We start from the raw sequence: 144,179 nt of genomic DNA on the forward strand, positions 1-144,179 counted from the left end.
GCATCTGAGGTTGGGCACACAGACTATGAGGACAAGACTCTTGAATTTGAGATGGTCACCACTGAAGCTCATGTCAAACAGGATATTGTTTTGAGGCATGCTATGAAGGAATTGATAGTTAAAAGTAGAGCCCATATTAACCACAACACATTAAATACTATTATGTAAGCTCATTCCACAGTATTTTTTAAGCAGTGATACAGAAGAATAGTAGAGCAAGAGAGATTAGGAATGTTTCAGTAATAGAATACAAATCCTTGCAGAGGAAGACATGGCTCTTCCCTCACAGGAGAGCTGTCCCCAGTGGCACAGGTGCAGGAGAGCAGGCCTGGGTTCCCTGGACACTGTAGAGATTGCCCTGACCCTCACTGAATGATGAGAAGCAGGTCCTGCCCCTGGCTGGCTGCAGTGATATGGTACTGCTGGTGGTGTGGGTGCAAGAGTGGTGGCCCAGATGGCATGAGAATGGGACAGCTGGCTCTACTCCTTACCTGAGGTGTGGCTTCCTTATAGACACCCAGGTTGACCAATGCAACTACCATCCAGGACCACATCTAAGTTTTGAATTAGCCCATCCCAAAATCTACCCCATCTATGTATGACCTGAAGGGACATGGAACCATAGTCTCAGGATCTCCATGAGTCAAACAACAGTAGATTATCCTAGAGGAGTTTTGGTGAGGGCCCAGTATAGATGGAGTAGCAGAAGTCAGAGGACTTGAGACAGACCAACAACTCATTACAATGAATATTTGTAAATAAATCTGCTTGGGAAAAGGGGGGTATACCACTACCATGAACAAATCTGTGATGGAGAGTTGGGAGAAAAATGGAGGAGCAAAGTTATTTTTTTCTGAGAGGCTACAAGGATGAAAGACTGACATGGGAGGCCTGGAAAATGAGTGGGATTGTGAATTGATGTAAACTTCTAGAAGAATCAATAAAAATGTAAAATTAAAAAATATTAAAGTTATTGACTGATTGGTTAGGAAGAGGGATCAAAACAGTGTGTATAGAGGTCAAAAAACAACTTTGTAAGAATTTGTTTTGTTTTTCTACCACTTGGGTCTCAGAATCAAGGACAGATCAACAGTCTTATTGGCAAGTGCCTTTGTTGTCTGAGACATCTCACTGACCATAATTCCAGGGTTTTTGCTGTAGAGCTAATGAAAACATGTTTGTATGATATCATTAAGAATGATTAGCTGGTCTTATATGAAGTGTTGGGAGCCAAAGATCTCAGGGCTTGGCATGAGATCCTAGGACATTCTTGGCCGGCTACATAGTTGAATATTAACCTTTACATAGCAGCTCCTTAGAACCTCACCTCAAGAAAAGAACCACCTTGACCCAGTCCTCTACCCTCAGGTTCAGTCACCTAGCCAACCCTTCCTGGACCTCTTACTCATGAACTCTTTACCCTGCCAAACATCCTCTCTTTGTGGTTTACTAATATCCTGCCTATACTAACACCTGGTGCACACACAACCCATTCTACCCCTCCCCATATCCTGCTCTGCTGACTATATAAGCTAGCCTGAGTAAAGTAAAGTTTGTCACTTGTTCAGAATCCTGTCTTGCAGTTGTTCTTTCTGTGTCTCTTGTCCCCATTCCCTATTCCTGACTCTCTTGCCCCAGGTTGACGTCCTGCAGGTTGGGACAATGAAGTATTTGTAAAATGAAATATGGAGTTCAGCCGAGTACTGAGCCTTTACTTTTGTGTGTTTAATAATTAACTGAAAGACAACATAGCCATGTTCAGTGTTATAGGTGATTACTTTCTTCCTTAATGTCAACATTCTGGTCATCTGATGAATATTTTGGAATTTATCCCAAAGAAATAAGATCTGCATAAAGAGATATTGAAAAATAAACCCTGTGCAGAGGTAGAATAATATTATGAGTGTTTGAGTTAAAATCAATATATTTTCCATTTGATATTCTATATTTAAATTAGAAACAATTTTATTTTACATATCAATCCCAGTTCCCTCTCCCTCCCAGCCTCCCATGACTCCCACCAACACTCCCAGCCCCCTACTCCCCCCACACCCTACTTCCACCTCACCCCCATCTATTCACTCCTCAGAGAGAGTGAGGCATTCCATGGGGAATCATCAGAGTCTGTCTCATCATTTGGGGTGGGGCCTGGGCCCTCTGCCATGTGTTGAGGCTGAGAGAGTATCCCTCCATAAAGGAATGGGCTCCCAAAGTCCATTCATGCTCTAGGAATAAATACTGATTCCACTGCAAGAGGCCCCATACACTGCATAGGCATCCTAATTGTCATCCAAATTCAGGAGGCCTGCTCCACACCTCCAGAGAAGCTAAGAAACAAGGAACACCCTAAGAGAGACATACATAACCCCCTGGAGAGGTGGAAAGTGACAAAAGCTCCCGAACAAACTGGAAGCATGAGAGAAGAGGGAGGGAGAGGGGAGAAAGAGATGGGGAGAAGAGGAGGGGGAGGAGAACATGAGGGAGCAGGAAGATTGAGTCAGGGGAAGAATTGAGGCGAGCAAGAAAAGAGATACCTTATTACAGAGAGCCATTATAGGTTTAAAGAGAAATATGGCACTAGGCAAATGTCCAGAAATCCACAAGGATGACCCAACTAAGAATCTAAGCCATAGTAGACAGGCTAGCTTCAATGCCCTTCCTCTATAATGAGATTGATGCCTACTTTAAATGCCATCCTTGAGCCTCCATCCAGTAGCTGATCGAAGCAGAAAAAGAGATTCAGAGCTAAGCACTGAGCCAAACTCCTGGAATCCAGTAGTAGACAAGGAGGAGTGATGAGCAAAGGGGTCAAGACCATGCTGGGGAAACCCAGAGAAACAGCTAACCTGAGCAAGAGGGAGCTCATGGACCCCAGCCAGACAGCTGGGGAACCAGCATAGGTCCAAACCAGAATCCTAAAATCAATATTTTCATCAGAATAAGAAGTGAAAAACCCAAAGAATTGGTCCATATGAATTGCAATACAGTGGGAATGTGCTGGTGGATAACTTTGTAGTCAAGAGCACTTGTTGCTCTTTCTGAGGACTAGAATTTGGTTTCAAGAACTCACACCAGGTGGTTCATAACTTCCTGTGATCTAACATCTTCTCCTGGCCTCTGAGGGTAGCCTCATTCACAGGCACCTACAAACATGCAGAAACACATGCATATGAATGAAAGTAAAACCAATCTTTACAAAATTCTCCATTTAAAGTTGGAAAGTATACAGATTTAGGCTTTATCTGAATAGACTTGGAATCCATCTGTAATATATATTTTTTATAAAATTTTCAAATTCTCCCACTTTAAAATGAAATTAAAATAATACATAAACAAATTTGGATTTTGCCTAGTGAAATGTGCAGCATCCTACCATTGAGTTTGCATTTATTAAATATAAATTTATCTAACTTCTCACAAACATGGCTGCTACATATAAGACAGCCAAGTTATAGTAGATGCTACTGGGTATAAGTTTGGCATATTTCCTTGAAAAAGCAAAATCTTCATTTTGGAGGTTATTTTGCTAGATTGACCTTATTTTTTTCCCTTATGGATCCCACTGATAAATGTGAAATTTATATTAACTCATCTATCCCACAGTCTCTTTCCACAACCCCATGTGCCTTGATAGGATATGTTCTTTAACATGGTATTTCTGTTAAATTAAATTTTATATTTGTAAATATATGTTAATACTGGACATGGAAGAAACTGCTGAAAATAATAATACTAGGGAGGCTGAGTCACACAATGATATATGTTTTCAGCCGGCAAATCCTAACTATTGTGATCTTGTCACAAAAATGCAAATAAAACAGTTTTTAAAGGAGAGGGAGGGATAAAAATCACAGAATATACAGTTTTTTTTCATCTTTTTTGGGTCATTTATCCATTTGTGGTCAGCTATACATAGACAAAGAGGAAGTTCAGATGGTTCTAGATGAAAACTGATTAATTTTCAAATGACCTATAATGGTCTTTGCCCTAAGTGAATATCATGTAAATTTACAATTTATGCAGGCAGAAAGATATAGTCTCAGGACCATGGCAGAAAAATGAGAATGAATAAACTCTGTCAGGAATGTGATTTTTCAGGAAAGTACTAGCATATGTCATTAAAGATTTTGGTCATAGCCAATCATGTAACTAGATCCAGAGTCAAGGACAGAGAATTTGCAGACCAAAAGTGGCAAAGAGCTGCAGGTTCACATGGCACAGAGCATAGTTGGAAAAGAATGAATACTAGAAATTATTTCAATAAGCTACCTAAAAGATTTCACTTGTACAGTCTGTGGGTCCTCCCTCTAATAGAAGATCCAGTCTTTATCCCTAGAGAACAAATGGACTGTGGGAGCCCCTTCCCTATGGAGGGATACTATTGCAGCCCAGATATAGCAAGGAGGGCCTAGACCCTCCCCCAGACAATATGAAAGACTTTGAAGTGTTTTGGTAGAGGGACTCACTATCCCTGGAGAGGAATGGGGGAAACATGGGAGGAAGTGAGGGTGAGGGAATCAGGGGATGGATATACAAATATGACTAATTAAAAATAATTTAAAAAATTAAAAGAAAAAATTATAACACACATAAAAAGATTTTAAAAAAAGATTTCACTTGTTTGAGGTCATAATGCTGGGGAATAGATAAAAAGACAAACTTTCAAGCATTTGGGTAAGTTACTTTTCTCTTCTATGCCTGAATACCCCCAAACTAAGCAACTTAGAGGCAATAAGGTTTATTTTGGATTATAGTTCCAGAGTAAAATATTCTATTATGTTGGAGAGGTAGTGGGAGGAGTTTTAGCCAGGAGGCCTTGCAATTAGGAAGCAGAGAGATCACCTGTCATCCACACACAGCACATGAGGAGCAGGAAAAGAACAGGAAGTAAGGCCCCACGGTGAGCCTCATACTTCCTTCAGCAAGGCTCTACCTCTTAGTGTTCCAATACCCTTCCAAACAATCTGGAGACAAAGTGTACAAATACATGAATCTACAGGGATGCATTTCTCATTAAAAAATATTGCTACCGTGTCCCTCGCGATCGTCTTGCCAGCAAGAACGACACAGGACACTCGGATCCTTCTGCAGTAAAGCTTTAATGTGTCTTGAGAGAGAGAGCATAAGCTTACAGAGCGGAGATCCCGAGCCAAGAATCCTGTCCCCTAATAAAGGCTCATAAACTCTGAGCGGTGCGTGTACAGCTGGGATAGGTGGATGACTCATCACCCTATATGACGCCATGGAATAGGCGGGGCTAGGCAGTGGAAAAACACTGGGCACATGCATACCAACGTTGTTTACTTGATCCGGCAGCGGATGTCAGCGCCATCTAGTAATGGCGAATGTGAGTGCGGCTCCTCACACTACCGATTCAAATATCATCCCCCTTATTAAGGCACTCAGCAATATTGTGTACATAATTTAGATTCTGTGTCTCACTTTCCTCACTTAGGAAATGGAGGACATAATAATATATATTAATACATATATTATAAATGTAATGAAATCATTAAGTAAAAGAGCCTTTATATTAAGAATGCTTGGGTTTTAGCACATCCCAGATAATTTTTTTTTAATTTATTTATTAGTTCTAGTTAGGGAACAAGCTTGTTTCACATGTTAGTCCCTTCTCCCTCTCCCTCCCCTCACACCCATCCCTCCTTCCCCACCCCCAGCTTACCCCCCACCCCATCCACCCACCACTCCCCAGGCAGGGTAGGGCCCTCAACTAGGGCTCTGCAAAGTCCACCAAATCTTCCTGTGCTGGTCCTGGGCCCTTCCCCATATGTCCAGGGCCAGAGTGTAACCCTTCATGTGGGATGGGCTCTCAAAGTCCCTTCTTGCACCAGGGAAAAATACTAATCCACCACCAGAGTCTCCCTGGAGTGTAGAGGTCTCCTTATTGACATCCATCTTCAGGGGTCTGGATCAGTCTTGTACTGGCCTCCCAGACAGCATCTGGGGTCCATGTGCTCTCCCTTGTTCAGGCCAATTGTTCCTCTGGGTTTCTCCAACCTGGTACAGACCCCTTCGTTCTTCATTCCTCCCTCTCTTCAACTAAATTCCCAATTCATAATAAATTCTGTTACTATAAGATTAGTTTGGGCTTAGATTGGAGATTCAGTGAGAGTTTATGTGAAATTATAATTGGTATATTGGATGAAGTACAATGTGCCTCACAGTAAGGTTGATACCAAAATTCTACTTCTTCCAAATTCTAATTGTAGTAGCTTATCATAATGAAAGATTAAATGTAGTTTATAAAACTACCAGAAGCAGATGTGGCTGATAAAGTACATTATACACATTAATGGAAATGTTGTAATGAAGCCCCCTATTTTGTAAACTATTGCATGATAATAAAATACAAATTAATGATAAATATCTTCTGAGTGACTAAGACATTTACATCTTTTATACTGACATCTTAGAATTTAAATAAACATTGTTAGAAATTACAAGAGAAATAATATTTCCATTAAATGTCTACAAAGTGCATTAGTTTGGGTTTCTATTTTTGTAACTAAGCACTGTAACCAAAAGCAACTTATAAAGTGAAGAGTTTAATTTGACATACGGTTTCAGATTAGAATCCACAATGGCAGAGCAAAAGTATGGTGGCAGGAACTCACGTTCTGATCCTCATGCATGAGGCAGAGAGTGCTTGCTGAAAATTGCTTCGGATTCTGAAACATACAACCCCACTCCAAAGGACACATTTACTCCAACAAGGCCACATCTCCTAATCATTCCCAAGCAGTTCTACCAGTTTGGGACTAAAATACTCAAAGATTTAAGACTATAAATCCATTCTCAATCAAGCCACACAATCATCTTGCTTATTGTTGTGATTCAGTAGATGAGAAAATCATAAACCATCCAGGAAACCAACTCAACAGCACTTGGAGATAAATACTTTTAGGATCCTTGCAGGAGCACAGGTTGCTGTAGATTATAGGGTTTATTCATTTTCTGTGGCTTGATAAAAGATCACTATAAATATCACTCTGAATAATGTCACATAGTATGTCATGGTGTTACGAATCAAATATGTAGATAGGACTAAATTTAAACAATTTCTCAGAAACAAAAGTCAAAGTGTGAGCTGGGCTGCAATCATCTGCTGTCTCTGGAAAAGAATGGCTTACTGGTCCACCTACATGTTTCCAGAGTCCAGTTCTGTAGTCCAATTCCAGCTAGAGGATTGAGCCCTGAGTATTCATATTGAATCTTCCTGAGCATCATTATAACCTCTTCTAAAAGCCATTTGTTTTATCTACCATATTCCCCGTCTATTATCAGAGTGAACTATGCAGAGGAGAGTCTCTCTATGTTGAAGCTTTTTTTCTCCCTTCCTTATGCTTTTCTCAGAAAGATTTTAATTCCCTAGAAGAGCTCACCTTGTTAAGTTAGATGCACCAAAGAGATTTTCTCTTAAAGCCAACTCATCTAGACCTCATTGACATGAGCAAATCTCTTCACAGAAGCTCCTACATTATTGCTTGATAGGATGTCTGTAGAATGTTTCTCTGCTCCTGGAACCAGAGGTCTGTCTCATAGGGAAAATGTATCTGTTTTATGATAGTTAGCTTTCTGCCTCCAAATGAAAGCTTTATGCTTCTGAGGCTCATGATTCCTCAAAAAAGTCATTTACAGACTTCGTCATTTCCATGAGGGCTTATAAGGGAATCCAGAGGCAGAAATGTACAGCTTGCTCTGACATAAGACTTTGTCATGTACCAAACCAGGCTCAAGGGTCTCTTAAATTGTGAAAGAATGCATAGAAATTTTGCATCAGCATTTGATAATCTAAGGTCAATCCACAAACACAAAATGGAGGAATCATGAATGTTTGCTCCTGGGAAGAAAGACTGAGTGAAGATGTCAGGAAGTATCATGGGAAAACTGAAAGGCAAGATCACTTAACAGCAGAACTGGCAGCTTCCTGCTCCATTTTGTTAGGAAAAAGTCTTTCCCCTTTGAGATACCCACCCTGCAGTCAAGAGGTATAAATAAACCAAAAACGTGTCTTCCCCTTTTCTTCTGCTTGCTGGTGGGACTCCAAACCCATTGCTCTATGCAGAGAATATCTTCATTTGTCTGTACTTCCAATTTACAGGAGGGCACAATTGTATCCAGGGCTACCATCAGACCAAATCCAAGAGTGATCCCTCCACCTGGTTATTTCCTACAACATCAACATGTAGTGAGGATGAAATATGGAGTGTGCACACATATGGATTTATTAGAATTATTAAATCTACTTAGGATGAAAACTGACTTCCAAGCTCTTCCCCTATTTCCACCTATTCCTTTGGTCATCTTTACATCACTTAGACACATTTTTAGATTCAAAATTACCCTGTTTTTTTCATGTTTTCAAAGATGGCTGCTCTGCCTCATACTTACTACAAATCATAAGCAACCCCCAAAAGACACAGGAAACACCTTCCCTAGACTTGAGACTAGAAATGCTAATGAAAAAAAGCTGATTATACCCTGGAGCTGGGAGTAGCAGCTCAGAAAAAAATTCTGAGAAGAAAAGAAGTGGAAATATTATAAAACTGCTTCTTTCCAGCCAGGTAAGAATTTTAATTTAATGTGCATACATACCTTTAGTCCTCCTGGCATCAAATGCTAATTTAATTACACATTTGTTCAGTCAGTTTTGAGACATTGATGAATGGAAAGTAGGTACATTTAATTTACAGAAGATCAAAGGGACATATGCTTAGAAGCAATAACATAGTTCTCCCTTGAACTACTTAGAGTTTTATGAATTAGCTGATCCCAATTTTTGTTTATTTGTTTTCCATATGTAAAGAAGAAAAAAATGTGTTCTTGGGCCAGACTTCAGCATCAGCTACAGGTATAGGTAATCACTTAGTATGTAATATTTTAAAATAAATAATGGATGTTTAGAAAGAATATTATGTGTAGACTTTTCCAGTGTCTCAAATAGTGTGTCTTGCTATAGGGGTTGAAAAAATTAATCTTGGTATAGGATAGGGCACATGAAACAGTATAAGCAAAGGCAGACTAACTTGGTACACCATCAGTAGTTTTGCTATGGCCTATCCACCATATGGTTTTACCCTACTTGTTAAACTCTGGGTATCCAAGTGGAATGCATGCCACTTACATTTGCTTACTTGACAGCAATAAAATTGGAGTACTTTATGCATTGACCCAAATTCATATATGACTGAGTATTGCCCCAATACAAAGCAAGTGTTAATACCCTGTGTACTCCAGAGTCTCTAGAAATTCACAATAAAACATAAAATAACAGAAACAAGGTCTTGTTTCTTGGAAGGCAGGCAGTTGTTCAGGCTACAGTGGAGAGGGCTCTAAATACAATCAGCAAAAGTAAGTATGAGACAATGTATTATGTCAGACATAATCTTAAAACTGGAAATAATTAAGAGCTGCCTGTAGATCCAGGCCTGTAAACACAGTGACTCGTGACACTAAGTCAGACTTATCTCATTTTCCAGGTATTCCAAGGTTGCATAGTGAATTCAGGGACAACCTGGAAGCTTAGAGACTCCATTTCAAAGTAAATGTGAACAGTAGGCTTTGTATGTGATTCAGTGTTAGAGATCTTGACTGGTGTGCAGAAGACCCTGAGTTACACCTTTAAAACCAAAAGCACAATACTGATAATAACTTGGTGTTGGGGAAATATATTCGAAATAATAATAGTAAGGCAATGTCCAAAAAAGCCTTCTCAAAGGAAGAAAGGAGACATTTACCTGGGAGCCATGAAGGAGTGTCAGGTGCATTTGCCTCTGAAAAGACATCTCTTCTTCAATGGACATTTGTCACATGAACAAGTAGAGCTGACAAGCCAAAGGAAAGGAATGATGGAAATATATTTTGTTGGACAAACATGGAGCAGACACACCTGAAAATACCAGGGAAATAGTCAGGTCTGGCTTGTTCATACAGGACCCATGTGTTTTTCCATTTACTGAACAAACATTAATGTAAACTTTTTCTGATCCCACTGCACACTGGGGAACTGGAGGGAGAAAGACTTTCAGAGAGTAAATAAGACAATGTTAATGGAGTTTGTTCTAAACAAGAGGAAAAGGAGATAAGAATATAAGGCAACCAACATAGAAACCTGGAGTCTGTTTGCCTTTGATGGTGCCTTTCATGTTCTCCTTTACCATTTTGTGTTCCATGCTGTCCTTTCCTGGACCTGAAAAACCCTTTAATTAAACTAGTTAGCAAGTGTTACTACTTCATATACATAATATTAGCTATATTTAAGTATGAATAATGTGCAAGTATCCCAAACTAAATAAATTACATAGGTAAGAAAATACATTTCACCCATACATTTCATTTTCTGTATACTTTTTTTAATCATTTTTCCATCCTTTATATTTACACTTGATGCTTGACATTACCTGCCCAAACATAGACTCCAGAATGCACTCAGTAATCTATAAATGTCCTGAGAGTTTGAATTATGTATTATATTTGTATTATGACCAGATATATGTGGTAGAAATATTAAAAATAAATGAATTAAAACAAAATACTACATATATCTTGGTAAGTACTAAAAACTAGCATGGTTGTTCCAAGCTATCAGGGACTCACATTCCTCATCGCCCATGGATTATCATGCCTCATGTCACTATTTTCAAGGTGGCTTTATGATCAAATATTGATTCTGGAATTCTGGCTTAAGACCTTCTTTTAGCCAATGTGAATATGAGAAGGACAAACATTGAAATGGGTGCATTTACCAAACACACTCGTCATCTTGAAAAAAAATAGGTGCAGGTTTTTATGGGAAAATGAGTATGAAAAATCTATTTTGGAGAATGTTGCGTTGTGTCCCACTCAAATCTGTATCATACCAGAAAAATCAAAGACTGCATAGCTTGTTTTATACCCTCCATGTCCAAATACAATAGTAAAATTCCTAGTTCAACGGCAGTAGAGTCGAACCAGTGTGAAACAGATAAAGGAAATGGGAGTATAAGTACACTGGTATATATAAAATGTCAATAGAGGAGCTAACCCAAATGCAATGGATAAGTGGAGGGAAAAGATACTTCATTTGAACAAATAGAAGACAATTGCTGTGAATGGAAATGTATCCAAAGTAGTTGACAATTATACCAACACAAATTAGCCCACAGTGGATATCACTAAAATGTATGAGACTGCAAAATCAAAACAGAAATAGAAACTCTATTATCTAAGAAGGTGGAAAACATATAGATCAGTCAGAATTCACACATACTACTGACATAGGTGCTACCACTGGAACACACAGTTTGTTGTTTCTTCTATAGTCAAACATGATTCTCCTGAAACCCACTAATAAAAGCCCCAAGTAGAACCTGATTGAATGGATGAATGAATAAATGAACTAGAATGACAAACTCATAAAAGTACATCTCAGTATTTAGATAGGATTGCCAACATTAGAAACTGGCAGCAAACCAAATTCACTCTACTAGAAATGTTTCTAAGAGCAGAACAAACAAAAGAGCAGCAAAGAACTACTGTGTCGCCATCTAGTGCAATACACATGAGATCATGCATATTTGCAAATATGACAAATAAATCCCAGCTACTATATGATGTATGATGTATGAAAGAGCCTTCAGATTCTTTGTATCACTTCATTCCCCATTTTATATGACATCATGAATACTGAAACCATAGCAATATGGCTGGCATTTATTATTATCAGGAACTCAAAGTATGAGGGTTTTCTATGATGATGGTTCAGGGCTCAGGCTTAAGCTTTGACCATGCACTGCTTACTTTAAGAAGCTTGGTGTATAATCTGCATACAAGAAAAAAGGGAGGGCTTCATTGTTGGAAGAGCAATGCCAGTGCTTGCTCACATTTTTCCAAATGCTTTATGTTTAGTTGGGATCACCTTAGGGTGGATGTGGGCACTAATGCCAATATAAATCTTGTTCGGAGCTTGGAAGAAGTTATGGCATTATCCCATACCTGTTTCTCCTGTCATAGAGTCAAAGCTGTTCTTGTGTTTCAGTTGCCCCAGTTACAACACAAATCTGCATAGCCTGCTGAACCTGCTATTCCCTCCAAACTCCTGCTCCCCCAAAGATAGCAGCAAACAATTAGCATTCATGCTGGAAATCCACCACAGTATGCCACTAGGGTTGTATGTACCAGTAACAACCATAACATTTTGCAGTCAAATAAATAATCATTTTTCAAAGATGAGTATTAGGGAATGAGGAGAGATGCTTAAAAGCACTGAAAGAAGCATTCTCCTGGTTAGAGAGATTTATTTAATTAAACACCTTTTCATATGACCACTTTTTTCACTTAAGGTAATTAAGTTAATGATGGTATCATGATTTTAGCATCATTATTTGTGCTTCTTTATTTAAATAAGTTTTGAGATACTGAAACCTATGTTTGCAGCCTACTCTTAATAATTCTGATTCCTGAATTTGCTCCAGAATTATTTTTATTTGTCACAAAAAACTTTCTTTTGAAGTTCATATATATATATTCCTAAAATATGAATGACATATATTTGTGTTATAATTTCTTTGAGTGAAGAATTCTTTCTGTTATAATAATTTATGTCAACCAAGACTAACAGAATATTAGTTGTAAAAATTATGTGGAAGTTTATTGTTATCTAATAAATATTTCACTTTCAAAAACATAGTTCAAACATTTCTTGGGCATGTGTAATTTGCATTCCTCTATGGTTCAGTGAATTGTGTACATGTTGTCTATGGATTATGTAATTTTTTCTGGAACACAATACTCAATTCCAGGAATTTTATAAAGAAAAGTGTTTATTTGGTAGATGATTATAGATAAATTACAAGACAGGGCAAGCAACATGGTGAAAATCTCTTGGCTATGTCACAATATTATGATGAAGGAAAAGTATCTCTATGTAGAAAGACCAAGCCATGGAGTGACTTCAATCACAAGACCAGTATTAGCCCTTTCTTGAAGATGGCACCCCCACAGACCTAATTACCTTCCTTTATTAACGGCTCTGTACAACCACCTCAACAGCATCCACTGGGACCCAGGGTTGAATCACAGGAACATTTAGCACCAATATATCCATTTCTAATTATAGGCAGGTAGTGAAAGCCCTCTTAGCTCAACCTGGCTTTATCTACTATTTCTGAGGTAGGCTTGCTTCATTCAGTTTTCTGAACTAGAGAAGAAGACTGAAAGGAATTGTTCAATGTTCATATTAGACCTTTAGCTTTCTTCTGTGACTTCAAGAGACTAAGTTCTCATCTGCTGAGTAATTATGATAAGAATCCATTAGATTTGGACACTCATAATCGGATTTGATAATATTTTTAAAGTAGTGATACTTCCAGACTCCAGACTCATTAAAGATCTGCCTTTACCTTAGTCATTTACAGTTCCCTAATTATTAAGTGTCAGCTCCTCACTAGGCTTAGTGAACATCTTGGAAGACTAGATGGAAAGACTATGAAAGCTAAAGATGGGAAGGAGTGCTGTGAAATGCTGTCCTCTATGTCTGGATTTAGTTAAAACTTCACCGTAGAGAAGGGAGGGGTTACAGGTTTCCAACATTAGACTGGCAGTTGATGGCTCCTGAACAAGGGAGAACCACTATTTTTTTTTGGGGGGGGTGGTGGTAACTAGTAGGTTTCTTGTGCTCCAATAGAAAACTTCATACCTGTGTGTACATGGTCAGTACTAAATGGACCCAGTAGGTTGTCATTAAAATAAAAGGAAATGCAAGGCTTACCATGGGGAGTCTGAGGAGTGGATGATGGGAGTGGAGTGGAGGAAGGTGGGGAAAGCAGGAGAAAGGGATGGAGTGGGAACTGTGATTGGTATGTAAAATGAGAAAGAAATGTTTTTCTTTTTTAGGTAAAAAAGAGGAAATGTAGATGGGAATGGGATATTTTGAGAGTTCCCTCATCCAGGAATGAAACTTGGGGGAAGGACTATGTGGTGGGTAGTTTACATTATGTTGCATGGTGCATTGTGTCCATGTATGCAATTTTCAAGGAATAAAAGAAGAGAATAGAGACTGTCAGATACATTCATAGATATTTAATTTTTGTTGGTATGTCAAACAATATCATTTTAGTTTCAATTTATGGTTGTTTTATTCTAGTTTACGGTCTGGAAATAAAATTGATTTTGTATCCTACAAATTTTTAATTCCTCTAATATTTTGACATGCTTTCAAATGGAATTGCATAGAATTGCCTCTGAGAACACTCATAACTGATGAGTGAAACTAGGAACCAAACTAAAACAGACTGTGATGGATAGTTTTATACTGATTTCATAGGGTTGGTGTTTTAAGTTTTAAATGTAATATGGAATTTAAAATAAGAATTGTATATTTATGTCTTGTTAATGTTATTCAGAGGTAAATAGTCAATACCTTATTGTTGGATATGATGTTTCTAGCATTTACTTCAGGGATCTCTTTTATAAAATTTTGTTTACTCATTTATAATTTCATATATATATTAAATAGTCTTTGGTGAATGTTCTCCAAATTATACAATTTTTTTAATTTTATTAGTTCTAGTTAGGAAACAAGCTTATTTCAAGTCCCTTCTCCCTCTCCCTCCCCTCACCCCCCCAAACCCCAGTCTACCCCCGACCCCATCCACCCACCACTCCCCAGGCAGGGTAGGGCCCTCAACTGGGGCTCTTCAAAGTCCACCAAGTCTTACTATGCTGGTTCTGAGCCCTTCCCCATGTGTCCAGTGCCAGAGTGTATCCCTTCATATGGGTTGGGCTCTCAAAGTCCCTTCTTGCACCAGGGAAAAATACCCGTCCACCACCAGAGTCTCCCTGGAGTACAGAGGCCTCCTTATTGACATCCATGTTCAGGGGTCTGGATCAGTCTTGTACGGGCCTCCCGGACAGCATCTGGGGTCAATGTGCTCTCCCTTATTCAGGTCAACTGTTCCTGTGGGTTTCTCCAACCTGGTACACACCCCTTAGTTCTTCATTCCTCCCTCTCTTCAACTAAATTCCCGATTTCGGCTCATTGTATATCTGTGGATACCTGTCTCTGTTTCCATCAGCCACTGGATGAGGGCTCTAGGATGGCATAAAGAGAAGTCATCAATCTCATTTTAGGGGTAGGGCTTTTAGCTTATCCCCTCCACCATTGCCTGGATTGTCAGATCGTGTCATCCTTGTAGGTCTCTGGAGATCTCCCTGGTTCCAGATCCCTTCTTGGGCCTATAGTGGCTCCCTCTGATATCGTATCTCTCATCCTGCTCTCTTTCCTCTATTCTTCCCCCAACTCAATGTTTCTGCCCCTCCATTTCCTCTCCTCTTCTCCTCTTCTCTTTCTCTTATTGTAGCAGCTCCTTTCCCCCCACCCTCATGCCCCCAATTAGTTCGGGAGGTCATGCCACTTCCATTCCTGGGGACCATTTATCCCTTAGAGTCTTTCATGTTTCCTAGTTTCTTTGGTGAAGAGCATTATATACTGGTAATCTTTTGCTCTATGTCTAAAATTCATATATCAGGGAGTACATACCATGTTTGTCTTTTTGTGACTGGGGTTACCTCACTCAGGATGGTTTCCTCTAGTTCCATCCATTTGCCTGCGAATTTCAAGATTCCATTGCTTTGTTCTGCTGAGTAGTACTCCATTATATAGATGTGCCACATTTTCTCAATCCATTCTTCAGTAGAGGGGCATCTAGGTTGTTCCAGGTTCTGGCTATTACAAACAATGCTGCTATGAACATGGTTGAACATATGTCCTTGTTGTAAGTACATGCCCTATTTGGGTATATACCCAAGAGAGGAATGGCTGGATCTTGAAGTAGACTGATTCCCATTTTTCTGAGCCACCACCATACTGATTTCCAGAGTGGTCTTACAAGTTCACACTCCCACCAGCAATGGAGGAGTGTTCCTTTTTCTCCACATCCTCTCCATCATAGATTGTCATTGGTATTTTTTATTTTAGCCATTCTGACAGGCGTGAGATGGTATCTCAGAGTTGTTTTGAGTTGCATTTCTCTGATGGCCAATGATTTTGAGCACTTTGTTAAGTGTCTTTCAGCCATTTCAGATTCCTCTGTTGAGAATTCCCTATTTAATTCTGCACCCCACTTTTTATTTTCATTGTTTGGTGTTTTGGTGGCTAGCTTCTTGAGCTCCTCATATATTTTGGAAATCAGTCCTCTGTCAGATGTGGGATCGGTGAAGATCTTTTCCCATTCTGTGGGTGGTCGTTTTATCCTACTGACTGTTTCCTTCGCTGTGCAGAAGCTTCTCAGTTTCAGGAGGTCCCATTTATTGATTGCAGACCTCAGTGTCTGTGCTACTGGCGTAATGTTCAGGAAGTGTCCTCCTGTGCCAATTTGTTCAAGGGTAGTTCCCACTTTCTCTTCTAGAAGATTCAGTGTGGCTGGATTTATGCTGAGATCTTTGATCCATTTGCACTTAAGTTTTGTGCATGGTGACAGGTATGGATCTATCTGCAATTTTCTGCATGTCCGAATCCAATTGTACCAGCACCATTTGTTGAAGATGCTATCTTTTTTCCATTGTATAGATTTAGCACCTTTGTCAAAAATAAGGTATCCATAGGTGCGTGGATCGATATCAGGGTTTTCAATTCGATTCCATTAGTCTATCCGTCTATTTTTGTGCCAATACCAAGCTGTTTTCAGAACTATGGCTCTATAGTAGAGCTTGAAGTCGGGGATGGTGATGCCACCAGAAGATCCTTTATTGTAAAGAGTTGTTTTGGCAATCCTGGGCTTTTTATTTTTCCATATAAAGTTGAGTATTGTTCTTTCAATGTCTGTGAAAAACTGTGTTGGGATTTTGATGGGGATTGCATTGAATCTGTAGATTGCTTTTGGCAGGATTGCCATTTTTACTATGTTAATTCTACCTATCCAAGAGCATGGGAGATCTTTCCATTTTCTGGTATCTTCTTTAATTTCTTTCTTTAAAGTCTCAAAGTTCTTATTGTACAGATCTTTCACTTTTTTGGTTAGTGTTACCCCAAGATATTTTATGTTGCTTGTGGATATTGTGAAAGGTGATGTTTCCATGATTTCTTTCTCATTGGATTTATCATCTGTGTATAGTAGGGCTACTGATTTTTTTGAGTTAATTTTGTATCCTGCTACCTTGCTGAAGGTGTTTATCGGCCGTAGGAGTTCCCTGGTAGAGTTTTTCGGGTCATTAATGTAGACTATCATGTCATCTGCAAATAGTGAAAGTTTTACTTCATCCTTTCCAATTTGTATCCCTTTGATCCCCTTTTTTTTGTCTTATTGCTATAGCCAGAACTTCAAGTACAATATTGAAGAGATATGGAGAAAGTGGACAGCCCTGTCTTGTTCCTGATTTTAGAGGAAATGCTTTGAGTTTCTCTCCATTTACTTTGATGTTGGCTTTTGGTTTGGTGTATATTGCGTTGATCATGTTTAGATATGTTCCTGTTATTCCTGTTCTCTCCAAGATCTTTGTCATGAAGGGATGTTGGATTTTGTCAAAGACTTTTTCAGCATCTAGTGAGATGATCATGTGGTTTTTCTTTTTCAGTTTGTTTATATAGTGGATTACATTGATGGATTTTCATATGTTGAACCATCCTTGCATCCCTGGGATGAAGCCTAGTTGATCATGGTGGATGATTCTTCTGATATGTTCTTGGATTCGGTTGGCCAATATTTTATTGAGTATTTTAGCATCTATGTTCATGAGGGATATCAGTCTGTAGTTCTCTTTCTTAGTCATATCTTTGTGTGGCTTGGTTATCAAAGTGATTGTAGCCTGGTAGAAAGAGTTTGGCAATATCCCATCTGCTTCTATTGTGTGGAACAGTTTGAGGAGTACTGTAATTCTGCAGTGAAGCCATCTGGCCCTGAGCTTTTTTTGGTTGGGAGGCTTTTGATTACTGCTTCTATCACATTAGTGGTTATAGTTCGATTTAAACTTTTTATCTGATCTTGATTTAATTTTGGTAAGTGATATTTATCCAGAAAGCTGTCCATTTCCTTTAGATTTTCCAATTTTGTGGAATACAGGTTTTCAAAGTATGACCTAAAGATTCTCTGGATTTCCTCAGTGTCCGTTGTTATATCTCCCTTTTCATTTCTGATTTTGTTAATTAGCATGCTCTCTCTCTGCCTTTTGGTTAGTTTGGCTAGAGGTTTGTCTATCTTATTGATCTTCTCAAAGAACCAACTCTTTGTTTCATTGATTCTTTGTACTGTTTTCCTAGTTTCTACTTTGTTGATTTCAGCTCTCAGGTTGATTATTTCCTGGCATCTACTCTGCCTTGGTGTGTTTGCTTGTTTTTGCTCTAAAGCTTTCAGTTGTTCTGTCAATTCTCTAATGTGACTTTCCTCCAGTTTCTTCATGTGAGCACTTAGTGCTATGAACTTCCCTCTTAGCACTGCTTTCAGGGTGTCCCATAAGTTCGGGTATGTTGTGTCTACATTCTCATTAAATTCTAGGAAGTCTTTAATTTCTTTTTTTATTTCTTCCTCAACCCAGGAATGGTGCAATTGGGAGTTATTCATTTTCCACGAAAATGTAGGTTTTCTGCAATTCATATTGCTGTTGAATTCTAGCTTTAATGCATTGAAATAAGGGGTTATTTCAATACTTTTGTACTTGTGGAGGTTTGCTTTGCTGCCAACTATGTGGTCAATTTTTGAGAAGGTTCCATGTGGCGCTGAGAAGAAGGTATATTCTTTTGTGTTTGGATGGAATGTTCTATAGATATCTGTTAAACCCAGTTGTGTCATAACTTCTTTCAGATCCTTTGTTTCTTTGTTAAGTTTCTGTCTGGTGGTCCTGTCTAGTGGCATAAGGGGGGAGTTGAAGTCTCCTACTATAAGTGTGTGTGGTTTTATGTGTGGTTTGAGCTTTAGTAATGTTTCCTTTACAAAAGTGGATGCTTTGGTATTAGGGGCATAGATGTTCAGGATTGAGACTTCATCTTGATGGACTTTTCCTGTGATGAGTATGAAATGCCCTTCTTTATCTCTTTTGATGGCTTTCAGTTTAAAGTCTAATTTGTTACATATTCGGATTGCTACCCCAAGCTTGTTTCTTGAGCCCATTTGATTGGAAAATTTTTTCCCATCCTTTTACTCTGACGTATCGCCTGTTTTTGAAGTTGAGGTGTGTTTCTTGTAAACAGCAGAAGGATGGATTCTGTCTTTGTATCCATTCTGTTAGCCTATATCTTTTTATGGGTAAGTTAAGACCATTGACATTTAGGGATATTAATGTCCATTGTTCATTGGTTCTTCTTTGTTTTGGATTTATTGTTGGTGGTATCATTGCGTGTGGATTTTGCCCTCCTGTTTCTTTTTGTGTTTGGTGAAATTAGATTAACTACTGCCAGTGTTTTTGTGAGTGTAGTTATGTTTGTTGGGTTGGAAATTTCCTTCCAGAGCCTTCTGTAGTGCTGGATTTGTGGATACGTATTGTTTAAATCTGTTTTTGTCATGGAATATCTTGTTTTCTCCATCTATAGTGATTGAAAGTTTTGCTGGGTACAGTAGTCTGGGTTGACATCCATGCTCCCTTAGTGCTTGTAGGGTATCTATCCAAGACCTTCTGGCTTTCAGAGTTTCCATTGAGAAGTCGGGTGTGATTCTGATTGGTTTGCCTTTATATGTTACTTGGCCTTTTTCCTTTGCTGCTCTTAATATTTTCTCTTTATTCTGTAGATTTGGTGTTTTGATTATTATGTGTCGGGGCGACTTCTTTTTGTGGTCCAGTCTGTTTGGTGTCCTGTAAGCTTCTTGTACTTTCATAGGCATATCCTTCTGTAGGTTGGGGAAGTTTTCTTCTATGATTTTGTTGAATATGTTTTCTGTACCTTTGAGCAGTGTTTCTTCACCTTCTTCTACACCTATTATTCTTAGGTTTGGCCTTTTTACGGTGTCCCATATTTCCTGGATATTTTGTGTTAGGGTTTTGTTGGACTTGAGGTTCTCTTTGGTTGTATGTATGTATGTATATCCTCTAGCGAGTCTTCAGTAGCTGAGATTCTCTCTTCCATCTCTTGAATCCTGTTGGATATAGTCACATCTTTAGTTCCTGATCGTTTATCCAACCTTTCCATTTCCAACATTGTCTCATTCTGTGTTTTCTTTATTGTGTGTATTTCAGCTTTCATGCTTTGAACTATTTCAAGAGCTTCCTTCACTTGCTTGGGTGTTTTTTCTTGGCTTTATTTAAATTCTTTAAGAGATTTATTTATTTCTTGAAGTTTTTGGGTTGTCTTTTCCTCCAATTCGTTTAATTTTTTGTTTGCTTTCTCTTCTATTTCTTTAAAGGATTTTCTTGTTTCCTCTTTCAAGGTCTCTATCAATTTGCTGAGATAATTTTTGAGGTCCATCTCATCTTCATGCCCTGTTTTGGGCTTTTCAGCTCTTGCTGAAGTGGAGTCCCTAGATTCTGGTGGTGTCATATTGGTCTTTCTGTTGTTGAGTGAAATCTTATTCTGTCTTCTCCCCATATCTTCTTTTAGTGGGTGCAGGTGGGTTCTCCCTATCTCCTCTTGTGGCCCAGTGGTGTGTGGGCTCTAGGAATTCAATGTCCACAACTCTAGATGATCTTGATGCTCCTGGTAGTCTCCTCACTAGTTCCTAGTTCCTCGGTCGTTTGGCGGAATGGAAGAGTGGGGTGCTAGCAGATTTGGGGCGTAGGGAGCTCCTCCCTGCCTGGGCGTGTCTGGCCCAAGCCCGAAGGCACAAGAGGGGGTGGGGTAGTGGGGGTGGTTGGGGTGTATGCTGTTCTGGCCTTGGGTCTTGAGTGGGCAGAAACTCACTCACCTAGTTCCAGGTCAGTCGGCGGTGGTGGAATGGAACCAAATTATACTCTTATACTCTCCAAATACCTTCTTTCCAAGTCTTTCATGTCTTATTTTTGTTTCTATGTGGCCCACTGCATTTAATTAGGTTGACTTGCATGAGTATTGTTTGGAGCTATTTACATTAATGGAAGCAATGAACCAGAAGTTATTTCATACACTTCTTGATTCCATGAATTTGTATGCTATCCTAAATTTCTATATTTTACTCATCAATTTATAGTGAACTTAAGAAATTTTTTCTTTAATTATTAAAGTTGTCAAAAAGTTATTTTTTCTATTAAGTATTATATTGATTGTTTTTAATATTATAAGAAACCTTAAGTTATAGTTCAATCATGAGTTTTAAATATTTCCAGTTAATAATCAGCAATATATCTTTTACATTTTTATTCCCCCCTCTCTGCAAGTGGAAGTCAGATAAAAAATTGCAGATTTTGTTTGAAAGGTTATTGGGTAGCAAATGCCCTTATACATTGAACCATCTCTCCATTTCAATGTTTGATGATCTGTTCATCTATGAGTAGTAATAGTATTACTTACCACCATTGTTTTCTTATAATGCTTGTATTGGTTTTGCTACAAAATAATGCTAGTTTAATTGAATAGGTTGAAAATATGTTCTATTTATTTTAAATCAATTGTGTAATACTACCATTTTTAATTAAAAAATTAAAATAGTGTGCTAAATAACTTATCTAGGACTGAGAAATTCTCTTGTGGAATAGTTTTGCCTGATAGGTTTCATCTCTATAACAACAAAGAATTTCTGCACATTTAATTTCTCCTTTGGACGATTTTGGTACTTACTGTTTTCAAGATACCTATGCCATTAATTGCTGACGTTTTGTTATAGCGTATTAACAGTGCTTATTTATAATGCTGTTAATTTCTGTAGGTCTTGTAGTGTTGTCTCAATTTTAGTCACAAGAAATAAACCTCAACTTGAGCAGGGCTTGAGCTGACACTTGATCAATCATCAGAAGATCATAAGCTTGGAGAGAGAAAGAGGGAGAGAGAGAGAGAGAGAGAGAGAGAGAGAGAGAGAGAGAGAGAGAGAACTAGTAGAAAGGGTCTCATGAACCTAAATCCACAATCTGGGTTAGAAGAATAAAAATCTAGGAAGGCCACAGATGCAGAGATCTGAGAGCTATCTCATTAGGAATCAACGTTTTCCTGAGAATTCGGAAACAGGAAACTGGGTGTTTTATTCTATTTGTATCTGCAAGAGATTCAGTGAAAGGTAATCTGGTAGCTGAATGTTCAAAAATTTAAATGGCAATCTCATAATAAAGTGATCTGGCAAGTAAACACATACTATCACAAGTATGCAAGGGTTCTCTGGTCTTTGTTTTACATTTTATTTTCAGTATCATCTGGTGCTGAATTCTGTCAATATATCTTATAACCTACATTGTTGAGTTACCTAATTATGATATGTTTTTCATATTTTTATTGAAAATAAGTTATTTTCTCTTACATTATATCTTCTTTATATTTTCTCTTCCCTCTACTTGTTCCAGTTCCTCCTCAACTCCCCTCCCCTCTGGGTCCAATCCTTTTGTGTCTGTCATTGGATAAAAACAGACTGCTAAGAGATAACAACCAAATGTGTCAAAACAAAATATAGTAAGATAAAGCAAAAAATATTTTATCAAAGTTAGACATAGCTACCCAACAGGAGGAAGACAGTGCCAACAGCAGACACAAGAGTCAGATATACATTCAGTCTCACAGTCAGGATTTCCATAAAAATGCCCAAATAATAGTTAGGATATATATGCAGAGAACCTGATGCAGAACGACATAGGTCCTGTGTTTGCTGCTATGGTCGCTCTGAGTTCATACGCACCTTGCTTAGTTGATTCAGAGGGCCTTGTTCTCCTGATGTCCTCTACCACCACTGATTCTTATAATCTCTTTTTCTCCTCTTTCACTGGATTCTGTAGGCACTGAGGGGAGTGATTTGGTGGAGTTCCAAATTTGACTCTCTTTGAGAACAATGTCTGCATGTGGATCTCTGTATCTGTTTCCATAGGAAGTCTCACTGATAATAACTGTATAAGACATTGACCTATGTGTATAGCAGAGTATTTTTGAGAATGATTTTACTGACTTTATAAAAAAAAGAAAGCAGTAATGTCCAGGGGTCATTTTTGTTCACTTCATTTCCCCTCTTCCTAAATGACTCTAGCTTGTGTCAAGCTGACATAAAACTAGCCAGCACACTAAATACATCCATATTTGGAAAGGATGTGGCTAGATATAGAACATTAAGAGCATCACTACAAACAACAGTTCTGTCTCCACAAGGTCTTTTCACTTCCACCACTGGCTTCATTTCTAAAGATATCCTCTAAGTGGCCTTTTTTCCCACTTTTTTGAAGCTCTGTTCAGTGTTTTAACAGAAGTACCTTTCATAATAAAAGACCAAACCAGAAATTTTTGTAGCAACCACACACATCTTTCCCATGACCGGTACTTGATGACTATTGACACTACATAATCAATTGCCAAAGAAACACCTGAAAGCCAAGCTAAACCAAGAAGTCTTCACAGGATCAAACTCCATTCAGTGTTCTGTCCCAGGAATGGATACAATGGAGAAACAGCTTGAAGGGCCCCTAGCTAATGCATCCCACCTAACTTTCACAGCATTTTCTCTTACCTATTGCAGCAAATATCTTAGGAAAGCAGAAATAAATAAATAAATCATGACTCACAGCTAACAGTATTTTGGTGTTAATTCCAGAATGTGATCTGATTAATTAGATGCACTATAATGATGAATCAGTCCTTGAAATTTACTTCCTTCAATCCTCTAGGGTCCTGCCCTCAACACCTCCTCATGGGCTGACTTTCCAGAGGTCTTTCTTTCTTTTCTGTCTGAATCACACACACTTTGATTTATATGAGCCCTTCGGGAATATTTCTCAAGGAGATTTACTGTTTCCCACTCCCCTCCCAGGGTGTGTAGGTTACTTAATAGTGCAATTAATAATTGTTTTATGACCAGATGAAAGGCCCCTTTATTTGTTCTTTCCTAGGATATTTTTTTCTTAGTTTAAGGAGATGATATGAATCACGTTCCTCCCCAAAGGAGAAAAAGTAGACTTTGATAAAGGTCAGAAATAGATAGTTGTAGGGAAGGAAATTCATTTATTACCTCCCTTGGCACTTTTCATTGCCTTTGAAAAATGAAAATCTGCCAGGATAAAGAATTTTAAAATAACATGTGTTCACACCAAAAACATGGGTTGCATTAGTGAAATGTTACTTTTTTTTTCCTTTTACCTCAAGTGTTTTCTGTATTAGGCAGACAACTTGGAAGCCCACACAGTGATGTGATCTGGTGAAAGCCAAATATTGAGTCTGTGTGAGTCCAACTTTATTCAAAGGGAGATGCTTTGTAAATGACATGACTTTGCATGCTTTTCTTTACATGATTCTTACTCATGGTAATTATACAGTAAAGCATGAAAACCCCACATCTGGCCAAGAATATCTCTCTTCATTCCAGGTAGAAATAATCATTGTATAATTAGAGGTTAAATGTCATACATGCTAAGAAGGTAACTTCAATTCACAAGAAATAATGTAGTTAATAATATTGTATTAATTCATCTGACACAGGGGATATAAGATGGATATACTACAATCCCTGGTTTTGTGGTGAAGATTATTAATTTACATTTTACTTCAATCACCTTATTTTTTCTGGAAATAACCACAGAAAGATAAGATGTATTCAATGTTGACTTATATATATATTTGCAGGTCCACAGGTTAGGCTGCTTCAATCTGGACTAGCTTTCTACCATGACACATTTCTATACCATATGTCTCTTGTCTTCAGGTAGAGATTAGTTAAGCTTAGTTAGTTAGTTAGTTAGTTAATTTTCCATGGAGGAAAAATTAAGAATGCAAAGAAATAAGATAAACCATGTAGGAATTTGTATTTTCTTTCTACTAAAAGCCATTGGTCAAAGCAAATCATAAGCCATTTTTCCTATGTAATTGTCAGAGTGTATAAAATGCAAAGATATTGCATTATATTGTTAATGAATTTATTTATGCATCATGCTCTCATTCTAAAAGCTATGAAGAATAATTTATATTCACAGTCATTAGTGGTTCCAATAGGGATTTATCTTACAGATGGACTACAAGATGTATGTAGCTGCCATGCCATGCGTTCATTTTATATCTTCATGTGTTCCATAAATAATATTTGAAAGCTTTATCTATATATCATGCCAGCTTATAGAGCTAATAATTTGGTCAAACTGAATACTGCATTAGAAGATTGTGTTCATACAGCACATATCAGATTTTATGTTACTACTGTCAGTGAGTATTATTGAAATTAAGTTTAAAAGGCTAAAACTAAACCTGCCATTTCTATTTTCCTTTTTAGCAATTACTTATTATAACTATGATTTATTATTCTGTTGAAGTATTATTTCTGTCTACCATATCCAGAAATTAGAAAAAGAAAAAATTTAAACTCAAGCTTCTGAATGTTGTTACCACTCTACTCACAAATTGGAATTACTATGCAAGACTTTTTTATTTTGAGATTCTTGGGTTTGATCATATGTACACTACAAGTCATATCTTCAAGAACTGGCCATAAATAAGCCATGGAAATAGACAGAAAAGGTTATGCAGAATTTAGGGTGATGTGTGAGTTTTGTATTTCTCATCTCAAGAGGTGATATAAAAACTGGAGGTTATTTATGCCTGTCTTCTGCAGCTTACAAAATGGAGAAAGATGAGCCAATTGAAAGAGAAGGCATTGGGATTCACTGATGGAACATGCTGTAGAAAATCCCTTTCATGTCTATAGCTAAGCTAGTGTTAGCTTGTGTAAGACAGAAAACAGGAACTAGGTAAGTTCTACAAAGATAATCTTGATGTTTGTTATTTTGTTTATCTTAAACTTGATGTGTGTCTTAATATATGCCCAGTCCATACATTTCAAGAGAAATAGAAACAGAAATTGTAAGTAAGAGATTTTATTTAGGGATTATCAAAATCCTAGAAACCCAAGGAAGACTGAGCAGAAGGCAGAAGTCTTTGGAAAGTGGAGACTGAAAGTCCACACTATAAGATAATCATATTATTGTGGCACTGGGGCTTGCAGGGGTCTGAGTAAGTGCTGCAAGCACTCTACCACTGAACTGCATCTATTATTTTTGTTTTTGTTTTAGACAGGATCTCAGTAAACTACCCAGTGTGGCATCAAAACAATGTTGTAGTTCTATTCATATTTGAATTTGCAATCCTCCTGCCTCAGCTTTTCAAGTACCTAGGATTGCAGACCCTCTTTATTTTAATTCTTACCTGCCTCTTGAACTATGAATGTACAGGCAATGGGTGCATGGAGCCCAGATAAAATAAATGAACAAGGGCTGGGTGGTGGTGCATGTCTTTAATCCCAGCACTTGGGAGGCAGAGGCAGGCAGATCTCTGTGAGTTCAAGACCAGCATGATCTACAAGAGCTAGTTCCAGGACAGCCTCCAAGGCCACAGAGAAACCTTGTCATGAAATCCACTCCCAAAATAATCAAATAGGTAGACAGACAGACAGACAGACAGACATATAGATAGATAGATAGATAGATAGATAGATAGATAGATAGATAGATAAATCAACAAGATAGTAGAAGATTAGAGCAGAATGATCAATGATTTCCTGAATTTGGGATTGGGGCTTTTTCAAGACCTTTCTTGAAGTCCCAGGATATTATGACCTAACAGTAAAAGCACCATTGTTATCAGCATTAAAACTTGATAAAGTTGTGAAGTATACAATAGCAGATTATCTACAGAAGCAAGATAATCCTTTAGCAATTTATCTGGCAGTTAGTCAAATGCATAATTCTACAGGAGAAGAGATATGGAGCTCTTAAGTGTTGAACATATGTTTTATATAGCAAAATAGAACAAAATACTTAATCTTTCCATGAATGAAAATTATTAAGATTAGATCTGTGTGTCTACCAGATGTTAAAATTAGCAGACAGGGTCTCAAAAGCCAGTGTAATAAAAATGTTAAAGAATTTACAAGACCATCTCTTGTCACCAAATGAAGCTTCTAGCACTGGGACTGAAATACATCCAATAGAGTTATTAGCCAAAAGGGTCCCATAGAAATCCTCAAACTGCCCAGGCTGTTCCTAAAACATAGCTTGCTTCCCACTGACATCAAGGTGCCATTGCTGAAGACAACATCCACAGCAAGTGAGCATGGAGAGCTCAAACTGGTGCCTAGAAAGAACTTTTACCCCTACATGTTAGTCTTTTTGCTACAGGAAGGTACTTTACAGGTTACAAAAGTACAAATATAAACACTGATCTAGCCACAAGACCTTTGATCTATAATCTGTCTTGACTTCAAAATATGCAAAGGACAATGGTGACACAAAGCTTGTAGGACTAATTAACAATATCTGATTTGACTTAAGACCCACTCCACAAGATGAAAACCATATCTGCCACTGCTTGAGTGACCTAGAATGAAGGAAAAGATAGCTGAGGGACTTATGGTAAAATCAAACACTACTGGTCTAAAAGAAAGTAAAAATAAAATGACCCCTAATTATATTCCAGTATTTCATAGATCAGTTCCTTATTCAGCTGTCATCAGAGAAGCAGATGGGAGCAAATACAGAAAGAGCACAGCCAGACATTGCAGAGAGAGAGAGAGAGAGAGAGAGAGAGAGAGAGAGAGAGAGAGAGAGAGAGAGAGAGAGACCTTAGAACATAAAGCTCTAAATGGGATGTTTCCATCAAATCCCTTCCCTCAGAGATTAGAATTCCCTGTGTGTTGCACTTTACCCTGCTCAGTCACCCCTTGAGGGAGGGGGCAAGAAGAAGCAGCACTAAAGACAGGCATTGGGCATCAGTGAGTAGCAGACTTGTTTATAAAGTAAGTTAGACATGACTTTAATGACTTTATACCCCTTCCCAAGGTCTTATTGGCTCAGGCAGCTGACTCTGCTTCATTGTACTGTCCTCATTGGTGTCTGGGTCAGGTCTCTGTCAGCAGTCTCTGGGCATTGAGAAAGACTTGGCAGCTTGGCTCAGGGAGGAAGTGATGGCTGTGCATGTGGGCTAGCCTGGGTTGGGGGGTATAATCAGGATATATTTCAAGAAAAAGAGACTCCACTTTTAATAAGAAGAGGGGAAGATTAAAAACAAGAGACTATAAGAGAAAATGTTCCATGGTTTGCAGAAAGATATGTAGAATTCCATAGTAATAAGGAAATACATAATGAATAAGTGAAATTTCCACAAGTATGCCATGGATAACTCAAGAGAGAGTAGTGTCAATAATGGAAATATCTTATAAACTGAGCAAAATATGAATGATAGATAACATTTAGTTGGGTGGAGTCTGAAAAACAACAGGACAGCATATTAAATGTGAAAGAATTAACAAATGAATGTCATCCCACTCATTCCCTGTGACTGATGGAACAGATAAACATGTACTGACTAGGTAAGAACAACAAAACTTTCTTTTCTTAACAATTTCAGAAGTCTGAGTTGAATTCATTTTCATTGTACTAAAGATAGACTGTTGGTGGGGTTGGTCACAGAGAGGAGGAAGCATTTCTGCATTTCCCACCTTCTTCCTGTTCTTTGATTTGTCCCCTTCAAAGCCAGGAATCCACATGCATTTCTCACACCAACACTTCTGCTCTAGTGTTGTTGCTGCCCCCTTTCTCTTTCTCTTCCTTCCCTCATTCTCCCTCTGTACTGGGGACAGTTGTCAGGGTCATTCATAGAATAGACAGGGCCTCTATTACTGAACTACTCCATTAGCCTTGTAGTAGTTTCATTCTGAGCATACAGGTATTTGCAGTTTATAGGTTGTCCGGAAATTCACTATGTAATTCATGGTGTGTTCTAACTTTCTATTCTCCTGCCTCAACCTGCTGAGTAGCTGTATTCCAGGTGTATATGTCAAGATTCAGCTTTTACAATGATTGCTTAAAAATGGATCAATCCTTCAAGTACAACTGTGGACAAGCTAACATTTCAATACCACCAACTTAATCATACATGCACAATCTTATTTTCTTTAATAAGAAAGCATCCATAGCATTCTATACTCAAGGATCTATCTTCTTCCTTGACAGACATGAGTATATGGCAACTTCAAGACCTGTATATCCATCAATTTCTCAAATTATCACATTTTGTCTCTCTGCCCTGAAACTCAGCATGTCTTTGAATTTCTTTTGAATGGGATAGTGTTTTATTAGTTTGTTTAAGTTGCTAGGAAGCTTATCATAATCGGGTCTTTTATAAACAATAAAAAAGAAGACGTCCACTCTTTCCATCTCATATCTGGGTGTGGATCTCTGCATCTGCTCTCATCAGCTGCTAGAGGCAGAGACTGCCTCTTCTGTTATTTATCTTAGTTATACTGACAGGTGTAAGGTGGAATCTCAAAGTAGCTTTGACTTGCATTTCCCTGACAGCTAAAGATTTTGAATATTTATTTAAGTGTTTCTTAGCCACTTGAAATCCCCCATTCAGAATTCTCTTTTTAGATCTGTGACCAATTTTTAATTAGATTATTTGATTTTTTGATGTCCATTTTTTGAGTTCTTTGTATATTTTGGATATTTGACTGATATAAAGTTGGTGAAAATTTTACCATTCTGTAGGCTGCTGTCTTGTCCTATTGATGTTGTACTTTGCTTTACAATAGATTTTCAGTTCTACAGGAACCCATTTGTTAATATTTTATCTTATTGCCCATGCTATCAGTGTTGTGTTCACGAAATTGTCTCCTGTGGCAATGAGTTCAAGTCTATTCCCTGCTTTCTCATCTATCGGGTTCAAAATATCTGGTTTTATGCTGAAGTCTTTGATCCATCTAGAATTAAGTTTGGAGCAGAGTTAAAAGTACAGATCTATTTGGATTTTCATGGTAAAACCATGAAGTTTTACCAGCATCATTTGTTGAAAATGCTTTTTCCAGGGTGTATTTCTATTTTCTTTATAAAAAATCAGGTGTCCATAGGTGTGGAGATTTATATCTGGGTCTTTGATTTGATTTCATTGTTCAGTGTGTCCATTTTGGGGTCAATGCCATGTTGTTTTTATTACTATAACTCTATAGTACAATTTGAGTTCATGGATGATGATACCTTCTGCAGTTCTTTTATTATTCATGTTTCTTTTAGCTACTCTGTATTTTTAGTGCTTCCATATGGGGCTAAAAATTGTCCTTTCAAGATCTATGAGTAATTGTGCTGGAATCCGGATGGAGATTGCATTGAATCTCTAGATTACTTTTGGTAGGATGGCCACCTTTACTATATTAATACTACTGATACATAACCATGGGAGATCTTTCCATCTTCTGATATCATCTTCAGTTTCTTTTTTTAAAGACTTGAAGTGTTTGTCATGCAAATCTTTTATTTGCTTAGTAACAGTCACAACAAGATATTTTATATTATTTTTGGCATTGTGAAGGGTGTTCCCTTACCTCATTTCTTCCTCAGCCTATTTGTCATTTTTATATTGGAGGAATACTTATTTTTTTAGTTAATCTTTAATCCCACCACATTACTGGAACTCATCTTGGTTTTTACTTACAAATTTCACATGGATATAATCATCCAGAGTATACAAAATAGGGTAAGTCTACATTAAATGTTCTACTTGGTATTAATCTCTATATATATTATTCTACCAGTGATGAGGGAAATGTAAATGCCACCAATTATCAAATAAAAGTATCACAGTAACAGATTCTTCCTAATTTCTGGTGGATTTACACTCCAATAAATTAATTAAAAGTTGATGCATCCGTTTCTTTAAATTTTCCAATTTTTGTCGAGTACAGGTTTTGAAGACGACCTGATGATTCTTGTATTTCCTCAGTGTCTGTTGTAATTATACCCTTTTCTTTCTGATTTTGTTAATTTTCATAGTCTCTTTCTGCCTTTTGGCTAGCTTGGGTAAGGGCTTATCTATCTTGTTGATTTTCTCAAATAACCAACTCTTTGTTTCACTGACGGTTTTTTTTTTTTTTTTTTTTTTTTTTTTTTTTTTTTTTTTTTTTACTATTCTCTTTGCTTCTATATTATTGATATCAACCCTCAATTTGATTATTTCCTGCCATCTGCTATTCCTGGGTGAGTTTGCTTCTTTTGCTCTTAGAGTTTTCAGGTGTTCTTTAATTGGTTAGTGTGAGATCTCTTCAACATATTTATGTAGGCACTTAATGCAATGAACTTTCCTCTTAGTAGTGCTTTCATGGTTTCCCATAAGCTTGCGTAAGTTGTGCCTTTGTTTTCATTGAATTCTAGGAAGTCTTTAATTTCTTTCATTATTTCTTCCTTGACCCAGTGGTAATTCAGTTGAACTTTATTCTGTTTGTAAGCATTCTGTAATTTGTGTTGTTGAATTTTAACTTTAAGCCATGTTTATCTGATAAGATACATGGCTTTATTCCATTTTCTTGTATCTGTTGAAATTTGCTTTGTGACCAAGTATGTGGTCAGTTTTAAAGGAGGTGGTGAGAAGAAGGTACATTCTTTTGTGTTTGGGTGGAATTTCTATAGATATCTGTTAAGTCCAGCCCATTGCAGTCATAGCATCTGTTAGTTCCCCTTTTTCTCTGTTCAGGTTTTATCTGGCAGACCTGTTCATTGGTGAGAGTGGGGAGTTGAAGTCTACCATTATTGGTGTGTGGGATATGATGTGTTATTTAAGCTTTTGTCATGTTTCTCTTACATATGTGGGTGCTCTTGTACTTCAGGCATAAATGTTCAGAATTGGGGCTTCATCTTGATGAACTTTTCCTGTGATGAATACGAAATGTCCTTCCCCACCTCTTTTGGTTAATTTTAGTTTGAAGCTGATTTTGTTAGATATCAGCATAGCTACTTCAGCTTGCTTCTTAGTTTCATTTGAGTGGAAACTTTTTTCCACCACTTTATATTGCAGTTATATCTGTCTTTGAAGTTGAGGTGTGTTTCTTGTATGCAGTAGAAGGTTGACCCCTTTTGTAACCATTCTGTTATCCTGTGTCTTTTTATTGGTAAGCTGAGTCCATTGATTTTAAGAGATATTAATGATCAGTGTAGTTGGTATATAAAATGAATAAGAAAAATACAATAAAGCAAAAAATGTTGAAACATTACAAGGCACAAATGCATTAAACATTCTTTGCATTCTTTATTATCACATGTTCTTTCATTTAAAAATATCACTAAGCCTACAAACATATAAGAGTAATATAGGTTTGTATAGATAACAGTTCAGGAGGCAAAACATACAATCAACAGCTCTCACTTTAGTCCCTTTCAATGATCTAAGTATCTTACTCTTGGAAATAACTGGAGTCCTGGAAAACCTTCATTATTTTTTCCATGGCAACACTCCTGCTTGCAGAAAGTCTTACCTCATAAGGATTTTACCATGTTCCCATGTCATCTCATGAGGAAGAAATCTACCCCAATCATGTCACCCATGGAACCAGTGACCACTTATCCATCTAGTAGACTATGAGCCATCAGTAATTTTCCTCCAAAGGCTGCTTAGGAATTGAAACACATAACAACATCAAAAGAAGAAATTGCAAGTCCAGAGATGATCAAATGTCTTAACTAAGAAAAAAAATCATCTATTGAATATACTTTACATTTTTACTTGTGTAAGTTGATAAAATAATAAATGGGACCATTGTAAATTAAAGATGTTAATATGTGTACTCTAGGACTGGAAAGACAATAAACAAGAAGGTCCAGAGACCAAGAGACCTGTTATTTACACTGAATTTGGCTAGGAACCCATATATCTCCTGGGTAGATCTCTCTCTCTCTCTCTCTATATATATATATATATATATATATATATATATATATATATTTCTCTTTCTTATGTTGGGGCCATGAGGATAAGTTGGATTTCCAATTTCCATGCCATCTCAGACCATGGCATTCTGTCTGAAAAAGAGGAAATGAATAAATCTCTTGAAGAAATCTAAGGGCTCCGGGAAGCAGAGGCAGGCAGATCTCTGTGAATTCAAAGCCTATCTGGTATAAAGAATGAGTTCCAGCACAGCCAAGGTTGTTACATGGAGAAATCCTGTCTCAAAAAAAAAAAAAGAAAAAAGAAAAGAAAAGAAAAGAAAAAGACATCCAAGGAAGCCAAGAAAAATCAAACAGGTGAAGGAAATGAATGAAACTGCTCAGGAACAGAAAATGAAAACGAAGCTTTAATACAAGGGGAAGTATCCGGTCTCATTGAAAATTGGCATACTGTGTTTAATTGTCATCCCTGGGATGCCTATCCTTTTCTGAATGCAAAGGAGGAGGAGTGGGTGATGCTTATGCCTGGGAGGAGAGAAGACAGGGGAAACTGTGATAGAGACCTAATATATAAGAGAACAATAAATAAAAAATAATAAAAACAATGAGAAATAAAGGTTGACTGTAGAATTTCTCATGATTTTAAACATGTAGTTGCTCTGTCCAAGAATGCAATTCCAGTGTTCCCCACAAGAAACATCGACTAACAGACTTCCCAGTATGAGACATGAAAACCCTCATTTTGAAGAGTTAACCAGGGTGCTCTTAGTGGATTTCAAAGCAATATTGATTACTGATGTAGCCTTTGGTCACTTCTAATGGCTTGAGGTTAAGCCACTGCTCCTGAAGACAGAACAATTTTATAACAGAGGACTCAGATTATTTGAATTGCATCTGACCCTAAAGCCACATTCCTCTGGTCTCCAGGGTTCCAGAAAATACTTTGAAACGTCTATAAATTAAATTACCAGTAGAGCAAGACATGCATAAAAGTGTTAAGATGTGGCATTCACAAGTCACTGGAAACTTAAGAATTGGAAATACCTCAAATATCCAGCAACAGGTAATTTCAAAATTCTTTATTCTTTGGGGAAGTTGCCAGATTGGTGTTGATATTCACATGTAAATTAGTAATGCCAGATTTCCAGAAGAAACCTATTATTTGTGTCAGAATGGACACCTTAAATACCTTAAAAAACTCTAGTGGAGTTCCTAGAAAACAGCCATTCACAGATATTGTTCCATAACAGTTTGCTTGTGGTTCTGTGCATTAAAACCACACTGCACTGAAAGGCTGACTAATTGCCTGAAAAATAGAAAAGGAACTTCCACTCTACAGTTTCATCTGGGCTTATTCCCATCAAGGATTTCACTCAGGAGAAGAAGAGAGGAGAGGAGGAAATGGAGGAGCAGAAAAAAATGAAACACTTTCTTTTTTAAATATTTTTAAAAATTAAAAAAATCTTATTTTCCATACTAATTCCTGGTTCCTTCTCCTTCATGTACGCCTATGCCCCCCGACAATCCCCCATCCCATTCCCCATTTACTCCCTAGGGAGGATGAGGTCTCCCAGAGGGGATCTTCAAAGTCTGTCACATCATTTGGTCAAGGCCTAGGCCCCCTCCTGTGTATCTAGGCTGAGAGTTTCCTTTCATAGGGAATGGGCTCCCAAAGTCCATTTGAGCATTAGGGATAAATACTGTTTCCACTGCTAGAGGTCCCATAGACTGCCCAGGCCTCCCAAACTGATATGCACATCAACCCTAGAGAAGCTAGGAAACAAGGAAAACCTTAAGAGAGACATGCATGGTCCCCCAGAGAAGGGGAAAGGGACAAGATTGCCTGAGCAAATTGGGAGCATGGGTGAGGGGGAAGTGAGGTAGGAGAAAGATGAAACCTTAATAGGTAAAATAAAAATTTGAATTTCAGTTCTATTTTTTTCTAAGTCACTCACAAGATAGTAAATGTTACTTGAATAAAAAATGTGCTTTTGAATTTAGAACTTAAATTCCCTTGTAGTTTAATAATAGCATCATTTGTAAAGCACTTCCATTTCCATCACATCACTTCATTTTTAATTGCCCTTCAAGACAAGCTAGAGCAAGCACTGTTATTGCTATGACATTTATAAACTGTGTAGCAGATGAAACAAAGGCACATAAGACCAATTGAGTTCTCATTATTTGTGAAGTATTTTAAACACATTTATACTAACTCAGCAAATCCTTCATCTTTGTTCATGAAACTCATTCCAGTGTTATTTCCATTTTACAGATTATTATATTGAACCATGAAGCGGATAATATACTCAAGTTAAAAGCCAGGATAATAAACACAGTTGATATAGTTACCAAGTAGTTACTCACTTCCTAAGTAGGAGGGTGTAACATTACTATGTAAAAGGAAGCAGGAAAAGTGATTTTTCATTATCTGCATATCTGACTGCAGACAAGAATGTTACTTATGAATATAATACTGAGTGATGCAGCTGGCATATTTGTCTGTACTAGCTCAATGGTGTCCCTTTACACATAAGATAGCCAGTTATAAAACATAATGTAATGGTAACATACCAAGAAATGACAGTGATAGCTGTAAGAGAAAACTGTAAAAGCTTCAGACTTTCAAAATTCAATAAACAAACTAACATGATGCAGGGCTCTTTGAAGAAAAAAAGGACATATTTTGTGATGGGCTAGGAAGATTTCCAAAGGTTCAAAAAGACATTCTCTATAAAACTGTCCAGTGTAAAACAAAACCTTTCTTTTTTTGTGAATGCGAGGTTTGATTCTAAAGTTGACATAAGAAAAACTGAGATATCTGCATGTGGCTTTTTTTCATAGTAATAGAACAAAGAATAGTTATTTTTTATTTTTTTACCTTGTTTTTTAATGAGCTATACATTTTCCCCACTCCCCTTCTCTCCTCCCCTCTCTCCTTCCAACTACCCCATGTCCCCCACTCCCAATTTTTTAAAAATTCTTTAATTACTACTCATATTTAAATATCCATCATTCCATTCCCTTGCCCTCCCATCCTCCCATGTTCCTTGCAACCTATACCCCAACTCCTCACCAGGGATAGTGAGTCCCTCTACCAGGGACATTCAAAGTCCATCATATCATCTGGGGGAGGGCCTATGCCCTCTTTGCTGTATCTGGGCTGCAATGTTATCCATCCATAGGGAATGGGCTCCCAAAGTCCATTTGTGCTCTAGGGTTAAAGAGCTCCACTGTTAGAGTTCCCATAGACTGTCTTGGCTTCCTAGTTGGCACCCACATTCAGAGGGCTTGTGAAGCTTTTTGACTAGTGTCTCCATCCTCTCATTAGGTCAGGTCAACTGTTTCTTCGAGTTTCTGCAGCACCATCTTGGCTCCTTTGCTCAACCCTCCTCCATGTCCAATTGGATTCCAGGGGTATGGTTCAGTGCTTATCTGTGAGTGCCTGTTTCTGCTTTGAATAGCTACTGGGTGAAGAAGGCTCTAGGAATGGTAACCAAGGTAGACATCAATCTCATTATAGGGTAAGGGCATCAATTGCATTTTCTCCACCTTTGCTTGGATTCTTAGTTGGGATCATCCCTGTGGATCCCCTAACAATTCCCCTGTGCCAGATCCCTCTCCATATCTGTAGTCTCCCTCTATCAAGACATCTCCTTTCTTGCCCTCCTCTAATACTCCCCTGTCTCAGTCCTCCTGTTCTCCTCTCACCTCCCCTTTTTCCCTTCCCATCTTCATCCTCTCCACCCATGCCCCCTGCTCCCACTTGGTTCAGGGGTTCTTGTCCCCTTCCCCTTCTTCAAGGGACTATGCAGTCTTCTCTTGGGGTCCTCCTTGTTTCGTAGCTCCTCTGGCAGTGTGGATCGTAGACTGGTTATCCTTTGCTCTATGTCTAAAAATCATGTATGAGTGAGTACATACCATGTTTATCCTTTTGTGGCAGGGTTAGCTCACTCAGGATGGTTTCTTCTAGTTCCATACATAGCCTGTGAGTTTCAAGATTCCATTGTTTTTTTTTTTCCTGTGAGTAGTACTCCATTGTGTAAATGTACCACATTTTCTCTATCCATTCTTCAGTTGAGGGGCATCTAGATTGCTTCCAGGTTCTGGCTATTACAATCAATGCTTCTATGAACATAGTTTAACATATGTCTTTATTGTATGAATGTGCATTCTTTGGGTATATGCCCAAGAGAGGAATTGCTGGACCTTGAGGTAAGCTGATTCTCATTTTTCTGAGGAACTACCATACTGATTTCCAAAGTGGTTTTCCAAGTTTGCACTCCCATCAGCATTGGTGGGAGTGTTCTTCTTTCTCCACATCCTCTTCTGCATAGACTCTCCTTGTTGTTATAAGGGCTGATGACAAAAATATTCAATGAACTCAAGAAGGTAGCCAACAAAACACCAAACAATGCAAATAAAAAGTGGAGTGCAGAACTAAATAGAGAATTCTCAACAGAGGAATCTAAAATGGCTGGAATACACTTGGGAAAGTGCTCAACATCCTTAGCCATCAGGGAAATGCTGCTTAAAACCACTCAGAGATACCATCTTACTCCTATTAGAATGGCTAAAATCAATAACACCAATGATAGTGGCTTTGAAACATCAAATTTTATAGCAGAAAATAATGAGAGAAGAGAAGCATATTCATGACCAAATGTACATAAATGAAGTGAAAGTTTGGATAGGTGATTTTAAGTTTAGACATACAGAATATTAGGAGAGAATATCAATTTTAAAACACATTAAAATAAGTATAAAAATAAGAAGAATTGATAATTAAAATAACAAGCAATTGTTTTAAAAAGGAATGGGTGTGTCAACTGAGAAATTTCCCAGATGAGCCTGGCCTTTTGTCAGTATGTGAGGGATTATCTTGAATGATGATTGATGTGGGTGGGCCCAGACAACTCTGCACAACCCCTCCTCTAGTCATATGGATCTGGGCTGTATAAGAAAGATAGCTGAACAAAGATGCAGAACAAAAGGAATGGTAGCTGAGCATGAGACATTCAGTAAATGAATAATGACAATCCTTTATGGTTTATGCTTCAGGTTCTTGCCTCCAGTTTCTGCTCTGATTTCTCCTAGAAATCTACTGTTACCTGAAAGTGAAAGTTGAAATATATCTTTTCCTTTCCAGTTTGCAATTGCTAGCAATCATAGCAACAGAAAAGTAACATAGAACAGACATTTGTCTTGGGAAATGTGGGGTGTTGCACTGATTGACATGATTATGTTTTTTGGGGAAAGATTGTGGAAGCACTAGGAACTGGAAGCACAAAAATCAACTGAGTGTACAGAGCTTAATGCAATGTTTTGGTGGGAGCTTGGAAGATCAGAATGGAGAGAAATATAGACAATGGTGATATGGGATTTAAGTTTCAACAGGGAGCAAAGATGTTCTCAAGGGACATTTTGTATAAAGAATCTTTAGTTGTGGTCAAGTGGGACAGATGAATCAGGTGAAAACTACTGTGAGGTATTCCTAAGGGTCTGTGTAATGAAGTTGAAGGTCTACAGGAAGCCAAGGCTGATTCTCAAGTTGGTTCCCAGACTTAGAAACATGTCAGAGCCTTCCACATAAAATGTCATTTGAAGGAATTAAATCTACAAAATGAAGTGCATGGTAGAGAGTGGTTGAGCCCTGGTACTATATGGTAAAGTTGAAATTTTTGAAGGATGCCAGGAGAGGCCATTGATGAAGGTTCCATCTCAGAAATGGAAACATGCACTATTAGAAACACCAGGACCATGGGATATCTCTCAAAGGCAGTTCTAGGTGTGGAGTGGAGCTAGAAAAAGCCTACACAACAAGCTGTGTGATATGGATTGAATAGCTGGAGAGGAGATGTTATTTAAGCCCTTCGGCCACAGAAGTTCACAAATGAGTCCAAGATGTAGAAGAGAACACTGAACTACATGATTTAGATTTACACTGCTGGAATTAAAGTTTTTCTTCCTCATTTCTAACCATTTGAAATTAGAAAGTATATATTATTTTTTATTTTAAAGGATGTCAAAGTTAAGAAAATGTGTGCTTTTAAAAGATGAATTGCTCTTTAACATGAATTTTATAGGACTATGAGCCTTTTAAAGGTTGGACTATGTTTTACATTGTAATAGTAACATGCAGTCTTGAGAACAAGAACAAAAAAGTTATGGTTTCACAGTGATATTTTTTTTTATGTCAAGTGGACCATGAGTAAATTGTGATGGTTCATTTTTTTACTGCCAACTGGACATAATCCAAAGTTACCCAAGAAAGAACCTCTGTTGAGGAATTTCTAAGATAAGATTACCTGTCATCATGACTATGAGAGATTATCCTGATTGATCATTGACATGGAAGGTCATTAGGAGCAGGACCCTCATGAAGCAGGTATGTCTTAGCTATATTAAATAAAGTTATTTGAGAATGAACTAGTGAGTGACATCACATGCAGCTTTCCTCTGCCATTTATGCTCCAGGTTACTACCCCAAATTCTTACCATGATCTCTCCTTTACATGAAACATAAGGTGAAAATGGCAATTTTCCCCATATTGTTCCAATTAAGGGTGTTTTCTCACTGCAACAGAAACAAAACTAGAAAAGTAGAGGTGAAAAAGACTAGAAATATCTTTAATCAACACCAAAATGAATTTTTTCTCATATGAAAAATCATATTAATAACATTCTCATTTAAAACTAAAGGACAAAACACTTTTTAAAAAAGATCATTAGAAAATTAAGAAGAGTATCAACGGAAACATTTCCTCTATACATAAGTCCAAAATGTATAAAAGTGTATATTGCTATAAATAACTGCATAATCCCACAGAAAAATAATATCTCTAAAGTAAACATCAAATGGGAGACATGTGGATGTTACTTAGCAAATAAATGCACAGATGCTAATTTTCCTTTAAAATCTACTAAAATTAGTTAAGTAGTTCTAGATAAAATAGACTGATGACCGTGGCATATAAATTCACTGAAAATGCCACAAAATACATTTAATAATATCAATTAATTGAAATAAATGCTAATTTAAGTCTCAATATTCAGTTTTCAAATATTAATATTCCATATGTTTAGAAATGTTATACATATAAGAAGGAAACTTTTGGATAATCTTCTTTTGCTTATTTTGTAACATGAATTGGTATAACAAAAGAGAAGCAGGAGATATAACATTTGGGTATATGTGATATGAACATCTATGCTTTGATAGTTATTTCAACTACATAAAATTATTCTGTAACAGAACTGTCCTATGCATATAGCAATTTAACATATTTGAGATGAGAAGCATGAGTGTTTAGCACATACATGACTTCAGGACTGCAGATGTAGGCCAGTAGGAAGAGTACTTGCCAAGAATTTACAAAATTTAGTTTTGTTCTCCAGCACTACAAAAAAAAAGAAAGAAACATGTAAGAATAGGGGAGACAAGAGCAGCTATGTGGTCTCTCAGGATGGCAAGCTGGTAAGTAAGGTGAGTGAGAGGGAAAGTGCTTGGGGCCTCATTCAAAGTTACTTTCTTTGGGTAGCTCAGTCCTCATATGTGGACAGATTGCAAGTCTCATACCTGCATAGATGATTTCAAGATGATCCCTACATGCTTTGGTTTTCAGTAGCTGGTTAACGTAGTTTTAACACTGCTTGTATTTGTGTAAGTCATTCCTAAACATACTGGTTTACTTCTCTCAACTCTTGGGGACCATCTCGGTTCAGTGGGAAAGATATCTGTACTGTCTGACTTAGTTTGTGAAGGAATGGTGATCTGGAAGCTTCTGGTTCCAAAGGCCTGAGATGTCCTAATGACCTTCTCTAAGGCCTTGCTGTCTCTACCCACATGGTTTCTCGTTATCCCATAGTCTACCATGGGGTTCTTACGTGTATGGCAGTTTCATTCTAAAATAAGTCTTGGTCTATCCATGATTATTTGATGTATTTTCGTGCCACATTTGCATTATTTAGTGAAAAAGCTAAACTGGGTGCTTAAATGCAGATCTGGTAGATGAAGGAATAACACAAGGGAACAGATGACCAAAGGCGTCCTTAGGAGCCACTAATGTAACAATACACCAGAGAGTTTTGTATGGTACTTATGCCTCGAAGTTGAAATACATAGTATGGATTAAAGATGAGTAAATTATGATCTTCTCTCATAAGAAAAACATTTTCCCAAAATACAACTCTACCTACAGAAGTATAGGGATATTGTAGAAGTACAACACAGTACAGTAGTTCCTCTGGGTCCAAAAGCCTCAGATATTTAATGCTTCCTTAATTATTTTTGAGAATTTTGCATATGAATACTATGCATTTTAATCATATACACTGCTACCTTCCCCCAACTGCTCCCATCTCCCTTTCTCAAATACCTTTCTCCTATTTTTATTGTCACCACTGTTATTTAAAGTATGAATACAATTAGTGATGCCTGGACAAATGCATATGGCTGGCCACTAGGGCATGGAAATACATTCTACATCACAAGTTTTCATGCAACTCTTCATGCTTGCCCAATGCATTTCCACAATTCATTCATTTTAGAAAATTCAGGATTACTATTGTTTTTAAATGTTATTGTGTTGTTATATCTCTATGCTTTGGCTTTTAAACAATACTTAATGGAACTGTGATTGCTGCAGCTGGCCACCTCAAATGTCATATGTACTTTGCAGGAAGGATGCTTGCAGGTGCTGTCTGTTGTGTTGCATTGTGTACTGTAATTCTGAATGAAGTTTTTTGACTTTGGGGTGATAGATATATGCATTGAGAGAGTACTTAGAAAATTCGTGTTCATGTTCTCATTTGCCCTGCTTTCCCTTATGTTTTGCACATTGCTCCCAGAGAACATTCAAGCTTTGGCACATAAATGTCTTTCTTTGAATTTCTCTCTGAGTCTTAGAGGACACAATGTTTTAGAGGAGAGTTTATGAAATGCTCAGACACAGGAACCCTCTGTATAATACTCTGGAATTATTAGACAATATATTGATGGGGATTTATAAATAAAGAAGTGCACACCATTTTGATCTTACTAGCAACATCCATTTGTAATTTTTCTAGTTTCATAAGAAACTACTTCCACTACCTATTACAATTTGGCAAGACTTGACATTCGTAAAGTATATAATTGTCTTCAGTCATTGAACCATATATACCTTCTATTTTAATTATGCTTATGCTACTGTTGTTCCATTTATCAAGAATTCTCTTCCTTCTTTAGACTCTTCTATACTATCTCTCCAGAAAAAGCCATTGCATTAGCTATAGTCTGAATCTTTCCTTAGTTGCTCATTTAGTGATATGTAAAAAAGATAAAGTGTGATGCTCTGGCTGTGCCATTTATTTTCATTTTATCAATATGAAATTAATCTCTCAGACATTCAGTTTTCTAATAGAAAAATACTATCTATCACGTGAGACTGTGAATATAGAATGGTTAGGTCTAAAATAACAATAACAATAACAAAATATGGCCTTTAGAAAGGACTATGGTGAAAAAAGATGTGGAAACCCTTCTACTCTCCTTTTCTTCAAAGTTTTGATAAATTATGTTTTCCACATGTCAGTCTTAGCATGTATCTCTTCTAGTGTTATGAACATCTGTTGTGTGTGATATAGGTGATTGTACAAGTATATCATGTATGAATAAGTATATGTTCATGGTTGCGTTTGCCCAAGTGTATACATGTATGTCAGGTAAGAACTCAATAACAGTGTCTTCTTCAATGTTCCTCTATATTACTTTTGAGACAGGGTTTCTCATGCTACCTTGGCTTCTTTATCCCTCTAAAGTGATTGGCCAACAATTCCAGTGATCCTCCAGTCCTTTCCTCCCCTGCATTGGAATTACAGATGCATATGTGCCTGTCTTAAGTGCTCTAGATCTTCATTCTTTTGCATCAAGCACATTAATATCTAAGCCGTCTGCCTATCTGCCCCAATGCTGTCATTATTTATTAATAGTACTCTTTATATATGTTTTACCTTGTGGATGCTATGAAAGAAAATATTATTATTTAACACATTTTCATGATGGACAGTGCATTCAGCATACACAAATTGGAGTGGCTAAATGAATATGCATCACAAAAGGAAAAAAGGAAAGAAGAAAAGACAGGAAAGAAGGACAGAAAGAAGGAAGGGATGGAAAACTTGGGTGGAGGAAGGGGCTTTGCTGCATAGAATTTCTGGGTTATTACAGCAAATGCACATGAAATTGAGTTGCTGTTGAAACAGATCTTTACTTGGCAGAGGAAACTCTAGAGCAGATCAATATTTTAAAGAGGTCAATGAATAATTTTGAAGAAACTTTTAAATGACTTCCCAACCTTCCTGAAAGTCTAAGACCTAATCATCTATTTTAATAGCTCTCTTTTCCTGCCATAGTTCAGTGCTTTATGAAATAATATTTGATGGGGAAGATGGAATAAATATTCAACAGATTGGCAGCTGAAACGGAAAAGCCATTGTTATTCAGTGAAATACACTCTACAGAAATGTCTCAGGAGAGGTGGATTTGGCCCCCCAAAATAACCTCTCTTCTTAAAGATTCCCCTCTTACTATCAGCTTTCCAGGTCTGTCCATTCAATAGGCATTTCTGCCCTGTTACAAGTCTCGATTACTGAAACAATTGACAGATGGTCACTCCCTGTAGGTCAGTGTGGCATTTTTAGTCAACTTCTCCACAGAGAGTTGGCTGGGCTGCTACTCCTGCTTTGGAGGCTCTGCTGTGTTTGGGTTACAGAACCAGCCAACTTCTCCATGTACTTACTTTACTGAGTTCTTTCTTCCACTCTACAGCTAACAGGCACTGCACAGCTCCCCTCCATCTACCTTTCAGTCATTCACTAGTGTGCACTAACCAACTACCACTGCTGTGGCCTTGAGAATCTGTGATATTTTCATAGCCTGTACATTTAATGTAGAGGACAACTGTTGTTCCTAATTTAATAATTTCACATTGTTAGTTATAAACATCTCAAATTAGATGTTAGTTATAAACATCTCAAATTAGAGACAATTGTGAAAAATGTGAATTCCAACAGAATATAATAGGTTTGTGCACATATTATTTATAGAATCTACAGAAGAGGAACACACATATGTGTATTTGATTAAAGTATTGTGTTCTAGTTAACAGTGTGTTGTATGCCTTGTTACTTTGACCAAGCTGACCTGAATAAGTGCCCTTTCACAACTCTCTGGAAGTCTGCAACCTTTCTGTTTCTCCCAGTGGGGCTCTGGGCAGGTATACGAACAGTGGTAGGAAAAGAGAAGTCAATGTCTTTTTTCTTTCTTCCCCAGGGGCTATTTTGTTCATGTTTCCATCCTTAGTGCTTAGCATACATTTTGCAGGCTCATCTTGATTCTAGTTGCCACTGGGGGAAAGCCATAGTTGTAAAGCTTTATGGCATAGCATTCTTTCATGTGCCTTTATCCTAGATGACAGTGCTATTTCCCTCATTTCCAGGTTGCTGTGCCAAGTCTACTATGCCTACAACTGTTCTATAATGCAGATACATAGCCACCTGCATTGAATTCCCATGAAACATGTGTGGACTCTGCTTTCCTAAAGCTTCTGCCATAGGATCATTTCTTCAATGTGCGACTTCAGAGAGTTTATCTGCAAATTATAACATCAAAGTAGTTTGTTCAGGAAGTACTCTTACTTGCTATAAGTTCTTCAGTGGAAAGCATCAAGGAATAGGACCATTGTCATCCAAAGTTGAAAACTTCTTAGTTACCTCTAAGGAAATACCCTCTGTGGTACCATGAACATCCAATAGCATATTCACTTTCTGAAGTTTTTATATACTGGATAGTAATAACAGCATATATTCTAAATATTGACATATGAGACTAATAAATATGTGCTAAGTTTGTTTTTCAAAATTTATAAAGCAGTCTCTGCCTTTCTTTTACTATGTGATCTTTGATAGCTTGCTCATTCTTCTAGGACTACACCTAAAGGTTTATATTAGGTCTTCTCAGCATTCTAAATTTTATGACATGTGCACACACATTTCAAAATTTGTTCAGAATTTGGAGCTATAATAAACTACTTTCTTTATGCAGTCCTTGAACTTTAAATGATAATAATGCATTGGCTATATGCTTTAAATTATACATTTATCTCTTACAGTTTCAATTCTGAAAATGAAAGGATATAGTTTATAAAAATAATCACCCACCCACAGGAATTATGAATCCTATAATTTATTTTAATGCCATTTAGAGCAGTAGAAAAGTAATAAAGATAGAAACAGAAGTTAAGTCATTTTCTGAAAGACAACAAGCTCTCTTACTGGCACTCAAATTCACACCTCTGTGCTTTAAGGATTTGTCTGTGACCTATGGAAATCAATCGGAGAAGCCAAGCAAAGGTCCACCATGCATCACCTTGAGTGAAAAAAGCCAAAAGAAGAGGTTGTAGACCAAAGTTGGGGCAGGAAATTACGATATTAAAGGAAAAAAGAGCCACAACACATAACCCCAAAAACATATGCAGGAGAATCTCCCCAGATTTTGGCTCAGTTCTGAGTACTATACACATGATGGTAGTTCAAATGGGTGGAGTTGAAAGGTTAAAAGGCAGATGAACTTGAGAAGTTCAATGGCTACCCACTAAGGTTTAAGTAGATCCTAAAAATTGGGCAATACATAGTAAAACCTTGAACTCTGCACGGATTTCCCTTTGCAGGACATCAGGTTGATCAAATTTCGATATAGTTTCCTCTTAGAAAACATATCAACTGACACTTCAAGGGCAAGAACCAAGTCTCTAAAGTACAACATGACTGAATATGAGTACAATAAAAGCTATCACATGTATGAGAAAAAATGTCTTACTGCTAGATTCGAAATATGATACAAAATAATTGAACAACTGCCATAAAACAATGATCTATAAACAAGAATAACAAGATAGACTATGAATAAAACAGAGTACTTATGCACAATTATCTGTTAGTTGTTGTCAAATGTGCACAATTAGCTGTTGTTAAAAGTGCACAGACCACACAATGGTAACAGAAGAATTTCCTTAGTAAATAAAGCTTGTCAACTGACTAGCCCCATGCACAAGAATCAAATTTGTTTCTTCTATATCTGTACAAAAAAATCAACTCAAACTGGGCGAAAAACCATAAACATTAGGCATCTATCTATTGATGGGCAAATGGATCAATAGAGACAATAAATCAATAGAGCAGTCATCATTCCCCAAAGGTAGCTAGGTCTGATCACTGTCATGATAGAAGTAAACCTTAAGGATATTATGTTAAGGGAAATAAGTTGATGTTGGAATAGAGAACACTATATGATTCAATTTCTAAGGTATTAAATATAGACAATCCACAGCAATAGACATGGACAGCCACGAGTAAGGATGGACAGTGATTAACAGAGTTTAGCAGGTAGAACTTTTCTGCTTGGCAAGAAGAAACTGTTCTGGGGCTGTCTGTATAATAATGTAACTCTACTTAATAATACTAAATCATAAATAAGCATAAAATAAAGAAGATAATAAATTGTGTTGTGTGTATCATAATATTAAACAAAGTGAAAACACGGGGCTCTGTTCCTAGCACCCAGGTCCGGTGGCTCACAACTTTTGGAAACTTCAGCCCCCAAAGATTTGCACCCTCTTTTGCTTCTTTAGGCATCTGCACACATGTCCACATGTACACAAAGATACACATACACAACCATAAATATAAGTTAAATGAAATATTTTAAATTATTAGAGGAGAAAAAGGAAACTACACACTTCCAAATATAATGTGAAAATTCATACCAAGTTTCTCATGGGCACAACTGTATGATATAGAAATCTGGGTAAAATATTAAAATAAGGAGAAAGTACAATAAAAATAATCAAATATACTTGAAATGATCTTCACTAAAAGGACATAAGAATGATAAACAATCACATAAAAGGCACTTGAAATAGTCAATCAGGACATGTAAATTTAAACCCAAATAGCTACTATTTCACACCTATTGAGTGCTGTTGAGAGCATGGGGCCAATTTCTCTGTACTCATACTGTTTAAAGGCCCACTCAGAGAGGCAGCATGCTGTTCCTTGTTCTAAATTTAGAAGATGGAAATTTAATCTGATGGAAATCTTTTGTCAGATTAAAACATTGACTCACTTCAGCATTCCACCTTCTCTCTGGCAGCATTTTCACAGCTAAATTGATCCTCTTTGTTAGTCCCTGCAGCTTTGATAATTAAATGCATCTGCACAGGTGTCTAGGGCACCCAGACGCCTGCATCCTATAGTTTTCTCTCTGGCATCATGCCCTCAGGTGCCCTCAGGATGACTGAGGAGACTTTAATGAGTCATCATCCTGGTGAAGCTGCTGTGTCTTCAGTTGCGGAGGCATTCATGTTAGCCTCTGTGCACATAGAATGAAGAAGTAGAACTCAAGAAGAGTCTATCTGAGTCTATTGAGTTGGGCATGGTGATGTGCAACATGCTATTGAGCATGAGGTTGAGCTGTGTCTCCTGAGCTCAGCGAACTTGTAAGCATTTATCCACGACTCAACAAGAGTTTTATGTGACTTTCCTATGGGTCGAGGCACATTTATGTTTATTCTGTATTCAGAGTTGAGTACAATATACTATTTTGGAAACTGCATAGAAAGAAAATAGGTAAAGAGTCTATAGAGAGTAATGGGCAATTCACAGTGCAATAATATCATCGGAGAGGAGAAGTGGAGTTGGGAAGTTTGAGTAAGAACTGCATAGGAATAGATTTTGGGATCCCATTTCACATAGATGGATACTCCCTCAGTCTAGACACATGGGGTAAGTTCTAGGTCCTATCTCAAAGGACATAACAGACTCACCCTCCCTGGGAAGCAGAAATGGTATGGGATAGGTAGGGTGTTAGTGGGGGGGAGGGGTGGAGGGGAGGGAGAGGGAACTGGGATTTACATGTAGAACAATGTTGTTTCTAATTTAAATAAAAATGGAGAAAAAATATATAGATATATTTAAAAAAAGAATAATCTGTTTTTCTTTATGAGAAATAAAATGGAGGAGATTCATGAAAGAAAGGTGTTTGTCTCTGTGCAACTTGTATAATACTGGACATTAATGGTTTTCATTGCTGAATGATGAAACTAACTCAAGATGTATGGTCAATTGCATCACCATCCATCTTAGTGGTTGTATTGCTGTAAAGAGAGACCATGACCATAGAAACTCTTGTAAATAAAACATTTGATTGAGTGGCTAACATTTTCAGAGGTTTTGTCCATTATCATCATGGCAGAACATGGTGGTGTGTAGGCAGACATGGTGAGGGAGAAAGGCTTCTACATCTTAATCCGTAGGCAATGGGATGTGAATTGCATCATTCGACATAGCTTGATTACAGAAGACCTCAAAGCCTATACCCCCTCAGTGACACACTTCCTCCAACAAGGCCACACCTACCCCAACAAAGCCAGATCTTCTAATAGTGCCACTCCCTTTGGGGTCCATTTTGTTTCAAATCTCTGCACCATTTAACATAAAGCAATGTAGTTGGCACAAACATAGCAATCTGTTACAAAAAGATGTCACAAGGATAGAGCTGAACCCTACCACATACAACACCACACACTCATGGGATTGTGATCAGAATTTATGTAGTTTGTGATACTTAAAAAAGAATGAATGTGAATTTCATCTAAAAAGCAAGAACACTGTGTTGCAGAATATTTGAGAGGACAAGCAGCCCAGATATCTAACGATTTGAGAAATTTCAATATTAGCAACCTACCATAATATTTTTCTCTTTAGTGTGCAATTAAAAAATTAAATAAATCAGAAAATTATAGAGCCCTCACAATAATCCATTATCCATGTATTTTCTTTATTTCTATTCCTTGAAAAAAATCTATTTATAGAGACTTTCAATTTCCCTGCCCCTGGAAACCATTCATCTACTTTCCATTATCAGGGATATTCTGATAACTTTCCTAAGTTATTAAGTTTTATTTTATTGTTGTTATTGTTCTTGTTTGACATGATTTTGCTGAGTATCTCAGGCTGGTGGAATATTTCTGCTCTACCTCCTAAATCCTGACTGGGATTAGAGAAAGATGATAGCATTACTGGCCTAATACTTGTTCTAATGCCAGAGGCTTCAAGACTTCTCAGGCCCCCCAACAAACATCCACATTCAGGAGGCCTTTTTGGGTCTTATGATGGTTCCCCAGCTGTCAGACTAGGTCCGTGAGCTTCCACTTGCTCAGCTCATCTGTTTTTGTGGGTTTCTCCAGCATGGTCTTCACCTGTTTGCTCATCAATCCTCATGCCTCACAATTGAATTCCAGGAGTATGGCTCAATGCTTAGCTGTGGATCTCTGCTTCTGTTTCCATCAGCTACTGATGGCATTTTAAGGTAGTGATCGATCTCATTATAGGGAAAAGTCATGTAATGTAGCCTCTCCACTATTGCTTAGATTCTTAATTGGGGTAACCTTGTAGATCCCTGGAGATTTCCCTAGTGCCAGATTTCTCCTTAAGCCTGTAATGGCTCCCTCTATTAAGGTATCACTTTCATTGTTCTCCTTCTCTGTTCAACCCAACTTGACCTTCCTGATCCTTCATGTTCTCCTCTCCCTCCCCATTTCTCCTACTCTTTTTCCTACTCCCTCTACTCCTCCCCCTGCTCCAAATTTACTCAGGAGATCTTGTCCCTTTCCCATTCTAGGAAGGTTCATGTATGTTTCTTTTTCCTAGATTCTCTTGGGTTGTGACTGGTTATCCTTTGCTCTATGTCAAATAACCACTTATGAGTGAGTATATCACGTGTTTTTCTTTCTGTGTCTGGGTTACCTGGTTCAGGATTGTTTCTTCCAGTTCCATCCATTTGCCTGTGAATTTCAAGGTATCATTGCATTTTTCCCCTAAGTAGTACTCCAGTGTGTAAATGTACCACATTTTCTTTATCCATTTTTTCAGTTTGATTAATTTTAGTTTGAAGTCTAATTTGTTAGATATTAGGATAGCTACACCAGCTTGTTTCCTAGGTCCATTTGATTGAAAAATTTTTCCCAACCCTTTACCCTGAGGTAATGTCTGTCTTTAAAGTTGAGGTATGTTTCTTGTATGCAGCAGAAAGATTCTGTCTGTGTATCCATTTTGTTAGCCGGTGTGTTTTTATAGGTAAATTAAGGCCACTGATATTAATGAAATTGATTATTCTTGCTGTTTTCAATTTGTTATTGTTCGTGGTATTGTGGGTATGTCCTCCACCCCAACTTTTGGCTTCTGCTAATGTGTCATTATCCATTGTCTATGTTTTTGTGAGTGTAGATAACTTCCTTGGGTTGGAGTTTTCCATCTGGTACTTTCTGCAGGGCTGGATTTGTGTATATGTATTGTTTAAATCTGTTTTTTTTCATGGATCATCTTGTTTTCTCAATCTTTAGTGATTGAAAGCTTTGCCCAGTATAGTAGTTTAGACTGTTGCAGAGCATCTTCGCAGGATCATCTCGCTTTCAGAGTTTTCATTGGGAAGTCAGGTGTAATTCTGATATATCTCCCTTTATATGTTACTTGGCCTTTTTCCTTTGTATCTATTAATATTCTTTATTCTGTTTTGTTTGGTGTTTTGATTATTATGTTGTGTGGGAACTTTTTTTTGATACATCCTATTTGGTGTTCTGTAAGCTTCTTGTAGTTTCATAGGCATGTCCTTCCTTAGGTTGAGAAAGTTTTCTTACATGATTTTGTTTTTTTTTCTTTTTTCTTTTTTTTATTAGCAAGAAAATTATTTTACATGTCAATCCCAGGTCCCTCTCTCTCCCCTCTCCCACCCAACTAAAGTCCTACCCATCCCATACCCTTTCTGCTTCCCAGGAAGGGTGAGGCATTCCATAGGGGTCTTCAAAATCTGTCATATTCTCTTTGGGATGGGGCCTAGGCCAACCCCCTGTGTCTAGGCTCAGAGATCATCCTTCCATGTGGGATGATCTCCTAAAGTCCATTCCTATGGTAGCGTTAAGTACTGATCCACTACAAGAGGCCCATTGATGTCCATGGTCTCCTCACTGACACCCACATTCAGGAGGTCTGGACCCATTTGCACATCAGTCCTCCTTGTCTGAATCTGGATTTCAGTTCAGTTCAAGGTTTAGCTGTGAGTGTCTGCTTCTACTTCCACCAGCTGCTGGATGAGGGCTGTGCAATGGCCTATGAATTAGTCATCAATCTATTATCAGGAGAGGACATTCAAGGTAGCCTCTCCTCTGTTGCTCAGATTGTTAATTGGTGTCATCTTGGTAGCTCACCAGACATTTCCCTAGTGCCTGATTTCTCTTTAAACTTATAATATCTTCCTCTATTATATTATCTATTTTCTTGCTTTCTTCTGTTCTTCCACTACCAACAACAAATCAAAAACAAACAAGAATAAACACTCAATGGACCTTAATTTCCCTCAATATTAATGGTCTCATATGATTTTGTTGAGTATGTTTTCTGTACCTTCAAAGTAGGCTTCTTCTTCTTCTATACCAAGGTGCTTGATTTTTAATATTGATTTTTTCACTAAGACTTATACTTCCAAAGTTCACAAATGGCTGAAAAATAAAATATGTTGTATGACTTGACTAATGTGTATTTATTCAAGATTCAACAGACATTTGAGTTGTCTAGTTTATAATATAATCAATAATGTTAATATGAACACTTCTTTGTGAATACATTTGCATTATTGTGGCTGTTGTGGGGTTTTTTGTTTTATTTTTGGTTGATTTTTATGTGTATATCTACTTAGGTCTTTTGATTTTATGGCCTAAGTGGCTCAGCGGCCACAGGTGCTACTCTCTATGTTCATATTTTTGAAATGGTACTTGGTTATCTTTTAAGGGCACTATAAACTCCTATGTTATTGCCAATGGAGAGTGAACAAGACTTATTTCCCATACGCTTGTTGACATTAACAATACATTTTGTTACAGCCATCCTAAAGGGTATGAAGTGACACTTTATTATGATTTTGATTTACATTCTTCTAATGACTAAAATTACTATATACTCTTATTTTACTTTTACTATATTTTCTTTGTAGAAATTTTAAATTCATTTACGTCACCTACCCATTTACACATTTTTCAAGTGGAATTTACATGACATGAATTGAATTGCTTTGAATTGAGCAGTTCTAGACAAGCTATGTAGATCATTCTGTAATAAAAATGGTACAGAAGTGAGGCAGGAGGCTCAATGTCTGTTCAAGGTCAGCCTGAGCTACATTGGAAATGCTAGGAAAGCATGATAAGATCCTGTATCAGTTAAACAAAAATAAGTGAAACAGGAGATAGATGTTCCATGTTCCCCCCAAATCCACTAATCCAACCACACCTCTTCCCCAATGATACTGAGGCCCTCCTCAGGGGACCTTCAAAGTCTGTCATATCATTTGGGGGAGGGCCTAGGCTCTCCTTGCTATATCTGGGCTGCAAAGGTATCCCCCCCATAGTGAATGAGCTCCTTAAGTTCATTTGTGCTTTAGGGACAAAGACTGGCTCACTATTAGAGGTCTCATAGACTGTCTTGGCCTCCTAGCTGGCACACACATTCAGAGGGCTTTTTTCAGTCCAATGCCAGCTCCCCATCTTTACTAATAGAGTCTATGTGATCTCACTATGTCAGGTCAGCCACTTCTGTGGGTTTCTGCAGCAACATCTTGTCTCCTTTGCTCATCCCTCCTCCCTGTCTACAACTGGATAGCAGGAGTATGGCTCAGTGTTTAGCTGTGGGTGCCTGTTTGTGCTTTGGTCAGCTAATGGATGAAGTCTTATGCTTGTTTTTCTGTGATTGGGTTACCTTATTCAGGAAGTTTTCTTCCAGTTCCATCCATTTGCCTGCAACTTTCAAGATTCCATTGCCCTCCTGCTCCCCCCAGTAGTACTCCATTGTGTAAATGTATCACATTTTCTCTATCTGTTCTTCAGTTGAGGGGCATCTAGGTTGCTTTCAGGTTCTGGCTATTATAAATAATGCTGCTATGAACATATATCCTTATGATATGAATGTGCATTTTTTGGGTATATGCCCAAGAGAAGAATTGGTGGGTCTTGAGGTAGACAGATTCCCATTTTCCTGAAAAAACCACCACTGATTTCCAAAGTGGTTGTATAAGTTTGCACTCCCACCAGCAATGGAGGAGTGTTCCTCTTTCTCCACATCCTCTCCAGCATAGACTGTCATTGGTGTTATTGATTTTAGCTATTCTAACAGGAGTAAGATGGTATTCTAACAGGACTAAGTTGCATTTGCTTAATAGCTAAGGATGTGAGCACTTTCTTAAGCCATTTTTAATTACTCTGTTTAGAATTCTCTATTTAATTCTGCACTCCAATTTTTAATTGCATTGTTTGGTGTTTTGATGGCTACTTTCTTGAGTTCATTGAATATTTTGGTAATCAGTCCTCTATCACATGTGGGGTTGGTGAATATATTTTCCCATTTTGTGGGCTGTTGTTTTGTCTTGCTGACTATGAACGACCTGTACAGTAAGAATTTTGAGACTTTAAAGAAAGAAATTAAAGAAGATACCAGAAAATGGAAAGATCTCCCGTGCTCTTGAATAGGTAGAATCAACATAGTAAAACTAGCAATCTTACCAAAAGTAATCTACAGATTCAACACAATCAACATCAAAATCCCAACACAGTTCTTCACAGACCTTGAAAGAGCAATATTCAACTTTATATGGAAAAAAAAAACAGGTTGGCCAAAACAAGTCTGTACAATAAAGGATCTTCTGGAGGTATCATCATCCCTGACTTCAAGCTCTATTACAGAGCCATAGTTCTGAAAACAGCTTGGTATTGGCACAAAAATAGATAGACCAATAGAATCTAATTGAAAACCCTGATATTAACGCACACACCTATGAACACCTTATTTTTGACAAAGGTGCTAAATCTATACAATGGAAAAAAGATAGCATCTTCAACAAATGGTGCTGGCACAACTGGATTCAGACATGCAGAAGATTGCAGATAGATCCATACCTGTCACCATGCACAAAACTTAAGTGCAAATGGATCAAAGATCTCTCCATAAATCCAGCCACACTGAATCTTCTAGAAGAGAAAGTGGAAGTTACCCCTGAACAAATTGGCACAGGAGACTGCTTCCTGAACATTACGCCAGTAACACAGACATTGAGGTCTACAATTAATAAATGGGACCTCCTGAAACTGAGAAGCTTCTGCAAGACAAAGGACACAGTAAGACAAAACGACCACCCACAGAATGGGAAAAGATCTTCACCGATCCCACATCTGACAGAGGGTTGATTTCCAAAATATACAAGAATCTTCAGAAGCTAGCACCAAAACACCAAACAATGAAATTAAAAACTGGGGTGCAGAACTAAATAGAGAATTCTCAATAGAGGATCCACTACTAGGGGCTCCCTGGAGTGCAGAGGCCTCCTCATTGACATCCATGTTCAGGGGGTCTGGATCAGTCCTGTCCTGTCCTCCCAGACAGCATCTGAGTGTGTTCCTATACTGTCATCTTCCCATCCCTTCTTTAATTGGGTGCAGGTCGGGTCTCTCCCTCTCCTTTAGTCTCCTCAAGCAAAGGGTCATGGGTAGAGAGAGAACCAAGAGTGAGGTGTGTCCAGACTCAAGGTGGTTCTCCCTGCCTGGCTGGGTCCACTCTATTAGAGGGGCAGGGCCAGATTTGGTGATGGGGGAGTTAGGTCTCAGCAGTGCCCAGGCTCACTTAAAGCAGCATACAAAAGGTGGAGTTTGCCAAGGGTGATGTGTGGACAGACTCAGGGTGGGCCTTCCTGTCTGGACAAGTCCATTCTACTGGATGGTCAGGCACAGGAAGAAGCAAGGAGGGGGTGATGGAGGGAGTTGGGGCCAGAGGAAAGCCCAGACTCACCTCTAGCAGTGGGGTGAAGGCAGAGGGAGAACCAAGAGTGAGGTATTTCAGGACTCAGGTTGATCCTCCTTGCCTAGGTAGGTCCTCTCTATGGGAGGAGCAGGCCCAGCAAGAAGTGAGGAGGGGATGATTGGGCCATAGCAGTGTCCAGATTCACCTCAAGCAGCAGGTGGAGGGCAGAGGTGGCTTTATGTGGTCTTTATATTTTATTTTTAGTTCATTTTTGAGATTTATATTTAATTACATTTCTCCCTTCTCTTTCCTCCTTCCAAACTCCCCCATCTATTTCTCCATATTCTCCTTCAAATTCATGATCTCATTTTAAATCTATTGTTATTTTATATATATATATATATATATATATATTATATAAATATTACCTGATGAGTCCATATAATGTTACCTTTGTAGATATTTGGCATTGGAAAACAATGGATGTGTTTTTCCTTGTGGAGGGCCACCTCTGTGACTGCAAATATACACTTGCCACCCATCAATGTACTCATGGTCTTAATGGCACATTTATTCTGGATATCTCATATATATTTTGATATGACCTTTATTGTCAGTCTTTGATCTATTCTACCTAATCATTTTATTTTGAAGCTTAGTCATGTTGTATCATATATTAGCATTGGACACTTTTGTATTTCTTAATGATACTTGTACATTTATGCATATATCAGCATATTTTTATTTTCTCTCTGTGTGTTACATGAGCATAAATTTATGCAGATGTTTGGACCTATGCTTGCATGTGAATACCTGAGGTGAATGTTAGATGCTCTTCTGTCTAACCCTCTGTCTTAGACAAGACTCTCACTGAATATAGAGTTAGTCTGGTTACTAGAAAGACCCTCATGTATTTTCTAACACTTGGATTTGGGGGCTTGTTGGACTATTACTGAACTTTTTTTATGTGTTTGGAGGATTTTTACTCAGGTCCTCATGCTTTCTTAGCCAATGTTTTACTTAGTGAGCAATCTTCTTAGCTGTACTACATCCCAATTTGTTTATTTGTACATTACTGAAGGGAATATAACTGTTTCCACCTTTGGGTTATTGTAAATACTGCAGATTTGAAGATATTTAGTTTTCTTCTATTACTATAGTATAGGATTATAATTAACGAGTGTTAATCTTATGGTTATCTTTTTGAAGGATAAAATATTAGGTGTTACCATCAACAATATGTGGTGTTTTAAGTCTCCTATAACTTTGTCAATATATTTATTTTGTATTCATTTGTTTTATTCTGGCCATACAAATGGCTGTTAACAGAGGTACCAATATATTTTTATCTCTAGTTATTGGTGAGTTTGAGGACTTTCCTACAGGCTTGTTGATCATTATTTATAAACAAATTATTACTGGAGTCCTTATATTTGTTGGTTGTGTAATTTGTTTTTTTTCTCTTAGAAACACAGGAATCCTCTTTAGGTTTTGTGTATTATTTACTTTAAAATATGTAACAAAACATTTTCATCAATTCAAATGTTGGTTATTGAATTTTCTGATGATGTTTTCAGATATAAAAGTGTTTTGAATTTTTTAATTAAATAAGTTACTTATTTGATAATTTCATGAATATACACAATACATTGTAATTACTCCTTATGACTCTCTCTTATTACCCTGCTGTCCCCATTACGCTACTCATCTATACTAATTTTTCCAAGATTCATGACTTTTGGTTTGATTTTGTGACCTGTTTAGTTTAAGGAAGTCATAAATATTAGTGTAGAATTTTAAATATAAACAGGAGCCTGGTATAGTCAAAATCTAGTACACAATTGATAATAATGACTCCCAATATCTTTTGATACACATTAGAAAGTAGTTTAGATATAAGGGAGAGTCCCTGGTGCATCTCTTTCATTCATGCCTGACTATTAAGGGCCAACACTTTATGATGAAGATAGTGCTAGTCTCTAAAGTTTTGGTTTGCTCTGGATTGTAATGGCTGTTCCTTGCCAAATACGAAGCATTTTGCAACCAATATTCTTGGATTCTGGCTTTCACAATATTTCCTGACCCTTTACTGGCAATGTTCCTTGAGACTTTGAGAGTATCATATGAATATCTTTTTAGAGATAAGCATATCAATACTGTGTGCAAACATGAGTCTCTCCAGTCACTTAAAAGACAAGTTTTCCTCATTAGTATTATTTTCTATAAGTATAAATACACATATTTAGAATTCAGTTTGGCATAATACCAATTGAGTTAAATAATAGTAGCAGGCTCTTCCCTAGTGCCTTTACTTCACCCATTATTTTTCTTATTTTTTTCTATTAGGTATACAGTAACAAATTTGTTACTTCTGTGCACTGAAACTCAAATTCAACCTGAGGGGGCAGGGTATACCTATAACAACTACCGCTATTACACAACTAGTTACACATTCCCTGGAAGTTGAGGCTTTTACTTCACAGGATTCAAAACTGCATAAGATCATTGGTGACTTTTATGTCCCAACAACCTGTATAGCACCTTCTAAGACTACAAAATCTAGACAACAGGAAAGAAGTTTCCATATTATTTCCAGCTTAAGTCCTCTTTATCCTGCACTAAGATGTGTGGTCACTTCAGCAGTAAAATTTTGTCCTCTAGTTCTGGTGGGCCACCAAGAGAAATAACAAGAACTTGTCTTGTTTTGAGGGAACTTTAGGGGCCTCCATGACCAAGAGCTCAATAGTCTTGAGATGCCACATCCATAGCATTAGAGTTTTTGTTTAATAATCTGTAGATTTTAGGAATAAACTTTTGCAGCCCAGAAGGGTATCTTGCTTCAAGGTTGTCTTTTTTGACATATGAATTATATTATTTAATTTGGTTACAAGATAACAGGTTTCTATGTGGCTTTCCCATACTATCTTCATTTTGGTTAACTGTCTCTTTATCTTACATTGCTTGTACTACAGGTAAATAATGTTAAAAATATATTATAGAATCCCAAATAGTGGAAATTTACCTCCATATTTTCTTTCAAAAGCATTTACTCTTTTAATTTTTTTTCAGACTTTAGAGCATACTTAGTAGATCTATTTATGGTTCTTATGTAGTATAATATAGATGTGAAACTACTTTACATGAAGACATATAAATTTCTCCAGGACCATTTGTTGAAGACAATTTCATTCATTATCATATGTAATCTTGATATATTTGCTTAAATGTTTTGACAGTTATACACAGATAAGATTAGATTAGGAAGCACTTGAGTCTTTTTCTGAGTTAACAATTTAACGCAGATTAGCCATCTACAAAAAAAGAATGCATTTGAAGACTTTCACACCCTGCACAGGTAGGAAAATGCACAACATCAAAATGTATTGGAAAAGAGTGCATGACAGAGTCTTGAACTTTAGAAGGTAAGCATGACTCCAGCATTTTCCTCAGGGATAAGAAGCTTGAATACATCTTTCCAATGATTTTTCCATGCTTTGTACTTGATTCACTAAGAGAACAGTAGGTTTTGAAAGGTTTTGTCAACAGAAGAAACAAAAGGGAAATGAATCAAAAGTGCCTGCCCTGAGGTTTTTCCTCCTTGGTAGCATATCAGGCGAATTTCTGTTCTATAAAGAAATAAATTTGTTACATCTTCTTTTGATGGCTTCTAACAGTCCCTAATCTCAATGTCTGCATAGTAAATAATGAACAACATGTGTTCTAAATGAGAACTAGAGCAGCATGCATCTATCAGTTGGTTCCACAAATAATCATATCCCTACAGTCTCCTAGAAAGAAGTTAAGGGTTTTGGCAAGAAAAATGGCTATGGGTAAAGGAGAATTCTCTCTGTGTTCTTTCAATTGTTTCATAATATTTTATCAGAGGGGGTCAGTGGACCACTGTGCACATGGAAGGGAAAAACAGAACTCTATGTGTTTTCCTCAGAGATAATTTCAAAGAGTGTTCCTTGAGAAGAATTTGAAGGGACTTTTGTTGTTTGAATAGGAGAGTGGATACTCTTTCCCCCTTCTTCCATAGCCTGTACAGTAACAATCATAGCCTTATGTAGTTTGTTTATGAGAAGAAACTGGAGTCTTCATCAGGAACTTTAGGAAATCATTCCCTATGCCTTCTACCATAAAATGTTCCAGAATTTCATCTCTGCCATTTCTCAGTATGAGAGAAAGTATTTCTTTGTGGAAGAAAGGGTAGTAGGTCTACTGTGGCCTTTGTACCTGAGTTTCTTCAGTAATCACTTCAGGTCAGAATTCCCTCTTGTTAGGAGAGTACAATCCTTCTTCTTCAAGCAGGAGTATGTTCTTCCTGATTTCCCTCCTTTGTCTGCTCAACAATACCAATTAGCAGATTCTTCTTCTAAATAGGTTATGCATGTATTGAGCATACCAGCATTTATGATGTTCACTAAGGGAATGACTCATTTCTGAATACCTTGCTCCTGTTGGGTTTGTTGGCATAGAATAGAGTTGTAGATTTGAAGGAAAGAAAAGATCATGACCACAAATTGTCATTCAAGCAAGTGGCCCTGAATAGCCTTAGTTATTATTATTTATGCAGTTTCAATGGTTTGCATGAATAGTTTTACAAATAGTTATTTTCTAAGTTTATTAAAAATTGTTTCAATAATTCTCAGCTTGTTCCATATCTCTTCTCCTTTTACTTTCTAACTCCCCCATGGGTAGTAATTTGATCTATATCTCTCTTATCAGAAGCAGTTTGGCCATCTACAAAGGATCTTTACAAACTAGGCATGCCTAAAGGTAGAGCAACATGCCCAGTTGGAAGCATATGTGGTTACAGTTGTTAATATTTGCATCTTTACCATCTGATAGAGTCTGGGTTCTCATGTTCAACTCACCAGATGAAGCTGGATCAATTCAATCTGTGTTTCATACTGCTCTACCTTCTCTGGGGGCATACCAGGTTTTTCCATGTACCCTATAGGCAAAGAATTTGAAAACTTACTCTAAATTGTTGGCATAACTCATCCTTGTCCTTATGTCTGCCTCCCTTAACTTCTTGGATTATGGACACAGCTATCAGAAATGAGGGAACAGTTGGTATCTGTGATTCTGCTTTATTCTCCGTTTCTTGAATGTTCCTATTAACATCTGATACTATCAATTTAATAGCATTTCTTTCAAGCTCTTATGATTAAAATCATCCCTCCAAGAACAGTTATGCAAATGATAATGTTAAACTTCATCACCTACTTTGACTCACTAAGACCAGCAGTATGGCCAGCATAGTAAAAGTAAGGAAAGCATGTAGCACACATGTTCTTAGGCACATGCCAAAAAGTATGCAGCAAACTGTCCACAGGTTCCTGTCCAATGGATCAGGATGACTTTCCATGGGGACAGCGATTTGTGCTATTATCAGGCATTGTTACAACTCATAAGCTACCCTTTACTGGGAGTTGAGGGAGCTATACTTCATGAATCTCTAAACCCAAAGAACAAATCATGAATTACATCTGCAAATTGTTTCAGCTATTCTCCATAGCTCAAAGTAAGCAGTCTTACCTAAACAATATAGCCCTGTCCCCCCCCCACATGAGGGATAGAAGTGTGCAAGACTATATCTTTCTGCAATCTTCCCTGCAAGTGAGGAAGGAGCTAGAACATATATCTAAAATTTCAAAGGCTCCAGGTGTATCCTGATGCTCTCATTTCTGTCTTTCCTCTTTCAAGATTACACTATGATATTTTTCAAGATCACAAAGCCCAGAGTTTAGATGCATCTAGAAGTTCTTCCTAGATTTATTGTTGACTATTATCTCCTTCATGATATTTGTGTACAAAGAACTGTACTGATGGTTTACTTACTATTGCCCAGGCATCAATGCAAAGAGTAAAACACAAGAAATGAATAGAGAAATGTAATTTTCATTTTTAAAAACTTCTCTCATACATTACATCTGGATCACAGCCCTCACCAACATTTCTTCTCACCCAGATACATTCCTCCATTTTTCTTCAAAGAAATAGAGAAAGCCTTCCTGAGATAACAACTGGCGCTTATAAGTAACTAAACACCATGTTTTTCTTTCTGGGCCTGGGTTACCTGACTCAGGATGATTTTCTTCAAGTTCTCTCCTTTTGCCTGCAAATTTCTTGATGTCCTTGATCTTAACAGCTGAGTAATACTTTGAAGTGTATGTGTATCACATTTGCTTTATCTATTCTTCTGTTGATTGATATCTTGTTTCCAGTCTCTGTCTATTACAAATGAAGCTGCTATGAACATAGTTGAGCAACTGTCTTTGTGGTAGGATGAAACATCCTTTGGGTATATTTCCAAGAGTGGTTTATCTGGGTATTGACATAGACTGATCCCCACTTTTTTGGGGGGAACTACCATATTGATTCCCATAGTAGCTGTACAAGTAGTTACTCTCACCAGCAATGGAGGAGTGTTCCTCTTGTTCCACATCCTCTTCAGCATAAGCTGTCACTTTTGTTATTGATCTTAGTCATTCTGACAGGTATAAGATAGAATCTCAAAGTGGTTTTGTTTTGCATTTCCCTGATGGCTAAAGATGTTCAACATTTCTTTAAGTGTTTCTCAGCTATTAGCGATCACTCTGTTGAAAATTATCTGTTTATACCTGTATGCCAGTTTTGATTTGATTATTTGGTTTGTAGACATATAGTTTCTTGAATTCTTTATATATTTTGTAAATCTGCCCTCTGTGAGATGTAAAGTTGGTGAAAATCTTTTCCCATTTTGTAGGCAACTCTTTTGTCCTATTGACAGTGTCTTTTGCCTGAAAGAAGAATTTCAGTTTCATGTAGATACATATATTGATTGTTGTTCTTAGTGCCTGTGCTATTGGAGTGCTATTTAGAAAGTTTTCTCTAGTGCCAATATGTTCAAGACTATTCCCCACTTCTTCTTCTGTCATGTTCAGTGTATTTGATTTTATGTTGAAGTCTTTGATCCACTTGGATCTGAGTTTTCAGCAGGGTGATAGATAAGGATCTATTTGGATTATCCTAGAGGCAGATGTCCAGTTAGACTGGCACTGTTTGTTGAAGATACTCCTATTTTTCATTGTGTATTTCCTCTTTATCAAAGCTCATGTTTCCATAGGTGTGTCGATTTATATCAAGGTCTCCAATTTGGTTCCATTGATCAACCTGTCTTTTTATGCTAGTATCATGTTGTTTTTTTTCACTATAAATCTGTTTAATATCATGAAATCAGGGATAGTGTTTGCTCTGGATGTCCTTTTATTGTTGAGAATTGTTTTAGTTCCTCTAGGTTATTTTGTTTTTCCATATGCAGTTGAGTGTTGTCCTTTCAAGATCTGTTGAGAATTGTGTTGGAACTGGGCTGCAAACCAGGAATTGAATTGATTTTGAAGATTGCTTTTGGTAAGGTGGCCATTCTTACTATGCTAATCCTACTGATTTATGGGCATGGGAGTTGTTTCCAATTTTTTTTAAAATTTATTTTTTCCAAAACATGAGTTTTTTATCATACATATTTTTGTTTGCTTGTTAGAGTTATTCCAAGATAGTTTATATGATTTGTAGCCTTTGTGATGGATGTTGTTTCCCTTATTTCTTCTTCAGCCTATTTGACATTTTTGTATAGGAGGGCTACCCTTTTTTTATGCCACTTCATCAAAGACATTTATTGATTGTAACAGTTCCCTGTTAGAATATTTGAGGTCACTTATTTATACTGTCCTATCATCAACAAAAAATGGTACTTGGATTTCTTCCTTTTCAATTGGAATCCTCTTTGATTTTCATCAGTTGTCTTATAGATTCAGCTACAATTTTAAGTAATATAATGAATAGATATGGTATGAGTGAATATCCTTGTCTTGTTCCTTATTTTTTGTAGTTTTAGAGTTTAATAGAATGCTACATACTGTTTTTATTATTTTCCAATTACTCAAATTTAATTTTCAAACTACAATCCTAGAAATTTGTAGACAGATCACTGTACAAAATAAAAATATTTTATCAGTGCCACTAAAGTGATTAATTAAAATTTTCTTAATACAAATATTTTCCTTTTATATTTCAACATAATATAGAACACTTGTTTAGCATAAATGTATCATGTATCATTCTCATAAATGCAACTACCTATATACCATAAGTTTTAAAATATTTTTGAGATTTTTTATTAATTTATATTAAATTAGAAATAGACTTATCTTGCATATCAGTACCAGTTCCCTCTTCTTCCAATCCTCCCACATCTCCCACCAACCCCCTATGCCACACTCCCCATCCACTCCCCAAAGAGGATGATGATTATGTGTTTGGAGACTTTCTTTTGTATTTGGTGATATATATATATATATATATATATATATATATATTATATATATTTTTTGTAGGCATGTCCTCTTCTTCAGGTTAGAGAAATTTTCTTCTATGATTTTGTTATAACTATTTTAGACTCCAGCTGGAATTCTCCTTTTAATTCTATTATTCTTAGATTTTGTTTTTCTTAGTTTCCTGGATTTTCTGAGTGGTTTCTGTTTGAGAAAGGAGCTTGTGCCAAAATTGGGGTCTTGATTCTGGCTTATGGCATTAAAACTTATGGCATCTCTGCTCCAGCAAGGTGCCATCACTTGTGTTGGGGGCCAGAATCTTCTGAGCATGAGGGAAGGGATGGTTAGGAGTAGGTTGGGGAGACATTGGAAGAATGGGAGTGGTTTGAGGGTGTGAAGCCTACCTGAGTTTCTGTTGGCCACTATGGGCTCTTGTGGGGCATGGAGCATCTACTGGGGTTGTGGGCAAAGTTATGGTGACAAAAGGAGATGGGACAGTTGAGGTTAGACTCAACCAGCAATGAAGAAGTGGTTCCATCCATGGGCACGGGTCTTATCTTGGGTTCTGTTTGCTTCTGTGGCTTCTCAAGAATTGTAATTTTCAAATAAAATAACAATATAAATTGTCAAAAGCCAATTATAATGGAATGGAGATTTGTGAGTCACCTGACTAGGAGTTTCAAAAGTTAGTAATGTCTACAATTCCAACACTCAGAAGTCTGAGTTAACAGCATCGTAAATTTAAGGTCAATGTGGGACACATATTAGACTCTTAAAAGTACAAGCCAAATGAAAGGAAACAAATATACAAAGACAGCCAACAGTTCAAAACAAGAATCAAGAGAACAATGAAAATTAACAAAAAAAAGAAGTTCCAAAGAGATAGAAAATGTCAAAAAAAAATACTCAACAGAAATTATTGAGCTAATACATATAACTAACCAGAAAATTCATATAGGAATTACACACCACTCCAAACACATCAGAAAACTCAAAGCCCCACTTATAATATACTGCAAACTAAAAAAAATCAAGAAAAGGGTTATGATAATCTTTTTAAATTAATTTTATTTAAATTAAAATCAATCTCATTTTACATACCAATCCCAGTTCCCTCTCACTCCAGCCTTCACATCCCCCACACCATCCCCCATCTACTCCTCAGGTAGGGTGAGGCCTCCCATGGTGAATCATCAAAGTCTGTCATATTATTTGGAGCAGGGCCTAGGACCTTCCCTTTTTATCCAGGCTGAGATAGTATCCCTCCATGGTGAAGGGACTCCCAAAGCCCACTCATGCACTACGGATAAATACTGGTTACACTACAAGAGGCCACATACACTCCCAACCCTGCAACTGACACCCACGTTCAGGGGAGACTATCTTAAATGCTATCACAGAGCCTTCAACCAGTAGCTGATGGAAGCAGAAGCAAAGAGTCACAGGTAAACACTGAGTCAAACTCCTGGAATCCAGATGTAGAGATGAAGGAGTGATGAGCAAAGGGGTCAAGACCATGGTGGGGAAATCCACAGCTGACACAGCTGACCTGAGCAAGTGGTAGCTCACAGACCCTGGACTGAGAGCTGGTGATGACAATCTTAGTGGTAAATGGGAAATTATAAACATTGATAACTTATGTAGTATACCCTAAGGATATTCATAGAGGCTAAAGGCAGGAATCTTTAGCACTACTTGGGAGGATGTATCCAGGAATGAATGAATTCAGGTATATTTGTGAAATCTAAAGACTAAAGAATCTTGAGAGCTGAAAAGAAAGTTATTTGTTCATGGGTCTTCTTGAAACTACAAGCAATTGGCTCACAGAGAGTCTGTCTGCCAGAAAGGAAGGAGATGACATATGTGAAAATTCAGAAGAATCCAAACTGTCAAGAAAGAATGTTACTGTCAAAAATTCTACTCTTTATAGTACAGAACAGTGATTTTTTATATCAACAAAGGATGGAGGAATTTATCACCAGAAGATCTGCCTTTAAAAATGTAAAAGGCAGTCATTCATGTTGATGGAAAATACTGTTAAGTAGAAATACAATGTAATAAAAATGAAAGAGAACTCAATGTAAGTATACAATTAAGCTTGGGCAACTTTTACACTATACCATAGGTATAAAAATCACTTCTCAGGGATAAATGTTGAAAACAAAACTATTAAAATGATCACTTCTATAATAATTTTTATAACAATTTCTCATGGTCATGAACTATAAGGCAAAATATACAAAAATACCAGTTGTAGGAATGTGGAGTGGAAGTATATATAGCAATGACTAAAATTAAGTTCTGATTTTAAAATAGTGTAAGATGCTTTCTGAAAATGGTCCAGAAACCACAAATAACAATGTCTCTAGCAAATGCATGAATTAAAAAAAAAAGTTACAGGAAATTATTAGGCCAGAAAAGGAACAGAGAGAAGAATAATTTATCTACAAATTGACCCCAACATGTAAATATTCTAAATAAAAGCAGATGAAATTATCCAATGAAATTCTAGTATATAAGGACATGTATAATAGCTAGCCTTTTGTTATTATAGCAAATGCCTAATGTAATCAACTTATAATAAGAAAAGGGTTATTTTGGTTCACAATTCTGGAGCTTCTAGTGGGTTTCTTAGTTATAGGCTGGTGATTATACTGTCATGCAAGAAGTACAAGAACTTTGGAGTGTATGTTTTATTTTGAGATACTAATACATTTATTTCTCGTATGTTTTCAAAGGTGGGAACTGTTAGCTCCCATTGCACTTTGATTTTTATCTGATTGAGAAACTTATACCCTTTTTCTATAAAAGCTATAACATAGTATGGGGTCCAGTTTCTTCACTTACCAATAGTGAGACAAGATTATTTTAAGACAAATACAATTAAGATTCTCCTGCTATAACTCTATGATGGCTTTGTGATACGTAAAATAAAGTCAGCATTCTGTAGGTGCCATCAGCTTTAATGATCCTCCCCAGAAGCATGGGTTCTGTGTTCATCTCATGCTTTCACCCATTTTCATTTGTTTTGAATATAAGTTTCCAGAAAACAAACACTTGCCTGACAGTCATTCAATGACTATTCAATTCCCTACCTTAAACCGATGTTTTATTTATGTGGGAATATTTTTTGTATTCCCTTTGCCACGGGCCCACTTTGACCATCTCACTTTCCTTTACCAAATCACTTAATATTTATTATGCTCTATTTTTCAATTACATATTATAATTTGTGTCATTCCTCCCCCAACTCCCTGAAATTATCAACTTCATATTGGCAAAGAGTTTGATCTATCTTGTTCACTAGTTTATCCCCAGAATCATAGAGTAGCTTTAATATAGTTGTGATTCAAGAGATATTTTTCAACTGATATATTAGTAAATGTGAGAAAATAAAATGCTTGATATAAGGAATATAGTGAAAATGGACATAAGTAGAAATAGAGTGAAGTGGTAGGCACTTGGTTGATGGTTATGTTGGTCAATGAAGGATGGAGATTCCCAAGTGATACCTAGCTTTCAGGAACATAGAAAACTTAGCTAAACATGATTTTTATTGGGCAAGGAAGAAGATGATTGCCACAACAATTGGAAGTTCAAACTAGTGTGCAAAGAAGATACACAAGCACAAACTATAGAAACAGATTTTATGTACATTTTAACAAAAAAATGAGAGGATCAGAAATAAATATCTAATCAGGAGTACATGCTGATATTTAAAATGGATTTAGAAAATCAAAACCACTAAAAGTAAAAGGAAACACAGTGGGAAGTGTGTTCCAGGGAGGGGACTGTCAGCACACACAGAAGCAAGAGAACCATGAACAACACCATTGCTTAGAACAAAGATTAGGAAATCATGGTCTGTGTGTTTGTGGGGGAGTAAATCCTGAGACTTTATATGTAGAGGGAACTCAGCATTTGCAGAGGAGTCACCAGACAACATAGGTCAAGTAAGTGAAGGCGTGAGATATTTTAGAAATGAGTGAGTTATTGGCAATCCTTTAATGCATAAAGGATTCTTTTAAGCAGGTGATGAAGATATTTTATTTGTTCATACTTAGGCTGCTTTAGTAATCAGCTAGGTAGTCATTAGAGAGAAATAAGAAGTTGAAGCAAAGTTTTAATTTTATGAGAGACAATATATTCAATAAAAATGACTATGCATATATAGATTATCATAGCAAAAAAAAATCCCCAAAAGAGGTGGATGGTGGTGGTGCAAGCCCTTAATCCCAGCACCCAGCACTCAGGAGGCATAAGCAGGTAGATCTTTGTGAGTTCCAGACCAGCCTGTTCTAAAGGAGCTAGTTCCAAGACAGCCTCCAAAGCCACAGAGAAAACCTGTCTCAAAAAACAAAACAAAACAATGAAAAAAGATCCTGAACAATGGCACCTAAGGTGAGCTCCTGGCATCCTAAGGAGACTGTTTTCCCTCAGTGAAAGAAACCATGTGAAATTAATAGATGCATGCTTGACTTTTAGGCATGATGGCCCCTTAGAAGAGGAAGCTTCTGTCAGGGATTTCTGTGAATAATCTCTTTCTTTATATATAGGTAATGCTTTTCACTTTAGTGTGATATGAGGTATACTGGGTTTAAAATTAGGAGGAGAAAGTTGAAAAATTCAATTAATTACAAGCCAGTAATGAGCAGTGATGGGGAACTTGAGGCTTGGTTTAGATGTTTGGCATGTTATGGGTTTCCTTTTGTTAAAAGTCATTGTTGCCTGCTTATTTTGAGAGGTATTCATCAGTTCTCTGATGTACCGAATCCCTTCACCCCCCTCATACTATCTAATGTAGGCACTAGTCTCCTGTTTTCTGTCATAGTACTCTTCTTGAATTATGTAAAATATTGTCATTTAATTTTTAAGAACTTAATTATTGTTAGGTTTTTAAAGATTTTAAACTCTATTTAAAGAAGTAATTACATTTTGTTGATAATCAAGATTTTTTTTAATCCCATATCTGTTTTTCTTTTCTTTTTTATTTAAAATAGAAAAAAGCTAATTTTTTTTTCATTTTTTCGATACAGGTTTTCTCTGTGCAGCTTTGGAACCTATCCTGGTCTGAAGTCCAGGCTGGCCTTGAACTCACAGAGATCTGCCTGCCTCTGCCTCTGCCTCCCTAGTGCTGGGATTAAAGGTGTGTGCCACCAACGCCTGTCTGAAAAAAAGCTAGTTTTACATGTCAATCCCAGTTTACTCTCCTTCCCCTATTTCCCTGCCCCCACCAATCACCTATCCTATCCCCTTTCTGCTCCCCAGGGAGGTTGAGACCATTCTTGGGAGATCTTCAAAGTCTGTCATATCATTTGGAGCAGGGCCTATACCCTCCCTGTGTGTCTAGGCTGAGAGAGTATCCCTCAATGTGGAGAGGGATCCCAAAGTCCATTCATGCACTTGGGATAAATACTGATCCACTACCAGAGGCCCCATAGATTCACCAGACCTCCAAACTGACATCCTTGTTCAGGGGGTCTGGGACAGTCCTATGCTGGTTTCCCAGCTATCAGTCTGGAGTCCCTGAACTCAACCCTTGTTCAGGTCAACTGTTTCTGTGGGGTTTTCCAGCCTGGTTTTGACCCCTTTGCTCATCACTCCTCCCTCTCTGCAACTGGATTCCAGAGATCAGCTCAGTGTTTAGCTATGGGTGTCTGCTTCTGCTTCCATCAGCTACTGGATAAAGGTTCTAGGTTTTAATTTCTCTGTGTCATATAAAGTAGCACCAAGTTTGACAATTCAACCCTTCCATCCTCTCTCAATGCTTTTACCCATTCTTGGTTAGTATAACACAGGTGATCAAGCATTTGTTGATTGGTTGAACAAATTGTATCCCGGGGACACCAACCAGAAAAATCTTACTCCAAATGACATAATCATGCAAGAATAAGATAGAATTCAAACTTAATTATAAGTTTAGGAAATTCAAAGATGGAATTTGCAGATTAATATGCAAATGAGAAATAAATTTAAGAACTGCATTTTTACAAACTTTACTGAATTAGATACAGTCTTGAGTACTTGAGTCCAATAGTGTATAAAGAATAAGGGCTGGTGTGATAAAAATGAAGGCTCACAACAACAGGAATTGTGGAGATTAGAATAGTTTAAGGAAAAAAACATACAAATATGAGTTATTAAATTTGAAAATTATAAAAGATTTACAGAATATAGAAATGTTCCACCATTTTGTTGTTGCTGTTTGGGTTTTTGTTTTTGTTTCTCAATTTCAAGCAGAACAAACAAATAATTAGGAGAGATTTATCTTCCTGAGACTCTTCCAGAAGACACACAGGTAAGAGAAATAGGTGAATACAGTTGATTCTGCACTCAGTTTTTGTCCTCATCTGCTCATTGATCTGAAGAATTAGGCAGAAACCAGCACCAGTAAATAAATCTTTCCTTATTCTTGTGAGCTGTAAGTTATTTTGAAGAGGAAATATGAATGAATAAAGGAGGTATTAGCAAACACCTGAATGTAAAAAAGGTAGACTGCAGGCTTAAAAGGTTCTTTGGAGACTATTCATCCTTAAAAATAACAAAGGGGGAGGAGTGAGGGGCCGGCACATGGCAGGCACATATCATAAAACCATTAACTATACTGAAATATCTTGCTGAGGCAACTATATATTTGATAGGCTTGCTGTGTGTGTTGTATCTGCCCTGGTGTGGAGGTTTTCCTTGCCCTATGTGGATGTGAGAAAATCCTCATGTACACTAGCAGTTAATAAGAAAGTTCTCATCAAGTAAGTGATAAGGCAAAGGAAACACTCTGGTCAGGGGAAGACCTGAAGGTCTGTGCTCCAATTTGTTGTACCTTCTCCTCTCTCTCCTCATGTCAACTTATTTTCCAAACCCAACAATCACTAAGTGAAGTATTAAAAAGGGGGAGCCATTTCTGTGTATCTTTCTTCTTGTATTCTTTTACAATACTTAGGTATAAGAAACTTGTGGCCAGGTGGTGGTGGTGCATGCCTTTAGCCCCAGCACTCAAGAGGCAGATCTCTGTGAGTTTGAGGCCATCCTGGTCTACAAAGTGAGTTCCAGGACAGCCTCCAAAGCCACAGAGTAAGTCTCAAAAACACCCCCTGAAAACAGAAAAATAACAACAAAAAAGGAACTTGTGGGATTTTTTGTTTATTGCTTTTTTGTTTATTGTTTTTTGTTTATTGTTTTTTGTTTATTGAACACAATTAAAACTACCAGTACAAAACCCGATTATTCATTAGACTAATTGAAGAGATCCTGGGAATATTTTAGGATTTTTGTATTGCATGTGGATTGAATGAGAGGTAAGTGGTAGCTCAGGGATTCTCTGTCTTTCCATGAATTCATAAATATTTTATTTGCAATTTACATTTTCCTTTTGTATAGACAGATTGATTCATGTAGAAAAATGAAACAGATGATTGAAAAGGAGATAATTTAAGACTGTCACATACTATATGAAAAAATTTGCTGTTGGTAGTGCAAACAGTACCAACATAGTACCAATATAGTACATAAATACTGTCAAACTTACAGGTTAAATAATATTTGCAATCTCTAGAAGTTGATTTTATCAATTAAAAGGGAAAAGAAGAGGCTTAAACATCCATCTTGAGATTAACTCAAACATTAGAGCATAATTCTCAATGACAATATTAAAAACAAAACTTCCATTCTTATGGATGATTTTAAGTCTAGAGAAACATTAAATGAATAGAAGCAAAAAAGTGACTGATAGTAATTGCTCAAAATAAAACTTCATGACCTTACTTAGTGGGAAGTCCCAGGGGAAAAAGATATATTTAATACTATGCTAGTTAATTAACTGTATCATTTAATTTTGCCAAATTAGGAAAATTATAAATTAATCATTTAGAGTTTTCTGTAATAATGTGCTATAATATTTACATGTACTTACTAATCCAAAATAATAATAACCCATGACTGTTTATAATTTTTAAATGGCTTAGTTAATTACAACAGAATGTTAGGAAAATAAGATTTCTATGTGAAATGCAATTATAAATTAGAAACTGTTAGAGCTTAAAGTTAAAAAGAATGTGAGTCAACATCTCCAATCACAGATACATGGCACAAACTTGGCTCATCCAATCTCCACATTTGTACCCTCCCTCGAACAGCTATTAACTTTCTATGTGTATACTGCTGACTTCTCTTTGCTGGCATTAGTAAGCAATTTGATCACCTTGGTTATAAATCAGTAGACATTTTGTTTGAAAATATTTAATCTCTTTTAGAAGGTATTTATAATATTTATATCAGTGATCTTAAGGATTTAAATTTGAGTTTTGTGGAATTTTAAATATAATTATATTGATACTTTTTATGACTTATATTGTTTCAAAAATCTAGGAAGCAATTTTTATTTAAGAACTTGGTGATAATTTTCTTGGAGTGGCAAAACATCATGTTAAATGTGCCTTATTGGCAAGGAAAACTGGTTTGTGTTCTCATGTGATTTCTATGATTAGGAAATGCACCAGTTTGGGGAGAAGGAGAGTGTGGGTAATTGTGAACATTTTCATAGCAATTTTTGTTTTATGTGAAGTTCATCATACACTAAAGGGGTAGCAGCACATGAGACAGTTTTGTTGACCATTGCACCTGCATTTAACTTGAAAGGCATTTAAGATGTGGAGTTAGCTGAAGGAAGGCAGATGTGGATACTTCAGGGACTACTATAATGTCATTCAGCTGGACTGCAGAACAAAACTAGAACATGGAACTTCATATGTATGAGTGTTTTATAGATTTATATGTGCCTCTCCCCCCTTCTCTATCTCCCTCCCTACCTCCATGCCTCCCTGACCCCAGTGTGTGTGTGTGTGTGTGTGTGTGTGTGTGTGTGTGTGTGTGTGTGTGTGTATGTGTGTATGCTGTATGCCATGTGTACATAATGCCTATAGATCCCAGAGTGGGCATTATAACTTCTCTGAAACTTGAGTTATACATGGTTGTGAGATAGCATGTGGGAGATGAGAATTGAATTCAGGTCATCTGGAAATGCAGCAAGTACTCTTAACCAATGATCTATCTCTCCCATCCCTAAAACACAGGACTTTCAGAGCTGTATTCTTTGTCTGAATTCAGTCTTTCTTAATGGTTATGGTATCACATTATTATCCTGGGATAAGTAGAGACACATATTTTTACTTAAGATAGCTGAATGACCCCCTCATTTCATCTCACACTTGCATCATTGCAGCCACCTCATAAATGTTAAATGCACATTATTTTATATTATCCAGAACAATAACTTTCATTTCTCTAACTTGTGTTACATCTGTACCAAGACAAATCTAGTTGTACATATAGGATCCCAGACCCTCTGAAGTTCACTCTGTATGGAGCTCACAGACCATGAAATAATATTGACCTTCCCCTAAAGTGATCGATTTATCCTTTGAGTGTTGAATTCTGACTCCCAAGGTTGTTTGAACCTTAATCCTTAGTTTCTGTGATTGTGACTTGAATTTAATGGAATCATGAATGGTGTAATAAACATAATAGAGGTCATTTTAGAGTAGGACAGCTCTTATTCTAGTATGGCTATTACAGTCAGGAGCAAAGAATAGAAACACAAAGACACATGGGCAATACTGGATGTAAATGAATGATAACTGAAATTTTTATTTTCCAAACAAGGAGCTTCTCAGATTAAAAGAGTCCAGGGAGTTAAGAGAAGCAAGTCTGTAGCAGTTTCATACCTTGAACCACAGGATAACCAGTAATGATTACAGCAGTCATGGAAGATAAATACACCCAATAATCTATCATAATTCCTGATTTTGAATATCTCTACTGATTCCTTAAAAACTTTGACACAGGTATCCCTGGGTGTCATCCTGTAAGAGATTGGCACCACAAGGACCCATGGTTCCTTGTGGGAACAGTGACACATTTTTAGTGCCTGGCAATTCCGGTTGCAAATATAAATATTTTTCTTTAAGATGAGGGAACTGGCACAACTAGATAGTTGAGTGGGTAAAGGCCTTTGCCTTGCAGATCAGATACCTGAATTTCATCCCCATGACCCATATAAGTGGAAGGAGAGAAGAAACTTCACTGAGTTGTCTGTGATTTCCAAGTTGTCTTGTGATGTTCCCTGGCAACTGCACAATTTTCCATATAATATTTAATACAAATACTAATAGTAAAAAAATGGCTGAAGCAATGGTTAAGATCACTTGATACTCTTCGAGAAAATCTAATCTCATTTCCCAACGTCCGAATTTGAAAGAAGAAGAAGAGCTATTTGGTCATTGGGATTTTGCAGGTGAGGGTATACATTTGGTTCCACAGTGTGATTGAATTTCCAAGAGAAGAAAGTTGGGGAGGGGCTTGTACCTACAGCTTATTTCCCATTTACCTCAATTCAATTGTACCTGGGTCCTGTTTTATGACATGTTTGAGAAAAGATATGGGGGGGCCCTTCTAACAATGATGACTTCAACTGGGGGAGATGTGAAAAGCAACATAAAACTGGAGAAACGTTTGAACAATGAGAGGACTTCATGTTGATTATGAAAACCAAGGCAGATGGCACACAACCAAAAAATTTGTATTGCATAAAGGATGCAGAAAAAAGGAAGGTAGAGGATGTGCCTGGATGTTGTCATTGTTTCCATTTCCTTCTTAAACTCTGTTTAGTTTTCTTAGTATTTTCTTCCCTTTGCAGAATGTTGTCCTACATACATCATGATTCTAAATGTATGTTGTCTAGGACTCTCCATAACATGCTTCACTCTCTGCTTCCCCTGCAGGTACTGCACCTTCCTTTCACACCCCAGAAACACCAAAGTCCATTCTTTCTCTGGCTTTCTTCCCACAGGATATTACTGAAAATTTTCTGTTCATTCCACTGACTTCTACCAATCCTATAAGACTAGACACAGATGGCATCAACCCCTGAAAGTGCACTTGCTTCTCAATGTCCATGTTGAACTTTGTTTATCAGAGAAAAAGAAAAGACCAAGAATCCTACCATTGCTTTATTATTTTATTTAGTTTCCCTCAGAAAATCAAATGCTACAAAAAGGCTTGTAACAAGCTGGGCATTGGCGGCACATGCCTTTAATACCAGCATTCGGGAGGCAGAGGCAGAGGCAGAGGCAGAGGCAGAGGCAGAGGCAGAGGCAGAGGCAGAGGCAGAGGCAGAGGCAGAGGCAGAGGCAGAGGCAGGCAGATCTCTGTGAGTTCCAGGCCAGCCTGGTCTACAGAGCAAGTTCCAGTTCCAAAGCAATACAGAGAAACCCTGTCTCAGAAAAAAAAGGCTTGTAACTTTGCTTTTCTGCCATTTCAAAAACTTAAATCGTTACCAATCTCTAGACTGCTTGTCCTTTATTATTTGTAGTAAACTATCATTTATATTGATTCAGAAATTGTATATGCTAAAAATACAACCTTGTGAAAAATAAAAATTTGATTGTGTATTTTAGTCAATGAGTGACTACGTATATGATAGCATTTGGCCCCAGGTTTATGTGTTTTATGCCTCCTATATTTCCAATTTAGGTCATTTTCACTTAATCTTGTTTTAATGTCATGCTGTTCTGTGTCTTATGCTATACAATTGTGAAATCAATACATTGATATATGGGATAAACTGTAGATGACTGATCTGAAAATGAAATAAATATGATTATAAAAACTGTGAAGCTAAAAACCAGTGGTACTTATCACTTGCCTATCAAGAATGGCTCCATACCACTATAGCCACAGTCTTGAAAAAACAGCAATGTAATTAAAACTGTTAAATCGTTTTCTTAAATGAACACAGGGAAAATAACAAAAATTTTGAAAGGGATTCTACCATGTATGAAGAAACTTCTAACAATCTGGATTTAATAAAGGATCTCCTTAACATCATGACAACTGTGCTCAAAAGAAAAAAATAAACTTGAAATGAAAACTAGAATTAGTGTGCTGTTGGGGCTACTCCTAGCTCTGTGTATGTATGTGGGAGGTAGGTTTTAAACAATTTAAATTATTATTTACTGCACAATATGGAAAAGAATGTTGAACCTGAGAAAGCTGTACTGAAGACAGCTGGATGGTTTTTTGAAACTTATATTCAGAGCTTGTCAATGCCACTAAGTCTGTGGGTACATTCAGTGCTTTTCACACAATGACAAAATTCCCTAAAGACACATTTCATAGAACACATTCTTGTCCTTGTGTACTATGACTATATTTGCACCTAATTTTTTGTAGATGCTGCGAAGCTTGCTCCAATTGGTGACTTATCTTGAAAGCATTTATAGGAGTCTTATTTTCTAGAAAGGTCTAATATAGTCAAATCTACCTCATTTACAACATTTATAAAATTATACACAGTAAATTTCTGTGTATTTCTTCTCGTTTGCTGACATTCTTTTCATTTAACCCATTTAGAATTTATTTTGTTGTATATAAGTGACATGGTGAAAATGTGAGATTAATGGCATAAAGGAGCTTATTTAGTCAGCTGGAGTTGAATGCCAGGATTTCATTGTACTTTCAAAGCTGTCTCATCATTAAACTTGCTTTCTGTTCTTTCAGCACCTGAAAATAGCATGGAATGATGAAGAGAGCAGCCCCAGATGCCTCAGCAGATTGTCCCATTTCCATAAATTTTCAGCGCACTGTCCTGTGCAGACAGCACTAATGCTGCTTCAACAGACTTGCTTCACAGAGTTGGCTGTCATGGGGCTTCAGCTTTCACCACTGCAAACAAATGTCATAAAATATCTATTCCTAAAATGGAATCCTGAGCAGCCAACATCAGGCTCATTCAAGATGCTTGTCAATCATATAAATTCAGGGCTCCGCACAGTCATTAAACATGGTGTTTGCAACTGAAGATAAGTTCCTGTTTGCCTTCAAAAACTCTGGAATTCTCTAACCTTAACATAAGTTAAATGAAATGGGTACACATTGTTCTTCATTTCCAAAGCTTAGCACTGTCTCAAATTCTGACATTATTATCTAATGATATAATTCTCACCAACTAGATAGTGTTGAATATGACTAGAACTCACTCCAAAGCATTTGCCATGCAACCTCAAAACAGTATGGATGTTGCTTCTCCGTTCTCTTCAAAAGAATTTCAAACAGAGAGCCCCACCCAATATTGTGGCCCATTTCAAAGCACATTCTATCCAGCATAGCTGTTTGAATACACAGGAAGGATAATTTCTCAGACACAGAAATAGCCTCAATATTCAGATGTCAAGGTACCATTAGAAAACAAAGTAAGAGAAGATTATGCAGCAATCAGTAGGTGATCTGCACTGATAGAAACTGTCTTCTGAATCCAGGAATAGATAGGTATTGATGAACCCTCATGGCAGACTAGCAGCTAGTGAATTATTTCCTGCCTTCTCCATGGCCCTGCTCACTACAATGGATGTGAAGATTGTCCTTGCCCCCTTTGCATTGGTGTCACTCCCAGGGATTTCAAAGAACTACACACACACACACAAAAAAAAAACTGATTCTAAAAAAATTACCATAAAATAGTCTTATTGCAAATACAGCAAACTAGTTTTCCAATATAACAAATGATATCTGTGAAATGAACTACAGTTTAATCATGAATTTTCATGTTACTTAATTTCTTGGAACATCTTGCTGAGGTCATTATATTCTGATTTATTTCCATATTTCATATAAAGAAATTGAAATGGAACATGTCAGTATGACTTTTTCTAGGTCAGAAAGATGATACTGGGATTTCAGGCTGTGTCTCCCTGGCACAGATTGTTTTGTATCATTCCAGCTGCCCCCTGGTATTTTTTCAATCCACCAAGTGCTACAATTTGCTAACCAGTTGTTGAATGGCTGAAACACCATCCTTATCTCTTTTAAGAGGTGAAAGGGTACAGGAGTTGGTATGAAGACCCCAGCGACAGAACTGCAGGATAAAAGCCAGTGATTGGAGAGATGCGTAGGGAATACATTCCAGACAATCCTTGCACAGACAGCTGTGACCTTTGGCTAAAGGAAAGCTGTCACTGTGATGTCAGAGTTATTCAGAAGAAATAACAGTAATCAACCCAACACACAAAATCAGCACCAAACAGACTGAGGCTTGCTTTAGGAGAAGAGAACAGCCTGCTTAAGCACACATCAGAGTCTTCAGCTGAGTGAAACCATTTGATGAATGAGTCTCAGAGTATTTGGATATTTTCATTCCTTTTTAAAAAATCATCTCCAACCCTACCCTCCAGTGTGGTGATGAAACAAAATCTTCCAACTAAGAACTGCATAATTTTAGATTTTAGTTTTGTTTGAAATTTGTTTAGAAATGATTTAGATCCCATCACTAATTTCAGAATGGTCTTTTTCATGAATAGCATCTTGTACTGGCATTCTGTAACTCATTAAGGACATGCTATTTTTACTGATCTTTCTTGCGAGTGCTTGAAACCACTGCTATAATGTATGTGTGGAAATTGGCAAGGATAGTTGAGGTAAATTGCACATGGTCTCCAGAGAGAATGGTGAAAACCTGGACTTGATTGCATGTCTCTTTATTGAACTTTGATGCTCTCTCATACTATGAGGCTGTCTTAGAGCCATAGTCCTGAAAATACTTGAAACACAGTGTTTTTGTCATATGCTATAGAGGTAGTACTGTTGGACAGAGGAGTTGACCACAAGACTCTGAGTGATTTTCACTCTTCTACATGCTTTCACATTAACTTTGTCCTTATCTGGCACATTTATTTCATTTGTATAATTTTTCTCTACTGCTTCTTCCACAAAAAAAAAACATGATTGTTGCTTAGAAACACTTAAAAGAAATCTTCTGGCTATCATATACATCACATTTTTCCATTTATTTTTGCTATCACCAATATTTGTGTCACACTTTTTATTCTCTTTTTGGCTCTAATTTATATTGCAGCATGCATCATTACTTATGTGATTTTATATTAGAAAGAATATTAGAATGAGTACAGTTGGCCAAAGCTGTCAAAGATATACTACACAGAAATAAAATTAATTCATTTCATGATTCTAAATGAGACTGAACTGTATACATAGTGCTAAGGTGGAAACAGCTACACATGAGTCATTTCTCTGTTTAATCAGTGCTCAGCACAAGACTCATGTTCACAGGAAGAACAATGCTAACTGCAGAACTCCTGCTAAAGTACCGTGCCCTCATTGGAGTCAATTACTCCAGCCTGGGGATATGGGCATTTGTGCCTGTTATTTGAAAGGGTAGAGTGCATATAAGGATTGCATTCTAGACTACGAAAAACACAGGGAAAATAACAGAGGAACACAAATTAATAAAACTGTATAAATGGTCTACTGGAGCCTCATGGTAGGCACAACTAGAAAAAATGCTTATAAATGCAGGGAAAAAATGTGTAGATTGTTAAAAAAACTGAGTACCAGCCTAAGACTTGTCCACTTACAAGCAAGAGGGAAGCAATGTTGGTTTCTAAGCAAAGACAGTATGATAGTAACCCAAATCTTCAAGTTAAATATCTGATTTTGAAGAACTGATTATGATCAAATGCTGATTGGAATATATGTGAATGCTAAAAACAAATAACAAGTAACTTTATTCTTTTTTTTTTTTTTTTGGATTTTCAAGACAGGGTTTCTTTGTGTAGCTTTGAAGCCTATCCTGGAACTAGCTCTTGTAGACCAGGCTGGTCTCAAACTCACAGAGGTCCACTGCCTCTGCCTCTGCCTCTGCCTCTGCCTCTGCCTCTGCCTCTGCCTCTGCCTCTGCCTCTGCCTCTGCCTCTGCCTCTGCCTCTGCCTCTGCCTCTGCCTCTGCCTCTGCCTCTGCCTCTGCCTCTGCCTCTGCCTCCTGAGTGCTGAGATTAAAGGCATGCACCACCACCCCTCCAGTGTAACTTCATTTTAATAAATACATTTCAATGATATAATAAGAATATATGATCTGGGCGGTGGTGGCACACACCTTTACTCCCAGCACTCGGGAGGCAAAGGCAGGTGGATCTCTGTGATTTTGAGACCAGCCTGGTCTACAAGAGCTAGTTCCAGGATAGCCTCCAAAGCCACAGAGAAACCCTGTCTCAAAAAAACAAAAAAAAAAGAATATCTGATAAATCTTATTTTCTATATACTGTAAATATAAGTCACTAATAATTGGATGAAAAAATAGTTAAACCAAAATTTCTGGCCTTTTGTTCAAAGCACAGTTAGTAGGTATGCATAATATTACAAGACTGACTTTCTGGCCACCCATCTATTGTCTTATTACATGTCCTCAGATCACAAATTACTTTAAAACAGGAAGCATATTGGTAGTGTATCTAATCTATCCTAGATAGTATATATGTCAATCCGACATCACCCATTATCTCCAGCAAGAGTCTCAACTTTGTACTCATCATTATCCGGTTGGGCTGTGGATAAACTTATGAAAGAATGTCTTGATTATGAATTGATGTAAGATAACCCAGACCACTAAAGGCAGTATTCTACCCATACAATACTACTGCGTCTTAAGTTGTATAAAGAAACTGAGCATGATTCTGAGCCAAGTCAAAGAGCTATCCAGAAAAGATGTTGCAACATTCCTTCTTGGTACTTGTTACAGATTCTTTGAATTTCTTGCCTCCAGTTGTTGCCTTGAATTCTTGTAACAACTTTTCTTATAGATGAATTGTGGCAAGGAAGTGTAAGTCAAATAAACAATTCCTTAAGTTATTCTTGCTCAGAATTTTTTTTTTTGTCACAGCAATGGAAAGGATACTCTAACATGGTCTAACAGACTTTGAAAGCATATGATATATTGGTCAGTAATTAATGTAATAGTTGTACATAAAATAGCATAGAATTCACTCTGTGTGCATGTCCATGTTTTTGATTTGTTTTTTGTAGCTCTTCACATGACATTGCTCAAGACAGAGTGTATTTATTAATTTCAACCATTTCTAATTTTTCTCTGAAATTATCATGCAATATTTTCATATTCAGTAAAGTGGATGTTTCAGAGGAATAATGCTGTTGCTTTACCTTGAGAGCTTCTGGGTATTTTAATGAACAATATACTTCTGAATAGGAAAAAAAACAAGCCTTAAAACAATAGCAGAGAAGCTCATTTTCCCTTTTCTTTCAAGAATGAAAGTGACACCAAGGGGCACATGAGACCTTAGCAGGCTTTTGGCATTCAGTGTGTGAAGCAATGAGAATATAGCATAGATCTCTTCTATGGTTTGAATAACTAGAGAAAGGACAAACAGAAAACATCTTTTTACAATTATAAATTATTCTTTGAAGACAACGAGTGAAAGAAACAGGATTTTAGAGCTGCTACCTCTCCTGGACTCCCTCTGTGCAGGCAAGGTAATTCTTAGTTTCAAACAGTTTCTCCCCTGAGGAGATAATTGAGTCATCTGGGAAAAATGGGAAACTAATGGGGATTCAGATTCAAGGAACTTTATTAGAAGTGCTTTCAAACTATGAAATCTTCAATTCACTGGTGGAGGCAACAAATTTGCAGTTTACTTAAATAGAAAGTATCGTACAATGTGAACTTGGATGTGAAAGGTAAGGTAAGTCTATGAAAGCAGAGACATTGCCTAGTGAGAATGAATATATAGACTACGTAATTAAATTGTAGGAGAGTGGCAGATGTTATCAGGCTTCCACTTGGTACAAGGTAAACAAAAAAGAAGGCAATAATACATGTGAAAAATAAGATGTTAAATTGCCTTTTTGTCCTCAGCAAATGGATACTCATCTGAAGCAATTTCATTCTTTTACACACTTATGATGTTTCTTGGGTATAGAACTATTTCTTTCTTTGGATTTATAGAAGATTGAGCAGCAGGGTGGTGAGAATTGAACACATTGTAATGCAATTGTTGAAAAATAGAAGCAGTTTACAAAGTAAAACAATTTAGCTTTTAAGAGGGGAAAACATGTTTTGAAACTAATGTGATAAGAAATGAAATTTGATGACTTTCTCTCTTTAGTAAAGAAACTTAAAGATCAAATGAGCAGGATGGGCTAAACCACCTAAACCAAAGACCCAGGGCAATTGGGGTCTTTTTTTCGTATCTTTTTTTCCAGTTTTTAAATTTAATTTAAAAACAATCTTATTTATATACCAATTCCAGTTCCCTTTCCCTCCCATCCTCCCATTTCCTGTATCATCCCCCTATCATATCCCCCTTCTGCTCCCAAGGGAGAGTGAAGACTTCCATGGGGGATCATCAAAGTCTGTCACATCATTTGGGACAAGGTCTAGACCCTAACCTGTGTGTATAGGCTGACAGACTATCTCTCTATGTGGAATGGGCTCCCAAAGTCCAATAGTACACCAGAGATAAATACTGTTCCACTACTAGAGACCCCATAGACTGCCCTGGTCTCCTAACTGACACCCATGTTGAGGGGGCCTGGTTCTTTCCTATACTGGTTGGGTTTCTTTAATTGGCTATTTAAAGAGATGGAAGGAAATTAATTTAAATTCAAAGATTATTGAAACCTGAAGCATGACACTGTGTTTCAAGGACTGAATGGAAATTAAAGGCTATTTTGTTTCTTTCTCTAGAAGAGGTCAAGCATGTCTGTGTGTTTTCAAGCCTCAATGTTGAAATGGCCTACTGCCAGCATCGTATAGTGAACAAAAGTTGGAATTAACATTCAGAAAAAAAATCCCAGCAGAGGCAGGTGGATCTATGTGAGTTCCAGACCACCCTGGTCTACAAGAAGACAGCCTTCAAAGCCACAGAGAAACCCTGTCTCAAAACCAACCCCCCAAAAAAATTCAGAAAAAAATATGATGAGATTAAACTTGAGTAACCTAAGCACTTGTGATGGTGAGGTATCACAACTCAAGACATGGAAGTCTACGCTGCCCCCCTTGCCACTCTGACCATTTATCCCACCATGACAAAGTACTAACTCTCTGAAACTGTAAGCAATGTCCCAATTAAATATTATTTATTTCATTGTAAGATTTGCTTTGGTTATGGTATCTCCTCACAGCAACAGAACAGTGACTAAGACAATATTTTATGCACAAAATTTGAAACACAACACATTTAACTACTTTCTGATTAATTTTATTTTCAACTTTAATGCATGTCTATTTAATGTTTCTATACAACAAAGAAGGAAGAAAAATCACTCAATATGTAATACAATTATAATCTATGGCTCCTGGATTCCTGTAGCCTTGTCTTAGAAAAACCCATGATGGACCCAGATACAATTCCTTTTAATTTTCTTAATTATTCAGTATGATATTTCTCTCTTTCTTATATCCCATCCAAAGCATTACTTCAGTGTATTCCTCAATCCTTGGAAATATATTTTATCCACTCAAATACTTTTCTATTTAAAAGAAAATGACAAGATAAAGAAATATTGTATAAACAAATTAAGTTCTAAGAAATAATATTTAAGTGGATCTTATATAGAGAAATCATTGTTCTGTAAGTACTTATATTCTGTTTATTAATTATTATCTTTTAACAAAAATAAACAAGTGTGAAATATAACTTGACAGGTGATTCTATTTGTTATCACTGTCAAATTCTTTTCCCTGTATGTCTGCATATGTTTTCATGAAATGAAACACAACATGCTACTCTGCCTGCATATTAAATTCATAATTACCCCTATGTTGTCTTTGTACTCTTTGCACTCCTGTACACCAATAGTGAACTATTTGGGGGTGACTTTATTTTTGGTTTAGTGTTTTCTATATGCGACTTTTCCTGTGTCTGCTTTGAGAGATGTCATTATTGATCTCAGTCCTGCCACACTATTTTGTTGATGGTCCTGTGATGACTATCCCAGGAAGGAGACTCCTGGTTTATCAACAGTTTCCTGTAACAAAATCTCTATTTTCTTTGAGAGCAAAGGTTTGGTAGGCACTAAACACTTTTGTAATATATTTTATTTTTTATTAAGAACAAGCTTGCTTCACATGTCAATACTTTCTCCCTCTCCTCTCCTCCCCTCTCCCCAACCCCCCACCAGCCCTCAGCACCTCCCCGATATGCTCCCCAGTAGGGCCCTCCATGGGGGCTCCCCAAAGTCCACCACATCATCCTGGGCCTGTCCTAGGCCCTCCCCATGTGTCTAGGCCAAGAGAGCCTCCCTTCACGTAGGATAGGCTCTCAAAGTCCCTTCTTTCACCAGGGAAAATACTGATCCACTACCAGAGGCCCCATAGAGTGCCAAGGTCTCCTCATTGACATACGCTTTCAGGGGTAGGGATCCATCCAGTGCTGGCCTCCCAGACAGCAGTCTGAAAAAGTGCTCCCCCTTTTTCAGGCCAGATGTTTCTGTGGGATTCACCAGCCTTGTCCCTACCCCTTTGATTTCTTTCCTCCCTCTCTGCAACTGGGTCCAGAATTCAGTTGTATAGCTCTGTGTGTCTGCCCCTGCTTCCATCAGCCACTGGATGAGGGATCTAGGATGGCATATAAAGTAGTCATCAATCTCATTATAGGGGAAGGGCCTTTAGGGTAGCCTCTCTACCATTGTCTAGATTGTTAGCTGATGTCATGCTTGTAAATCTCTGTAAATATCCCTAATGCCAGATCTCTCCTTGGACTTATAATGGTTCCCTTTGTTATGGTATCTCTCATCCTGCTCTCCTCTATTCTTCCCCCAACTCAAACTTTCTGCTCCTTCATTTCCTCCTCTCCCTTCCTCTTCTCTTCTCATTCGGCCAGCATCCTCTCCCCTACCCTCATGCTCCCAATTAGTTCAGGAGTTCCTGCCCCTTCCCATTCTCCAGGGTCCATGCATTTTTCTCTTAGAGTCCTTCTTGTTTCCTAGTTTCTTTGGTGAAGAGGATCATAGGCTGATAATCTTTTGCTCTATGTCTAAAATTCATATGTGAGTAATTTTTGTTTGTCTTTTTGTGACTGGGTTACCTTACTCAGGATGGTTTGTTCTAGTTCTATCCATTTGCCTGTGAATTTCAAGATTCCATTGCTGTTTATCACTAAGTAGTACTCCATTGTGTAAATTACCACATTTTCTCTATCCATTTTTCAATTGAGGGGCGTCTAGGTTGTTTCCAGGTTCTGGCTATTACAAATAGTGCTGCAATGAACATCGTTGAACAGATGTCCTTGTTGTATGAATGTGCATCTTTTGGGTATATGCCCAAGAGAGGAATTGCTGGATCTTGAGGTAGACTGATTCCCATTTTCCTAGGGAATCACCATACTGATTTCCAAAGTGTTCTTACAAGTTTGCACTCCCACCAGCAATGGAAGAGTGTTCCTTTTTCTCCACATCCTCTCCAGCATAGACTGTCATTGTTGTTTTTGATATTAGCCATTCTGGCCCGCGTAAGATGGTATCTCAGAGTGGTTTTGAGCTGCATTTCCCTAATGGCTAGGATGTTGAGCACGTTCTCAAGTGTTTTTCAGCCAGGGGATCCACAGGGATGACCCCAATGAAGAATCCAGGCAGTGGTGGAGAGGATACTGTTGATGCCCTTCCCCTATAATGAGATTGATGTCTGCTTGGTTACCATTCCGAGAGCCTTCATCCAGTAGCTTTTAAAAGCAGAAACAGGCATCCACAGCTAAGCACTGAACCATTCTCCTGGAATCCAGTTGTGGAGATGGAGGAGTGATGAGCTCAGGAGCCAAAATGGTGCTAGAGAAACCTATAGAAACAGTTGACCTGACCTACTGAGAGTATGGAGAATCTAGTCTTTAACCGTACAGCATAAATGGACTTTGGGGCCCATTCCCTATGAAGGGATACTATTGCAACCCAGATACCACAAAGTGGGCCTAGGCCCTCCCACAAATGATATGATGGACTTTGAAGGTCCCCTGTGAAGGGCCTTACTATTGCTGGGGAGGAGTTGGGGGATGGATTTGGAGGGGTTGGTGGGGAACATGGCAGGATGGAAGGTCGAGGGAAAGGGGGTGGATATGTAAATATGAGTAGTAATTAAAGAATTTAAATAAAATGAAGTATCTTCATATCATCAAAACATCACATTCCCCTGAAAAGTGGCCTGATGTTTGGTAGATATGGGAGTGTCCTAATGTAAGTATACAAATAACACTGCTTATATAGAGCACAAGCTACTCTGGTGAGTCGTTGGTGTTTATTGTTTCATTTAAGTTTTAAGACAGCTTCCAGATATTGAAGCTTCACTTACAATTGGTGTGTGGCGAATTATACAAACAACTTAAAGTCTTAAAAACAGCTGTTTTATTTGATTCACAGTTTGGAGTTTATAAATAGGCATATTTTACATAGAGAAGGGTATCATTTTCAAGGGTTCCTGTGATTACATGCATTAGTTGGCTGAAATTCAACATCAAAGATGGTACATGCACATGACTTGAGATGGGTACGGACTGTTGGGCATGGGATACAACTGTGGTGTTGATCAGAACATCTATGTCTTGCTTCCTCAGCACTCCAGTATCATATGAAATAGACTTCAGTTTGTGGTGGATTACACTGATGGATTTTTGTGTGTTGAACCATCCCTGCATCCCTGGGATGAAGCCTACTTGGTCATGGTAAATGATTTTTCTGATGTGTTCTTGGATTTGATTTGCCAAGAATGGTATGTACTCACTCATATTAGACATCAAGCAAATGACTACGAGCCTACAATCCATACCTTCAGAGAAACTAGTAAACAAGGAGGACCCTAAGAGAGACATACATGGTCCCTGTCAGAAGGGGAAGGTGACAAGAGCTTTAGAGCAAATTAGTAGCACAGAGGGACGCGGAGGGAAATAGGAGAAAGGGAAGAGGAGAAAAAGAGTGGGGAGGAGAATATGAGGGATCAGGAAGACTAAGTTGGGGGAAGAATATAGGAGAGAAAGAAAAGAAATACCTTAATAATGGGAGCCATTATAAGTTTAAAGAGAAATCTGGCACTAGGGAGATGTCCAGAGATCCACAAAGATGACCCCAACTAACAATCTAAGCAATAGTGGAGAGGCTATCTAAAGGTCCTTCCCATATAATGAGATCGATGTCTACCTTAAATGCCACCCTAGAGCCTTCATCCAATAGCTGATGGAAGCAGAAGCAGACACCCACAGCTAAGCACTGAGCTGATCTACTGGAATCCAGTTGTAGAGAGGGAAGAGGGACAAGAAAGTGAGTAAAAAGTATGATGGAGAAACCCACAGAAACAGCTGACCTGACCAAGTGGGAGCACAGGGACCCTAGTTGTAAAACTGGGGAACCAGTATTGGACCAAACAAAGCCTGCTAAATGTTGGTGTGTGTTAGAGGCGTGGGCAGTCTGTGGGACCTCTGACAGTGCAACCAGTATTTATACATAGTGCAAAAATGGACTGGGGAACCCATTCTCATGGAGGGCTACTCTCTCAGCCTAGATGCATGGGGGAGGGCCCCCATATGACAAACTTTTATAATCTCCCATGGAAGGCCTCACCGTCCCTGGGGTGGAGAGTGGGATGGGGGTCTTGGTGGGTGGCATGGGAGGTTGGGAAAGAGAAGTAACTGGGATTGATATGTCAAGTAAGATTGTTTCTAAATAAAAAAGAGATATTAAAATATTCTAAGCTCCAAATGAAAACAACAACAAAACAAAACAAAAAACAACTTCAAGACCATGCTTACTTTTTATTCAGTCAGTCACATCAAGGGGACGTGGATAACCCCTGCTGTCCTTTTGGGTATGTGAATATTGAGTTCTTTTCTGAAGGAAGGAGCTTGCTTGGTCATTGAGTGGAGGCCAGTGAATTGGCTGACACTTTTTCAAACCCATGCAATAGTGCCATTAGTAATTCCACACATAGAAAATTGATAGACCAGATGACCAGATAAGATAGAGAAAATGAAATCTCAGTCCCTCTGGTTTGGCTCATGTGTAGGCTCAAGTCAACTACAGCTTGAGTCAAAGCTAATACATTCAAGTCAGGGAATGGTGTGTGTGTTCTTGTAGTTCTGGAATCACTTATCTGTTTAGTTGATCTTGCCACTATCCTCTGACTACATTCGCACACCCTTCTCTGGCAGCATTGGATCCCAGCTTATATGGGATCCACTCTGAAAAGGAAGATGTCTTTGGCTACATCACTGCCCTCTCTGAATTTATACTTTTCATGTGAGCTGGCACTGTTCTACATTCTAATATTTCACATGGTATCATAAAACCCCTAACAGTGTTTTTCAGGAAAGTTATGGATCATGTAGTTATAAGAAGTCTTTCATGAGAGAAAGATTACTATGACACTTGAGTCTGAAAAAATCTATTTGTAGTTAAGAGTGGTGTTTGGGTGGGATTCCTCAAAATATGCTGGTTCACTCTCTGCCCAAACTATACTGTGCACTGTAGTCATTGTAGAAATTTTCATTATTATCTAACATGCAATGTTTTTTTAAAGAATCTTTAAATAAATTACAAAATATTAACTGTCCATTAAAACATTCAGCTAAATATGTCTATGATTTTTACCACACAGATAATCAGTCCTGTATTTGAAGTACAAATTTAATTGTCTGACACTGGAAGGAACACTTCTTGATATTTCTTTGCTTTGTCTATACATATGGATAGCACATGACATTGTCCAGAAATTCATCAAAGAATTAGCTATAAATATTCTCACACATTAAATTTGGTACATATAGATATCAGGTGATACATATTATTGAGATATTTTAAATTTGCCGTTAAAGTTCTGGTGATGCTTTTTTAGCATTGCATCTAAGTACCTAGTAGTATTAGAATCATACCTGACAATAACTTCCTCCAATGTCTCTCTGAATTAATGTTAAGATGTGATTGTAGTAAAAATCAAAGGACACGGGCACTTGAAAGCAACTTCTGTTAACAGTCTGATTTTCAGTAAAATACTTAGACAGGAAGATATAATTTGTTTCTTGTGCATTGACTTCAGAGACATAACAACTCTAGACAGCCTACACCAGTGGAACAGAGAAAGAGAGGATGAGCTTCCTGAGAGATAAAGGGTATTCACTTCCCCAAGCTGATGCTACTTTTTCATTATGACAAAAAGGAAGCCATAGAAGAAAGTTGATCAAAGAAATTTCTCAAAGAAGGTACATATTTATCAGACCAAACATCATCTAGACCATAATAAATAGTAAATAATATTCAATCAAAAGAGAGTGAAGGAAATTGGGAGCAACAAAACTGGGTGATGGCATAAGGCCTTGGATAAAGATGAAAAAAGCACTCCAAGATGGCCTCCTATTTCTTCAAACTTATATTTTAAGAAACTTCATGTTCCTTAAAGGTAAGACAGACACATCCTAATTTAAAGACTCTAAGCCATAAATATTACACCAAGAGCCTGTATGGATAAAATTTGGGCTGTTAAATTCTTCAGATGAGTAGGATTTGAGGAAGCAGAAGCCTGAGAGAAACTGGGAGATGAGTACATATTTTTCTGTATTCTACAGGAATTTTCAAGATCTCATATGGGTCTAGAAAATAGACCAAATTGGCTGAAGCTTCCAGTCAAATATCGTGAAACAACCAAAACCCTTAAGAGTCTCCCTGTGTGTGCAGGGCTTGTGATAAAACATGTAATTACAGCTAAGGCAGATGACATAGATCGGACTTCCTCAATACTGAAATTTGACACTAAAATCATTCCAGTTCCTGATTGAGTCAACCAATCTGCCATGTGGTCGCAGCTCTGTCAGAAGAAATTAAATCCTCTATAGATAGAGACAACATCTTCAGCATCTAATAATTTAATTCTAATGTCAAGATGCAATTTAATTTTACTAATTTAGTAAAACCATTAAGCATGACAAGAGACAGGAGCAAATATCCAAATCTAATTATAACAAGAAAACTCAAAAATGAAAACAAAATAAAATAAATAAAAAGAAGACAATATGAAAATATAGATACCGATACTGGCTACATGGAATGAAAATTTTAAAATAGCTAAGTAATATATTCTGAAAAATATGTGTAAGACAAATAGTTTTTGACAAAAATTTTAACACAGGGTTGATATTCACGAGAGGGAGACACAAGGGTGGTGAGAGTAATCAAATGCATTGGGTACTCTTTGAAAATGTCAAATAATTTAATTAAAGTCTTTTTAGAAATAATTATAATGGGGAAAGAGAGGAGAAAAGCATTAGAGGCTTCCTATCTGTGTAAGCATCCTGTATTTTCTGCCAAACACTCAGTAGGAATAAAAATAGCAACAGACAAATGCTAACTTCAAATCAACATATATTTTTCCTAGGCAGTGTCTTTGTCTTCCACTAGGGGTCAGTGAAGGATGAAAGAGTTAGTGTGGGGTGGGAAGACCTGAACTATTTCCTTTTGTAGATTCCACATGCAACCACACTTTTGTAGTTTTGAAGGTGTGTACTTTATTTTCATCATAGGGTAGAAAGTATGCCTCCACAGGCATTCCCTTTGAGACGTCATGTCATCTCTTCATTTGGATCTATTTGATGAATGAATATTAATGGTTTCCTCTGGTTCTCTTTCTGGCCAGTGCCTAATCTCGCCCGATTTGTGCCCATCCTACTCTAAGCATCATTTCCTCTCTCTCACATGCAAATAGAAATACCCTGTAGCCTAGTTTGTCCAGTGCTCTGCATTAACATGAGTAATAGAAATAACAATGCTAATGCTGGAGATTTATTGAGCTTACTGTGGAGCAGATGCCTATAGGCTTGGTTTGCATCACAATGTCCATACTTACTCCTCACAACAGCACAGCTATGGCAGAACTGTTTGTATTTGAAACTAACTGTTAATAAGTCTGATGCCCAGAGAGTGTGACTAACATTCCTATGTTCTTGTAACTGTGACATAGTAGCAGAGAACAGTGTATAAGGATAGTTCTAGCACACAGTGCCTTGTCTCTAAGTACATTTGAGTTGCAAACTTTTTAAAATTAATTCTGACATAATTACTCTGACACAGTGCTCAAAATACATTTGAATTCAGCCCATAGCATCCAGGTAGAAAGCGTAAGGTTAGAAGGAAAGTAAATTATATTTGATGTGGAAAAGAAGACATTTCTATAGCAGAAAATGTAAGCTCCTGGGAAATCAGTTACAAGCTGAAAGACTGGTGCTGAAGAAGCATTCTCTATGGGAGTCATGAAAGAAAGCATGGCTTTGGGGATTAACACATCCACCAAACTAGCTAAACAGATGCTTTTGTACCTGTATGTGCAACAAAGTCCAGACACAGAAATTGATAGGACAAGGATAATTCTCTAAAATCAGTAACATGTATGATTTTAAAGAAGATTATGAGTGTTTCACTTTCTATTACTTAAAACCATGCTGTTCCCAGCTTCCGTGAGCAAGGAAACTTCTTTTGCAGTGGTATTGATAACTGCAGACTCATAACTGAGAATGAGAGACATTGAAGGCTTCTGTAACAGCCTCCCCGCCCCGAAGAAAAAAACCTAGTCCAAACAAGAAGCTGTTGAGGAGAGCCCTTAAAATTTTGACAAAGATGCTGAAGGTTAGCTCGCCACAGGTGACAGCTTCTACTAGGGTGGGTGGTGGGTAAGGACTCAGTTTTCTTTAAAGGGAAGGCCACTGGGAGTTTAACCATGCTCCATTGAATATATGAATAATAGAAACTGGACTTGGTGGGTGTTTTATTTGGGGGGTAAGTCAAGAGGTTGGACCTTGTGGGAATGGGAAGCAAATGTGAAAGGGGTGCATAGATTGACATTTACAACTAATAAAAATATTATATTAGAAAAAGTTGCATTAATATTGGTGACTTGTCACAGTTGCCGAAAGAAATTAACAGAATCAATTAGGAATTTTAAGAAGAATCAAATCCAATCAAATGAAATTTGCATTGTAAAACTATGAGAAAGCTGTGTGTAAATTTTAAAAAAGATAAAGCTTGTGAAATTTCTTATCCAGTTGAATCCTATAACAGAAATAAATTAAACATCTTATGGAAGTTTGTGCCAAATATTTTAGGGGAAAAACAATTTTAAAAAATGCAATAAGCGACTGGCATTGGTGGCGCATGCCTCTAATCCCAGCACTCAGGAGGCAGAGTCAGGTGGATCTCTATGAGTTTGAGACCAGCCTGGTCTACAAGAGCTAGTTCCAGGACAGCCTCCAAAGCCACAGAGAAACCCTGTCTCAAAAAGAAAGCAATAAGGATGGTATGGAACCAAAGAGAGGAGTTAAAATAACAGCACACCATCTGAGTTACTATCTCAGTGAGGCAGGAAGGTTGGTGCTTGAAGAAAACCAAAAATAATAAACTGAATGTAAGCTATCTCTGCCTTCATCAGTGTGGTACCTTCTGTTCACAGATAGGCTGCTATTGAAACAGCTTAGAAATGCAGATGTCTATAAAGCTCATACTGAACGGATTTTTGCTAGCTGCCAAAGGGAGCTCAGTCAAGTGATGTTCTTGAAAAAAACACTTGTAGTAATTGATTTGTTTTCTTCTCAGAATGTAATCTGAACTTTATTTTGGCATCATTTCCAAATGTATATAATATTAGGGTCACACAGTATGCAGCCTCTAAAGTTGTTGAGAAGAGAGACATTTGTTTTTCTCTCCAAGGCCCCAGGCAGAGACTCTAGCTTGATTCAGTTGCTAAATTCATCATGATTACACTTCTTTTCTTATAAAATAAAGAGTTTTCCTTGTGTATGTGTTCTTGTGTGCATACATTAGTGTATGTGCACGAGTGCCTGGGCATGCTCGGGGATGTCAGAAGTTGATGTCAAGTTCCTCTGTGATTTTTAACATTTTCAACTGGACAGTATTTGAACTGGCCAAGGAGACAAGACTGCACACACTCCTGGTAGGGATTATATAAATTCTGGGCATGCTTATTAAAGATTATTAAAATAACTGAGGTAGAAACACAGACACTAAAAGTGGGAGACATAATTCCCTGGGCTTAGGTCCTAGATTATATAGAAGAAAGCCAGAAATCTCAGGTAAGACTTGTGTGCTGTTTTCTTACTGCAGACAACTGACCACCTGCTTCAATTCTTACTGCCTTAACTTCCTTGGTGCAAAAGACTGTATTCTTGATCTGGGAGCCAAAATAAATCCTTTCTTCCTTAAATTGCTTTTGTTACAGTTTTTTCTTCTTCTTTCAAATCGACAGAAAAAAATAAAGAAATAAAAGCACTGCATTACTCCTTTAGGTATCGATACAACAGCTCTAATTGAACCTGAGCCTCTCAGATGCATCTCAATCAGGTGGCAAGCTAGCCCTGGCATCTGTTTATCCAGCTTTCAAATCACAAGTGCATTGATATGCCCATCTGTTTTACATGTGAACCTACTCATGGTCCCCATGGTTGTGTGGCTAGCACTCTCCTGAATGCTCTACTCCCAAAACTGAAACATGGCAGATGTTCTTTGAGTGTTTATTTGGACTTTTAAAAATTAATTTTTACTTAAATTAAAAACAATCTTATTTTACATACCAATCCCAGTCCCCTCTTCCTCCTGTCTTCTCATTGTCCCCACCATCCACTCACCCCAACCCTCATTCACTCCTCAGGGAGGGTGAGGCCTCCCATGGGAGATCATCAGTCTGTAACATCATTTGAGGGAGGCCCTTCTCCCTGTATCTGGCCTGAGAGAATATTCCTCCATAGGGAATGGGCTTCCAAAGCCCATTTGTGCACTAGAGATAAATACTGGTTCCACTGCCAGAGGCCCCATACACTGCCCAGGCCCCCAAAATGACCCCAAATTACACCCACTTTCAGGGATCCTCGTTCGGTCTTATAACTGTTTTTAACACTGACATCATCATGAATGTATACTTTAGTGCTAAGGTGGTCTATTGACCTTAATTTACCATGTTCTTCTATGCTATAAGGCTAGATGTTCATTTTATCTGCTTGCTTTAGAATATCTTATGAAATTTAAATGAAAAACACTCATTATGAATATGAGGTCAGGATGTTGTCTCAAACAGTAAAGAAGCTATTAAAATTTCTGTTAGATACATACCTAATTTATAGCTTAATTTATAGTTAAATGTCATTAATTTTATATTATTTGGTTCGTCTTTGATTCTACATGCCTTCTTTATTAGATTCAGTTTGGAAGCCTTCAGACTCCCTTTATATACTGGAACCGTACTATAATACTGGTTACTTCTCTTTATAATTTTGATGAAATTAATATATTATGCTATTTGTACTTAGATAACTTTTTAAAAATTTTTAAAATTTTTCCCATTTTTATAACTTTCTATTTCCTTTTATGCAACTATAGACCCTTAGACTTTTTTTTCTCTTTAAATAATCCATATTTAAGTTTTAGGCAACATTATCTGTTTACTCATGGCTTTACATTAATTTGAATAGATGGACTTAAACTAGTCACACACTTTGTTCTGTAGCCATATTTATTTATCTACATTTACATTCTTACTTCCATTAGTCAAATCTGTGTTTCCCCAAATGAAACACTGTCTCAACTGCCAAAGGCTGGATATTCATTTCTTTAGCTAATGGTTTTATCTGTCTCTATAGCCTGTTTGCCAGCTGCTAGGTCAACCATACATACAAAGGAAGTATTATCTTTAGAAAGCAGCTTTAAGTCCATGACTTGGAGAGGCTGGTATACAATAGGAATGCAAGTACTCCCTTACCCCTCTGCAGAGAATAAGGAGCAATGTCTCAGAGCTCTGTGTGCTGGATTGTCCTCTAAATATTCCCCAGTAAGTGAAGCTCCAACTTTCCATAATTACTGTCTTTTTCTGTCTTCAGCTCACTTTTGTACTCTTCTCCTAGGGTGTTCTTTGCTTTATATAATTGACTGTCACCAGATCTGTCAGGCTTCTTCCCAGTAGCAGTCAGTACTCCTAGCAGCGAGATATGCACGGTGGCGTGCAGAAGAGCTAGCTAATAATTTCTCCCTCAGGTTTGCATTTTTATTTTTTACATTTGTTATAATTTTATAATGTAATAATGTATTGTTCATCATTTGTTGCTTTTCACTTTTATGTCTGTGGAATTATATACATGTGTGTTCTCTATGTTTTCCCTTATTGTTAAGCTTTAAATTATTAGTTAACCTAATACTTTTTGAGATTTCCTCAGAGATCTTGTGTCTAAAGGAGATTATGTTCGTTCACACACAATTTCACTTAAGCAGTATGGCCACAGTGTGCTTGTCATTCTGTTTATAAGAATATGCAATACATTGACTTATTCTTTGTTATTACAAATTATCTTGCAATATATATATATATATATATATAATATATATATATATAAAGAATTAATGAAAATGGCCATGAATTTGAAGGAGATCAGGAAGGGATATGTGGGAATATTTGAAGGGAAGAAAGGAAGGGAGAAATGTTGTAATCATATTATAATATAAAAAATAAAATTAAAAAAATATTTCCCATGGTATCTATTAGATATTTCATTATATACAACTATTCTCTTGGTGTGTAATATCAGATGGCTATGATAGAAGACTAGATTATTCCACAGTAACAAATTGCCCCTTAACTCATTAAATGCATCAGAATATGTTTCATCAGAATATGTTTCATTTCCACGTTCTTTTGATGTGTGTGTCTGAACTTAGCTGCTTGTGACTCTTCTATTGTTTACTCTTGGCTCTAGGCTTGTGGTGTGTCCTCTGCTGAAAAGGATGCCAACAGCAGAGGGGAAATTGGTCTGCAGTGAGGAGTAAAGTACTGCTTCAATTCCATAAGCACTAGTGTGCTGCACATATTCTATTTGTCAAAACTAATCATATGGCCCAGCCTAGAATCAAAATTGCAGGAAGAAATATCATTGCTTTTTAGAAATATTTTGTTTTATGTCTGGTATCCACTTATGGGTAAGTACATACTGCATATTCTTTCCTGTTTTGGGTTAACTCACTTAGGATGGGTTTTTTTTTCTTTTCTAGTTCTGTTCTTTTGTCTGCCAATTTTAGGATGTTATTGTTTCTTACTGCTGAGTAGTACTCCATTGTGTAAATATACCACATATTCTTTATCCATTCTTCAGTTGAGGGGTATCTAGGCTGTTTCCAAGATCTATCTGACTATTACAAATAATGTTGCTATGAACATAGTTGAGCAAATGCCCTTTTGCTGTGAATGTGCCTCCTTTAGGGTATATGCCTAACATTGATATTGCAGTTCTTGAGGTAGGCTGATGCCTAATTTTCTGACTTCCAAGGAGGCAGTACAAGTTTGTACTCCCAACAGCAATTGCTGCCATTGGTGTTTTTTATCTTAGCCATTGTGATCTGTGTAAGATGGAATCTCAGAGTGGATACCCAGCCTACAATCCATAACCCTTAAGAAGCTTGAACCCTCTTCGAGAAACAGTTTGAAGCAGATTCAGAAATCCACAATTAAACAATGGGCCAAACTCCTGGAGTACAATTGAAGTGAGGGAGGAACCATGATATGAACAAAAGACTCAAGACCATGATGGAAACCCCACAAAATCAGCTGACCTGAGTTAGTGAGAGATCACTGACTCAGGTCTGACAAATGGGGAACCTGCATAAAACCAACTGACAGAGGCAACTGACAGTGGGTACAAATCTAACACTAATGCACAAAGTTACTTAGTGGAGCCCATTCTATATGGAGGGATACCTTGCCCAACCTAGACACAGGGATGTGGGGTGGAGAGGTGCCTTGGTACTGCCTCAACTAGATGATGGGACAGACTTAGTAAACTTCCTAGGGGAGGCCTAACACTCTCTGTGGAGCAGATTGGAGAAGGGAGAGTGAGGGGAGCAAAAGGAGGGAGGACTGGGATTGGAATGTAAAAAATAAATTAATAAAAATGGAATGAATAAATTCATTTACCATTAAAAATAAATACTTTGTTATTTGTTTTACATCTTCTTGGTTGACAGAGGACAGGAGATTGTTCTAAGGTAGTCCTCTCTTAAGTTCCCTTTCCTGTCATATCTTTGTACATTTCTTACTCATATTTGTTCATGTTTCTATATTGACTTGTACAAATTGACAATTGTTGTCTATAACTGAAGTTTTATATTGTATTTTTCCTTCGAAAGCATTGTATGTATTTTCAATTTGATTTAGAGTAGCCTCAGATAATAGTGATTCTTTTTATAAAACTTCATTACTCTTTGGTAATTTCATGCATGAATGCAATATATTTGAATCATAACTCACCCTTACTTCACCCTGGATTTTCTTTCATTTTCACACCTTTTTCTTTTTTAATGTGGTAGGTCCAAGTAGTATTGCTCCCCATACCAATTTGTGAAGTGGAATAGACCTCATTTATTGGAGCATGAACATCTTGCAATAGGCAATAGCACTAAGAAAACTGACTTTCCATTCAAGAGTACCCATCAAATGCAAATAGCTCCACAGTTAGCAGTGGGGCCTCATGACCCCATAACTGTTCCATGCTGGAGTGTTGACTGGATTGGTCTTGTGCATAGAACGACAGCTGCTGTGATTACCTTAGTGCACCAGCTCAGGCATGAGCAGAAGACCTTATTTCACAGCAGTATTTATTTCTCTCTGGCTCTTACAATCGATCAAAGCTTCTCCTGAGAGGTTCCCTGAGGGTGATCAGATGTCATTTAAGGCTTAGTATCCTAAAGTCCTTTGTACTTTCACAAGCTGTGGATATCTGCATTTATTAACGATCTGTAAAACAGAAATTCCCACTACTTGTGCATAATACATTTGTGTTTAAAGAATATTATGTCACAGACTCCAGAGTGACATCTGGGAAACCTGCAAGAAGACCAAACTAGGCTCCCTGAATGTGGTTGCCAGATGGGAGGCTTGAGAAGTCTATGGGGCCACAGACAGTGGAGCCAGTAATTAACCCTAGTACATGAACAGTCTTTTTTGGAGCCCATTCCCTACGGATGAATATTCTCTCAGCCTCGATAGAAGGGGGGAGGCCTAGGTCCTGCCACAAATGATGTAACAGACCTTGATGATCCCCTATGGGAGGCATCACACTCTCTGAGGAGTGGATGGGGAGTGAGATGGGGAGATGGTGGGGAGAATGGGAGAATGGGAAGGAGAGGGAACTTGGATTGGCAGGTAAAATAAGATTGTTTTTTATTTAAATAGAATTAATAAAAGAGTGTTTTTCTCCTCAAAATTGCCAGTAATATGATGAATAGTTATGTAAATGAAGTGCTTTCTCACCATCCAAAACACCAAATTCTGGATTAAACAGATTAGAATTGTTCCTAATTATAAAGATAATAGAAAATGTAGCAAAACGCTTGTCACCAAAATAAAATATGAGAAGATAACAAGTGGCATCTGGGCATTGGTGGCGCATGCCTTTTATCCCAGCACTTGGGAGGCAGAGGCAGGCAGATCTCTGTGATCTTATAGAGTGAGTTCCAGGACAGCCTGCAAAGCAATACAGAGAAACTCTGTCTCAAAAAACCAAAAACAAAAAGGTTTTGCTCTCTCTGCCTCTTCTTCGCTCTCTCTCACCTACATGCTCTCTCTGCCTCTCTATGGCGACATGCCATGGCAGTCAGTCATTACCCCTGTTCCTCTTCTCTCTTAGTCTCCCTACTCTGCTGGCCCTATAATAAACTAGTTAATATGTAAAAAAAAAAGTGGCATCTAATAGGAAGAGGTTATTTAAAAATGTATTGTGCAGACTCTGCCTTCTAGGTGAGATGGTGAAAGACCCGCTCGAAATGCCCCTGAGCCCCCTGCCCCGAAGCTGCCGGGGCCTCCCAAGCCTTCACCCCGGCAGGGCTCGCGCCCCCGGCCCGCCCCGCCTGGCACCGCGCCTCGGGGCTGGGGCCGAGCAACGAGCACCAGGTGGGCAGGCCCGAGAACGAGCACCAGGTGGGCCGGCACGAGGGCGAGCACCAGGTGGGCCGGCACGAGAACGAACACCAAGTGAGCCGGCCTGGAGCCCTGCCCCTGAGCCCCGCCCGATGAGAAACACTCCGTCCCAAGGTCTCCGCCCCCAAGGTCAGCCATCTGGACGCGGAGGGAGGGGGAATTGAGTCTGTTGTACCAGACACCAGACCTTGAGAATATGCTGATCTGGAATGGCTCTGTGTCTCATTTGAACCATCCAATGGAAATGATTCTGTATTTCGCCTCATTTGAAAGACTCTGTTTCACCTCATTTGAATAACTCTGTACTTTGCCTCATTTGAATAACCCTGTATAGCGCCTCATATACATTGACCAATGGGAATAGCTCTGTACAATGCCTCATTAGAATTATCCAATAGAATCCCTGCTCCTAGCTTGCGCCTTTTTCCCTATATAAGGACCCCTTTCCCTTGGCTCGGGGCGCTTAGCCACACAAAGGCTAAGTCGCCCCGGGTACCCGCGTCTCCAATAAAGCCTCTTGTTTTTTGCATCCAGTTCGTGGCCTCACTGATTCCTGGGTGTGTGGGTCTCCCTCTACGAAAGTGCCTCTTCGGGGGTCTTTCATTGGTATTAAGATCAAGAATATTGTTTCTGTGTAGGACCAGAGAAACATGGAAAGAAATCAGAACAATATAGGAATATATTCTGTACAAAAGCTAGTGAAGCACAGAAATTGTCAGTGTGAAATTGGCGTAGGTTTTCTGAATCAATGAGAACTCTGGAGCTTGTCCTAAGAAGCAGGCAGCCTGGAGGTGATTGACTCAGGTAGATATTTGAGAAGTGTCCCTTGATTGTAAATGTGAAAAAAAAGAATAAAAGCTTGTATATCTGAGTTCTCCATTCATCCAAGTTTACTGCTGTGTGACAGAAATATTACAATTTTTGGAAGGACCTTAGGAAGCCTGAAAACATGTATAGATGATGTTAAAAATCCTACATCTATTAATAAAGGTAAGATTTACCACTTTAAATAGAAAATATAAATATATCAGAGCAGAAATTTTCAGGCAGATCTTGAATTGTGTGTCTTTTGCCACAGAAGATGATCAGAAGTGGAATAAATCCTGCCAGGCTTGATTCATCAGAGTCCCCAAGTGAATTAATTGAAAACACTCTGATTTGTTTTAATGTAAACTAAAGTTCAACTACTTTCTGGAGACACATATATTTACATATATTTGTCATTGCAAGTAATTTTTTTAACATAAAAGGTGATAACTTTGACATTATGAGTCACTTAGAGAGGATAGAGTCTATCATTGATCAAGTGACCATAAGTGCTTGATAAGACAGTGGGAAAGAGCTTTTACTGTGTTATGCTTTTTAAATTAAAAATTTTTTAATTTTTAATTAAAATTTTAACATGCAAATTTTTTCAAACACTGTCCTTTATGAGTATGCCACAGTTCTCTCATCTTCTGTACCATGATGTCTTCACAGCAACTCAGGCTGCACCTTCACCAATGGTTTCTACTCATCTTTTTTCAGTGATTCCAACCTTCACATGGTACAAGATTCAGACACTTTCTAGGACACCTTCAATCTTGCAGCTTTTTGCCTTTTAAAACTAATATTACTGGGGGCACTCATATACTGCAACATTCTGCTTCCAGTATAAGATATAGCCTTGCTCACCATTTAATCATGACTTTAGAGTGCTGACCATGTGGAAATCTTTTCAGGAGATTTCATGCCAGGGAGGCTGGCCTCTTGTTAATCACAAATGATTCTTCAGTTCTAGCTGAGCAGAAACTACCAATTCTTTCTCCCTTTCCCATTCCTCCTTACAACTGATCTCATGTACCCTGGCAGTGCTCTTTCAAATTCAGAACTATGTTTTATTTGTTTTTACACACATCTATCTATCATCTATCTATCTATCTATCTATCTATCTATCTATCTATCTATCCACCTATCTATCATACACGTATATATCTTGGCTTTCCTTCTTCCATGTTATCATGCCTATATCTCATAAACAGCCCAGAAAATGCCTTCATTCTTTCTGAAATCTCATACACCAGGCATCTATTTTCTTAATTTTTCTCAACACTTTTATATTCCAAGCTCCCCAAACAGATCATTAGGCTTTGAGGATTTTCTAGCTCAAAGTCCAAACAATTTCACATTCTTCCAAGAAAACAACAGAGTCAAGTCCATCATAGCAACGTACTACTCTATGTCTCTAATGCTGTTCTAGTATGCTTCTTTGTTCTACTGAGAAAGAAGCAACGTTAGAATGTTAAAATTTATCAAGATACATGCACACTTGTTCATTCATATAGATGCATTTTTTTTGTGTGTGTGGATAAGTCACAAAATAGGAACCGGGACTCAGATAATTTTATTATTTTTTAAATATTTTTATTTCATTCATGCCAATATTGGCTTCTCCTATCCTCCTCCAATTCTACTGGTGCTTCTCCTCATTCCAAAAACAAAGTAGAATTCCTCAATTTTATGTCTTATATTAAAAATTGCAGGATACAGCATTTAATAGAAAATGTGTGGCATTTGTTTTACTGAACTGATCAATTTAGCCTAATTTCCTGCCAAGTAAGTCATCCATTTTTCTGAAAAATGACAAAATTTCATTCATCTGATTGGCTGAATAATAATTTATATCTCTAAAATAAGTGTGATATATATTGATATATATATATCAATGCATAAAGAAAATATGAGTCAAATATAATGTATCCTATTATATGTATTACATTTTCTCTATGAATTAATCTGTTGATTAACACCTAAGATGACTTCAAAAGATGGCTTAACAGCTACAATAATATAAATATAATGATATATTTGTCATGTGCTGACATATCGTTTAAGCATAGAGCTAGAGATGGCTTGGTTGGGTCATATTACAGTTATATTATTAGTGTTTTGCTTTTAGATCTACACTGCCTCCACTAATTTCCATTTTTATCAACAATGTCTATTAGCCGTCTCCCCAAATTTGATAGAGTATTTGAGCCAGATTGACTATGGTGAGATGGAATCTCAAGGTTGTAGTCAACTGCTATGATACTGTGGGCAAATCATGCTGAATATTTTATCCCAGGAGAAAAATTATGACAATAGGTGTCATATTATGATAAATGTTTATATGCCCTAAATATGATGATACATAATATATATAGCTCAGTTAACTGCTGCCATGAAACAGGAGTGTGTCCTGTGAAGCTGGTGTCTTCATTCCCCCACATCCCAAGAAAGTAACTTAAAGCTAGTTAAACAATCGTGTGTTTTCTGTCACTAGCGCTGAGAACCCAGATTTTGTACTTGAACCTTCCCTTTGCAGTACAGTTTTAGATGTTCTAGTAATGTGTTGTATCCTACAGAAGTCCTCTTTGTTTGTCTGACTGTTGTTTTCTACAGAAAAGTAGAAAAAGCATTTTAATTTTCTTCATTACTGGCATTTTATTTGTACTCAACAAATGTGGTAATTACTCATTCTTCAATGTTTTAAAGAACAAAGTGAGACAGAGTACACAGGTGAGCTGTTTCAGCTCCTGCTTTGGGCCCAACATCTGCATTCCCATTCTGGGAAATCCTGCCCCAGGGGTTTGCAGGCAGATTGAATTGGCCTCTGAAAACCAAGCGACCATGACTCTGCTGAGATCCCTGGGCTATTCTGGCCCACACACAGTGCATACACAGATTGAATCTGCCCCTGAGGACCAAGCAACCCAGAGTTTGCTGATATCTGTGCCCTAGTCCTGCTCTTGCCCAACTGGCGAGTGAGAGCCTCAGACCCACCTGCACCCACCTTGAGACCCATCAGAGTATCAGAGCCAATTGCACCCACCTGAAGAAAACCTCAGATCCATATATACCAGGAAAGAAAGAGAAACCATCTGCATCCACTGGAAGAAGAGATGGGAAGGCAACAATAAAAGACACATCCAAAAACAAGAAAACCAATATGACACCAACAGAGTCTAGGGACTCTACAGCAGCAACACCTGAACATGCCAACACAGATGATGCAGAAGAGAGCAACCTTAAAAACAACTTCATGCAGAAGACAGAGACCCTAATGAGGAACTCAGAAAATCCTTCAGAGAAATGGAAGGAAAGATGAACCAAAAGATGCAAGAAATCAAGGAAAGCCAAGAAAATACAATTAAACAGCTGAAGGAACAGTTCAGAACCTGAAAACTGAAATAGAGACAATAAAGAAAACACAAACAGAGGGAATGCTGGAAGTGGAAAAGTTGAGTAAACAATCAGGAACCACAGATGCAAGCATAACCAACAGAATACAAGAGATGGAAGACAGAATCTCAGGTGCTGAAGATAAACTAGAGGAAATAAATTCATCAAGCAAAGAAAATCTTAAGTCCAATACATCCTTAACACAAAGTATTCAGGAAATATGGGACACCATGAAAACACCAAACTTAAGGATAATAGGTATAGAAGAAGGTGAAGAAACCCAACAAAAAGGTGTAGAAAACATATTCAACAAAATCATAGAAGAAAACTTTCCCAAACCAAAGAAAGACATGCCAATGAAAATACAAGAAGCCTACAGAACACCAAATAGAGTGGACCACAAAAGAAAGCAGAAAAGGGAAAAGGCCAAGTAACATATAAAGGCAAACCTATGAGAATTACACTGGACTTCTCCATGGAAACTCTGAAAACCAGAAGAACCTGGATAGATATTCTACCAACTCTAAGAGAACACCGATACCAGCCCAGACTACTATACCCAGCAAAGCTTTCATTCACTATAAATGGAAGAAACAAGATATTCCACTACAAAACCAGATTTAAACAATATGTAACCACCAATCTAGCCCTACAGAAAGTACTGGAAGGAAAACTCCAACCTAAGGAAATTAAGTACACTCAAAAAAAAAAAAAAAGGCAAAAGATAATTCCACTTTACAAAAAAAACAAACAAAAAGCACAGTAAATCCACATACAATACCACTACCAATAACACATCAAAAACAAACAAGAATAAACACTCAACGGTCCTTAATTTCCCTCAATATTAATGGTCTTAACTCACCTATAAAAAGACACAGGCTAACAGATCGTATACAAAGACAGAAGCCATCCTTCTACTGCATACAAGAAACACATCTCAAATTCAAAGACAGACATTACCTCAGAGTAAAGGGCTGGTATAAGATATTCCAATCAAATTGACCCAAGAAACGAGCTGGGGTAGCTATCCTAGTATCTAACAACTTAGACTTCAAACTAAAATCAATCAAAGAGATAAAGAAGGTCATTTCATATTCATCACAGGAAAAATCCATCAGGAGAAGTCGAAATTCTAAACATCAATGCCCAAAATTAAAAGGCACCAACATTCATAAGAGAAACATCATTATAACTAAAACCACAAATAAGACCACACACAGTTATAGAGGGAGACTTCAACACCCCACTCTTACCACTGGACAGGACCGCAAGACAGAAACTTAACAAAGAGACAAAGGAAATAACAGAAGCTAAGACCCAATTGGGATTAACAGAAATCTACAGAACTTTCCATCCAAACACAAATGAATATAACTTCTTTCAGCATCACATGGAAACTTCTCAAAAATCAACCACATACTTGGCAACATAGCAAACATCAATAGGTACAAAAAATGGAATAACCCCCTGTATCTTATCAGACCACCATGCTTTAAAGTTAGAATTGAACAACACAAATTGCAGAAAACCTACCAATTCATGGATATTGAACAACATGCAATTGCACTATTTCTGGGTTAAGGAAGAAATAAAGAATGAAATTAAAGACTTCCTAGAATTCAATGAAAATGAAGACACAACATATCAAACTCATGGGATACCTTGAAAACAGTACTAAGAGGAAAGTTCATAGCTCTACATGCTCACATGAAGAAACTAGAGAATAGTCACACCAGAGAGTTGACATCACAGCTGAAAGCTCTAGAACAAATGGAAACAAATTAACCCTGGAGGAGTAGATGCCAGGAAATAATCAAACTGAGGGCAGAAATCAATAAAGTCTAAAAAAAGAAAACAGTTCAAAGAATCAATGTAACACAGAGTTGGTTCTTCTAGAAAATCAACAAGATAGACAAACAGTTATCCAAACTAACCAAAAGGCAGAGAGAGAACATGCAAATTACAAAATCAGAAATGAAAATGGGGACATAACAATAGATACTGAGGAAATCCAGATAATCTTCAGGTCATACTTTGAAAACGTGTACTCCACAAACTTGAAATTTTAAAGGAAATGGACAATTTTCTGGACAGATATCACTTAGCAAAATTGAATCAATAAGAGATAAGCAACTTAAACAGACCTATAACCTTTAAGGAAATAAAAGCAGTCATCAAAAGTCTCCCAACCAAAAAAAGCCTAGGGCCAGATGGCTTCAGTGCAGATTTCTACCAGAAATTCAAAGAACAGCTAATACTAACACTCCTCAAATTGTTCCCCACAATACAAGCAGAAGGTTCATTGCTAAACTCTTTTTCCGAGGCTACAATTACCTTGGTACTCAAGCCACACAAAGACACAACTAAGTAAGGGAACTACAGACCAATATACCCTCATGAACATAGATACAAAATACTCAATAAAATACTGTCAAACTGAATCCAAGAACATACCAGAAAAATCACCCACCATAATCAAGTAGGCTTCATCTCTGGGATGCAGGGTTTGTTCCACATTCAAAAATCTATCAGTGTAATCCACCATGTAAACCAACTGAAGAAGAAAACCACCTGAGAATCTCACTGAATGCAGAAAAAGCCTTTGACAAAATCCAACATCCCTTCAAGATCCTGGATATATCAGGAATAACAGGGACATACCTGAACATAATAAAAACAATATACATTAATCCAACAGCCAACATCAAACTAAATTTAGAGAAACTCAAAGCTATTCCTTTAAAATCAGGAAAAGATAAGGCTGTCCACTCTCTCCATATCTCTTCAATATTGTCCTTGATGTACTAGCTAGAGCAATAAGACAACAAAAGGAAATCAAGGGGATACAAATTGGAAAGGAAGAAGTCAAGCTTTCACTGTTTGCAGATGATATGATAGTCTACATAAGTGACCTGAAAAACTCTACCAGGGAACTCCTACAGCTGAGAAACCCCTTCAGCAAAGTGGCAAGAAATAAGATTAACTCAAAAAAAAATCAGTAGCCCTACTATATATGAATGATAAATGTGCTGAGAAAGAAATCAGATAAATGTCACCCTTTAAAAATGCCACAAACAACATAAAATACCTTGGTGTAACGCTAACCAAAAAAGTGGAAGACCTGTATTATAAGAATTTTGAGTTTTTAAAGAAAGAAATTAAAGAAGATACCAGAAAATGGAAGAATCTCCCATGTTCTTGGATAGGTAGGATCAACATAGTAAAAATGGCAATCTTGCCAGAAGCAATCTACACATTCAATGCAATCCCCATCAAAATCCCAACACAATTATTCACAGATCTTGAAAAACAACTCTCAACTTTATATGGAAAAACAAAAGACCCAGGATAGCAAAAACAACTGTACAATAAGAGAACTTCCAGAGGCATCGCCATCCCTCAAGCTGTATTATAGAGCTATAGTCCTGAAAACTGCTTGGTATTGGCACAAAAATAGACAGGTAGACCAATAGAATGGAGTTGAAAACACTGATGTTAACCTGTACACCTATGAACACCTGATTTTTGAAAAAGAAGCCAAAGCTATACAATGGAATAAAGAAAGCATCTTCAACAAATGGTGCTGGCATAACTGGATGCTGGAATGTAGAAGATTGCAAATAGATCCATGTCTATCACCATGCACAAAACTAATGTCCAAATGGATCAAAGACCTCAACATAAACTCAGCCACACTGAACTTATTAGAAGAGAGTAGGAAAAGCCCTTGAACGAATTGGTACAGGAGACCTCTTCTTGATCATAACACCAGTAGCACAGACACTAAGATCCACAATTAATACATGGGACTTCCTGAAACCAAGAAGCTTCTGTAAGGCAAATGATACAGTCAACAAGACAAAAAGACAGCCCACAGATTGGGAAAAGTTATTCACTAACCCCACATCTGTCATAGGGTTCATTTCCAAAATTTACAAAGAACTCAAGTAACTAGTCTCCAAAACACCAAATAATCCACTTAAATAGTGGGGTACAGAACTTATTAGACAATTCTCAATAGAGGAATCTAAAATGGCTGAAAGACACGATAAATTGTTCAAAATCCTTAGCCATCAGGGAAATGCAAACCAAAACAAGTATGAGATACCATCTTACTCCTGTCAGAATGGATATAATCAAAACCAACAATGACAGTTCATGCTGGAGAGGAAGTGGAGAAAGGGGAACACTTCTCCACTGCTGGTGGGAGTGCCAACCCATACAGCCACTTTGGAAATCTGTGTGACGATTCCTTAGGAAAGTGGGAATCAGTCTACCACAAGATCCAGCAATTCCACTCTTAGGCATATACCCAAAAGAAGAACATTCCTACAACAAGGACATCTGTTTAACTATGTTCATAGCAGCATTATTTGTAATAGCCAGAACCTGGAAACAACCTAGATGCCCCTCATCTGAAAAATGGATAGAGAAAATGTGGTACATTTACACAATGGAGTACTACTCAGCTGAAAAAAAGGAAGCAATGGAATCTTGAAAATCGCATGCAAATGGATGGAACTAGAAGAAAACATTCTGATTTAGGTAACCAGTCACAAAAACATAAGCATTGTATGTACTCACTCATATGTAGACTTTAGACATAAATGATTGCAGGCTTGCAGCCCAGCCTCCGGGAGAGGCTGATAAACAAGGAGGACTCTAAGAGAGACAGGGAGAAGGGGAAAGGGACAAGGTCTCCTGAGCAAATTAGGTGCATGTGGGGGAGGGGAGAGGGAACTAGGAGAATGAGAAGGGAAAAGAGGAGGTGTGAGGAGGACATGATGGGACAGGGAGGTTGAATTGGGGGAAGAACAGGAGAGAGCAAGATAAGAGATAATATAATAGAGGGAGCCATTATATTTTCAAGAGAAATCAAGCACTAGGGAAATGTTTGGAGAGCTACAAAGATGACACCAACTAACAATCTAAGCAACAGAAGAATGGCTACCTTAATGCCCTTTCCTGATAATGAGATTGATGACTAATTCATATGCCATCCTATAGCCTTCATCCAGCAGCTGGTGGAAGTAGAAGCAGACCCCCACAGCTAAACCTTGAACTGAACTGAAATCCAGATGCTGAGAAGGAGGACTGATGAGCAAAGGGGTCCAAACCTGGCTGGTGAAACCTACAGAAACAGCTGACCTGATCAAGTGAAAACTCTTGGTCCCCAGACTGATAGCTGGGAAACCAGCATGGGACTGATCCAGACCCCCTGAATGTGGGTGTCAGTGAGGAGACCTTGGAAATCTATGGGGTCTCTTGTAGTGGATCAGTACTTATTGTTACCATAGGAATGGACTTTAGGAGCCCATCCCACATGTAGGGATATTTCCTGAGCCTAGACACAAGGGGGTTGGCCTAGGCCCTATCACAAAGAATACCACAGATTTTGAAGACCTCCTATGGAAGACCTCACCCTCCCTGGGGAACAGAAAGGGTATGGAATACATAGCCTGTTAGTTGGGGTGGGGAGCAGGGCAGGAGGGGAGGGAGAGGGACCTGGGATTGACATGTAAACTAATTTTCTTTCTAATAAAAAAGCAAAAAAGAAAGAAAAGGAAAAATAATAACACAACTGTTAGTTTAAATCAAGCAGCTGTTCATGGGTTTACATTCTTGTCCAATGTGATGAATAAAATTTAGATTGGATATTTCAGATGATTAAGAAAAAAATTAAAGAACCAAGTGAGCTAACATTTTGAAGATAATTTGAATGTAGTAGATTTCTAGGTGAACACTTTCCTCATTGTCCATTTTTAAATAAACTTCCCAGAAAACTGTTATTTAAACTATTTGTAAAAAAAAAAGATAGTGAAATCCTTAACCATTCTAGTGAAAATTCTTATGGAATGAAATTTTATATAAGGTTGCATGAACACAAAGGTCAGGGGCTTAGCCTTCATAGCCTACGGTTCGCAAATCTTAAAGCATCATTTAAAATTTGTCATAGTCCATGTTTGTAAAACAATGCAGTCAAGATTCAGAAAATGTATTTTTATGTCATTTCTGCATAATATGTAACATTTGAAATAATTTCTATACTTTCATCCATTATCAATGACCTTAATACTTCCAAAGGGTAGTTGGGATGGTTTCTTTGTTTGTGTTGTGGAATTCCCATCATATGGTTTGTATGGTATTACTTTAGCATTAGCTACAATTTATGTATCTTTATCATAAATGTAAAACTGGTAATTTGAAAGCCTATTAAAAGTAATAAAATATTGATTTTTCTCATGTGTTAGTAACTTTGCATTGCTATGACCATAATATTTGAGAGAGGAATTTTTGAAAGAAATATCTATTAGCTGATGATTACAAGGTTCTTTTAGAGAAAGAAATGAAGAGTTCCTGGTGGGAGAGAGCATTGTGGTGACTGTTCACTTATGTTTGATGAGAAAGTGTGAGCAACACTAGAACTTAGGGCCAACCTGTAACTTTCAAAGGCCTCCCTGGCACATACATTTCACAGTTCCTCACAAGCTACAGAGCAGAATTCAAAACAGATCCCACAGGAGGACACTGGGAACTCAGCCATTGCATGTTCCTAAACCCCTAAGACATGCAACCATCTAATAATACAAAATGAATCCAGCTTAAATTGAAGAAACCCAACAGTTTTAATAGTTTCAACCCTATTCAAAAGCCTGAAGTTCAAACTTTGTCATGAAATTCAGAAGAATGTCTTATCTCTATGTTCATGTGAAATCAAAAGGTCACCCAATTCTAAACTTTGATGACACAGCCTAAATATTCCCAGTACAAAAGAGAAAGATTGGAGGACTGTAGAGGTAGAACTACCTGCATAATATATAGTACATGTAAATATGTGCACATATGATCATTATTTAGGTCATTTTATTTAAAAAATACAGAGAAACAGAGAGCAACAAACAACACAGATGTGTGCATGTGCACACACACACACAGAAAAAGGGAGAAAACACATCTATCTATCTATCTATCTATCTATCTATCTATCTATCTATCATAGATACATACCATAATTTTTTGCACACATAATTCTGTAATTTAGTTGGAAAGTGTGAAATAAATTCCTGGATTGGTGCATGACAGACAACAAGTATTCAAGGTATTTGTGTTGGTTGACTTTATCCCTTTGGCATGATACAAAGAAAATCTTGTTTCCCTGAATTCTTTATTTTTGTGCTCTATTATGTTTCTCTGAAATCACAAGTTGTTTGTTTGCTTTTGCTCACTCTCATACTTTTATTTAGAGTCAGAGCTAACCTTATATATTGCTCCAAAAATGCTTGGAACTGCTAATAAAACAATGCAACTGCTTTCTGAAAAACAATGTTCTTCAGCCTGTCCCAACTTATTTAACAACCATGATTAGGGAGTCCTTCTGCCATGTGCAAACACTAAAGTGATACACTGAGTGCTCTGGTCTCCTCACACAGAGGGTACTGGAGTGAAATGTGTGGTATGGGACTTCAGGCACCCTGGGTTTTAGCCTACAAATGTGAGTATTTATGCATGAGTCTTGTGTTCACTCACAATATTTTCCTGTGGTTAATATTATTTGAAGAAACACAGAATTTAAAGACAAGACACCTGGACATGACTCTGAAGTTATAGTGTCAACAGGATTGATGCTGGCTCCATATTTTGATCCACAATTAACATTCAAAATCTGAGCTATTTTCCCCATGTGCCACAACAAGAATCACACTGTCTTACTCAGTGGTGGTTGTAATAGATAAATGAAAACATATTTATGGTATTTGTAAGTAAAGTGCCAAGCACTGAGTAAATATTCATATAACAAAAGGCATAAGTCTGTCTCTTCTGTTCTTTCTTTGATACTATATAGTACATATAAATATGGGCACATATGCTAGTTATTTAATTCATGTTATCTGAATAATGTAGAAAGAGACAGACAGACAGACAAATGGACAGACAGAGGTGAGTCTCTATATCTATATCTTCTATTCCACTTCCTCACAAATGTACTACTAGTCTTAACATTTTAGATCTTAAAGTAATGTTTGAAATTGTGTGAACAACTCTGAAAGAACCCCTATTTTAGCCACCTCCACAACCACAAAGCATACTATCATCAAAGTTGAAAACCTCCCTCGTTAGCATGGTGTCAGCCTCAACTGTGGATCCTACATCTTTTCTAAAATGTACCCATACTATTATCCTCTGGTATATATATTTTTAGAAATCCTTGAAATTCTTCCTGATTTTGAGCTTATCTGCCATTAGATATATTAAGGGACTATTGGTAACAAGTATAGAAGAAAGATTATGAGAAGGAATACAATGACAAGTACTCAATTTGAGTGTTTATGTTATATCTAAAATGTGAAAGTTAACTTTGCAGAAGTAGAAATAAAAATGCCTGGATCTAGTCTTGATTCTACATTTCCCTAGCCATTGTGTCTTACACAGGATACTGAATGGCTCCCTTCTAGATGATAAGGACTCAAATAATTGTGATCATATTCATTTCTAAAGCATGGACTATGATTAATTTCATAAATATGTTGCATGTAATCCAATATTATAAGTGGTACATACATGCATGCTTATAGGTTAAGTTCGCTTATAATCACCTCTAAAGTTATTTACTTACAAATGAATTTTCACTCTCTCATTAAACAAATACGTAATTGTTTATGTGATAAAATTCCATGATTGCTGTGGCAGTAAATACACTTTTATGAAAGCTTACATTTTCTTCTTTCTCTTGTCACCATTTCCCTTTTTCACTTCATACACTTTTATGAAAGATTGCTTTTTTCTTCCTTCTCTTGTCACAATTTCCCTTTTTTACTTCAGTTATTCTCTTCCACAAATATCTGCTATACACTAGAATGAATTGTTGGTTCTTCAATCAAGTCCATCCCATAAAACATAAAGTTGGAGAAATGAAACAGGAAAGATTAAATGGGGGTAGAGGAGAAAATAACAGAGTTGGGTAACTAACACAATAGACCTTTGCAAAAAGCCATATGAAACCTACTACTATCCATATTTCCTAAAATATGAATATATGTAAAATGAATTTAAGTGGAGTAATCCTATATTGGGAGGCAATACTCTAGATGACTATCATATGCTACACCAATAAGTAAGTAAGTAAGTAAGTAAGCAAGCAAGTAAGTAAATAAATAAATAAATACCAGTATCAAGAAGGTGCTTCCAATTTCTGAGTTCTGAGTTGTTGGCCAATGCCATATACTCCAAGTCAAAATATTGTAGGCTATTCACAATGATGTTTGTTTCCTTGCATACCTTGGAGGTAAGATCCTATTGCTGAAGATGCCACATACTTATGTCATTGAACATGGAGAATGTAACTGGTACTCAATTGGAAATTTCATTCCTGTCAGCCAATATTCATAGTTGAAAGGTGCTGGATGTACTAGTTGAGAAGAAATTGATAATAAGCAGCTTTGGGATGTTCAGCATAAATGATATGACTTTATCATACTCTTTCCCTCAAAGCTCAGGATCTGTGCAGCAGAAGAGGAGGCAAAATGACCAAGAGCCAAGGTGGCAGATGACTTCAAGTAAACTATTTTTTTCAGACACACCTGGGCAGATGGACATATTAATCCCCAAAGACTATGGCAGAAGAATTGCACAAGATCAACTTGACAAAAATTCCAGAAAGAAAGAATGGAGGTGGGACCAAATCCTACACCTAGATAAGTAGCTATTCTGTGTTATCAATACTAGGTAAAGGAAAGTCAGTTTCTTTACTGGAGTGGTACTTTGTACATTGTCTACACTCTAGGGCAGGCCTCATACAGTCAACATATACAAGCTAAACCATATATTTTATTTTAGTAAATTATAATAATACTCTTTCTCCCTCTCTTTTCTACCTCCAAATCCTTCAACAAATACCTCTTTACTTTTTTATAGTAATGGTCTCCTTTTTCATTAACTGTTTATATATGTGTGAGTGTATTCAGATACACTTATATATTTCTAAATACATAAGCTATTTGTATATTTGTACAGCATTTTATGTATGTTTTGAGGTGTGCTAATTTTATTTTCTAAGAGAGAGAAAGAACTTGAAATTAGGTATGTCTGGAGGTATGGGAAGACTTAGGCAGGTGGATGAACATGATCCAAATATATTATATGAGATATGAATAAATAAGAGGTTAAAATAAATGAACTAAAATATAGTAAATATTTGGTTTAAATGGATTGTCAAAGAACTAGGCAGAGTGTGAGTAATACTCAGTTTAGAGGTTAAAGCAAACTCTGCTTTTTCATGTGATACCATTCCTTTGGCAGCTCATGCATCGACCATTTACGGTGAAGAACCTACGAGGAAACTCTTTTCCTCAGACCTGACAGGTGACTTGCCCACAATGTTCTGAAATTTGCAGATGATATTTGGAACTAATCAGTTGTTTGATTTTGAAATTATAGGATCCAGACACCTCACAACTTCGTTTGACAAAGTCCTCAGAGATTTATGGAAGGAAGGAGGCCAGTTCTTTATTACTCACTCCTCACTCTGTATCTTTAAGAACACAGGTGTTTTTTTTTTCTTCTTTTCATAGGAGATTTACACACGGTAGAAAATTCAGCCAACTGGCATCTGACTATCTTGTCCTTTCTGAAACTTATACAGTTATTTTAAACTTAAAAAGACCCACGGGGTCTTGATTCAATCATAATTTCTGCATTCTAATCAGATTATATAATCAAGATTCACACCACCTTAGAGGAGAATTGCTATGAAATCACCTATTCTAGTGTTATAGAAAGCCCTTGCTTTTATCTTTTGGCATGATTCTTTGACTTAAGACACTTTAACCAGTACCCAGCATCCTCTACAGTCCAAGCCCATGATAATCAGTTGCTCCAGTCACCCAATATGAATGATTAATTTATGTTGTACAAGTTTACTTTATTTCTACCCCTCCCCTGCTGGGAATGGCCCTTTCCCTTTTTCAACTCTCCTACTCAGAGATACTCTGTTTCCATCACTCTATATTGACAGTAGATTTAATTTTCACAAGGAATAGAAGATCAATTTCCTCAGTCTTTACTTTGGTCCCTTCTCCTTGTGTGTTGGGCTGCCACACTCAAGTCACTCAAGAAAGAGATGCTACAGTGAACTGGAAACGACCAATATGTTCATATGGAGAAGTTTCTCCTGTGAACCTTGAACACTTGGTACAGCAACATAAACACACTCAGAGAGGATATTCAAGGTCACCCAAGTGAAATTAGCAGATGGAGGGCTCATCAAATATTTTATAAGTAAGTGATGAATGTAGAGAGGATAGATATCTAGTAAGTCAATACACACTCAAATGTTAAGGATGAATGCTTAAGGGACACATGAATTGAATAATTTAATTGAGTTAGTTTAACATACAGAACTGGCTTAGATCCAGTGGAGATGGACTACATAAAAACTATTTAATGTCAGAAAGCCTATCAGTTTTCTATTCTCTGAAGGATAGGTCAGCTCACCTTTACAGACACTCTCTAAAAATAAAATAGTTTCCATGACTTGGAGATATTAATACTACCTTTAAATGTTCAATCTCTGACCTTTACATAAAAAGAAGAAATGTCTTTTTCTAGGACAAATATTTGACAGAGTATTTATATTACAAATGAATCTTGAAAAAGACCTGAAGACTTTTATCAAAATGTATGTAGTCATTTTCCTAGTCAAGATTCCAAGCGATCTATGATTTCCTTTAAATGTATTACTCAGTGAACATAAGATTAACTTGCTTTATTAAATTCAAAGTCAAAAAGTGATGAGTGACTTTTACATGATGTAAGGATATTTTGACAATCTGGGTTATCCACACCTATCTCTTTTTATTTTCATGACCAAATGTGTTCTCCTAAAGAAAACCTAACACATTACTGATCATGAATTTATTAAATGAATCTAATGCCTTAAGATTTGGGGCATGAATTATACTTGCAAATGTAAATATGTTAGAAATATATAGTTTTATAAGCTATGTGTTTATAAGTATGTAAGTTATAGTTGGGAAAATGACATATAATAGGTAGTTTTTAATATTTTATGCATTGTTTTGATGAGTGATTAGATTATTACAAATTAAGAATAAAATTAATTTCAATCAAGATTTCAAAATAGCTAAATGTAATTCTAATTGTGAACCATTTTTCTTTCAAAGCAACTGGCGAGTTTATTAATATTTTCTGTGCTTATTGATATAAAATGATGAAAAATAACTTAAAAAAGCAAAGTAAAATATTTCAAGTTGCTTAAAGATTGTATCTCCATTTTTATCTTGCCTATACTCTTGTCACATCATTTTCTTCATCATGAATAAACAAACAAAAAAGAAAACATGTTAAACCAAAAGACTTGCATGGAAATCATTTCCATGCATAAAGCAAAATGTTAGAGTTCATTCACATAACTCATTAACACTTACTGTTACCTTTATTCACCCTTCCTTATAATCCAAGGTCCTCCCTTTCAATGGGTTACCATGATTGTCTAGTGATGTTATTTCCAGCCTGCTTTATTTTGTCCATTTTGTAAACATGGGCTTTGTTTTTTTATGTAAAATGATGTTTATGCCCAGGGCATTGTGCCAAAACAAATGGATACATTGGTCTCAATAAAGCAAAGAAAGTAAGATTGGACTCCAATCCACTATCACTTCCCTAGTCTACTTTGAATATCTTACATTCACAGAGTTCCCAGGCCCAGAGATCTTAGGAGATGCAAAGACAGTATCCATACTTTCAGAAACCTGCTTATATTTAGTCTCACCATTCTCTACATCCTACTCATTAGGTGGTGCATTTAATTCCATCCTGAATGGCATTTGTTTTATATTCCAGTTGTGTTTCTACCAGGAAAAGGGGGCACATTTCTGTGTGGTTAATTTCTACATCTTAGTAACATCACACAACACATACAAAATAATGTGCTGTAAAGACTGGCAAACAGTATTTGCTTAATAATGAAAGCTGGTTTAATGAAAGCAACCTTATTTAATAGAGAATTTTGAGAGTCCATTTATTCAGGTCTCTCAGTATGACAATAGCAAGTCAAGAATGAATCAATATAGCAAGGAAGATGAATTGCAGTGGCATATAATTTGCATATTCCATAAGAGTGAAAGAAAAATAAAGTATGTAAAAATAAAATATAATGAAAAAGGAAGTGATCCTATGAATTATTTTTCAAATGCAAATATTTCTAATATAAAAGTCACTAAGCAAACTGCCCTTACATTGAAGTTGTGTATGACAGACATTTGCCAATCTGCATTGCCTCAATCATTATTTCATGTCTATAGTTGAACAAGTAATGTTTACTGTGCTATACACCAAGAAAATTTTGATATCAACATATTATTACATTTGAACTTTAGAAATGGGACAGTTCTTTATGGTGTGTGAATAAATTACTATCAGTTCATACATGGCTATCCAGCAACAACTAAATAACAGCATACATGGAGAGATGAGACTATGAAAAATGATAAATTTATATCTATCTTTTAAAAAAATTTATATTCACTCTCATGAGCATAGTCACAAGTTACATATTGACTGAGGTGAATTTGTATTCACAAAAGAAAGGTTACTACAAGAAATTAAAATCAGTGATAGACAAACACTTCTTCAAGAGAAGCAGCTAAAATAATTACTAAGTGTTAATTTTAGTAAAATAATTTTCAATCAAGGTAAGTAAGTACAGCCCCAGCAACATGCAATTTGACATTGACTTATTGACAATGAAATGCTATTTATTTTTTAGTTTAGTTTATAACTCTTGAGTATAAGGTCATGTTATTATGGAGGATAAAGAATTAATTAGACTGTCAGAATTGGGTATCCATCTTTTGTCTCTTATTATAGCATGATATTCATCTTTGATAGATTTTGGTTTCCTGGGAAAATTAACATTAGATTACAGACAGAAAGACAAATAGTTCATCAGAACATATAAAAATATTTTAAGTATACTTTAGTTTGTTTATCTAAACATTGAGGAAGATATGTCTTAGTGCATTTCATAATTAACAGCATAAACATACAATGATATGGATTATTATGAAGAACTGATTCCATTCATTCTTTATTTCTTATATTTTAATATTAAAACATGGCATTATTTTCCTGTCCCCTTTCCTTCCTCTAAATCCTCTCAGATTCACTCCTCACTCCCTTCCAAATTCAAGGTCTCTCATTTCATTTTCAAGCACACTCAGTAAATATTGATTTTTTTACAGCCCATAGCAATGTTATCTACCTTTCATCCCTATTCTAATTATTGCCATGGAAATATTTGTGTGTCAAAGAAATTCTATTGAAAATACGTGATGACTCAGAATATCATGAGATTCACCAATCCTCTGTTTTAAGCACTGAATACCGGAGTCTGGAAATGAGCTGAACAGTCAAGAACATTTATTAATATCTCTGGAGACCTGTGTTGCATTACCAGCATCTAAGCAGTGCATAGCCATCTGTAACTCTAGTTCCAAGGGACCTAATGCCATCTCCTAGCTTTCATGACCACTGAATAAAGATGGTTCAAATACATGCAAAGAAACCCCCCCACACACATAAAATACAAAATGTTTAAAAATAGTAGGCTACTTTCTCAAAGATTCAGATTCAGTCTCAATTTAAAAATCAATTCAAATTCCTTTTTCTCTCACAAGCTGTCATTAACTAATTTATCTAAATGTCATTTTCTGCCTCTCCTGACATGATAGCATTCCTCTTTTGACACAAAGAATAAAGTCTGTGTAATGGAACTCAGACTTGTGTTTACAGTTGTTTTTCATCATACCTCAGACTTTTCTTCCTAAACAAATACCATGTTTTAAATAGCTGTAGTTTCTCATATTTACAAATACTTTCTTATGCATTTTTTCACCAATTCATGAAATAGTTGTCATGGATGAATTTATCAACAAAGAAACAGTCCTTTCCATCATCAAAGCAACCAACCATCTGTGTTCTGATACTTCTGGGATTTGGCTTATTGAATACATGTTTGTTTAAGAGATTAGGTACAATTTATGATACAAAGCTTGAATGCCAGAATATCTTAGATATGTTTCCTGAAATTGGATTGTTGATCAGAGACTTCTATTGTTCCTGCAAGTTTTACTTAAACACTAACAACAACATTTTAACTTGAGTGTCACTTAACAAATTATCTTCTAGTCAATGAGATAGCAATACTCTTCTATCTACCTATGTACCTTAAGTGAGAACAACTGTGTGTGGGAATGTCTACTTGTTTCCATATGCTGCTGTTTGGGAAGGCTAATCCTATTGGTTGTTGATGTACAATAACCATGAGACTCAGGATCACATGCTTATGCATTGACATTTGTTGACACGGCAAAACTTAATAGTAATTGTTACAGCAAATTCAGCAATGTGGTTACATAAATAGACACTGAAAAATGACCCTCATTACGGAATTGCAATGAGCTGTTTGTGGGACCATGAGAGAGTCATTACACTTATCAGTTATCCTAGATGCAAACTTTGCAAGGTACATTTGATATTCAGTAAGAGACTTTGTGGTTTTATGTCTAACAATCCATTTTAATGACAATTCTCCAGTTTTAAGTATTCTTTTTTTAAACTATTTTTTTTCATTTTACATACCAATCCTTGTTTTACCTCCCACCCCTTCTCCTTCCCCCTACACCTGCCTGCTTCCCACCCTTCTGTCTACTCCTCAGAGGGGTAAGCCCTGCCTTAGGGAGTCAACAAAGTAGGTCATACCAAATTGAGGCAGGACCAAGCCCTTCCCTTCTGTATCAAGTCTGAACAAGGTATCCCACCATAGGAAATAGGCTCCAAAAAGCCAGTTCATACACTTGTGATAAGTCCTGGTCCCATTGCCAGCCCTCCCCATAGATCAAGCTACCTCACTGTCATCCACCTTGAAAAAGTATTAAATATTCTTCCAGCTAGTCATTCCTTAGAGGTTCACCATCAGGTTCTTCATTAAGTGCTCAGTTGTAACCCATCAGAGTTCCTTTAAAAAAACTGATAGTAATTGATTTGTGAAATAGATGCAATTATAGGTCTATTTTCCTATATTTTGTTCAGAGAGTTTTGCATTTGACAAGGAGCATTGAAAGATGTGGATTTCTTACAAGGTCGGTCATTATTTTTTATACATATCTGACAAGTATACATATAATACCAGTTACTCTGGCTTAGATATTAAGAATCTGAGTGTAGCTGCAATGGTCTGGATGAGAAATGAATGTGAGAGAAACCAAATGAGGAAGAAAAGGAAGGGGAGGAGGAGCACAAGATAATGAAAGATTCATTACCCTTCTTTACTTTCATTTAAGAGGGAGAGTTGGCTTATCACTACTGCTCATTTTGGCCACCTCTGCGGTTTTATTTTAGTATCAGTTTCACTTTACTATTGTCATTCTTCTCAGTGTATGAATTAATTTATATGTGGGAGCAAAGTCTTCTCAAAGAGAAGAGTTTATCCAAAAGAAATCTAGAGATTGAGCACTGCTTGCAAGAAGAATTAGAACCAAGGTATTAAGAGAGACAAATACTCAGAACATAAAAATAATGAAATCCAATTCAGAAATGTACATCAAGCTATTACAGAGAAAAAACTTACACTGATTTGGTTTGAAAAAAATTAGAGGGTGTTTGGATTTCATTACAGTTGTTATGGGGAATTAGACAACATTAAATCATAAGAGAGAAACTAGAATACTGAATCCCAATTGAGTCCTGATTTGTTATTTATTATAGCCCTCAGGCATTGCTGGTTGATAGCCAACTTTGCCACATATTTTATTGATTCTATTCATAAACTCTATGTTGCTTTCCATAAACATTATGGAAGGCATTATACTCACATAAACTTATAATAACATGACATTTGTCTATGTAAACTGTTACTTGCTATTAAACTGTGAATTATACAATTGAAAGATGAAGTTCTGTTCAGGTTTGGCAACCATGCAATGATCGGCGTTATCTATTTATTCTTTTTCACTTAGATGTTTTGGTATGAATCTCAATCTCTTAAGCATGGGGGAAACATAGCACCAAAATGACTAGCTTACACTCTATGAGACACATACTTTCATCACCAGGGGGCAACTAAGTAAGGTTGATCATGTAATATTCATGGACAATGGCAAGTTTTGAGAGGGCATATTCAGGTTTGTATTACATATGCATCTTCCCTCTATGCTACATTCCTCTAGTTTCCATTTACAAGTCCAAGAGAATATTAACTAGATTTCAAGGTTTCAATGATCATGAGTCTGACTAATCATTTCCTTACACATATGCATATGTTCTTTGATTATGTGTTTCTTATAGCTTATGCGTTTGTGTTTGCTTTTTAGTTTAAAATGAATTTTATTTGTAATAGTCTAGATAATATATTTCATAGATGGCCAAATCGTAATTCTCAGACCATAGCAATCTACCACCTTTACAATGGAAAAGGAAGTTTTCAGGTGCCATTAGAGTTTTAGGGGTGCCAATCAATATCAATCATCCAAGTGGACCCAGTGTAATGACTTGGCTTTCAGCATGGAAGGTTCGGGAAGGGCAGAGTCACAAAAGTAAATGTAACAAGGAAAGGAATGATTACTAAGTCATGTGTGTATGTGTATGTGTGAAAACTGTGTATATGTATGTCATGTTTATGGATTAAAGAAGGAGTGTCCATGGGATGAGAAGTGAAGAAGTCCTTTCCTAGAAAAGACATGGAAATGGATTCTGTTCTTGAAGCTCAAGATTCTGGAGTGCTTCTCAAATTTCCTAATTCTGTGACACATTAATACAGCTCCTCATTTGTGGTGACCCCAAACTATAATATCATGTCATTGCTACTTCACAGTAGTAAATTTGGTACATTTTTGAATCTTAATGAAAATATCTGAAATACAGGATATCAGACATGAGAACCCCTACCCCATTGGAGGTTGTGACCCACAGATTGAGAAGCACTGCTCCAGAAAAAAAGCATCTCTGGGACTGACTTTCAACTGTGAGACTTATTTTGATTTCCTGATTTATGCAACATTATGTTAACCATCAAGTTTTGTAATTTGCTTTAGCAGCAATATGATAGACATGTGATGTCCTTCCTCTGGCAGTCACTTTGCCCACATGTTTTTGTGTCAAATGCTTAACAACAGATCTTGAGATACAACAGTATCCCATTTTGTTTATGTTCAAGTCAACTTATTACATCCATCCTCAGTTTTAATATGTCTTTTAAAAATATGTCCTTTCTCTGTCTTAGCTTGTTACAATCTTAAGAAGGAGACTCTAGATCATATGACATGGGATTAATCTAGAGGACACTGCTCCGGAAGCAAGTGAAGCCAACGCCCAGGAGTTTGGCTTTGACAAGATGATGATTATCAGTGGACATTACAAATTCCTACATGACTGGAGTTAGTTATCTTCTCTGAGACAAATGCAGTCACAGGAGGCAGGATATCAGAAATGAGCAATTTGAGGGAAACAGCAAGTAGGAAGAAGCAGATTCCAGAGTGCATGCTAGGAAGCTGCTGGTAGCCTGGAAAGAAGGACAAACAAAGAATAAAGCAATGGAAGTAAAATCATCTGTGGGAACAATGAACTAGAATATTCTCTCGAGAACGTGAGTCCTCAGTAAAGACATTTTGAATATCTCTGCTCTTACAGAGTATATTAAGAAATTCAAAGAAAATCCAAGAAACTTACCTGCCTATACTATATTTCCCAGAATCCTTCTCGACTCCTATCCCCACCTATCTTGCTTTCCTATTGGTCAAACAATGCTTTGCCTATCAACCAATAGACAAACATATACACAGAAGGACTTCCCCCATCAGTAGGTCTACTTGATTTAGTTGGCAGCTTGATAGTCATAAAAAATCATATTGATTTATTTACAACTTTTACATACAGGTGTTGCTCTTTTTGGAGCTTCTCCCTGATATAAACAAGATGTTTGTAGCCTAATTTTTAAATTGCCTTTCTTTCCATGATTGACACATACTATGTACATTGGAGTTCTCCCGAGAAATAGAACCAATGCAGAAGATTCTATTTCAACACATCTACCTATCTATCTATCTATCTATCTATCTATCTATCTATCTATCTATCTATCTATCATCTATCTATCATACATGTATCATGTCTGTTTATCTGTAATCTATTCTGTCATCTATCTCTTTCTTTATATCGATCCACCTTTCATCTTTCATCTATATATGTATGTATTTGTGTCACTATCATTCATCTATATTCTGTCTTTTTTATCAGGTAGGCCTAAATTTTATTAAGTTTCTATTTAATATTAATTCTCATAGATGGCTATGGAAACACTATACTTTTCTATTTCTTGTATCATAGAACTTTTTTAATTTTATTTTTTATTTGTGTAATTATTTTTTTAGTTCAAATTAGGAACAAGCTTGCTTCACATATCAATCCCTTCTCCCTCCCCTCCCCCAACCCTCCTCCCCAACTTCCCACCTGCCCCCCACCCCATCCACCTTCCACTCCCCAGGCAGGGTAGTGTTCTCGATTGGGCTCCATGTGATCACCAGGAAGAGAGGAAGTAAGGCCGGTGTCCTCAATTATTTGGGAAAAGAGTTTTTGCTTATGTTTCCAAAGAAAATGTAAAGCTATGGATTCCTTCCAGACTAATATGGTTTGATGAAACAAGACCCCCTGAAACAGTGGCCCAACTGATCCAACATCTAAAACAGCTGAGACAATACAGCCTTACAGACTACAAAAACAAGAACCTGGCCATGTTTCTGTGTTTTATCATGATCCCTATGGTATGGACATCACCCCTAACCAGGAGGAAGAAATTTGGAATATATGATGCCCAAATTCCCAAATATTGTTTATAAATGTTTGTTTCCATTTAAATGGGGTTGGTTATAAATGATAATCATCACAGTCAATCTCTTTTTAAAGGAAAAAGGGGGAATAGGATATGGAAATGAATACTTTGCATTGGAATGGATTTTTATTTATTGATACAATTTTAAGGTCAATTTGTGATATGTAAATTTCTCCTCTTGTTTGGTATTGTGTTTATACAGAGCTTTTAAAATGTAATACATAATTAAATACAAACTATATATAGTCAGGTATAATATTCAAAACTTACACTTAGGTTAGTTAGGTTTTCTAGATAGACAGAGATGTATTTGAGATGGATAGATAGTCTTCAAACCTTTCAAAGACCTACAGAATATATGAAATTTAAATGGTTTAGGGTTTTTCATGACAGTGAGACAAAACTGCTCCTGGCACACCAATTATGTTAGAAAGGAGGATGGGCATTGAAGAAACTCAATATGGAGTTTGCCTTCAATATGGCAAGATTAACCATTTGGGCAAGAAACTGCTCTTGCCTGGACTGTTTGATAAACTGGACATGCAGTATCCACAGGAAATTGACTGCTGAACTTGCAAAACAAAACAGTCCTGAAGGGTTGCTGCTTCATGGAGAAGTGTTCCAGACACACAGTGGCCTATGGGCTGAAGATGGGTGCCCCAACATTACAGAGGTACTTTGGGTAACTGTCCAGGTATCCAGATGTCTCTCTGTCAGACCTAGAGTTTATATATTATCCTTCTTTGATGGAGTTGAAGACAGATAGTTATGGTTATAGTTTTCTTTAGTTATTAAAAAAAGATAAATTACATATAAGACCTTAGACTTACAAAGATAGGATAGATATAATATTTTCTTTAAATCTTGCTAAATGTTAATGAACTAATTATTGATAACTGTTTTGTTATGTATTTTACTATGTTAATGTTAAACTCTTTTTATTTAGACAGAAAAAAGGAGATGATGGGGGAAATCCTTCTGTGTATATGTTTGTCTTATAGGTTGATAATTAAAGCACTGTTTGGCCAATAGGAAAATAAGATAGGTGGGGCTAGGTGTTGAGGAGGATTCTGGGAAGTGTAACAAAGACAGGAGTCACGTGATCACCAGGAAGAGAGGATGTAAGGCTAGGGTCCTTGGTAAGATAAGTCTTTATAAGATATACAGAATAGTAGTTATGGTTGGTAATTAAGACTGAGCTAGAAAATAAGAAGTCCTAGGTATTGTCCAACAGCATTGTAACTAGAAAGAAAGAAAGAAAGAATTACCTGCAGAAGAGACCTTTTCTGGCATCTCAAATCCAGTGTAAGTTTTAACTATCTCCTAACATTTAGTGTTGTAATTTACTCTGCAAAGGTAGTCATTGAGAATTAAAAAAAAAAAATTCCTTGTTTTTCATTTGCAGTGAACAGAACTGTAAGTTAACTATGGAGACATTATTGAATAATCCTGTTATTAGCCAAATATCTGCTCATAACATTAGCAAAGCATGCATGAAGCTGATGACCTCCCAAATAAAAATGAGATATCAACCACAAAGTGCAGCTAGCATAGGTTATACGGGGCTGGAATCAGACCATGTCTGAGCCATAATATTTAGATTGAAGAGGGAAATCTTCCAGTTCAATTCAATTTTAGTGGAAATGTATGAGTTCATGGTCAATACCAATTAAAAATAAACACCCTACATAACTTAATCTCTTTCTCAATGGGTCAGACATTCATTTCATTGAGTTGTTAGTGCCAGAGATTCAATTAAAGAGAGAAAAGGAAGAGCTATGCCTTGCAATAAACTCTGGTATTTGAAATGGCTTAATAAAATGAACATAATCTCAAAAGTGTTTTTCCCTTCCAATGTTCAAGCTTTAATTACTCCATTTTGTATTAAAGAACTTGTTAAAAATGTCTAATTGCCACTTCCAACTGAATGATGTCCTAGGATTACTGGGCCTTGCCTGTCTGCAAAGCACTTTGGGCTTGTATTTATAGGTCTTACAGGAAAGAGCTGCAGACGATTAAGAGTAGCAATTAGTCCTGAATGCCTAGATGTCAGAGCAGAAAGAGTCTGGGGGTGGGACAAAGCTTCAGAACTAGGGCTGGTCCTTGGATTGCCATTATAAAGTACAAGATATCAGGTCAGTACTTCACAAATAGTTCTTTTTATTTTTCATAACTTGAATTTAAATTGCTAGAAGAAATGGAAATGACTCTGTCAGGCATCCCAGGACAAAGGGAAAAGAAATGATATTTTTATTATTGCTACCTTTAATGTATATGCTGTTATTTATAACAAGGTATGGGTTTTTTAAAGTCACCCATGATTTCATGATATTGTTATATTGATGTCACATTATTATTGTAAAATGAAAGTTCAAGTGAAGTGTCAGTAACTTGAACATTTTTTAATATAAAAGGGATAAATCATCATTTAAGCAATGATGACAAAATTTTAAAACCTGATTGAGGTCTGATGAGATAGCTCTATGGAAGCACATATTGCTAAGGCTGATCATATGACTTGAGTCACTGGGACCCACATGGTGAAAGAGAGAACCAAGTCTTCCAGGAAAATACTATAGATGATCAAGAATTAGTCCTGGACCCCAATGTCAGAACACAAAGAGTTTTGGCTTGGTGCGGGGTCACAGCTGTAGAGCTGGGGCTAGTATCTATATTGCCACTGTAATAATTTCCTTTTGAATTCTAAGTAAGACCTGCATGATGAAAACACCAATTGAGATACCAACACACATAGGGAAACATCACAAGCTCTCAGTAGTAGCTATGTGTAATTGATGGCTGCTGAGAGAGGAAGAATCAGTTTTCTCTAAGGATGTACCCCTGATAACATTTTCAATACCAAAAAGTTGATTCTTAAATGCATACACACAGGCGACACTAAGGCGATGCAACAGACTGTGCACACACATATGGATATATGTAAGATCTTACACATACATGAATATATGTAATTATATGTGTCTATGTGTACACACACACACACACACACACACACACACACACACACACACATATATATATTATATATATATATATATATATATAATATAATTAAATAAGAAATGATAGATACTTTCAGAGGGAATAGAAGACACAGGAACAGTTGGAAGAGGAAAAAATGGAGAGAAAATTATGTAAGTACAGTACTCAAGTTTAAAACTCTTAAGAAACTTAAAAGATAAATTTAATTTTTTTTTTTGTTTTTGAAACAGGGTTTCTCTGTATTGTTTTGGAGATTGTCCTGGAACTTGCTCTTTAGACAAGGCTGGCCTCAAACTCACAGAGATCTGCCCTACTCTGTCTCCCAAGTGCTGCGATTAAAGGCATGAGCCACCACCGACCAGCTAAATTGAAATTTTCTATTTGAGAAAAAAAAGGTGTAGTTTGAAATGAATTTTTGACTTTTGTTGCCCCCTCTGCAGCATAGAGTGAGGTAGTCATCAAGTCCAAGTGAGTGTCAAGAACAGACTGGGGGAATGATTATATGTTCTGTTTAGATTTAGCAAATAATCCATTTGGATTCTAGGGAACCCCTTTCCCAATGATGAGATGTGTCTATTGATGACAAAGATGGAAGCTGGTAGAGTCTCCAGGCTTCTTTAGTGGTTATTGTACATATCAAATTCTCCAAGTTTATGAATTATTGACCAACCACTCACCTGGCTAACCAACCGCCTGAATAGTAGGTGTATGTACTTGAATATCAATCAAGAAGCCAAGGTTATTTCGGAACTCATAGGTGAGAAAACTTGAAAGAGGAAACTGGAAGTTTAAAATGAGCTCTCTGTGGGAAACCAACTACACTCCAAGCTCAGATGAGAGCAGCACTTGTTCTATCTTCTGAGAGGAATTTATAGCATGTGATGAGAACAGACAAGGCCATCTCAGAGCAGACCCTGATTCCTCTTCATGTTATAGCTGTTTCCTACATTAGAATCAAACTCCACAGGGTTTGATACAGTGCAGCATCTGTAATGATTGCAGCTTAGACTGGAATGACATTGCTTATTAATTTCTTAATAAAAATTGATCAGTTGATTAAGCTGATGCATGTAACACTGTAACATTATAGAGTCCCAGGTAGATTTTAAAAGACTGGTGTATATCCAATGTCAGGAGAGGACACCATAGGAAATGAACTGAGATGATGCAGTTTCTCAAAACTTCTGTTCAGCATGTGTTTGTACATGAGCAGTATCCAGTTTTTCTCATGCTAAGCTTTCTCATTCATTATTATGAAGAAGTAACAGCTCTATGGAGAAAGCTTTGAGTTTGTCTATGGTTTATCTCTAGTATTGTGTGACCTTTTATCTCCCTTCAATTTTCTTATGTTTCAGATTTTTCCATCTGTAAAATGCATTGAGTTAACAACTTAACCTAAAAGGTAGTTAGGAAGATCAAATAGGTAAATGCATTTTGAACATGTTAGACAACATGCACTGACTGCTTCATAAAATTGCTGGACAAATTGTACTTCTCAATTTCATCACTACTTATATTTGGTTTATTACAAATTACACACACACACACACACACACACACACACACACACACACACACACACACACACAAAATCCTGTGCCTCTTCACCAGGGTGCTTTTTTCCATTATTATCTTGGTGCATCCCAGGTTAGGTGAAATGCTCTGTGAAGTCAGTAGGTATAGAGCTCCTCCTTCCACATTTTTATGCATCAGGACTAATGCTTCACCTGAGAGTTTGCAGTAACCCATTGATGATAATTTAATGAAAAACACTGGAAATACTGAAGGAGTCAGTGGCTACTGAATGATGTTTTTTTAACAGGAAGGTCTTGATAATACAGTTTGTATTATCGCTTAAGAAATACATCCATGTTTGGTGTTTTTTACAGTAACAGAGTATTTTTTTCTTTATCATTCAGTTGTGACAGTAGTGATAAGTGCATTTACTGATACTTGAAAGCAGTTTTATGGAAAAGAAATAAGCCCTTAGACAACACAGAGTAAAATATATATGGTTTTCTCTTCAAGATATTAAGTCCATTTAAAACAAATACAAAATACAGTGACACAGATAAAAGGGACTTACCTGGTAATTTAATTTTTTATTCATTTATTCATGTATTCCACAGACATCCCTGGGCTTGTGCCATTCACCAGGCCCTAGGGTATGCACTCTAGCTGTAAAGACAAAAAGACAATCTTCAAAACTCTTAAGAATTCATGATGTAATGCAGTGGTAAATTTAACTACTTACATTACATGGTAAATAAATAGTGCTATAGAGATGGAAAAAATAAGAAAATATGTGTCAGTCTTCCCAGGGGAACCCAGTGAACTCACGAAAGAAGAGGGAGCATTCACTATAGGTCCTGACTGACTGTAAACTTCAGCCAAAAGAAGAAATATCTACATCAATAGCATGTGAAATGTGATGACCTATGTACTATTCTGTATTACAAAGACATAAATACAGAGGTCAAGGTGTGTCAGATAAATGATGTATACAAACTACTGGAAATATTTGAAAGTATGGGTGCATGCACTCATGAGTTTGTGTGTGTGTGGGGGGGACCTGCCTATGTGTGCTTGACAGCTAATAAAGTGTATCATGTCAGTCTCCACCATTTTCTCTTCAGCTAGAGTCTCTCACTGAATGTAGAACTAGGCTAGTGGACAGGAATCCCCAATTTATTCTCTTATCCCTCTGTACTCCATCACTTTGTACTGAGATTACAAGCTGAAGCAACTACCCAGCATTTCACATGGATTCTGGATGTTTGAACTCAGATCATCTTACACAAACGGAGCTGTTACCTGGTAAGCTATGTTACTAGACATCCAAAGTGTTTTTTTTTTTAACAAGAATCAGTTTGCTATCACAAGAGTAAGGATCATGTAAAGAAGGAGATTACCTATTTTTATTTTAGTAATTGTGGACAATTGGTGGTATCCATAGGACTAGTAATGAATGTATTTGGATAGATTAGTTCTTGCAGAATATAAAGATCAGCAATATAGAAAAAGATAGATGGTATAAGGTCTTGTTTCTGGTTGAATAAAGGAAAAATGACTTTTCAAGATAGTTCTGCTGTGACTGAGACCGTATCTCCCTAGCTTACTCACTGTTAATGCAAAGATTGTCCACTGTTCATTTGGCTTATTTCTCCCTTAAATTTCTTGACTTTGGAAAACTTCCTTTTTCTCTAAACATAGATAGGCTCCATTAATCTCCTCATGTGGAGTGGCAGGAAGTAGGGTATTTTTCTGGCAAACACATTGAATTTTTTACTGTAAATCCCTAGAAAATGTTAAGCAAACAAGGTTCCAACGTGTGGTAGTATCTATAGGTATACAGCTGAGATTCAAGCTGCCTCCTGAATGCAGTGTTTCCCTATAGCTACATGATCATGCAACATGATTTCTTAGTCTATACCCACATTTTCTAGGTCTATGATGCATTTCAACTCTTTAATTCTGAGTCAATAAGAGTATATCTTCATCCATTCAGAAATAGCCTATCCCAGGGGAAACTAATTTGAAAAAACCATAGGAAAATGCTAAAATTTGTTCAAGAGTCAGTAACCAATTCTGTAGAATTTCTTACTTGAAATGGGTACCTCAATTTTGAAGTTATAATACATGTTTTATACAAGATGTATAATTATGAATGTTTATGAGCACATGACTATTAAAATATGAATATGTCTGAATGGTCCTGTGTGTTAGGATTTGTGGATGAGGAAGCAGAAAAGGTTCCACAGCAATAGATCACAGATCTTAACAAGGATGATAAATAGTCAATAAATAAATAATATCACTTTCAGCTATTTACAAATAATAAGAGAATACAATGTATACAGCAAGCATACACTACACTTTGGTAGAGAACTAGAGGAGATGATAGGGTATGTTAGGTAATGTGTAATAAGATTGGGGTCCTCTGAGAAGCAATGTTATTTCGGAAAATGTGAACAGGAAGGTGGATTCTGCCTCCCAAAGAAGGGAAAAGAATGTTATAAAAGTAAAACAAATGATGCACACTGGAGTTAATGCCTCTGAAGTCATTAATAGTTTTTTGTTTTGATTATTTTTATTTATTTAATGAATTTTATGTAATTTAGAAACAATCTTATTTTACCTATCGATCCCAGTTTTGTCTCACTCCCATCCACTCCCCAAGGAGGGTAAGGCCTTCCTTGAGGGAACATCAAAATCTGTCAAGTCATTTGATTCAGGGCCTAGGACCTCCCTTGTGTATCTAGGCTAAGAGAGTATCCCTCCATGAGAAATGAGCTCCCAAAACCTGTTCGTACACAAAGGACACATCCTGGTTCCACTGCCAGAGGCCCCATAGAGTGCACACTTCTCCTAGCTGTCACCACATTGAGGGGGCCTGGTTTGGTCTTATGGTAGTTCCTCAGCTGTCACACTGGGGTCCGTGAGTTCCTACTTGCTCACATCAACTGTATCTGTGGTTTTTCCCAGCGTGATCTTGACCCCTTCTTTCATCATTCCTCCCTCTCTGAAACTGGATTCTGGAGTTTGGCTCAAGGCTTAGCTGTCAATCTCTGCTACTGCTTCCATCAGCTACTGAATGAAGGCTCTAATACAGAATTTAAGTTAATCATCATTCTCATTATAGGGAAGGGCATTTAAGGTAGCCTCTCCGCTATTGCTTATGTTCCTAGTGGGGTCATCCTTGTGGATCTCTGTATAATTCCCTAGTTCCAGATTTCTATTTAAACCTATAATGTCTCCCACTATTGATGTGTCTCTTTTCTTTTTCTCCTCTATTACTTTCCCCAATCAATCTTACTGATCCCTCTTGTTCTCCTCCTCCCATCTCTCATCCCCTTTATCCTACCTCCCTCTCCCCTTCCCCCATGCTCCCAATGTGTTCAGGAGCTCATGTCCCTTTCCCCTTTACTGGGGGATCAAATATTTCTCTCTTACAATTCCTCCTTGTTTACTACCTTCTCTGGAGGTGTGGATTATAGTCTGGGAATACTTTGCTCTATGTGTAATATCCATATATGAGTGAGTACATACCATGTTTGTCTTTTTGTGACTGGGTTACCTCACTTGGGATGGTTTCTTCTAATTCCAGCCATTTGCCTGCACATTTCAAGATTCCATTTTTTTTTCTACTGAGAAGTACTCCATTGTGTAAATGTACCACATGATTTGAATCCATTCTTTGATTGTGTTTCCTTTTTTCTTTTCCTAATAGAATCTTTGTGGGTGGAGAAATATGACTAATGTGGCTTTTTAAAAGTGCAGAGAAATTCTTTATTTTTTGTCCCTCTAAAATATTCTGAAAAGTACTCTAGAAGTGTTGTGATATCCATGGAGGCCTTAGTATAGTTATTTGAATGTCAGCCCTATCTCTTGAAAAAAAGATGTGAGAGAGGGCAAGTCAATGACTGTGGTTCTGAAATGTTTCATAGCATGAAATTTATCTCAGATGTCTGTGCTTGTTGTGTGCAGTGCCACAAAAGGCTAATTAGGCCTGAGAAACAGCTCCAAAAGATGAAATCAAATGTATTCAAAAGTGTGTGCAGTGTGTGTGTGTGTGTGTGTGTGTGTGTGTGTGTGTCTGTGTTTATATGAATGTCATGGAGTACCTTTTACCTGCATTTGGCCAGCTCATCTGTTCTAGCAGCAAATTCTAACGCTTATGCAGATCCCTTGAGAATGAAGATATGTGAACATCTTTTTCTAGATGAAGCCCAGTGTTTTCTTACACCCATTACCTCCAAGATGTCTTTAATCTCTATTCATCCCCTTGTGTGAAGCATTATCCTACAGATTGCACTGATATTTTTGGTTTGCTTATTTAAGCATCATAATGTCAGAAGAGTGATTAACGTGCATTGTTTAGAGGCACAAACTGAGCTCTGCAGTGTTTGGTATTTATTTCTCTAGATCACATAAGAAACAAAGCAAGATTTCATTTCAGACCTAACTCCAAAGAACACGTTCACTTTGACATATCCCAAAGCTTCATTTCTAAAGAAATACTGTGCCATAGAGAAGGAGCATGATTGCATAGTCTTTCATGACGTCCTTAAAGATAAAAGCTCTGGTTCTCCATTCATACACGTTTATTTGAATTTTCTAAACAGGGCTTGTAATTTATATTTAATTTTGCCTCTAGGGAAAAATTACATTTTTGCCTTTTGTGCCGAGTTGCCGAGTCGGCTGATTTCTTTGCATTTTTGTCTTCTCAGAAAGAAGCTAGGCAACTGGCATGTCATCTATATCAATAGTTGCCAACTGCTGGAGATTGCTGACAGTGGATCAATTTTAATTTACAGCTGATCTTGAAAGACCATTTAAATAGTGGTAATTAAGGAGCAAAATATGAGACTGGAAATGTAGCAAAATGTGGGCCGTTTCACACTAATGAAGTACTGGATGCCTTTTCTCTGCAAAGCCAAAATAATCTGTGAAGGTTCACTGCAGTATGGGTCATTAGTCTGGGAGAGTTAAGGACAAGCATTTAGTTCCCATGACAAAGTAGGCTATGAGCACATGAAATGCCACTGTGGAGGATGCTACCCTGCCTTTTCGAATAATCACCTCACTTGCACCCTCTTCACTATTTGGATTTCCCACAGGCATCCTTACTTAGAACACAGCCTATCCACTGTATTTTCATGGTACAATTTACACATAAGGTATTTATTTGGGTTACAGTAGATACTTAATGAATACTCGAATGAATCACCAAATCATGCATAAATAACTATATGACTAAGGCACATCCATTGTATGCACATGTAGTTTACTCTTCACTCAGTGATGCTCGCTGAACACATTGAAAGCAAGAGAAACAGAAAATTTTGTGTGCCCCAGATTTCACCTCCAACTTCTATATTTCATACATTTATCAATACTTACTTATTATGAACCTTGGGTTATCTGAGTATTCTTTCTTCATCCATGACTAAACCTTGAACCTTCCATATTATTTCCATTTTCACAGTGTTTAAGCTGACAAGAATCATGTGTTTATGTTCAAAGGAAAATGATTCATATTTTCACCACTTCATAGCTACCTCCCTAAACAACACCTCTCTGGCACATAGAAAATTTTTGTAAGTTGTTTTCCATCCTATGACAGGTAGTAAATCCATAAAATTCAAATTTTACCTGCTTCTATCTTTTCCTTTGCCATCTTTTCTCTTTTTCCTGCTGTGCTGACCACTCATAGACAAGTGAATATATTGTGAAGACAATTTTGTGGAATCCAGTGAATGGAAAGGATTACAAATATTCCTAAATCTTACTTCCCAAAATTTTACACTATACCAAGCAGTAAATTTCAGCCTTCTTTGTCATATCACAAGAAGTATGTACAAATGTCTGCCATAGTAACTACAATGTTACAAAACTTAATTTAAAAGTTATACTTCATTCACTTAACTGCTTTGTGTAAGTATGCTCTTGAGTAAAGCAAACTTACCTTGTCATTTTACTACTGACTAGAGTAAGCAGAAGCCAGGGAATATCAGTTATGTTCCTAAAATAACATGTGTAGTCTTAGCTGCTTTATCTGAACATAGAAAGATGCATTCCATTGTCTTCTTAAGGCTGGACAAGTGGGCTGATTTTTTTTTTCTTTTTGAGTTAGATGAAATGGATGAATAATGTGGAATGGTTTATATACATTGCAATGATTTTTGACATCATGAACTCTATTGGTGCACACTCAACTCACCCAGAAGACAATTCATAGCCCCTCATTAGCACTCAAGACCACTGATGTTTGTTAGGAAATCAGAAATTTATTTTTGTTTTGATGTACCTCATTCCATACAAAGGACTTTAGTGACATTTCTGGCTCTGAGTCCCACAAGGGGATATGTTCTCTCATTTCTTCTTGCGTTAAAATAACAAATATACATTTACATCCAAATCACAGCACTTAACCAGATGATGTGATCCCTTCTAACAGATTTGTTGTGATCAGCATCAGTAGAATTCTTTCAGACAGAAACTGATATGATGTACTTCTAATGTCAAGACATCACCTCTGTTAGGTTCATACTTCTGTAAATGAATGAATGAATACATGAATGATCGTCAGTCTGATCCATAGTGACTAATCTCTAAGAAAAGAAAATGCTAACTGCACAGTATTCTCTGGGAGCATTTTCAGTTTTCACTTGAAACACTGCTGGGTCAATGTCAAATGTTGCAATCATAGCTAATTCTTGATTCTTATATGTATTTGCTTAATTAACTTAGTACTGTGCATTTATATAGCTCTCTTGTGTGACATGCCTTGTTTACCTTCTTGCTTCTGTGACTTTACATTTACTTCATAAATAAAAATAGAAGATATTATTGTCTAGACAAAACCTCGTCAATTTAAATGTTAACTGGTTGCCCCAACCATCAGCCTTCCATGACCGGAAGAACAAACCAACTGGAAAGGGACACCAAGTTATTTTCCCCCAATATGCCTTGCTGGCATCAGGAAGTTCTGAATTATTAATGATGTTTACTCAGAAGAAAAAGACAGAGGATTTCAGTTCCTATAATGAGCAGAACAAAGTGCAAAGATCAAATAAAGTCAAAGAAAAAAATCCAATAAATAATAAAAGAGTCTGTGGATTAGCATTTGTTTTTGGAATATCTTGTGTGGTAAAGTCATAGATCATGTTTAAAGACACTCTGAGAATGAATAAAAATTCTCTCATTGCTTTGCATTACCTCATTTTTTATGATGGTTACACATACCATCCAACAAAGCAAAAGTAAATCCAAAGTGCTCTTTCTCCAAGGTAAACTTGGCAATATTATTTCTAGAAAGTGTGACCTATTCACCTAAGCAAATGTATAAATAAGTTTATGCTACATAGTAAAGGTCACTAGTACTTGAATTTGAGCAGGTAGAACATATAATAGCAAAAAAATAAAGCCATGCCTGAAAACACATTTTTAAAAGAACACCACAGAATTAGATATCTAGAGAAACTACAGGCAGAATAAAATGATTATTCAAATATTGTGGTAGGAAAAATAAATGGTTGTATTGAATAGCCTACACAACAGAATATGGAAAATGCAGAGAGTACATTAAGTCCAAGCAATAGAGGATATTGTCTTGTCCTTTTATTTGAAAAGAGGCTACAAAACTTGTTGGGACTATGTGTCACTGAGGTTCATACACTTAGTGGAGTCTGACAGAACAATTTCCTTCATGCTTAGTCTTGATTCTAACATTTATGCCCTCAGCATTTGATGATCATAACATGTAATTTAAACCTTTCCATTATAAAGCACAGAATAATAATTTTATAATAATAATTTTATAATAAAATAGAAAATACTGTTTTTTACTTACTTCAGCAGAAATTAAGTATCATAGTCACCTTTCTATTGCAATGAAACGACACTATCACCAAGGAAACTTAAAAGGTAAACATTTATTGAGTCTCATGGTTCTGGAGGGTTAGAGTACATGAGCACTTCTTGTGGAGTAAGACAGCAAGTGGGCAGGCATGATACTAGTACAGTACAGAGAACTACACCCTGTCTGCAAGGTAGATAAAGAGAGATAACTGGGAGTGGTGAGGCTTTTGAAACCCAACACTAGTAACATGTCTCCTCCAATAAGGCCACATCACCTCCAGCAAGGCCACACCTCTTAATCATCCTAGACAGTCTACCAACAGGGGAACAAGCACTCAAACATTTGAGCTTATGGGAATCATTCTCATGCAAAGAAGTACTAGAACAACAACAGTTCAATTAAATCATGAAGGAGAAAGAACATAAGCTGTTCTTACAACCAGTGTCAAGAACAAAGGAAACACTTCTATAGTCAACAGCGAAGGCAAACAGTGGCATGGCAGAAGGTGGATAAAACGAATGAATGTAATGTCTAATAAGGTTTTTCTGCTGTGAGTCTTCGATACAATCAATGCTTTCCAAATCCATAAAATGGTCACTCATCAACTATAAGAAAATTCAGGGATCATTCACCTGACTCAAGTGTCTGTATGATTCTTTTTTTAAGTTGGTAGTAGAAAATTAATGGTTTAATAATCATGGAGCTCATTTGAATGACTTCATTAAGAATCTACTTTATCAATATTTATCTACCATAATCTACCATATTTTTGGATGAATTCCTTACAATGAACCTGGACTTAAAATCATTCTAGATTGAAATTGATTAGTCTGCCAGTTTACTAAGAAAACTGTGGGCTTCATTCCCCATAGAGGGATACTCCATTAGCCTAGACACACAGAGGGGAGGGGCTAGGCCTAGGCCCAAATGATGTTACAGACTTTGATGATTCCCCCATGGAAGTCCTTACCCTCCCTGGGGAGTAGAAGGGGGATGGGATGGGGGTTGCTTGGGGCCATGGGAGGGTCAGGGAACTTGGATTGATATGTAAAATAAAATTGTTTCTAATTTAAATAAAAAATCAAAAAAAAGGGAAAGAAAACTGTAGGCTTTAGGTTTAAGAGTGGGATTTGCTCTGCCCATCAAGTAAGGTTTATGTGGTCTGATTCCAAAGATCAAACCATGAAAAAACTTTGCATGTATGAGACAGTGGTATGGGGTTGTCTTGCATATACTCAGCATCTTGCTACTTTATACTCAAGGAGAAATTTCATTATTCTCAAAGAATCTTGTTTATTGATATATTAAACAATTATACAGAAAGAAGCTGGTTATGTGGTTCACTACTAAGAAAAATAAAATAATAATCATAATACAACTCTGTGTACCATTTATCAATATCAGTGTTCAGAATGTTTCTCGTTATTTAATTTCCTGCTTTTTGCTGGGCAGTTAAGATTACACAGATGCTAAATGTCCTAGATATTATCCTTGAATATGCACAATCAATTCCTAGGACTCACATGGTGAAAGAGACTTCCACATGCTTGTCTTGGAAAACCTGTGTAGCTGAAGGTCCACGTGTGGCCAAGTATACACACACAAACACACACATATACACACACATACACACATACACACACTTAAATTAAAAAAGTCATACCAGTTATTTTGTTAAACCAGTTATTTTGTTAAAATATAGAAAACAAAACATTTTCAAACTATTTACACGATGATTTATAGCTAAACATCTCTGAATAACAAAGAATGGTTTTAAAAAATAGGAAATGGAGATCAACGGATGACTAGTTAAGATTTATAAAAAGTAAATCTGAAAATCTTAGTTCTATCATACAATTTCCTGCCTAAATTATGTCTTTCAGAAAAATATTAAGTCTTCATAATCTCATAAATGGTAATTCTAACCCATACACTGTCCACTGAAATGTGTAAGAAAATATGTGAAACAAATATGTATTGAGTTGAGGAATGTCATTATGATGCTGTGTATAATATGGAGTGCTTGGTCAGAGAACAGATTGTCATTGCCTTTCAGGAATGTAGCCAAATTTCTCTCATTTGTGTGATTAATGATGGTAGGAGCTGCATGTATTTTCTCTCATCCTCTCATTGAGCTTTAGAGTTCTCAGTGTCCAGACTGTGTTGTCTAAGAAACAATGTATAACACTGTCCAGTTAAAAGAAAAGAGGCAGATCCTGATGATAGGCCATCTCCTTTTCTCAAAGAACGAATGGCCATGGGAAAAACTAGAAAGTCCACTCTAGATTAAAGCTATCTACAGAATAAGACCTCTTCACTCAGAGCTGGGTTTTCGCCTAGTGATTTCCTTCCAGATTGCAAAGAACTCAGCAGATTTCCTCAAGCTTGGTAGTCTGAGGTGGTTACACATGGGTGTAAGATCAGTGTATATGAAATAAAATGGCTTAATCATAACTAAAAACACCTCAATATCAGGCAAGAAATTAAAACAGAATCAAACCTCCTGACACAACAAGAATGTTAGAAAATTGGTCATGTAAATCAGTGGACCTATGCTAGACTGAACAAGAAAAACAGTGACCTGCTCACAGTGTACTTTCTGATGGCAGCCCCCAAACTTGTGTTATTTTTAAATGAGCAACTGCACAAAACACCAGGATAAACACATAATTATATTTCTTTTCTTCTTTCAGTTTTGGAAGGTAGAACAAGCAAAGTGAATGGATTGTGTCCAGGGACAGATAGATGCATCTTGTTGGTTTAATCTCAAATAAGATTCAGGTAAAAAAGTTTGATCCTCTAGTGTCATAATTGAAAAATGGCCACAATTCGTTTCTTTTTGCCACCTGTTTCTCAAACTACAGTTTCTTCTGTTCCTGTGCTTGACACAATGGGTCTGCATGTTGCCATGACTCATCATTTGCACTTCAGAGCCAAATTTCCCAAATTGTATCAGAATTATATTCTGGAATCAGCCTCAGATTATAGTCAAACTATTGTGCAAATAGTATTACCACCCATGTGTTTATTAGAGAGTGATGAACTCAAGGTAGGACATTTAGTAAACAACTCAAGAGACAAAGAAAAGTATGAGGATTTAAGTAGGCTAAGTGCTGAAAACAGATAAAGCTCCAATTACAGTCATGTTCCCATCTACTAAGGATGAAAATGTAGTTGACTAAAATTGTGTGATTTAAGGTCATCTTACCCATTAGTGGCAGACATGGGCTTTGTATGTGGCTACAGAGGAAACATGACTTTTCTAAGTAATGGAGCTTCAAATATGATGTACATTTTAATACGTGTCATCAACTTCTAGAAAAAAATAATGGTTTTGGAAATGGCTCTGTATTACAGGACTTCCAGGAGAACACTGGAGCAATTATCAGAAATCTCTTGAGAAAGAAGTGGTTTTGAATTATTCCCAAAGAGCCACTGATGAGACTATCTGCAAGTAATGTCAATTACCTTAATTGAAGCACTTCATGTACATTAATTAACTTGCCCTGTAGACTAGAACATTAATGAGGAAGTCAATTTATAAACAAAAGCTAGCTAAAAGAAATGGTGTGTCTTACCCAAAGCCATGGAAATCAGAGGTCCAGATGTGACTATGGAGTCAAAGATCTAAGAGTCCTGGTCTCTATTATTAAAGCATCTCATAAAACTGGAATCTGTTAATAACATGATCAATGAGCCAACCCTTTTTCTCCCTCAGTCTGGAATCCTATAGTACTCAGTTCCAAGTACTGACTTTGAAGTTAAAGCCCTCTCAGAAGTCACAGTTTGTTAATTTTTTCTCATGTAAATTCAAGAAGTTTCCTTTGATGGTATGGCATGAAGATGACCAAAGGTTAATTCCAATAGTAGCCCTAGGAAACATAAATGATACAGAGAGAAACAGATGTGGGAAGCAAGGTTTTAATAACATTTCAGTTTTATATTGAGACAACTGGCCTGGATTTCACAGCCAAAGCTAGCATGGAACTTGTAGGAATCCTTCTTGGGTGGCTTCCCAAGACCTGTAATTACAGGAATGATTTCCATGTCTGACTCAAAAATATTTATTCATAATAGTAGGCATGGATCATCACAGACCAGACCAGGTGAGCGAACCCCTGCTCTTACCCAACTTCTGTCCTAAGCGCCATACACCCAGATCCCTCCAGGTTTATCCCTGGTTGAAACAGACACGCCAAGGCAGGGAGGAGCTCCTTGAATCTGGGTACAGGCCACTCTTCCTTCCCTTTCTGCCAACTCATCACAGACCAGGTAAGCGACCCCCTGCTTTTACCCAACTTGTGTCCTAAGCGCCATTCACCCAGATCCCTCCAGGCTTGTCCCTGCTTGAAACAGACACGCCCAGGAAGGGAGGAGCTCCCTGAATCTGGATACAGGCCACTCTTCCTTCCATTCCGGGCTACCGATCCACCAGGTGAGTGAGGAGACTATGATGACAGGCAAGACCATCCAGAGCTTCAGACATTGAATTCCTGGCCCACACACACTACAGAGTAACAAGAGGAGATAGAGAGATCCTACCTGCACTCACTGGAAAAAGATATGGGAAGAAGACAGAATAAGAACTTGCTAAACAACAGAAAGACCAATATGACACCACCAGAATCTAGGGACCCCAGTCCAGCAAGAACTGAAAAGCCCAACATAGTGCATGAAGAAGAGATGGACCTCAAAAATTATCTCAGCAAGATGATAGAGACCTTCAAAGAGGAAACAAGAAAATCCCTTAAAGAAATAGAAGAAAAAGCAAGCAAAAATTACATGAAATAGAGGAAAAGACAAACCAAAAAATTCAGGAAATAAACAAATCTCTTAAAGAAGCTAAAGAAACCCAAGATAAAACAACCAAACAAGTGAAGGAAGCTCTTGAAACAGTTCAAAGCATGAAAGCTGAATTAGACACAATAAAGAAAACACAGAATGAAGTGATGCTGGAAATGGAAAGACTGGATAAACGATCAGGATCTAAAGATGTGAGTATAACTAATAGAATTCAAGAGACAGAAGAGAGAATCTCAGCTATTGAAGACTTGCTAGAGGATATACATTCATCAACCAAAGAAAACCTCAAGTCCATCAAATCCCTAACACAAAATATCCAGGAAATATGGGACACAGTGAAAAGACCAAACCTAAGAATAATAGGTGTAGAAGAAGGTGAAGAAACACTGCTCAAAGGTACAGAAAACATATTCAACAAAATCATAGAAGAAAACTTCCCCAACCTACAGTAAGTTATGCCTATGAAAGTACAAGAAGCTTATAGGACACCAAACAGACTGGACCACAAAAAGAAGTCCCCCGACACATAATAATCAAAACTCCAAATCTACAGAATAAAGAGAAAATATTAAGAGCTGCAAAGGAAAAAGGCCAAGTAACATATAAAGGCAAACCAATTAGAATCACACCTGACTTCTCAATGGAAACTCTGAAAGCCAGAAGGTCTTGGATAGATACCCTACAAGCACTAAGGGAGCATGGATGTCAACCCAGACTACTGTACCCAGCAAAACTTTCAATCATTATAGATGGAGAAAACAAGATATTCCATGACAAAAACAGATTTAAACAATACATATCCACAAATCCAGCACTACAGAAGGTTCTGGAAAGAAAACTCCAACCCAAGGAACATAACTACATGCACAAAAACCCAGTCAATAGATAATCTAATTTTGCCAAACACAAAAAGAAGCAAGAGGGCAAAATCCATACACAATGACACCACCAACAATAAATCCAAAACAAACAAGAACCAAGGAACAATGGACATTAATATCCCTAAATGTCAATGGTCTTAACTTACCCATAAAAAGATATAGGCTAACAGAATGGATACAAAGACAGAATCCATCCATAGTTCTGAAAACAACTTGGTATTGGCACAAGAATAGACAGATAGACCAATGGAATCGAATTGAAGACCCAGATATTCACCCACGCACCTACGAACACCTTATTTTTGACAAAGGTGCTAAATCCATACAATGGAAAAAAGATAGCATCTTCAACAAATGGTGCTGGCACAATTGAATTCGGACACGCAGAAAATTGCAGATTGATCCATACCTGTCACCATGCACGAAACTTAAATGCAAATGGATCAAAGATCTCTCCATAAATCCAGCCACACTGAATCTTCTAGAAGAGAAAGTGGGAATAACCCTTGAACAAATTGGCACAGGAGAACGATTCCTGAACATCACGCCAGAAGCACAGACACTGAGGTCTGCAATCAATAAATGGGACCTCCTGAAACTGAGAAGCTTCTGTAAGGCAAAGGACACAGTCAGTAAGACAAAACGACCACCCACAGAATGGGAAAAGATCTTCACCAGCCCCACATCTGACAGAGGACTGATTTCCAAAATATACAAGGAGCTCAAGAAGCTAGCCACCAAAACACCATACAATGAAATTAAAAAGTGGGGTGCAGAACTAAACAGAGATTTTTCAACAGAGGAATCTGAAATGGCTGAAAGACACTTCAGGAAGTGTTCAAAATCCTTGGCCATCAGAGAAATGCAACTCAAAACAACTCTGAGATACCACCCCACACCTGTCAGAATGGCTAAAATCAAAAATACCAATGACAAACTTTGCTGAAGAGGATGCGGAGAAGAAGGAACACTCCTCCATTGCTAGTGGGAGTGTGAACTCGTAAGACCACTTTGGAAATCAGTATGGCCGTTGCTCAGAAAAATGGGAATCAATCTACCTCAAGATCCAGCCATTCCTCTCTTGGGTATATACCCAAATACTGCATGTCCATACAACAAGGACATATGTTCAACAATGTTCATAGCAGCATTGTTTGTAATAGCCAGAACCTGGAAGCAACCTAGATGCCCCTCAACTGAAGAATGGAAAGAGAAAATGTGGTACATTTATACAATGGAGTACTACTCAGCAGAAAAATGCAATGGAATCTTGAAATTCGCAGGCAAATGGATGGAACTAGAAGAAACGATCCTGAGTGAAGTAACCCAATCACAAAAAGACAAACTTGGTATGTACTCACTCGTAAATGATTTTTAGACATAGGGCAAAGGTTTACCAGCCTATAATCCTCTTCCCCAAAGAAACTAGAAATCATGAATGACTCTAAGGGATAAATGGACCCCAGGAATGGGAAGTGGCATGAACTCCCGAGCTAATTGAGAGCATGAGGGTAGGTGAGTGGGTGCTGCCACAAAAAGAGCACATGAAGAAGAGTAGAGGATAAGAAATGGAGGAGCAGATATATTGAGTTGGGGGAAAAATAGAGGAGAGAGAGCAGGATGAGAGATAACATACCAGAGGGAGTCACTATAGGTCCGAGAAGAGATCTGGAACTAGGAAGATCTCCAGAGACTTACAAGGATGACATGATCTGACAGTCCGGGCAGTGGAGGAGAGGATGGCCTAGAAGCCCTTCCCCTAGAATGAGATTGATGACTACTCTCTATGCTATCCTAGAGTCCTCATCCAGTGGCTGATGGAAGCAGAGACAGACATCCACAGAAATACACTGAGCTGAAATCTGGAACCTTGTTGAAGAGAGTGAGGAATGAAGAACGGAGGTGTCTGTACCAGGTTGCAGAAACCCACAGAAACAGTTGGCCTGAAAAAGGGAAAGCATATCGACCCCAGACGTTCTTTGGGAGGCCTGCACGATGCTGATCCAGCCCCCTGATCATGGATGCCCATGGGGAGGCCCCTGCACTCCTGGGATCCTCCGGAGGTGGACTGGCTTTTGCGCTGCTCTGTGTGGGGGACTTTGAGAGCCCATCCCACTTGAAGGGATGCACTCTGTCTCTGAACACATGGGGAGGGACCTAGGCCCAGCACAGGAAGATTTGGTGGACTTGGTGGAGCCCCGGTTGGGGGCCCTACCCTGCCTGGGGAGTGGTGGGTGGATGGGGTGGGGGGTAGGTTGGAGGTGGGGGAGAAGGAATGGGGTGAGGGGAGGGAGAGGGAGAAGGGAATTACATGTGAAACAAGCCTGTTCCCTAACTTGAATTAATAATAATAATAATAATAATAATAATAATAATAATAATAATAATAAAAAGAGAAAAAAATAGTAGTTCTGAGGAAGTTGACAATTGAGGATAAAAATTATCTTTACATTAAGCCCTAATAATGACCTTTACCAACTAGCAAGGGGCATGCCTAACTGTATAATTCAGTGGTAAGAACACATACTAAATTTATCCTTTTTGTAATGTATTAATAATTTTCTACTAGCTTGCCTTAGTTGCTTCATAAGCCTCTCCATATTTGTCATGTTAGAGAACTTCATTTACATAAATTAAAAAGGACAGTAATAGGGTGTAACAGGACTTAACAAAGCATTTCAAATAAGTTATTGGTATATGAGGAGTCAGAATAAAAAATTATATTCTCTGTCATCATCATCATCATCATCATAATCCTCAGCAATGTCATTTTACACTCTTTTGTAAGAGCTACTAAATTTGCTAGTGCTGTATGTGTCTATACAAGGTCAATCTCTGAGGATAATTGCAGATGCTTCAGAGGATCTTAACTAGGAAATATGGGAAATAGCCTTGTCATTCTGCTTGGGCTTAGATATTTGATTTTTATATTTGGATCTCTGATAAATTAACATTTTCCTTCCAATTTCTGGAGGTAGGGATAGAATTATTTTTTTTTTTTACTTTTGTCCCAGTTTGTTTTTTATTGCTGTGATAAATGCCATGGCCAACAACAACTTAGCAGAGGAAAAGAATATTTTTATTATATTACTACATTTAGAGGTCATAATTCATTCTTAATAGGTATCAGGAAAGAAAACAGCAGGAGCTTGAAACAGATGACATGGAGGAAATCTCCTTGCTGGCTCACTCTCTGGCTTTCTCCTTGTCAGTTCTCAAACTTATGCACTTCTGGCTTTCTCATGCCCCATGCCTTTCCTACCTAGGTATGGTATTTGACACAAAACTTAACACAAAAGATCATACAAATTTGACCCCAATCATGTCTTGCTTCCCTTTGAGACCTTACAAGCAAGCCTTCCTTATCTGCATTTTTTTGCTTTTTACTTAACAAGTAAAACCACTTAAACCCAAATAGGCATGATGGCACATAATAATATTTCTAAGAACATTCTTCCAAATTTTTCTAGGAATGGATTTATTCATTCAAAAATAGTCATCTGAGTTTTAATGTACTTGACATCATATTGAGAATGCTATTTTTTAATTTGAATTAGAAACAAGATGGTTTTACATGTCAATCCCAGTTCCCTCTCCCTCCCCTCATGCCATATCCCCCACCAAAAAAAAAAAAAAAAAAAAAAAACTAACACCCTACCTATCTCATACCCTTTCTGTTCCCCAGGGAACAGGTGAGACCTTCCATAGGGGGTCTTCAGAGTCTGTCAAATCCTCTGGGATAGGGCTAGGACCACCCCTGTGTATCTTGGTTCAGGGAGTATCCCTCAAGGTGGGATGGGCTCCAAAGATCCATTCCTATGCTAGGGATAAGTACTGAACTAATACAAAGTGCCCCATAGATTTCCGAGATCTCACTGACAACCAGTGTGTAATCCTTTTCTCTATGTCTAGAATCCATATATGAGTGAGTACATACTAAGTTTGTCTTTTTGCGACTGGGTTACCTCACACAGAATGGTTTCTTCTAGTTCCATCCATTTGCCTGCAAATTTCAAGATTCCATTGTCTTTTCTGCTGAGTAGTACTCCATTGTGTAAATGTACCAAAATTTCTCTATCCATTCTTTAGTTGAGGGGCATCTAGGTTGCTTCCAGATTCTGGCTATTACAAATAATGCTGCGATGAACATAGTTGAACAGATGTCCTTGTTATAGGAATGTTCTTCTTTTGGGTATATGCCTTAGAGTGGAATTGCTGGATCTTGTGGTAGACTGATTCCCATTTTCCTGAGGAATCACCATACTGATTTACAAAGTGGCTGTACAATTTGGCACTCTCACCAGCAGTGGAGGAGTGTTCCCCTTTCTCCACATC

This window comes from Cricetulus griseus (assembly GCF_003668045.3).
Source record: "Cricetulus griseus strain 17A/GY chromosome 1 unlocalized genomic scaffold, alternate assembly CriGri-PICRH-1.0 chr1_1, whole genome shotgun sequence".
Taxonomy (NCBI): domain Eukaryota; kingdom Metazoa; phylum Chordata; class Mammalia; order Rodentia; family Cricetidae; genus Cricetulus; species Cricetulus griseus.